Genomic DNA, 139,862 nt, shown 5'->3' with positions numbered 1-139,862 from the left:
GCTAAGTTCTGAAATGTTATTTGTTAGCGAGTATCGGTGACTATATTGAACATGTATCAAAAGTCTAGGGACAACATTGAATAAATTAAAAGTTCATGGACGACATTGCGCATTAGGCCAAAGTTGAGGGACTATTTGTGTTATTATGCCTAGAGAAAAGCATGGTATAGTGTGAAAGGACCTATCACGCTCCAAGTCTTCTCCCTCGGACACGAACAAGGGACGCTCTGCAATTTGCACTTCACTTCACATTTGGGGATTTGTACTTTAACACCTTGCTCGGTAGACGGTTGAAGAGGTAACAGCAAGTTAGGATAGCATCCAACCAATAACGATTGGACAAATTTCGCGGAAATAGGCTCAAGAAGGTTATGATTTTTCTGCTCTGCAACTCCATTCTATTGACTAGTTTTAACACATGTAAATTGGTGAATATTCCCCGAACTCTTAAGATTCAAAAAGGTGATTTGTGTACTCCATCCCATTGTCGGTAAGCAGTATTTTAATCTTAGCACCATGTTTCATACTAATCATTTTCGTGAATTCTCGAAAAACACAAAGCGCATCACACTTTTAGAAGTAAGTATAACCAAGTGCAGCGAGATTTATCGCCAATAAATGCAACAAAAAATTAAATCCATCACGGGAGTCAACACGAGCAGCCCCAAACATCCGAATGAATTAATTCAAATTGAAAATGGACTGATTCTAGAGGAGAAAGGCAATCTGCGTGGTTTAGCGTAACGACAAATCTCATAGGAACTGGTATCAATAGTAAAGGTAGAATCAATAATATTTAGCACGCTATCTGATGGATTCCCCTTATGCGGCCAATGCCAAAGATGAGCCTCCGTGTCTTTATTATTCCTGGCAATTAAATCTGCACTTGGCAAATCTACCACGTACATCCCTTGTTGGAATCGGCCCTCACCAATCTTCTTCCCTATTAAATTGTCCTCAAAGATGAGCTTATCATGGGAAAAGACAACATTGCAATTCAGATCTCAGGGGATTTACTTACAGATAGCAAATTTAGATGATAAAGCTGGAATAAATAAAATATTTGAGTTAATGGGAAGAGATTTCACCGTTTTAGTTCCTTGAGTAGGAACCGGCTCTCCATTAGCAACAGCAATAGACGGGTAATTAGATGCATCACGGAAACTTTTAATCCATTGAGATGTGTCGCACACATGATTTGTCGCTCCAAAATCAACAATAAAATAATTTTTTTGAAGATATAGATAGGGAAAAAGCATCATCGGAGTCATGAGCAATGTTCCTTGAATAAGAACTTGATGGAGCCACGTTGCTGCTCATCGCGAGTTTTCGGAGTTGCAAGTCAATTTGGCCAAGATAATCTTGAAGATCGGGGCTGAAATTAGGAGTACCACTTTTAGTTGCAAAAGTCTCGTCTTTATTTTGCCTTAGATGAGGATGTCACTCCCAACAACGATCTCAAGTGGGACCATCCTTGGTGCAACGAGAGCAGTGAAGCTTGGAATTTCGACCCCAGCCTCTTCAGCGAGGGTATATTACATTCCTTGCATGAAATTGCCTGGGCTGATGCACGTATATATGCTCCTCTAGCTTTCCGTATGATTAAGCAATTTTTATGTCAAGCCGCTCTTATTATGATTCCTGTAAATCAACAATCGTAGAAGCACATGTTGAAAGCTGTTTTACACAATTGGAGAGAACAAATCATTGAAATGAATTCCTTCTCGCTTAGTGTAACTACTAGCTACTAACCATTTGACGCCTCTATACCGTCGATGCCTTCCTTTTTTTCTTTTCTGTTTTTTAGACCCACTTGCAGCTTATAATCTTCTTGACTGTCTATAGTCTCACTGGCTTTGATGGGTGATTCCTACAACAGAATTTCAACATTTTCATTTATGGTTACTGTTTTCTATGAGGCTGAATCGGGGCTTGAGATAGCCTCATCTCATGGCAGTAGGATGGATACTTTGGCTCGACATCCACGTCATGGCTAAAGATTATGCAACAACATCTGGAACCCATCCCTTTGCGAACTCATAATCTACCTCATCTTTCTCCCATTGTACGAGTATCATTATCCCAAACTCATCGATTGCATTTTTTTGAGCTGGGTGATCCCTCGTATACTCGCATGCTACCTCTAGAGCTTAGCGAAGCCCTGTGGCATGTGGACTCTAATTCCAGGTTGCCAATCTTAAGGTGTTTCCCCTGTTTCTCATTTCATGCTGTTTTGACTTTTACCATGTAGAGTTACAATTCATAACGTGAAACTCAGTGTACCTGTGCTCAAAGTTGTGATTGTGAGATAGCTCACAATCGTATCTCATCAACCGGATAACCGCGATCTCCAATGCTGATTTCATTCTATTATGATTGCGGTACAAGATGAGCCCACGAGCGGAAATACCGTGATCATTAATCATCTATTCACCTATCAAAACTAAGTTATGCTTGTACCTCACTTTCATGCAATAGATAATTGAATCCAATTGGATTTATAGATAAGATCGATTATACGGAAAACAACAGGAAGGACCAACCCGAGACTCAAGGCAGAGGTGATGCGATATAATTCATCAGTAATCCAGAAATTACTAGTTGAAAAAGCAACTCCCGAGTCCCGAACTATATATGCAAGTAAACATGTGACGGCCACGATTCCTCGCATGCACTCTACATGCGGACTGTTTATCCTACGTGTTCCCCGTAGGTTGAGCTTAAGGGCATGTCTACGAGGTATATTAGGCCTAGTCTCCCTACAACTTAGAGCTTACTGTGCACTCATTTGACCTTTTTAACCCAAAACCGATCTCATCCAAAACAGATCACAGGTGAATCTAACATAAAATGGAACTCTTCCAACAATTGCAAAGTCGAATCAGCGGAAAACACCACCAGTTATACAATGATCGATCAAGTAAACCAACAAGTGACTCAGATCGAGCTCAAAGGACCGCACAGATACTAGAGCCTAATCAATGAACAAAAGCTAGACTTTCCTTATCCCCAATAGAATACAAATTGAGTTCGCATAGTCACATCTTGCTTTCAACAAACACGCCAATTTCTTTTCAAATGCAGATGCGTTTCAACTTTCAAGCCAGGAGGAACTCAGACACCTTGGTGATCCATTTCCTGATACCTGCAAAGGGGGAAAAGGAAGATTCTGTAACAATGTAAGTGTTGATGTTGTACCTCTAGTGTGTGACTAGAGAGGAAACTAGTGTGTATCTTATTATTCTTGGTGATTAGTGGAAGTTTTATGTGTGGGGCGATCCGTGGTTTTTCCCTCATTGGGTTTTCACGTTAAATCTCGGTGTCATTGCATTTGTTTCCTTATTATTGCGTGGTTATATTGCTGGAATATCATTGGTTGTTGTTTGAATTAAGTCGATTTCGGTCGGTTTAGTTTTGGGGAAGATATTGATCCTGGATTGGTTGAGTTCTTGGCGAATTGTTGCCCGCGATTCTCCCCAGCAAAGTGGTATCAGAGCTAGCATTGATATTCTAGTATTGAATGGAGGAAACTAGTGGCACCATGTTTAAGTTAAATGCCTCGAATTACAACATTTGGAAGCCTCGGATGGAAGACATGTTATATTGCAAAGATTTATTTGATCCCGTTGAGGGTGATGAGGCTAAAGGAGATAAGGAAGACAAAGAATGGGAGTGTATGAATCGGAAAACGGTTGGGTTTATCCGACAATGGATTGATGATGGTGTGTTTCATCATGTTGCTCAAGAAACAAAAGCGGACACTTTGTGGAAGAAATTGCAAGATCTCTATGAGAGGAGAACCCCACAAAATAAAGCTTTTCTAGTTAAAAGACTTATGAACTTGAGATACAATGAGGGAAGTAGTATGTCGGAACACTTGAGTGAATTTCAAGATATTGTAAATCAATTGACAAATCTTGAGATTGACTTAGGTGATGAATTGCAAGCATGTCTATTGCTTGGTACTCTTCCCGATAGTTGGGATACTTTGGTTGTGGCATTAAATAACTCAGCTCCGTTTGGTGTGCTTTCTATGAGCATGGTCAAAGAAAGCCTATTCAATGAAGAAACAAGGAGAAAATGCTTGAATTATACTTCTAAATCGGAGGCACTTGTCACAGAAAACAGGGGGAGAAATCAATCAAGAAACTTCCAGAATTTTGCTAAAAGAGGCAAGTCAAGAGGAAGATCAAAGTCCAGGCCGAAGAGGAGTGTGAAGTGCTACAATTGTGGCAAGATGGGACATTCTGCAAGAGAATGTAGGTTACCAAAGAGAGAATTCCATGATAGAAATGAAAATCGAAAGAAAGAAGAAAAGCAAGTTACAACGGCAGTGGCATCCGACGGCGATATTGTGTTTATTTGTGATGACACTTGTGTGAACCTTACATGCCAAGACTCTGGTTGGGTTGTTGATTTCGGAGCTTCATTTCATGTCACCTCACGGCGTGACTATTTTACTTCCTATCGCGGCGGTGATTTTGGTTGTGTTAGGATGGAAAACAGTGGTGTTTCCAAGGTTATCGGCACGGGGGACGTTCATTTGGAGACTGACATTGGATGTAGTTTGCTTTTGAAAAATGTGAGACATGTTCCGGATATTCGACTTCACTTGATCTCCACAGATGCCTTGGATGATGCTGGTTATTGCAATATCTTCGGAAATGGCAAATGGAAATTGACCAAGGGTTCCATGATAGTGGCTAAGGGTAAGAAGACATGCACTCTCTATACCATACAAGCTAAGTTGGTCAAGGAAGATGTGAATGTAGTGGAGGACTCCTCAGTTGATCTATGGCATATGAAACTCGGTCATCTCAGCGAGAAGGAGCTTGAAACTCTTGCGAGAAAGAATCTCCTACCATTGAAGGAGAAAAATCTGAAGGAATGTGCTCATTGTATTAAAGGTAAGCAACATAGATTCTCATTTCATAGTTCCTCTCCACATACGAAATCAAATGTACTTGATTTAGTTCACGCTGATGTTTGCTGCATGGATGCTAGAACACTTGGTGGTGCATTGTACTTTGTGACATTTATTGATGATTGTTCTAGAAAAGTATGAGCTGTTGCTTTGAAATCTAAAGACCAGGTGCTTGCAGTTTTCAAATAATTTCATGTCAATGTGGAAAGAGAAACCGGGAAGAAGTTGAAATGTGTTCGAGCTGACAATGGTGGTGAATATAGAGGTCCGTTTGAACATTATTGCAGGGATTATGGTATCAAGCTTGAGAAGACTATTCCAAAAACACCACAACAAAATGGAGTGGCGGAGAGAATGAACCGAACAATTAATGATCGGATTCGGTGTATGCTCTCTCATGCGAAGTTGCCCAAGTCATTTTGGGGTGAAGCGATGAGAACAGCAGTGGGCTTGATAAATCTTTCTCCATCAGTTCCTCTTAAAGGGGATGTTCCGCAAAGAGTTTGGAGTGGGAAAGATATTTCGTATAATTACCTGAAAGTGTTCGGTTGCCGGGCATTTGTGCATGTTCCAAAAGATGAAAGGTCGAAGCTTGATGACAAGTCTAAATAGTGTATCTTCTTGGGTTATGGACATGAAGAGTTTGTCTACAGGTTATGTGATCCAATTGCAAAGAAAATCATTAGAAGCCAAGATGTGGTATTCTTTGAGCATCAAACTATTGAAGACATTGATAAGCTAGGGAGACCAAAGAATGCAGCTCAACATTATGTTAGTTTCAGCCTAAGTCCTCCTACCGTATTGGGTGGAAATCACGGGGGAGAAGTACATGGAAATCATGAAGATGGTGAATCCTCACAAAATGTTGATCCTTTAGATGAGACGGGTGAAACAGTTGAGCAAGAACAGCCAGTTGAGCCAGTGGAGCCAGTTGAGCAAGAACAACTGGTCCTACCTCAGGTTAGAAGATTTGAAAGAGAACGTAGGCCCTCATAGAAATATCAGCCGCATGAGTATGTGTTACTCACCGATGCAGGAGAGCCAGAAACTTATGAAGAGGCTATGTCATGTGATCAAAAGAACGAGTGGTATGAAGCCATGCAAGAAGAGCTCAAATCATTGCATGAAAACCACACATTTGAATTGGTGAAGTTACCTAAAGGCAAAAGAACACTCACAAATAAGTGGGTGTATAAGTTGAAGATGGAAGAAAGTAGTTTGCAACCACGATACAAGGCTAGGCTTGTCGTGAAGGGCTTTCGTCAAAAGAAAGGAATTGACTTTGAAGAAATATTTTCACTAGTTGTAAAAATGCCTTCTATTCGAGTTGTTCTTGGGTTGGCTGCCACCTTGAATTTAGAAATTGAACAACTTGATGTAAAGATGGCTTTTCTTCATGGAGACTTAGAGGAAGAAATATATATGGAGCAACCGGAGGGTTTTATAGTCGAAGGCAAGGAGCACCTTGTATGTAGATTGAGAAAAAGTTTGTACGGTCTCAAGCAAGCGCCAAGGCAATGGTATATGAAGTTCGAATCATTCATGGAAGATCACGGGTATGGTAAGACCAATTCCGATTCTTGTGTCTTTATGAAAAGATTCTCGGATAATGATTTTCTTATCCTCCTACTCTATGTGGATGATATGTTGATTGTCGGGCATGATGTTAAGAAAATCAAGAGTTTAAAAAATGAGTTGAGTATAGCCTTTGCAATGAAGGATTTAGGTCCGGCAAAGCAAATCCTTGGCATGAAAATTACTCGTGATAGGTTGAACAAGAAACTTTGGCTATCTCAAGAGAAGTACATTGACAAGGTGTTGGAAAGATTCAACATGAGCACATGTAAACCGGTAAGTACTCCACTTGCTAGTCATTTCAAGTTGAGTAGTGACCAGTGTCCTACAAGTGAGAAAGAGAAGGAAGAGATGATGAAAATTCCTTATGCATCGGCTGTGGGTAGTTTGATGTATGCCATGGTTTGTACAAGACTATACATTGCTCATGTAGTTGGTGTTGTGAGTAGGTTTCTTTCAAATCCAGGTAAAGAGCATTGGGCTGCTGTTAAATGGATTTTGAGGTATCTTAGAGGCACTTCCAGATTCTGTTTGTGTTATGGAAATGGAAAGTCTAAGTTGAGTGGCTATTCAGATGCAGACTATGTCAGTGATGTTGACTCTCGAAAGTCCACATCGGGTTACATGATGATTTTTGTAGGGGGAGCGGTTTCATGGCAGTCAAGATTGCAAAAGTGTGTTACTTTGTCTATGACTGAAGCGGAGTATATCGCTATTACCGAAGGAGGTAAAGAGCTTTTGTTGATGCATAAATTCCTACAAGAGTTGGGCTTAAAGCAAGAGAAGACCTTTCTGTATTGTGATAGCATGAGTGCTATCTATCTTAGTAAAAATCCGGTGTTGCACTCAAGATCGAAGCATGTTGATGTGAAGTATCATTAGGTTCGAGAGAAATTAGAAGAGAAGTTTTTCTCACTTGAAAAAGTCCACACCGATGACAATCCTTCTGACATGATGACCAAAGCCTTGCCCGTGATGAAACTTGACTCTTGTAGAAGCAAAGCGGGCATGATGGAACTTCCCACATGAGGTGGAGGGGGAGATTTATTTACTGGGTCCACCTTATGTGAGGCCCAGTTAGTACTTAAACAAAAAATAAACAAAACAAAAGAAAGTCAAAAGGTGAAAAAGAAAGAACAAAAAGAAAAGGGGCAGCTTCGTGCGGTCATGGGAGCCCACAGAGAAGAGAGAGAGAAAAAGGCAGAGAGCACCGAGAGCGAGAGAACATGGGAGAAGAAAATGGGCGCATCTTCGCGGTCCCGATTCGAGGGCCAAACGTTGTCGGAATTGGCTCAAATTTTAGTATGTTGTTCGTGAGACCGAGGGCTACGAGTTGATCGGTTTTGTTCGTTGAGAATCTCCTCCGAACTCTTCAATCACGATTAGGGTTTTATCGTCCATTTTATGTAAATCCACCTTCGCGGTGATGATAATGATGTTGAAATGTTGATGTTGTACCTCTAGTGTGTGACTAGAGAGGAAACTAGTGTGTATCCTACTATTCTTGGTGATTAGTGGAAGTTTTATGTGTGGGGCGGTCCGTGGTTTTTCTCTCACTGGGTTTTCACGTTAAATCTTGGTGTCATTGCATTTGTTTCCTTATTATTGCGTGGTTATATTGCTGGAATATCATTGGTTGTTGTTGGAATTAAGTCGATTTCGGTCGGTTTAGTTTTGGGGGAGATATTGATCCTGGATTGGTTGAGTTCTTGGTGAATTGTTGCCCGCAGTTCTCCCCAACAGTAAGAAGAACTTAATGAGAATATCTCTGTAGACATTAGATGTCAGAAAGGCTTTGGTTTGACGTCATCATCATCTATGCATTTCTTAAAGATGTCAAAATCGAATCATTTGCATACGAAAGATGATGTCATTTCTCTCAGCGAGATACCGAGAAGACGAACATCACGACAACACAATACATGTACTCGTCCAACTATACGAACACGACCATCGTCCACCAAAGCAAACACATATTTGAAGCGCTGAACATTCGACAGCAAGTGAAGGTTACGAAATCTAGTTTTGGGGAATGGGTATTCGAGGGTCCCATACGAATCGAACAGCATAATCACCACGAACACAATACATGTACTCAGTACAACTATACGAACATGACCATCGTCCACCAAAGCAAACATGTACTTGAAGCACTGAACATTCGACAGCAGGTGAAGGTTACGAAATCTAGTTTCCGGGAATGGGTATTCGAAGGTCTCATACGAATTGAACAGCATAATCACTACGAACACAATACATGTACTCGTACAGCTATACGAACATGACCATCGTCCACCAAAGCAAACATGTACTTGAAGTGCTGAACATTCGGCAGCAAGTGAAGGTTACGGAATCTAGTTTCAGGGAATGGCTATTTGAGGGTCCCACACGAATTGAACAGCATAATCACTACGAACACAGTACCAAGCAGAAATCAAAATCGATAATCACTATGAACCCAATACCAAACAGAAATCGAAATCCGATTTATCGATCGGTCAATGCTAGTGCTTTCTTATTAAAACAGAAGACCCACCTCTTCGAGGACGATTCCTCAACAAATGATCAACCCGGTCTAGGACCTGCAGCATGGCCGAGTCCCTGCCATTTGCCAAATAGAAGTAAGCTCTAAGAAGTTTCCAGCAATAGGATTTTGGTGAATAACGATCAAAGTACGTACTCATCCATCGCATAAAACTCCGGGTCTATTGCCACACAATCTGGGGAGTGCGAAACCTCCAGCAGGGTTTGCCTCCGGTGGGGATCTTCAAGGTGTGGGATTTTGGAGGACAAGTCCTCCCCTCCCCAGAGAATGGGCAATACCGCTACCTCGTGGGATCGACTGTTCTCAACCATCCGACGTAGCTCATTCAGGCAGGCGCGGGAAGTGAAAGTATCCACGCAAACCACAGGGAGTATGACGTTGCAGTTGCGGAGATAGAACCCAAAATCGACTACCGAGTATGTATGGTGGTCCCAGAACATGCGGATCCCAGAATCATGTAGGGCATTGAAGAGGCGCTGGGCCAGGGGTTGTTCACCTGTTGGGTATCGGCAGGTAAGGATCACGTCGAACATGGGAGGAATTTATCTGAATCTGAAGAACCGGCGAGCAAGCAGGAGAACCACTGACAGTGGAAGGACAGCCAGCAGTAGAAGGACAGCTACCGCATGCATCAACCTGCGAGCAATCTGAGCGAGCACTCGGAGTAGGAGGGCAGCTAGGAGTAGAAGGACAGCGAGTGCATATGTCATCCTCATGTCTTGTCTCGGGAACTTTCTGTCTTTTCTCTTTGAAGGTGTATGTGCAGAGCTGATGATGGAGAAACGGGGAAAAGGTTGATGGAGAAAGCAGGAAATGTTGGGTAACCGATTCTGTTACTGGAGGAACATATGTCTTTAATATTCCCGCCTCTGACAATTTTAATCTTGGAATAATTTTGTTTGTTTTGATTATTCAATTTATCATGGGGGGTTTGAGCGGGAATTGGTATTAATGCAATGGCGGTGGGGACAGAGTGAGGGATATCGTGTTTTCTGCTACTGGTTTTGTGCAACGTTGGAGTTGAGAGTTATCTTGAAGATATATGGGCAGAGCTGTGCTCTTTTAGCTCGAGTTTTTGCGTATGAACTTTTCCTTTTGTCTAGAGGGCAATGCTAATTGTTTCCAACTTTTTATTGAATGTATTGAGCCGACTCAAGCGTCGTGCCTTCCTGATTCCATTGTCATTCTTTTCCTCAATTTCTCTTGCGAGTCCGATTGGCCATCCTTGATGCGGAATTTATTAGTGGTGCGTTTCTGGACCGATTGGACAAACAGAAGTCCAAACGGAAAGCGAAACGGTGATGCAATTAGATGATTTTTTTCTATTATTTTAGTATTTTTTATGAGTTAATTTTAAGGGCAGTTTTTGTAATTTTGCTATTTGATGCTTATTAACTTTCCTATTATGATTAGATTTCCTATTATAATTAGGTTTCTAATTCAGATTAGGTAACTTTTCTATTATGATTAGATTTTCTATTGTAATTAGGTTTAACCCCTATAAAAGGGTGTTTAGGGTTTGTTTTGAAGAGATAAGATTATTATCATCAATATTGAATTTCGAGATTTTTCTCTCTAAGCAAGGTTTTGCTTGAATTATTCGCTGAACGTTGCGTCAGGTGGTATCAGAGCCTATGGCGACTGGCGGTGGTCTTCGTGACGATGCTCAGGAGACTGGAGCCCCAACCCTTGGGGACGACGCGCTGCAACGTTTGAAGCAGCGTTTAATAGAACGCTTGGATCAACGATTCGATCAAAGTCTTCGTTGTTTCGAAGAACGATTTGACGAGTTAACAGAACGATTCGAAGGTCTCGGCGTTGATGTGAACCGGAATTGGCGGAACGACAGAGGCTCGAGTGCAGATCTTGCTCGCGGTGATCCTGTTGATAGGCATGTTCTTGTCCGCAGGCAGAATAACCCTCTGTTTTCATAGAGTTCGGAAGAAGAAGAAACTGAAAATTTTGATGAGGAACGTGCTGATTATGGTGGCAGAAATCGTCAGGGAGGACTTCAGAGAAGGCATGATAGGAGAGATGGACGACGACGTTACGACGATCATGAAGGTAACGACTTTAAATTGAAAGTCAATATCCTTATTTTAATGGAAGTTTGGGCATAAAAGAATTTCTGGATTGACTTGCTGATATAGATATATTTTTCAATTTTATGGAGACCCCTAGTGAGAAAAGGGTGCGATTAGTGGCCTGTAGATTAAAGGGGGTGCGTCTGCATGGTGGGAGAGATTACATAATAAGAGGGAGCGAGAAGGGAAAGAGAGAGTTCGAACTTGGACTAGGATTAGGAGGCTGCTGAAGCAAGAATTCCTTCCACCCGATTATGAACAGATTATGTTCCAATAATACCAACATTCCCAGCAGGGCAATCGGACTGTGCATGAGTATACGGCCGAATTTATGAGATTGGCGGAGCGGAATAATTTATCAGAGACGGAGGGCCAGCAAGTGGCCAGATATCTTGATGGTTTGAAACCCTTCATTCGAGATAAAATTGGAGTGCAGTTTCTGCGAAATTTAACTGAAGCCAAGAATATGGCGATGAAGGCAGAATTGATACAGTAAGATAGGGGAAGAAAAGGCTACGAAAATTATCGAGATAGCAGTTCGAGTAGTTCGGTAGAAAAGAGCAGTTTCAATAATCGCTTTAACGCGGGGCGAAATCAGGAAGATAAGGCGGTAGAAAAGCGCCCTATGAACAAGCCGAGGGATAAGGGAACACAAGTACAAAAAACTGCGAATCCTAACCCTTATACTAAACTAGCCGCGATAAAGTGTTACGGGTGTAATCAGCCTGGGCACCGATCTAATGAATGCTCTCAGAGAAAGACCGTAAATGTAGTAGCGAGAGAAGAGGAGGAAGATGGATATTGCTGTGCGCCGGATGGTGAGGACGATGATTTTGAAGATGAAGAAGAGGAGCAAGTAAACTGTGTGGTACGCAGGATGATGTTAGCCCCAAAACAAGAAGATGATTCGCAGCGTCATCAGTTATTCCGAACCAGGTGCACCATTCTGGGAAAGATCTTTGTTGTGGTTATTGATAGTGGAAGCATGGAAAATATCATTGGGAATGAGGCAATGAAGAAGTTGGGAAAACCCATGGAGAAGCATCCTAATCCCTATACGTTATGATGGATTAAATCTGGAGCGGAAAGCATTCAGGTGACTGAGCGATGCAAAATTCCATTCTCCATCGGTAAATATCATGATGAGCTGTATTGTGATGTAGTAGACATGGATGTATGTCATGTGTTATTTGGGAGACCGTGGCAATTTGATGTAGATGCTTAGCATTCGGGAAGAAGCAATCAGTATAACCTTGTGAAGGATGGAGTGAAGTATACGTTGCTGCCATTAAAGAACAAAGGAAAACAATCTGCTGAAAATAATTTCCTTACCCTTACGAGGAAATTTGAAGCTGAGGTTAAGGAAACTCGATAGATTCATGTGCTGGTCGTGAAACAAACAATTGAGACTGAGGCTGAATTACAGGTGGAGGAGCAGCCTGAAGCAGTCGGGCCTTTATTGAAGGAATTTAGTGAACTGATGCCTGAAGAGATTCCGGATGGGTTGCCGCCTATGCGTGATATTCAGCACCATATAGGTTTAATTCCTGGTGCTAGTCTGCCAAATTTACCGTACTACAGGATGAGTCCAAAAGAGAGCGAAATTCTAAAAGAGAAGGTGGAGCAGTTGTTGCGAAAGGGACACATTCAGAATAGCATGAGCCCATGTGTTGTTCCGGCCTTGTTGACTCCTAAGAAAGATGGGAGTTGGCGGATGTGTGTAGATAGCAGGGCCATTAATAAGATAACCGTGGGTTACAAGTTTCCAATTCCGAGATTGGATGACATGCTGGATAGGTTGCACGGTGTTAAGTGGTTTTCGAAGCTGGATTTGAAGAATGGATACCATCAGATTCGGATTCGGCCTGGAGATGAGTGGAAGACAGCTTTCAAAATAAAGGAGGGGTTGTACGAATGGTTGGTGATGCCTTTTGGACTTTCCAATGCTCCAAGCACTTTCATGAGACTTATGAATCAAGAGAAGTTATGTACTGCACCTGTTCTTGCTTTACCTGATTTTGATAAACTGTTCGAAGTGCACTGTGATGCTAGTGGAGTGGGTATAGGAGCTGTTTTATCTCAAGAGCGCAAACCAGTTTGCTATTTTAGTGAGAAGCTCAGTGACGCAAGGCAGAAGTGGAGCACTTATGATAAAGAATTCTATTCTGTCGTAAGGGCTTTGAAGACCTGAGAGCATTATTTAATTGGGAAAGAATTCATCCTTTATTCTGATCATGAAGCTTTAAAGTATCTAAATAGTCAGAAGAGGATTAGTAAAGATATGCATACGCGATGGTGTCAATTTTTGCAAAAATTTCCTTTCAGATTACAGCATAAGTCAGGTGTGCATAATGTTGTAGTAGATGCATTGAGTAGGAGAGCTGGCTTGTTGATTACGTTGAGCCAGGAAATTCTAGGGTTCAAGCAACAAAGACCATTATGCGATGATGATGACTTTGGAAAAATTTGGGAGTCATATGTTTCTTGTCAACTGTACAAGAATTTTATGTGCGGGATGGTTATCTGATGCGTGGCAATCAGCTTTGCCTTCCTCGAACATCATTACGAGAGAAGGTAATTCGCGATTTACATGATGGTGGATTAGCTGCACATCTAGGTCGAGATAAAACTATTGCTGCAGTCTGGGAGCGATTTTACTGGCCCCAGTTGCGTAGGGATGTCAGTAGGTAGTACAAAAGTGTTATGTTTGCCAGACTGCTAAGGGTCAATCTAAGAATACAGGTCTGTATATGCCTTTACCTGTTCCTAATAATATATGGGAAGATGTGTCCATGAATTTTGTGCTTGGTTTAACACGGACACAAAGAGGCGTGGATTCTATTTTCGTTGTGGTTGACAGATTTTCCAAGATGGCGCACTTCATTCCTTATAGGAAGACTTCTGATGCAGTAAGTGTGGCCAGATTATTCTTTAAGGAAGTGGTTCGTTTGCATGGTGTGCCCAAGTCTATTACCTCAGATAGGGATAGCAAATTTCTGGGGCATTTTTGGCGGACTTTGTGGAAGTTGTTTGATTCATCTTTGAATTTCAGTAGCACAGCTCACCCGCAGACTGATGGGCAAACAGAGGTGGTTAATAGAACTCTGGGAAACTTGATTCGAAGCATTTGTGGAGATAAGCCGAAGCAATGGGACGTTGCTTTATCACAAGTAGAGTTTGCTTATAATAATGCAGTTCATAGTTCTATTGGCAGGTCGCCATTTTCTGTTGTTTATACAAAGGCGCTTCAGCATACTCTGGATTTGGTACAGTTGCCTAAGCAAGCGGATAAAAGTGTAACAGCGGATCATATGGCTAAACAGATTGTGGAGGTGCATCATGAAGTCAAACAGAAGCTGGAGGAAGCTAATCAGAAGTATAAAACTGCAGCAGATAAGCACAGGCGGAAGCAGGTGTTTGCGGTAGGTGATCAGGTCATGATTTTTCTTCGTAAAGAGCGATTACCAGTTGGATCTTATATCAAATTGCAGCAAAAGAAGTATGGGCCTTATACTATCAGCAAGAAGATCAACGATAATGCTTATATTATTACTTTCCACATAGCATGGGCATATCCAACACTTTTAATGTGCTGATTTTGTCACCGTTCAGAGCCATTATATCCAGATTCTGATTTTAACTCGAGAACGAGTTCTTTTCAAGTGGAGGAGAATGATGCAGAATTTGTTAGTGGTGCGTTTCTGGACCGAATGGACAAACAGAAATCCAAACGGAAAGCGAAACGGTTATGCGATTAGATGGTTTTTTTCTATTATTTTAGTATTTTTTTATGAGTTAATTTTAAAGGTCGTTTTTGTAATTTTGCTATTTGATGCTTATTAACTTTCCTATTATGATTAGATTTCCTATTATAATTAGGTTTCCAATTCAGATTAGGTAACTTTCCTATTATGATTAGGTTTCCTATTATAATTAGGTTTGACCCCTATAAAAGGCTGTTTATGGTTTGTTTTGAAGAGATAAGATTATTATTATCAATATTGAATTTCGAGATTTTTCTCTCTAAGCAAGGTTTTGCTTGAATTATTCGCTGAACGCTATGTCAATCCTGGAGATGCATTCTTCTTTTCTCTCTTTTGATTTTGAGCTTACCCTCGAAAAACTGCAGTACCTGCTATTGCGTGAGGATTACCAATTGCATGTCTTTCCAAGGATACTAGAATCGAAGAAGATGGTAAAAGCCGGAGTATGGCATCGCGAAGCAGGTTGAGAAAATGATCGGCTACCGTTCAGCTCCTACTCTAATTAGCCATAACGTCACGCGTGGAAGGAGGAAAGCCATATAAACCGATAAATGATTTTCTCAGTTCTGACGTAAAAATCGCGCAAGAAGTTCACTGCCAACATGCTACTGCTGGGTCCTTGCCTGTTTTGCTGGACATTCTCCTAGATTGACCATAATTAATTGCTTCACCCTATTCCTAAAAACAGATTTCACTGAACGCACACGCTCGAGGGACTTATCATGTCATGACTCGTGCTCTTGGAACGTGAAAAGATGCATTTTGCATGCCTGATTTTCTTCTTTTGCGCGAATTTAGTGTACTTTGCTAATTCTCAATGTCTTGAAACACGGACCTCAGAAAATGACGAGCTGCTCTTGCCCATTTCGGAATGGTGAGGAGTGATCAGTATTGTTGATCCCCTACGGCCGGATGCAGAATCTGTAAGTGATACGTTTATACCATATTTCGATGGTTCATCTCATAGCTTACCATGTACAACCATACCCTCGGACGCTCCCGTTCGGTGTGGATATTTTGGGGTAAGGCTGTGGGACGATGTACGAGTAGGCAGATGTTCCTCTTCCATACAGGTTTAATCGGGTCACTTTCTGAAACATTCAGAGGGCCAGGATCATTGAGGACTCTCTGTTTTTAACCTTCTAAGTGCTACCGTGTCATTCCCTCCTTACCGCGGGGAGTTCAGCTTTCTCTGACCTTTGACTCCTTAATAATGTAAATTTTATGCAGTTGTGATTTAAAATCGTGTTATTATTGGAAAAGGTATTTAGAAAAACTATGTTTGGACCGGAAGGACGTCCTCAGCATTGTTGTGCATGGCTGGGAGTTGCTAGCAGCTTCCCAGAATGTGCTTCTCCAATTGTCGCAGAAGAGGTAACCCTTGACATAATCTAACCACAGAGATCATAATTGACTTCGGTCTTTTATCTCTTTCTTATTAGCCTGCAAGCTCGAATAAAAGAGGCATGGCATTGCGATATAGAATCACTGGTGAATGCTTATTTTAGAGAAATTATGCGTGGAAGGATCTTCTCTGTTTTTTAGCATGTTTACTCTGTTTTTAGAAAGATTTGTTATCCGAGTATTTTCTCTTAGATGACGAGTACAAGATCAGTTTTTATTGCTCTTCAAATATGACTTTCAATTGGTATCTCATGATTTAAAGTTGTTGGAGGAGAAAAATTTGCAAAAATGAAGAAAAAGGATAATTGCAACATTACTCTCTTCTCTGACAGGTAACTAAAATTGGTGGAGATGCAGTTCTTTAAGTTGAATCCCTCATAGAATCAATTATGGGAGGATTGGAGGGATTAATTAACTATTCTTGATACAGGAGGGGGCTTTGGTGCTCTAGAGACTCAGGTACCATGTGCTGTACATGTAGAAACATTCCTGCCTTTCATTATTACGTGACTGAACTTGCAAATATTCTCAGCTACAAACTGCTATTTATGTGAATTATGTAACAAGAGTTGCTGTCCCATCAGAAAAATCTCCAAAAGGACCTATAGGTTTTCGTTTGCCAGGGCGCGAAAGCTATCCTGAGAACACTAATTCAATTGAAATGTAAGGAATTTCTCTAAGACTGGCCTTTTTCTTTCCTTCTAATTTGTTCATATTTCTTTATTCATTCAAAAGAAGAAGGTGCCGATAGTACAATATGGTATTTTCTGTTGTCTCGTCTACAGGTAAGAAGCTGCAATGCAGAGGCTGACCAATTTATGCTCAGTCTTGAATGATTTGGAACCAATTTGTGTTCTAAACCGTGTATTTGTTCCAAGAGAGGCGAGGCATACCAACTTCCTCCCTTAGGAGCAATTAATCTTGATCGCCTTATGCTCCCTCACAACGCTCCTCTTCTTTCTCTTTTTGCTCCAACAAAATCTAGAAAATGCAATGGTTGACTTGTCAGTAGGAGTTTGCAATCACAGAAAGCACAATACCGTACGATAAGCTGTGGTGCTGCCTTGCGGTAAGTTTTTCGTGTGCTTTGACTGTATCTCAGCATGCACATCATGCTTATTCTATCATGGGGAACATATCCAGTAACTCCCTTCGCAAGTTAATTCAACCCTTAAACAGTGGTCCTTGTCTATAGTTGGATAAGTATTCTGAGTGCTCCTGATACGTTACTGCTGCAAATTTGTTGCAGTTTGTCAAATTGTAGAAAATGGATAGCCATATAGTTTCCATGAGCTCAGTGGCAACAGTTCAATCTTAAATGCGACTACAGACATAGGAATTTGGTTTTGTTAACCTCAATTTACTTACATGTGCAGTACATGAGCATCCTCGGAAACTTCAGGAGGCCACTGCTTTCTCTACAGAAAACTGACAATGATCCAAATCGTCCTGCCATCATGAAATCCCTGCTTCGAAGACATGTCAGCATAGTCCGCCTAGCAGAGCAGCACACCAGCATGAACCTCACTCAGGGTATTTGAAAAGTTCTACTCACAGGAGTCTTTGCTGGACCTGTTTCTCCTCTGCACTCATTTGAGAAACCAGCGGAGCAACATACAGGATCTGCAACTGAGGCCGTATGGGACTGGTATATCGAGAATATTGTTTGAGGATATATCTGGTGCTGGAATCCTGGTTGCTCCAATTCATAATTGCTTCAAGAGCACTAGACCTGTTGGAGGACATTTTGCCGAGCCAGTCACTGATCCAATCAAACTACGAGCATTTGTTCGCAAATTTGGAGGCAATGTGTTGACCGCATAGACAGGATGATGAAGGAACACACTGCGACGCTGTTAAATTGCATTGACACATCACCGAGGTCAAACCATGAGATCCTGGAGGCTGTTGTTGGTAGCATGCACTCTGGTGATCGAATAGAAAGAGATGCCCGTTTGAAACAGATTGTAAATAAGGACGCTTTGATTGGATTCTGTGTTCGGGCGGGTCAAGCCCTAGCTTTTGATCGGCTACTTGCTGAAGTAGCCAGAACCGTGCTCGAAGAAGGTGCACTGCTTATATACTCGTTACTTGGGGGGATAGTTAAACATATACCCGATGAAATACCAGAAAAGAAAGAAATCAGAACTGGTACGAAGGGTGGCAAACAGTATGGGCGTTGGTGCTGATCATGATTCTGTGGGGGTAAGGTCCATTATGGAAGAAGTCGATGGTGCAAACTGCAAATGATGGTTGATGGAGCTTGTTGCCACACTAGTTCGCCAGCTTCATGACATCCAGTGTCTGCCTTGAATATCGAGACTGGCGGTTTCAACAACAACGTTCATTGCTCGACCAGGTTGATTTCTACATCTACAAAACTAATCTAGTGTTAATTCATTGGACTAGCGTTATGCTTAACAAACACCTGACTTGTTTGTGCATTATTGTCTCTGCTGAGGAGGACTTGGCCCTAGCAGTTACCCGTATGACAGTTATTTCAGCCAAAATCTCTTCCATGCTGTCGTCCGGATTGTTATCTAGAAATTAAACTGACAAACCGAACTGTGATACAATTTGGTTTGAAAGTTTTTCCTTGTAAGAAAAAATTAAACCGGTCCAATAAAGGAGTAGAGCATAATTTTGTCTGAGACTATGGACGGACTGTATGCGAATCAAACATCATACCGGTGTTTTGAGGTGTCTCGCGAGGTTAATTCTTGGAGCCGGTGAATGCATGGACCGTGCAGTGCCGGGGAAGATATTATTTCTACTTACTCTTGTTCCGTGCTTTCCACTGTTATCATACTTTATCGCGGTGCGAGCGACTACTTTTTCACCGCTCCAGAATGACAAAATGATGAAAAGCCGAGAAGATTGAATCGAGTTTGAAGTAAGGTCTTCAATGTTCACATGTGTTTGTCGTGCCGGTGTACCTATTTGATCCATGACTTGTAACACGAACATAAATAATGCCATAGGGAAGAGTTGAGGTGCTTTGGAAGTCTAGAATATACATACATATCCATCTGTACGTAGGGCCCCATTGTTCATGATTAACTAATGTGTAAAGAAATAGTGATTATATGCATAGGAGCACGTAAAGCGGTGATTAGGGGAAAAAAAATTGATTAGCTAGGCTTTGGTCAAAATAAATGAAATTTGCTGTAAATTCATGAAAATTAAACGTGGAAAAAAGCTACGGCCCAATCCTAGGGCCGACAATGGTGGGTGAGATTAGTTTGCATGATACGAAATAAAACATAAATCGCGGAGAGAAAATCCGTACACGAGCACGATATGATTTGACATCCTTAATTTATGGGTATCGACACGGATCAATACTTTTTGTTCGTAACTTAATTATTCGACATGAAAATTAAAACGTTATAAATCAATAGGAAATAATACGGATTACAGAATCTATATCCATACAACATAGATTCATATGCTCAGTTTGAATGGAATAAATTAAGAATGAAAAAGGAATAGGGTTTAGATAATTAGGAAAGGAAATAAGAGAAAGGATTCGAAGAAATATCTAAATTAAATATTAACAAATCCCTCAAAATCACTCAGAATCCGTGGGATTTAAGGACCTGATTAGAAACTAGAAAGTGCGCCAAAGCGCATTCGATTTCAGGTCAAAAGAGCATCCTTTCTCAGCACACACTCTCTCTCTCACACAGCGATCCGCCATGGCGGAGAAGAGCAAGAATTACCACAGGTACGGCGTGCCTCTGTTCGGAGCCGCTTGGGTTCCCCTCCATGGCATTCGGTCTCGTCTCAAAGGCGGCGAGCGCCCTGACGATGCGGTCGCCGCCGACGATCGCGGTTACCTCGTCCTCGCCGGCGGCGGCGGCAGCGAGGGCCGCTGCGGCATCCCCAACGGTGTCCTCATCGCCGAGTTCGACTTCGGCTCCGGTTCTCTCTCCCAGCGGCCCGTAAGATCCTGATACCATCCTCCCTCCCCTCCGTCTGTGTGATTCGCTGTGTCGGCACATTGATTAAAACGCTTACGCTGTCTTGGTATGTTGAGTTCTCAATTTCGAGGTTCATTGGAATCACGTTAGGGCCAGGGTTGGTCTATAATAAATAAATAAATAATTTGAAGGTGCCTTTTTTTCCTCATGCTCTTACGAGATAGATATCGGAATTGTTATGTGTTTTAGCCAGCGATTGGTTCTGAGTCATACGTTGTTGGACCTACCCGTTTGCTTCGCTTTGATATCGACTTTGTAATGGATGGATGGATGGATGGAGGCACTGTGCCGTGCCGGTCCAGTCCAATGCTCGGGATTCATTTGCATTTTCATGTCTTTACAATGGCTGGATCCTGTGTACTTCAGGTTGCTGAGCTCTGCACCAGTTCCGACTTGCCTTATAGAATCGCTGTTCACCTACAAGGAGATGGTGTCGTCTGCGCATCACCAAAAGGTTGTAGGTATGTTTTCTTTCTCGCCACTGATGAGCATTGCGTTCACCTGACCCTAGCTCAACGTTAGTGGCAAACTGATTAAGCTTCTGGACCGGTCAACTACGAGTTATGCTGCGTTTCGGCAAAATGTCAAGCAAGCAATCTATGTCCTTGTTTTCCTCTCCACTCCCTCTCATGATCTCTTCTTCATTGAAAAGACAAAGGCTAAATCTTGCTGCGGTCATTGCTGCTCGATAATTGGAACTAAACTTGTTTTTTTTGGCCTTCAACAGATTGCTCGAGTGGGTGGATCCTGAAAATGCTGAAGATCATACAGTCCCTTAGTTGGAGAATGATAATTAGTATTTTTAAAAAGTATAGGAAGATAAGTGGTAATGAGATTAAAAAAGAGAAAATGACACAAACAGTCCCTAAATTTTGGCTCAATGTGCAATTTGGTCAATGTACTTTTAATTTGTTCAATGTAGCCCCTCAACTTTAATGTAATGTTCAATGTGATCCTTGAACTTGTAATTTGTTCTATGTGGTCCATGGACTTTTGATACATGGTCCCTGTACATTGAACATGTTGACACCTTAATTTTTTGCCAACAAGCCGAGCATACACTCTTTCTTGTAAAATATAAAAATAAATGATGGTAAAAAGGGGACAAGAATCATAATAATAATAATAATAAACAAATTAAGGAATAAATGAAAGAAGAGAAAGAAAAAAGGGGTCCAGCCCAGCTCTGCAGTCCAATTCGTGTGGCCCAGACCACGTAAACCCAAGGAATTCACTCAACTCAATTCTGGTGTTGTCTCGGTATTTGAAATTTTGACCCCATTTTCTGTGTTTGGTCGGAAGCGTAGCCTTATTTTTTGCTTTCTTTCTTTTTTCCTTTAAAGCTCTATTTACTTGGTAAAAAAAATAATTTCTATAAAAAATGATCGTTTGGATACGTTATTGATCTCATAAGTACGGCGAGATGTGAGCATAAATTTGAATTTGGAGATTTAAAAGTATATTGTTTGCACGTAACAGTGGGGGAGCAGATAGATTTAAAATATTGTGGGTTTCTTTGATTTTATTAGCAAGAAGAATATTCGCAGCAAAGCTAAGTGACTTCTCATAATGGAATATAATTAGGTACATGTCCGATAATTAATTATGATTTCTTGTGATAAGTCGCTGTCAAAAGGTCAAGAGGGATTAGTTAAGTGCTCTAATTAAGGGCGGCTTGTAAGGATGCGGCATCATCATATCATAATCAATTTATCGCTATAGAGTCAATAGAGGAAAATTAATTGAGTAAAATACAGATTAACTTGGAATAAACTGCACGACTACGAATCTCTGAACGTAAAAAATATAATTTAGGTCGGTTGATTCAATTTACATAAGACATTTGATGCAGCGGTGCTAAGATAGACCTTCCACTCGCAAGCATTTTCCAATTTCCAAGTGTTCCTAAGATGTCGTTGTCTTATATCTATATGATTGGGCAAATCAAATAGAGATTACAAGTGACGTGTCTAAACTAAGTAAAATTAGCTGACACGTGGAATTATTTTGCCCCCTTTTTTTTGGACAAAAAATCTCCTTCTATGATCATTTGAACCCATGACCATTTGTGTTATAATTTTCGTACGAAAGACATCAATTTGCTTCCATTTGGAAAGGATTACATTAAATACAATTTCAATTTGGGATTGGTTTGCTGAGGGCGGCGTGGCTGATAGTTGAGATTCAGATTCTCATCAAAACCAGACATTCCAACTTATTGTTGTTTAATTTTTTGCAATCCAAAGCCCATTGGATTCGAGTTTGCATGCAAGTGATGCCGAAACAAGGGCAAAAGTGACCAATAAGTTCCGAATTAAAGTAATTGTGCGTTTGTCTCACAGAAAACTCCATAATAAAGAAAAATATTTTTGGTGAAACCTCAAAACACTACACAGTCCATGCATTCACCGGCTATAAGAATTAACCGCGCGAGACACCTCAAAACACCGGCATGATGTTTGATTCGTATACAGTCCGTCCAAAGTCTCAGACAAAATTATGCTCTACTCCTCTATTAGACCGGTTTACTTTTTTCTTACAAGGAAAAACTTTCAAACCAAATTGTATCACAGTTCGGTTTGTCAGTTTAATTTCTAGATAACAATCTGGACGACAGCGCGGAAGAGATTTGGCTGAAATAACTGTCATATGGGTAACTGCTAGGGCCAAGTCCTCCTCAGCAGAGACAATAATGCACAAACAAGTCAGGTGTTTGTTAAGCATAACGCTAGTCCAATGAATTAACACTGGATTAGTTTTGTAGATGTAGAAATCAACCTGGTCGAGCAATGAACGTTGTTGTTGAAGCCGCCAGTCTCGATATTCAAGGCAGACACTGGATGTCATGAAGCTGGCGAACTAGTGTGGCAACAAGCTCCATGAACCATCATTTGCACCATCGACTTCTTCCATAATGGACCTTACCCCCTCAGAATCCTGATAAGCACCAACGCCCATACTGTTTGCCACCCCTCTTACCAGTTCTAATTTCTTTCTTTTCTGGTATTTCATCGGGTATATGTTTAGCTATCCCACCAAGTAACGAGTATATAAGCAGTGCACCTTCTTCGAGCACGGTTCTGGCTACTTCAGCAAGTAGCCGATCAAAAGCTAGGGCTTGACCCGCCTGAACACAGAATCCAATCAAAGCGTCTTTATTCACACTCTGTTTTAACCAGGCATCTCTTTCTATTCCATCACCAGAGTGCATGCTACCAACAACAGCCTCCAGGATCTCCCGGTTTGACCTCAGTGACGTGTCAATCAAAACGGGACCCCAAATAAAAAAAGGATCAGCAACCCCAAAACAAGCAGTGCCAACAAAAGCACAGCAGCCCAAATCCCAAACATATCAACCGAACGGCCTCAGGCAGACCGCCGGTTCCAAAGACAGGACAGGCACAAAGACGGGGAACCAAAACCGAGAGGTCCACGCCCAGGCACGATGTCCGAACAGGGATTCACAAGGGACAGACACAGTAAGAAGCAATCGAGCAATAGAAGGAAAAAAAAATTTAGGTTAACAAAACCAAATTCCTATGTGTATTATTGAAGATGAACTGTGCCACTAGCCAGGAAACTATATGACGTCCATTTCTACAATTACCAACGCAACAAATTTGCAGCAAGTCTAGCTTTTGTTCATTGATTAGGCTCTAGTATCTGCCATTTTCTGAGTCCCATCTGTGCAGTCCTTGGAGCTCGAGTTGAGTCACTCGTTGGTTTACTTGATCGATCATTGTATAACTGGTAGTGTTTTCCGCTGATTCGACTTTGCAATTGTTGGAAGAGTTCCATTTTATGTCGATCCACCTGTGATTTGTTTTCGATGAGATCGGTTTTGGTTTGATTTTACATGTTGATGTTGTTACTGTGTTTTGTGCTGACGCATCGTGCCTTCCTGATTTCATTGTTATTCTTTTCTTCAATTTCTCTTGCGAGTCCGATTGGCAATCATGGAGATGCATTCTTCTTTTCTCTCTTTTGATTTTGAACTTACCCTCGAAAAACAGCAGTACCTGCTATTGCGTGAGGATTACCAATTGCATGTCTTTCCAAGGATACTAGAATCGAAGAAGATGGCAAAAGCTAGAGTATAGCGTCGCGAAGCAAGTTGAGAAAATGATCAGCTACCGTTCAGCTCCTACTCTAATTAGCAACAACGTCACGCGTGGAAGGAGGAAAGCCATATAAACCGATAAATGATTTTCTCAGTTCTGAAGCAAAAATCGCCCAAGAAGTTCACTGTCAACATGCTACTGCTTGGTCCTTGCCTGTTTTGCTGGACATTCTCCTAGATTGACCATAATTGCTTGCTTCACCCTATTCCTAAAAACAGATTTCACTGAACGCGCACGCTCAAGGGACTTATCATGTCATGACTCGGGCTCTTGGAACGTGAAAAGACGCATTTTGCATGCCTGATTTTCTTCTTTTGTGCGGATTTAGTGTACTTTGCTAATTCTCAATGTCTTGAAACACGGACCTCAGAAAATGACGAGCTGCTCTTGCCCATTTCGGAATGGTGAGGAGTGATCAGTATTGTTGATCCCCTACGGCCGGATGCAAAATCTGTAAGTGATACGTTTATACCATATTTTGAAGGTTCATCTCATAGCTTACCATGTACAGCCGTACCCTCGGACGCTCCTGTTCGGTGTGGATATTTTGAGGTAAGGCTGTGGGACGATGTACGAGTAGGCAGATGTTCCTCTTCCATACAGGTTTAATCGGGTCACTTTCTGAAACATTCAGAGGGCCAGGATCATTGAGGACTCTCTGTTTTTAGCCTTCTAAGTGCTACCATGTCATTTTCGGTGCATCGCTGATATTTGAACTGATGGTTGTACATTTTCTACTGCCGCATTGAAGTGCATGAGCATGCACTATTCTCTTGTGATGCTATTCGCCATGAAAGAAGAACACTTTTAAAACAAGAGATTGGAAAATGGTGATGTTTTTCACTGATCAGCCTAGTTTATTGGCGCCAAACATAGAGGTAAAAATTTTGGGTTCCTTTTGATACATCATGGCTTTGGGCCTCTTATCATGATAGAAATGACTCTGGCGTCCCTTATTTTGTCAGTCACTGCTGGACGACTAGATTTCAAAATTCTGAGATGGCCTAAATTTTATTTCTAGTGGCCTGAGTGATATTAAAATCATTTCTTTAGTCTAGACTTTTCATCGTCGAATAATCGTTCAACGTGGACTATACATCATCAATCTCAGCCCATTAGGACCAAGAAGAGGATGATGCAAGATAACATCAGGATTGTTATATTTTTCAATGGAACAATGATTGAAAGTTGTGTCGAGTAATTTTAGAGAAACAAGGGCGTCCCCGCAAGCAAACAAAACCGAGGGTTATCGTAATATTCAATGCGAAATATAGGTTGTCTAATTTTTGGAAGAACATCATATGGCTTATGATTAGCCATGCTTTACTCTCTGTTTGTTTGTTCCTGTTGCCATTTTTTGGAGTGCTAACTAAAATGAACGAGGTTAGCTCTGATTCTCATCATATGGGCAATATTGGTGCTCACCTTATCCTTCTTGGTCTGTTGGTTCTTTCCCGCAGATGGTGTTTTCTGACTTGGCTTTAGCTCAATCTGAGGTTCTTTGGTACTTCCAGCATGTAGGGATTGTATCCTCAAAATCGAAAAGCACTCTGTTGCCAGTAGAAATAGTAAGTTGTCTTTACTCTTATATTGACCTATGCCTCGTTGCATCAGTCAAGAGCGGCTTTCTTTCGCAGGTTTTACCCGGCTGGCTTAATTTTGAGCGCTATGGATGATGTTGCAGGATCCAAGTGATCCCACTATTAGATGGAATGGACCGCTTGTGCTGCTTAGTGCGCAAGTACATTGCAGGTTGGATTCTCTGCTTGAATCTTTTGTATAAGACAGAGTAGATTTCTCTGTTTAATTTGCCATATTGACTAAGTTCCAAAATTTTTCTCACCGAAAACGATCCTTTTTATGCACCTTGTACATTATGTTTTCTAATTAAATGGTCCATACTTTTGGCTTTCGAGATAATTAATGATGTCTTGTGACGGAAATCTCGCTTTTTTGATTTCTCAGTGCACCAACTCTGTTTTATGGGTCACATGACGACTGTGTAAATTAATTTACATTGTTTGTGCAGCAATACGAGGGTATGCGTTATCGTATGTATCTTCATGTGCCGGTAGAATTCGGTTGCTACTAGGTACTCCAGGAATGGTGGCTCTTGATCTGGGTCCAAACTTGAAAGGACTCTTTCACCAGAACAGGGCTTTGGTGCTCCAGAGACTCAGGTAACATGTGCTGTAAATGTAGAAACGTTCTTGCATTTCGTTATTACGTGACTGAACTTGCGAATATTCTCAGCTTCTTCCAGAGCAAGCCGCTTTTTATGCGAATTATCTAACAAGAGTTGCAATCCCTCAAGAAATATCTCCAAAAACTTAAGAGCTTGTTCATTTCCATTTCAGCATAGGCAAAGGCTATCTTTTTCCATTCCCGGCGAAATTTAAATAACATCCGAATTTCAAAAGGTAATGAAAAAACTATATGCAGATGTGTGTGTCCACATTTCTATCGTTATAAGAGTTCTAGGCGTTTTGGGTTAAAAAGGTCAAATGAGTGCACAGTAGGCTCTAAGTTGTGGGGAGACTAGGCCTAAATATACCTCGTGGACATGTCCTTAAGCTCAACCTACGTGGAACACGTAGGATAAACAGTCTGCATGTAGAGTGCATGCAAGGAATCGTGGCCGTCGCATGTTTACTTGCATATATAGTTCAGGACTCGGGAGTTGCTTTTTCAATTAGTAATTTCTGGATTACTGATGAATTAGATCGCATCACCTCTGCCTTGAGTCCCGGGTTGGTCCTTCCTATTGTTTTCTGTACGATCGGTCTTATCTATAAATCCAATTGGATTGAATTATCTATCGCATGAAAGTGCGGTACAAGCGTATCTTAATTTTGATAGGTGAATAGATGATCAATGATCACAGTATTTCCGCTCGTGGGCTCATCTTGTACCGCAATCATAATAGAATGAAATCAGAGTTGGAGATCACGGTTATCCGGTTGATGAGATACGATTATGAGCTATCTCACAATCACAACTTTGAGCACACGTACACCGATTTATAGGCATTTTCACTGATTTTAGACAACTTGCATTTGCATAGTGATTTATGACTGTATATTTCTCAATCATTGAATTTCTTCTATTGAAATGCCATGAAATACGTGTGGGATGGTTTATGCACATTCGGTCCAAAACAAAAAACTGTTACGCCATTCGATTAGTATGAATTTCTCTGTTACTTTTTTTGCTCGTTTTTTTTCTTATTCTTTTCCACTTTCCAGTTTTCACTAAGTTTTAATACCGTGACACTTATCTTAATTTCTTTTTGAAAAATAATAGATTATATAAAGAATTTTCCATGCCTCATGTATTGCAATAGCTTGGTCATCTTTTGGATCCAAATAATAATTCTTCTCCAAAAGTTATATAATGTGTTATCATCATTATTTACATACTCTTGTCCTTATACTTTGTCCTAAAAATCAGGATATTGAGTAATGATAAATATTAATAGAAAAATGCCAACAAAACAGTTTGGCCTTTGACCTGATCTCTATAATCTATTTGGCCTGTCTTGGCCTTTGTAGGACCTGATAGCTATTTCATTTTCAAAATTTCCCACCAAAAATTGATTTTAACTAAAATTAAAGGGAAGCAATGCACATCCTCTCATTCCCCTTTAACCATTTTCTAAGTTTTTCCTAAAGTTTCCAACCGATTTTTGAGCTCTACCTAAGAGACTTGCATAAAAGCTGTGAAATGATTGGGAATGAGCTAAAAGAATAATATTATAAAAAATGATATTATAGGTTTTGATATATAGGTAGAGCCTTTAGATTTAGTGTCTCTACACATAATTAGAAAATGAGACATGAATATCTTTTGTTGAAAGGCCACGAAATACGCGTTGGATCCAGAACCAAAAACTTTTACGTACTACTTGTAGTTTATGAATTTCTCTATTGCTTCTTTTTCTTTTATTTTCTTAATCCATTCCATTTTCCAATTTTCACCAAGTTTTAATACCACAACACTTATCTTAATTTCTTTTCGAAAAATAATATATTATATAAAGAACTTCCTATGTCCTCTTGTATTGCAATAATTTGGTAATCTTTTGGATCATCATTCTTTATCGACTCTTGTCCTCACCGACAAACCGTGAACCTTGTCATATAAATCAGGATATTGAACTATGATAAATATTAATAAGAAAATGCTTAAAGAAGAATTTGGCCTTAGGCCTGATCTCTACAACTTATTCGGCCTGTCTTGGCCTTTGTATGGCCTGTTGGCTGTTTTATTTTCAAATTTCCCCACCAAAGATTGATAGAATTTGTCTCACCATGTTTATGATCAATCAAAGGCTACGTTTTAACTAAAAATAAAGAGAAACAAAGCACATTCTCTCATTTCCTCTTAACCATTTTCTAAGCTCTGCCTAAAGTTTCTAATTAAATTTTTAAGCTCTGCCTAAAAGAGTTGTATCCAACGAATGGTGTAAAAGTTTTGTTAGTCTGGATAAAAGTCTGTTGATTAGGTTTTATAAAAGGGGTGAAATGATTAGGAAGTAGCTAAGAAAATAATATTATAAAAAGTGATATCACAGGTTCTGATACATAGGTAGAGCCTTTAGACTTAATTTCTCTACACACAAATTAGAAAACGAGACATATATTTATAGGCCTTTCCACCGATTTTAAACAACTTGGATGGTGATTTACAGCCGTACATTTCTCAATCACTGAATTTCTTCTATTGAAAGGACATGAAACACGTGTAGGATGGTTCATGCACATTCAGTCCAAAACCAAAAACTATTACACACTACTCGATTTTTATGAATTTCTCTATTGCTTATTTTTCTCGATTTTTTTCTTATTCCTTTACATTTTTTAGTTTTCACCAAGTTTTAATACCATTTAATTTCTTTTTGAAAAATAATATATTATATAAAGAACTTCATGTCTCTTTATGTATTATTGGTAATCTTTTGGATCCAAATAAGGATTATTCTTTAAAGGTTATATAATGTGTTATCATCATTTTTCATAGACTCTTGTCCTTATTGACCGATCACGAACTTTGTCATAAAAACCAGGATATTTAACGATGATAAATATTAATAGAAAAATGCCAAGAAAACAATTTGGCCTTCGACTTAATCTCTATAACCTATACGGCCAATCTTAGCCTTTGTATGGCCTATTGGCCATTTAATTTTTAAATTTTCCACCAAAGATTGATTGAATTTGTTTCACAGTGTTCGTGGTTTTAACTAAAAATAAAGAGAAGTAAAGCACATCCTCTCATTCTCTTTTAACAATTTTCTAAGCTATGCCTAAGGTTTCTAACCAATTTTTTGAGCTTTGCTGAAGAGAGTTGCATCCAACGTATGGTCTATAAATTTTGCTAGTCTGGATAAAAGGCTAATTATTTGGTTTCATAAAAGTGGAGAAATACTTGGGAAAGAGTTGGGGGAATAGTATTATAAACTGTGATATTATAGGTTTTGATCTATAGGTAGAGCCTTTAGACTTGGTTCTCTACACACAATGACCTATATTTACAATGCTCTTCCACCTATTTTAGACAACTTGCTTGGTGGTTAACAGTTGTACATTTCTTAGTTATTGGATTTCTTCTATTAAAAGGCCATGAAATATGCGTGAGATGATTCATGCACATTCAATGGATAACCAAAAACTGTAACATACTAGTTGCAATTTTTGAATTTCTCTATTGCTTATTTTTCTTCTTGTTTTCTTATTTCTTTCTATTTTTCAGTTTCCACCAAATTTTAATACCGCAACACTCATCTTAATTTCTTTTTGAAAATTACTAGATTATATGAAGAACTTTCCATGTCCTCGTGCATGGCAATAACTTGGTAATCTTTCGGATCCAAACCAAGTTTCCTCTCCATAAATTATATAATGTACTATCTTCATTCTTCAAGAACTCTTGTCCTTACTAATAGACCACAAACACAAAAATCAGGAAATTGAATGATGATAAATATTAATAGGAAAAAAGCAACCAAAAAAAAAAGGCCTTTAGCCTAATCTCTTTGGCCTATTTGGCCTATGTTGACCTCAATTTAGCCTTGGCTTCTCTAGGTGGTCTCTCCAACTTATATTATTTGGTTTTAATTATATTTACACATTATTCATTAGCATCTTTTGTATATGAGATTAATAATTCATTTAAAAATTCGGATAAGTGCATTGTAAGTCCTAAAACTTGTCACGAAAGTGCAATTGAATCCTATAACTTTAACAAAGTGCAATCAAATTAAAAAAACTCACGAAAGTGCAATCAAGTCCTAAAACTTTCAAAATGTTCTTTTCAAGTCCTAAAACTTGCAATTAAGTCCTAAAACTTGAAAAAATGCAATCAACAGAAGGATTTGATTGGATTGATTTGACAAGTTTTAAGATTTGATTGACTTTTTGAAAGATTTAAGACTCAATTATACTTTCGACTCAATTGCATTTTTAAAAGTTTTAAGACTCAATTACATTTTCGTTACAAGTTTTAGGACTTATAATATACTTATCCCTTAAAAAATTTAATTCTCCAAAATGCATGTACATAATAAAAATATAAGGAAATTGAAAAAGGATAGATCTTAAACAAAAAAAACAAATCGTAATCATAGGTTCCTTAAATCTAGGGAAAATTCCAAATAATGGCTCAAAGTACTCTCATTCTCAAATAAGGACATGAAGTGGACTTTGTGTCAAATAAGAACATGTAGTACCATCATTTTCTTAAATAAGGATATGAAGTAGATATTGTCTCAAATAAGAGTTTAAAGTGGCCATGTTGGTCTAAAAAAAAGGCCTAACCTCACCAGGGTCCACGGCATTTTCGTCTTTCAAATTTTTTTCCTTTTTTTTTCTTTTCATAAAAAACAAATTCAAAAAAGAAAAAAAAAAGCTAAAGTTTAAAAGAAATTGCTAGTGGGGCAGTGGCGATGGGCATCACCAGTGGGGCGGTGATTGCCGGCCCTCGTTGAGGGCATCGCTGCCTCCCCATCAGTGATGGGGTGGTGGCCATAGGCGGAAGGGTTGCTAGCCCTCCCGATTGTTTTTTTTTGTTTAAAAAAATATTTTTAAAATTTTTAATCTAATTTAACTAAAATTTATGTTAAAATTATTTTTGGATGAAAATGCCCTTGACCGGTCAGCGAGCCGGCGGGATTAGGCCCTTATTTGAAACTTTTATAATCACTTTAGCCCCTTATTTAAGATAATCTGCTTTAGGCCGTTATTAGAGAAATTGAGAGCACTTTAGTTTCTTAATTGAAAATTTTCCTTAAATCTATGGTAGATCAGTACGTAGAATCCAACTGGCCTCACAAGTCTGTCATAGGATTGTCCACCTTAAGTCCCATTTCGAGCTCTTGCTTTTCCAAATTGCCCAAGAAATCTATTGAATCTGCCACATGGCATTATCAAAGTCCGCTTTTCATCTGAAAAAATAAAGAGAAACAAAGCTAGTGGTTAGAATGACACCGGCGAAAAGAAGAGAAGAAACTCTTACTAATTCTATTACCTACAAAAAAAGGAAAAGAGAAAAAACAACCGAATGCCTACTTTTCGCTGCCTATCTTGGAGTAATTTGATCCAAGTCGAAAGCAGAGATCATCCTTTATTTGCTTGTAATCATTTTTATGAGTTCTGCTCTAAGAGAGTCGTGTTTCTCATATGGAAACTGATATTTTTGGGGCAAATTGTTTACTGAATCTTCAAGCAAACTTTTTTTTTAGGATATTCATCTCTCTAGTAAGCTTCAACATCTTTGTGATTATGTCCTCACCCTTTGCAGTTAGCCAACAGTTTTGCAAATTACACCAACGTATAAAAAAACATTAGAGATTCTCGGTGGGTAATTTGATCAAGGACACAGTGAAAAAGATGTTGAAACTTATTAGAAATGAATATCCTAAAGCTAGGGACACAGTGAAAAAGATGTTGAAAGTTATTAGAAATTAATATCCTAAAGCGGACACTGAAAGAAACTTATTAGAGATTCTCGGTGCATAATTTGCACCGAGAAATTGATATTCTTGGTGATGGAGACGGCGGCACCGGAAATATCCTAGCGTAGGTTGAGTGGCTGTCGACGACTGCGTGTAGGGGTGGATAATGGAGTGAAAAATAGAGGTTTATAAAGAATTTCTAGTTTCTGATTCTAATTAATGATTTAATGAACTCACTGTAAGTGCAAAATGTGACTTTTATAGAAGCAGTTCAGATCAATCTTTTTAACCATCAGGACACTTCACCGTTTTCTATGATTTTTTCAGTTCACTCTCCCAACCACCACAGCCTCATGTCCCTCTCACGCCTTCCGAAAAAACCGTCTTCAAGCAAAATCACACACCGTATCCCTACGGTTCATGATGACCACATGCAAGTGCAGTAAGATATATTTATCACTTGTGGATGGAAGGGATCAGTGCTTGTGGGAGACGCAAAGTGACGAAATTATGAAGTCTCAAGGCCGGCTTAATTCCTCTTCTTCTTCTTTTTTTGACTAATAATTATGGTGTAAATCTAAAGTTGTCATATTAAAAATATCATTTCGTGCCTTTAAGTACTAAAACTTGCATTTTCGATGCATTTGAGTTCTTTCAAAAATTTAAGTCCTAAAATTTACATTTTCGATAAAATTTAGTCTTTTCGAACATGAAAGTTTTAGAATTCAAGTGTACGAAAACGACATGTTTTAAGACTTGCACTAGAATTGTCCTTTTTCTATTTTATAAATTTTACGAAGAATACCAACTACCCTAATCACTTTTCATCCCATTACCATTTTGTATCCTCTAGTTTTTAAAGAAAAATTATAGGTTCTCATCTTGAGGTTTCAAGTTATCGACCATATTGCATCTCACATCGGTTAACATACACAATTTATTCACGAAATTGCATCTAAGAAGCTTTGATCGACATCGATTAGTTTGCCGCAAAAAAAAAAAAGGCTTCCTTTTCAAGATCCGTCGCCTTGTTCAAATTTTTCGCTTGGATTCCTCAATGATAAACTTTACATCTCGTCATCAGAGGCTGTTTAGACTTAATGCTACACTGGCCACACTGGCCAATCTTCCCATGTCCTCATGTGTTGAAATTACTTTGGTAATCTTTAGGATCCAAATTAGGATTCTTCTCCATAAGATATATAATACATTGTTATCCTTAGTCATGAACTCTTGTTCATACGGTCTTCATACATCAGTGACATAATCAGCTAATGGCTTTTACTTGAACCCACGGCCACAAATCTGCTGGGATTTTCTTTGTTAAAAAAAGAGAGAGACAAAAGACATTACAACAAGTTTGAAATTTCACATAGTTCAATATCATTTGCTAATAGGTACACAGATATTAGCTTGAACATACTCCTATGTAGTATCGAATGCTTTTGGTGGTCCCCAAAGTTAGACAAATTTTATAACATAATTAAAAAAGAAAGGAGAACTACCAATAGAAACCGTGTTTATTTTTCACTCCATCACCACTTACCCTCCTCTACTTTTGATAAAACTACTTTTCATTCTTTAATAAAATTTCATTGATAAAAAGATCAAATTGCCCCTCTTTAGAATTTCAAATCCTCCAAGTCTCCCACAAACCCTAACCCCCATCACCCACAAATCCTCACCTCTTTCATCACCCACCACTGACCGCCGCCGCGTCAACTACCACAACGACGTTGGGCACCGTGGCGGAAGGCTTTGACGGCGGCCAATGGCGGCAACTGAGCTTAGGGTTCGTGGGTCACGTTTTGGGTATGGTTTTGTGGGGTTTGGGAGTGGTTGGAAATTTTGGACGTGGGCAAGGGCATTTTCGGAAAGGAAATTGAAGAGGCAAAGTGGTCTCCAATGACAAAATCCAAGATGTTAATCAGCGCTTTCAAAAGTAGAGGAGAGAACGTGACAATGGGATGAAATCTGGCCATAGTTTCTAGTATTTTCCCAAAAATAAATAGGAAAAGGAAACGGCATCATGAGAGTGGATGGAAAATTTTCCCATAAAATCAGTCTACGAAATGCATATACTACACAGGACAGAAAAGTCAAAAAGTAAAATTAAATTTTAAATGGATACCGCAAATTCAAAATCCATATAACCTTCTTGCGACTTACGCGCGGCTCCAAAGATTTAAGAATGATGTACTGGTGATGTCTTGATTTCCCATTCCATAAATGTTATTAATCTTGTTACCGACCATCAACACTCGGCGATCTTTCTTCATAATAACATCTTTCGTGAATTATTGTTCTTAATTAAACATTTGATTCAATGAATGGTTTGATTATTAAGGGCTTTGGCAGTCTTCTTGGTCGTTTTGATTATATTGTAGGAGTTTGCTCAACCAAGCTGATTTGATGCTGGTTTTATCGTACGATCCAACTCAGCTTGGTCGAGCCAACTCGTTGAGAAAATCGCCCTGGAGCAATTTGAAAATAGCTAGTTGAGATCATTGTCACATATGTGAACATAGCTTAAAAGGATTACATTGATACGCAAACGAGAAAGGCCATACAACGAACATATCACAGCCAATAAAGTTGCCAGGATAAAATCAGGATAAAACAATACCATTTGATAAATACGGTAAGTAGTCTCGTCCTCGTTAATCAGTCTATCAGAAATCCCACAACGACACTAGGCTCATCGTGTACTCGGCATTGATCATTTCAAAGCGCTTCCATGTCTGGTCGTGGATTCTACTGCCCGGATATCCAAATAGAAATTACTTACGGATTGTGATCTACATTCAATCAAACCTTAAACAGACAATATCTCTTCGCATAAAATGGCAGTTTAGATTATGTTTGTTTTTTAAACAATAAGTTTGTCATGCTACTCTCAAATTTCTTATTCCTCTGGTCTAAGACAATTAGGGTATAATTAGCTCTATTATTGCATGAAAAAACATGTTTTTTTTTCCCCGAAACTGTTTAGCTGGTATGTGTCTTTGAAATAATGGGGAAAATTTCGAATTTTTTTTTCTTTTCCTTCTCCCCCTTGGCCTGTCCAACCAGGGGGGAGGCTCGCCGGCGAGGGCCCAGCTTGTGACATTCCGAATTTTGGCCCATTTTTGGGATTTATAAAACGGGTATTTTGCGCCGCGTCTGCCCCCCCTTGCGTTTCTCTCCTTTGAAAGGTTTAGGACTGAATTGGCACAAATGCAATAGGTTTAGGACTGAATTGGTAATTTTCCCGAAATAATGTGTCTTGAATATTTGCGCGATTAGACACTTTGCTTCACATTTCTAGGAGTTTAGACAAATGTCTTATTAAATAAAATAAAGGGATAAGTGCACTAGAAGTCCTAAAATTTGTTATAAAAGTGTAATGGAGTCCTAAAACTTTCAAAAAATACAATCAAGTCCTAAAACTTGTTATGAAAGTGCAATCAAGTCATAAAACTTTCGAAAAGTGTAATACAGTCCTAAAACTTGTAATAAAAGTGCAATCAAGTTTCAAAACTTTCAAAAAAATGTAATCAATGAAAGGACTTAATTGAACCAATTTGACAAGTTTTAGGACTTAATGGTACTTTCGTGACAAGTTTTAGGACCTAATCACACTTTTTGAAAGTTTTATGACTTAATGGTACTTTCGTGATAAGTTTTAGGACCTAATCACACTTTTTGAAAGTTTTAGGACTCAATTGCATTTTAATGACAAGTTTTAGAACTTTCAATGCACTTATCCCTAAAATAAATGCCGACACCTCTTCTTGAAACAATATGTTTGAATAGACATGTTTCTTTGTACTTTCAATAGTATTATAGATGGTTTTTATTTTTAGATAGTATGTTTGCTGCCTGATTTTCATTTCCTCTTCTTTCCAAAATTAAACTTATAGGGAACCACATTAAATTTTACTAGACTATATTTTATGTATAGGTTAAATTTCTCATACGCAAAAGTTCCTTTTCTTGCTAAAAAGGAAGCTTATATTTCAAACCTTTGAATTCACGACATTCTTCATTTTACTGTTTGTTTTTTTCCTATTACAATGTTAGATGAGCATCTGCCTAATTGTCCAATATCGATTTATTTTTCTTACTCATTTACTATTGAACATGTGACATGTGTGCTCCGAGATAGCTATGTAATAAAAACCATCAACATGTTAACTATCTAATGAAGTGTAAGTTATTTTTTATGCTGATAGTAGACCCAATAAAAATTATGTCAACATATCTTTTCTTTATATTTGAATCTTACTATTCAATTGATGAATAATCAACAAACTACCTCCAATGTATTGTTCTACAAATCATTTAACCCTTAATAATTAGTCGATGCTTAAGATTTTTGCACTTGTCGCTCTGTTTCATTCGGTTAGTATTTTGTCTTTAATTTATTTTATTATTATCTCTCTAATGAGTGTTTCTCTTTTCATGTAGAGAAAAGCCAGTGATTTCCCGAATAACTTGGTAGATAACTAATTATCTTATATTACAATATTAAAAGACAAATGGATTTGTCAGCAACAAGCAAGTGCGAGTGAGAGAAAGAGGGAGGTAGGGGGATGAGTGGTCAATCCAACTGAGCAACCGGCGGCGATGGCGATCGTCGTAGTTTAGACAGTGGGTTGGCATCACTAGAGGGTAGCGACAAGACACTATGCAGCCGAAGAAAATATATTTGTGAATACCGTTTAGTAGGTCCCGAGAACTTATCAATCTCTACCAAATTATAATTGTCATGACTACGAGATTGTTAGCGCTCTCCCAATCACATGTTGTCTATATCTGACTTTATCTCTGTGAGTCATGCACCTAAGAGATCGTTGTCTTGGCTAAGTAAACATTATCGTGCATTAGTAATCTTCTCACGGCGTAGGAAGCTGACACGTGGATGTCGGGGGCATGAACGTCGGGAGATTGTCCCGTGGACACGTCACCCGACGCTTTTGTCTCTTTCTATATTTCAAGTCAATGACGTGCATAGACAAGTGGACTATAGACTATATACACATCTGGCGGTGCAAGCAAGGCAAGCTTTTTATCTCCTTTGATTAATTGCAGAAGATACCATCCTTCAGTCCCGTTCACATTCTCCTCCACCACCACGGCTCGCTTCTGCTGGATCTTCTCCTTTTCATTTCATTCTTAGGGTTTTCTGGAAGCCATGTTGATCGTAATTTTTTGCTGTGCGTACATTTCAGAGGGTAATAACAATTGCACCATGTGACATTTTTGTGTTACTGTGCTTTACCAAATTATGAAAAGAGTATACTTTTGAGAGAATATTAACAAGAATGCTTTACGAAATTCGATTTATCAAGCACTGAATTAAGAAAAAATGAAGCATACACCAATAGCGTGAAGAAAATTATAAGCGAGCAGCATTATCCGCTCTCGACTTGATGATTATAACTACCCATTCTTTCAAATCAATGGTGTGCTGGACTGCCGCCTGCGCGAATTTCTTTTTAATCTGGCGATCTATAATGTAAACTACAATTGCTTTTAAAATAATGTAAAAGCACATTAATATAGGCATATCACTTGGGATATAAACTCGAGTTTCCTACTTTTCTTGGTGTCTTAATCGAGTCTCTATTTTTTAATATCACATGTGGTTCCACATGCAGTGTCAGGTGATTTGGTCAACAAAACCAAGCAATATCTCACATGGGCCAGGTAATTCCCTACACGTGTCATCCTGTCATAGCTCCCTCTCATCTGTTGACTTCCAAGAACAACAGACTCAGTCCCCACCTCTAAAATATATATAGGAGGCAAACATACAGCACAAAAACTTTGTTCATATGCTTCAAAACTTCACATACTTTGAAAAGCACAAGCCAGTAATTGCAAGGCACAAGAAGGGCAGCGACAATGGGAAACTGCTGCGCGCACGAATCGGCTTCGACGGTGTGGGCCGGCGATGACTGGGAGTTGCTATTGGGGACGGGTACAGAGGAGGAGGAGCAAGAAGCTTCATTGCGAGAAGAAGCGGCGATGCCGTATGGTTCTGGTTCGACTTCTTCGCACGGCAGGAGAGAGCAGGTGAAGATAAAGATCACAAGGAAGGAGCTTCGGGAGTTGCTGAAGAAGGCGGACATGCAAAAGCTTTCTCATCAAGAGATGGTGGAAAGTCTGTTGATGAATGCAACCGGGGGCGGCAGCCACCGCTGCTCCGCCGAGAAGCACCACCGGTCGTGGAGGCCGGCGTTGAAGAGCATTCCGGAGGTCAACTAAAATCCTGGGATGTTCTTGATTTGCTGTTTCTTCTGCATTTCTTTTGTTTGCTTGATATATTTGTATTTTGTAATCAAGTAGTTGTTAGATAGAAGTAGGTGAGGGGACATAATAGTTTGTGGGTGGATATTTTTGGAGTTTTTCCTTATTAATTTTTTTCTGGGAGAGGGAATAATCAAAGCATTATTTCATTATCTTGTGTACAGAATTCTCTTTTGGAATGTTTCTGAGATTCTGATGCACAAACATATGGTCTTTATTTTGTCCCTGAGTTCTTTCTCTATTTTCTTGATGGGAGGGGCGACGGATGGAGCGAGAAAAGATGAATAACGTTACAAATTTAAGGTTCCGCTTGTTTGAAGAAAAACTGTTTCTGGAAAATTATTTTCCGACTTTTCGGTGTTTAGATGACAGAAAATTCATTGATCTATGGAAAATGTTTTGCATATACTAAAAACAACAAGCTTAAATTAGAGGATAACAACTTTTCATTTGAGCAAAACGAAAGGAAATCACCTTCCCTACACGATCAAACAAATGAAAAATAACTAATTTTCATGAAAAATGCTTTCCCTTATCATGAAATTTTCAGTGGAACAAACGCACTCTACAATTCAGTTAGAAAAATTTGATTTGTTAAGCTACATGATCGATCAATATTCGGAGTTTGAATACGAGTATTTATGACCCACTTCTTTAAATATCCAAGTGACATTCAACCACCACACATCATTCGATAGACTAAAATTTATACTATTAAAGTTTGGTTAACCATTTTATGCACCGATCTAGTATCCCTGGCATTATTCATTAAAATCGAAACGAAAATTCTATTTCTCCTATGGTTCAAGTCCAACATTGGGCTTGGTGATCAGCACGGAGTAGCCCATTAATACCATTGCAAGTTGGTCTGCTAGACAAACAAAAGGTTAATGGGCCAAGCCCAAAACTAGAGGGGCTTGGCTTGACCTGACCATATTTCACAATGTTCATCTTCATATTCTAGGGTTGATGTGCACCAGAAGGAGGAAGCTCTGCATAATTTCTGGTTGGTGCTGACTTTAATGCCCCAGAAAACAGACACCCAGGCACATTAATGAAGCCATGCAACCACCATGGCCACCTCCGATTTATGGCAGAACCGCCAACTGTCACAACCCCATTATAAAAGCCACCCCCACCTTCACATGGTCACTCTTTTGTCCAGCATGTGAATGTAAAAAGGGATCAACCTGAGCTTAGACCAAGACACAGAGAAAGGGGGAAAAATGTGCACTTGTTCTAGTGCTCATGCTACAAGAAGCAGTGTAAATAGAGACATTTTTCATGATACGGTGAACAAGGACAATCGATAATATGTAAAATATGTCGAGTTCATCGATTATAAAAAGCGTGATATGCGAAAAAGATTATATAGACCCATTTTATGATCGGCTTGTTTGACGAACTCAACAAAAGCAATTAAATATGCGGGTTTGCCTTCTTTGATGTCAGATATAACACGAGTCCCGTTATTTCGTGAAATGCGATCGATTTGATCCGTTAGAATACATCTTTGTTGAACTATATCATGATGACCAATGATGTACAGACCATAAGCCTAATATGAAAGTCTCCCTTCTTTCAGGTGTGATGGTCAATATAACGTGGGATTCTTAAATGATGTTAGCAACACTAAAGAAAAGCGAAAGCGCCACAAACTTTTCATGTGAAAGATTTCTACCAAATGGTGGAGATAAGGATCGGAGATCATTGAGAAATTAGTGTACTTGTGGTCCTACTTCATCTAATTTAAAGTCTAGTTAGCTCATTTAAATAATTTAATCATACTATTAATTTATATGACAAACCTTATGGGCTTACTAGTGTCTGAAAGCGGATAACACAGATTTGATTTCTCGTACAATTAACTTCAAACAAATTTATTTTTGGACCACCCACATAGCTTTAGCTCGCACAATTACCAAAGTCAGGAAGTTATTGGAATATTTCATGGATCGGGAGTTTATTTATTGAACACGGGCTCCATTGTCGTAAAAAAAATTATTACTCTATATATTGAAAATCACAAAGTTGTGAACTCTACATCAACCTATCTTATGTTATCAATAGAACAAGTTTAACAATAATTTCAGTTTATACTTATCTGAAACTTTGTCATGAGCAAGAAGGTCCCTCGTGCTTTTTCTTTCTCAGCTCTCTAATTTTTTGGTGGGGTAAGAGAGGGGCCCTCACGGCTGTCACGCCTACTTGATGACTGGTGTCCAGAAGCTAAAGGCAATTGATGGCTTTAATGTAGGAGGTTGTGACATGGGGGTACTGTTGTTCTAATCTGATTCTGGTTTTTCTTTGGTCTCGGTCCTGTCTGTGTTTGCACTTGTGGGGTCTATTTAAATTCTCAAAAGACAGAGACAGCTACTGCAAAAAAAATGAAATTGCTGCCTCTGTCCCCACGCTCTTTAGCATCCGCACTCATGGCTAGTCCTCACTCACTCACTCATACGCACAAACACGAACACAAGCATTGCTCTTTTCTCTTTCTTCTCCCTCTCTCTCCCTCTCTTTCTTTGCCTTCACATACATACCGTGCCAGTCCCCCTGAATTCAGGCATGATTGATGTTTCTTGACAGCACCGCTTTACACTCTGTGTCCTTCGTTTTCCTTCCGTTCCTTTGCACTTTCTTGTGACCTGAGTCCTTTTCTTGCTGCAACTTCTTTCTGAGGAGCAAGAAAGGGAAATTCAGATGGAGTAAAGGCAGGAGAGGAAGGATGTCTCTTGGTCTCAAGATTGTGTTTTTCAAGGCTTTCTTGCTGTTTCATTGTGAGTGATCCTCCTATTCTGCTTTGGTGTATGCTGGGTTCTGTTTTCCATTTTGCGTCATCTTTGAATTTTTAGCTGGGTCGTAATTTACATCCCGAGAATTTATCTGGAGTTGGTTGGCATTCTGATTATATGTGTTAATTGTTTGTGGAATTCTCAAGGTTGTTATTCTGAGCTCAGAGTTGATGTTCATTGGCTGCTTGATCTGTAGAATTTATTGAGCAAAGTGCTAGTGAGGTCATTAAAATAGTATCGAAAGCTCAGGATAGTATGGCATCATCTATGAATTGGGCTTTTCCAGTGCTTCTCGTTCAATGTATCCCTTATGGTTAATTGCAAGTCAGCACATTTTGATGCAACAACGTATCCCTTATGGTTACAACTAATACTGTAACTTTAAGTTCGTCCAATAGCTGAGATATTAATGGTTGATGCCTTGGTGGTGTTAAGTGCACGTGCGATGTGTAAGTGCTTACGAAAGTTCAATGTCGAAAAACAGGAGTCAATAATAGAAACTGCTATATCTAATTGACTCTTATAAGGGCTTCATGCTTTATAAAATGAGTCCAACTAGGTGTCTTTTTTTTTTTTTTGGTCGAACGTCTAGATGTCTATAAGCTGGCACTTTGTGCTCCCTCTTATGATATCCTTCAGTTGCAATCCCCGACAGATCGCATCTTAAGTAGTCACTTGTTTTTGGATTCAACTAGTCTTTGTAGCATGTTGAGATTGAAAATCATGAAACGGCCAGTGAGAAATGATCCAAAACAGAACAACAGAATCGTCCGCAAAATCCATTGAGTACTCTAGAATTAGAAGAAGCATAAGAAGAAATTCAGCATAAAAGATGGAACTCTGCAGCCAACAACGATCAGCAAAGCTTGCATCAGTGACTACGCAGTTCTGCATATGCTCACTGTCTATGTTTAGTCCTCGATTCTTGTGAAGTTCTCTATAATTTAGGGAACGGTGGTTCGAATTTTGTTCTTTCGTATCTATTTTGAGTGCTGTGAATGTTTATCAAGATACTTGACAGAGTTTCTATTCAGTTCACATTATTGTTAAATTTTTCCACAGTTCTGAATAAATGTAGTTGTAGCAAATTGGATGAACGCATATTAGCAGACAAGAGAATGGATGCTATTTTTCCCGAGATATCCCCAACTGGGTCTCCTCAGCCTCTCCTTCCTCTTCTTGCACCTTCACCGTTAGCTCCCTTTACCAACACTACTGTGCCCAAATTATCAGGTACATATTTTTCCCATATTTTGTTTCTCGAATTCATCTGAGCTTTGCCTTTGATGTCCTGAATGCTACCTTGTGTTATGCTCTTGTCACAGGACTTTGTACATTAAACTTCACCGCAGCTGAAAGCTTGATGAGCATGACCTCCATTGATTGCTGGGCCGTTTTTGCACCTTATCTAGCGCACGTGATATGCTGCCCCCAATATGAGGCCACTCTTACTATTCTCATCGGACAATCCAGTAAAACCACTAATCTTCTTGCTTTGAATGGAAGCCTGGCCAAACATTGCCTCTCTGATACGGACCAAATTTTGGCAAGCAAGGGAGCTGGGGATAATCTGAATCAGATATGCACGATTCGCCCACCGAATCTAACCGAAGCTTCTTGCCCGGTTAAAGATGTTTTCACGTTTGAGAACACAGTAGAATCTTCAAAGCTTCTTGCCGCTTGCAAGAAGGTCAATCCTGTGAAAGAATGCTGTGAACAAGTATGTCAAAATGCTATCCTAGAGGCTGCTACTAAGATTGCTTTGAAAGCTTCTGATGATCTCTTAAGTCCGAATGAGCAGCATATTGTGATGGATCATTCAGCCAGGATCGATGATTGTAGAAACATTGTCCTCAGGTGGTTGGCAAGCAAACTCGATACATCTCATGCGAAGAAAGTTCTAAGAGGGCTATCAAGTTGCAAAGTTAACAGATGTGAGTTCGAGTGCCTGCATAGCTCATGTGCATATGTACACTTGTGTGAAAACGTGCTCGTACGTAAGTTTGAGTGTCTGCGTAGTTCCTGTGCACATGGACACTTGCACAAAAATGTGCTTGTAGGCACATATAACCCCAGAAGTTTTATGACACCACCATGTCTATTGTGATGCCGATAACAGAAGAAAATGTCACAATTGACGCAGTGATGGCCTTGGTGGGATTTTGAGCAGAGAGTTTAATTTTTCTCTCGTTTATTGTACTTTGAAACCAAAGTCCAGCGACTATTTTTCTAATCCTGATCAGACTTTCCTTCTTTCAGTTTGTCCTCTGGTTTTCCCCGACATGAAACATGTTGCGAAAAGCTGTGCCAACAGCATAAGCAACCAGACAGTGTGCTGCAGTGCGATGGAAAACTATGTCTCCCACTTGCAAAAGCAGAGCTTTGTGACCAACCTGCAAGCGGTGGATTGTGCTACGTCAATGGGAGTGAAATTACGGAAACTGAATATCTCTACGAATGTTTATAGCCTGTGTCGTATTACTCTCAAGGACTTCTCTGTTCAAGGTTGACGTTGCTCCCCCTGTCTCTTCATTATCCCAGCACGATTCTATCTACTTGAACACAATACTAACGTTAGCTCTTTTTCTCGAATGGTCTCGGGGATCGGCAATTGCAGTGGCAAATGAAGGTAATATGCGTATTACATTCCACTTTATCTGTTCAGCACTATCTTTTCTTTCCCATAGCGATCAGGGCCAGTGTTCGGATCTAGGAATTATGCTGTTTACTTATGACGAGCCCGACAATTGTGGGACATCTGAGGGTTGAGTTTCATATTAAATATACGTGTGCCTTAGTAGCTGGCTCTATTTGACACATTGAACTTGAACTCATCATGCTCAAACTCTTCCTGGATAGTGTCCGGATGCCTCCTACCAAGTTTGCCTTCGGATGCCACATTCGACAATTTCTCAGGGATCAGCTTCTTGTGCGATCTGAATGACAACATTCCTGCTCCGTGGCCGTTGACTGACCAGTTTCAAACTTCATTGTGCAATAAAAGTATGTTGCTAATGAGATACAACACTCTTTCCTTTCTCGCTAATGACTTTTCAATGCTTTCGCCCCTCTGACTTGTCGTCTGTTGAATTCTAGGTGTCAAAATTCCTGCACTTCCAGCAGCGACGTCAGATCAAAGTGGTAAGTCAATCTTTTTCCCATTAGCTACTAGCCATTTTCCACCCGTAATCTGTTTATGTTTTCTTGCGGGACAACTATGAATTGGTTCAGTTGATGATAATCTCAAATTAATATTTTAAAGATTTAAGTCTTTAACAAAAGCACTGGTCAGCATTCCGTGCATTTCCATCAAACTTCGTATCTAAGCTCGTACCCTTTTTTAAATCTCCACAGTTGACGCAAGCTGACTAAGATTAGGATATGGAAGGCTGGTAAATAATTCATCATTTTTCCTAGTGCTATAGTATGCAGATGCACTTCGAGGGATTAAATTTGGCTAATTGAGATGTTCGAGCTTCTATTTGTATACATGGAGGCACGCATTGTTCCATGGCAAGACATGCATTTACAGAACTACAATGGCATTCCTAAACTGGATGCAATGAAGCAAGAATTTTAGAAGAGAATCTTAATTTGGCAATTCTGGTGTTTGAAATCAGTAACAGTACGAAATTTCCAGATAGTTGCTGCACTTGACTATAATGCTTTCATCCTAAACAGACCTTCATGGCAAAGATGTGAAAAGCCTTGCGCTTTTGGCACTCCTGTCAGTTCTTATGATAATCGCGGTCTAGCAAAGCGCGTACATATTGGTCTTGCGGATGTCGTCAAGAAGCTTTTACTCGAGGAACGTGGATCATAAATCTGCGCGGTCCATCGACAGCATGCGGTCCTTTGATGGAGGTAACAACTGTAAAGTTTCTATGTCCTAAAGGGAGATTTACACCAGCAATTACCGCCGTAAGGAACCATGCATCTCCTCAAAACTAATCTTGGAAGAGAGCAACTTGACCCGAGATGAATCAAGAATTACCTTACAGATTGCATTTGTTCAGCATTCTTACATGACTTGTAATAAATTTCTGTAAAAAGGGATTGCTGTATATTAGCACTAGGACAGACGATATCGTGTTATAGAATCCATACCTTATGATTGGTTTGCAGATGAAAAGAGGCGTGCGGATCGGTTTGTGTAGCAATAGAACAAGTTGATCTTCCTTCTTTTAGAGCATTAATGTCTTCTATTTCATTAAACTTGTCAAGATATGGAATGTACATATACCACAAGAACAACACCCTGAAAGGATTTTTTGCCTCAGGTTGACCCAAAGGTGACAAAAGACCAACTAAGGTGACAAAGTCAAAAGAGTTTCGTCGCCTTTAAGTCAAACTCAAGCGATAAAATTCGTACTTTGTCGCCGGTGATTCGACCAAAGTTAGGATAATCTTGGACCTACAATGATAAACATGAAATTTCGTCACCTTAGATTAGACCTAAAGTGAAAAAATCGTGATTTTGTCGCCTTAGGTCAGACCTAATGCAATGACATCCTGGTGTCGTTGTCTTGGATTTAGGCCTAAGCGACGAAATTGATTTGTGGCCATTGAGGAGTAAGAATTTTCAGCCTACGGCGATAAAAATACAATTTCGTCACCTTGGGGTAGATTTAAAGCAACGAAAACAGTTTTTCTGTTGCATTTGGATATGACCTATGGACGACAAAGTTGGGATAATTGTCAAAAAAGTCATGGACTTATTGTACGGCCGTTAACTCGGTCCTAAACTTTTAATTTGGTCAATGTAGTCCTGATCCTTTTGAAGATTTTCTAACGTAGTACATCTGGCCAATTTGAGCCGGAAATCTCTAATATGGCGGTCCAGTTAGTGTCTATTGTTATACATGGCATGGTCGGCAATCTGATGTGTTCAATGTGGCTCAAAATAACATTGTTTTGAACAATGTCACCAAGGCCTCGGTGATGATTGGCGACCCTCGCCAGTCACAAGCGAGGGCCTACGCACTGTCGCCTAGATCTAGGTGAGAGCAGTGACCCAATCGTCTGTGACCAAGGAGGGTCGCGACCCTCTCACCAGTGGCCAATGAGGATTGCAACCCCCTCCCCTGGATCTAGGCCAGCAAATATGCAGAGGCCTCCGCATGTGGCCGGCGACCCCATCGATTGGAAATTTAGGAAGTTAGGAGAAAAAAGAAAAGAGAAGAAAAGTAAAAGGAAAAAGAAGTGATCCCATTACAACATCGTTTTGAGTGGAGTCGGATGCATTAAGTCACCAGCCGTACCACGTAGGACGGACGGTGTCCATGTCACCGATTTTCAGCCTAATTGACCGAATGAATTACATTGGAAAATTGTCAAAAGATTTAGGACTACATTGATCAAATTGAAAAGTGTAAGATCGAATTGACAACTGTATAATAAGTTTAGGACTCTTGGGACAATTTTCACTCAAAAAATTAGTATTTGGTCGCCTTTGGGTAGGACCTATGGCGGAAAACTCGGTAATTGGTCGACTCTATGACAACAAACCTAAAAATTTCCCGCTTGTTGGGCCAAAAAATAATATGGGCGGGAGTTTTCCTGTCCAGTGGGCCAAAAATGAAAACGAAAGGAAAGAAAAATGACGCAGCACTACGCACACGTCTCTCTCTTTCTCTCATATTTTTTCTTCCCAAATTTTCGAATTGTATAATCTAATCTTCATAAAACAAAATAGTAAGAGAATAATCATAATTCCAATTAAAATGAAACGAGCGACATCTACGGCAACGAAAATAAATATATTCGTCTTCGTGCATTACCTGAAAATTAACCTAACATGATTAAAAAAAATTTACCAAAGGTGGCAAATTTTTCATCGTCTTTGGTGCCGATTTTTTTTTTTATCTAAGGCGACGAATTTTTGTTGCTTTTTCATCAATTTATGGGGACGAAAATGAGTCCGTCTTTAAGTAAAGCAACCCTATTTTTTGGCTTTAAGCAAAGGCGGCAGAGCAAATCGCAAACAAACAGTTCAGGACAAAAGACTTTTGTCGCCTTACCTATGGCGACACAATCTTAGCCTTTCTTCTTTGTTGTGATTGCACAATCCAGATATGGGTAGATGCTTTTGAATTAACGGAATATGTGCAATCGATCCGATTTCTAATTTGGAAATAATGCACGTACATTTTTGTCCGTTTCACCCTAAAAGGAAGTACTAGAATATGGACGATTGATGCGATTAAGTTAAAACTATTTAAAATTATAGATTCATTCGGACACAAAATTCAATGTTAGATTGAGTTGTATCTGACTGAATAATCTATCACAAAGTTGGTAGTTTGACTCGAGACTCGAGAGAGAGTACTCTTGGTTCGATGCACGACCATAGTATTGAAGTAATTACCATAAGATGAATACTAAAATGAGATAGTTAATGATAATGTCTAAAGAATCTTCATATGCTTAATTAATTTTAGACATTGACAGTGAAAAGAACGTGTTTTACTTGCCACACTCAGATTGTTGTGGATTGTTTTACTCGAGATTAACTGTTAATTCGAGGTAGCATTTAGTTTTTTTAAAACTCTTTGTAACAGGGAAAGATCATAAGATAAACATATAATGCTCTCATAAACATACTGTACAGTTATGGAAAAATGTTCTTTATGGGCATTTAATATCTCATCATGTGTAAAGTCATGCACTTTAGTCAAGCCTATTTAGGGTGACATTCATCTTTAACTTTTTTTTTTTTTTGGTAAGGACATTCATCTTTAACTTTCAACTCTCTATAAATTTAAATTCGAATTATATTTTCTATCTCTAAATTTTAGAGTGAAAGTCACATGTACGTCGAAATAATAGAAAATGCGCACTCGATGCGATTCCTAATTTGAAATAATGCATGGAACTTTTTTGTGGGTTTCACCTAGACAAGAAATATTGAAATATGCACAAATCGATGCAATTGAGTTAGGAATCATAGAGTATAGATTTATTTGGACACGTAATTTAATCTACATCTAGTTATATCTGATTGAGTAATTTATCACGAATTCAATAATAATGAGAGAGGGAGATTCTCTTGGTTTGATGCATGTAAGAAGTGTTGAATTTCCACTTACTATAAGCCAAAAACTAGAATGAGATAGTTACTAACAATGGGTTAAAGATGAATTTCATCCCAACAGGCTTTGACTGCATGACTTTACACATGTTGAGATATTAAATGTACAAAAAGAACAATTTCATATTTGTAGAGCATGTTTATGGGAACATTATATGTATTTCTAATGATTTTTCCCTGGTTCAAAGAGTTTAAAATGCTAAATGCTTCCTCGAATTAACGATTAAGCTTGACTAAATCAATCCACATGAATCTGCCAGCGGCAATTAAACACACTTCCTTTGTACTGTCAATGTCTATTATTAATAAAAACATATGAAGATGATATGCTAAACTAGAATCTTATAAATTTCAATTTAGATAAATATTTTTTTATTTTTAAATTTCGGAATGAAATTCACAAGTACAAGTTTTTAGAAATAATGGAATATGCGCAATCGATGCAATTGAGAGAGGGAGAGTATTCTTAGTTTGATGCATCGTCATGGTGTTGAAGTTTCACTTACTATAAGATTAAAACTAAAATGATATAGCTACTAATAGTGTTCGACAAGGTTCGCTTTCATCAAGGAGCCTTCATATGCTTTATTAAAAGAGGTTCTATGGTAATTGTCGCCACCTAACCTTCGCGATGCACCACCTAGGGGTTTGGCCAATGGATTATTAAGTCTAAGCCTAATTCGAGCCCTCCCAAGCTCTACCAATTCGCGACTTAGGGTTTAAGTTCTTAACATGTAAATATTTTCATGTTGGAGTCGCCACTAATCTATTTTGCGATGGGTCGATTAGAAACCCAAATAAAAAATGAGAAGATATGTTTTATTCCTACGAGCGAGAGATTTTGAATTTAGGGACTTGGTTACGCTAGAGCTAGTCTAACGCCAATTTGGTACATTTTCTTTAAAAAAAATAATAATATTTGAGCAGGCAATTTGAATCTATTTTATTACCTATTCACTAACATGCGAGGTGACTATGCGAGTGCACAATCCACCAATTTAACACCCAGAAAAGAAAGCAATAAGTAAATTACTAGCTTAGGAGAACAAGATACCTTTTAGCAACGCAAGCATCTCCATTGTTAGCTAAAAAATCACACAGACAATCCTATTATGATTTTAAATTAACAAGCACTTCAATCAATGTGCTCTTGGGGTTTTCTCTTCATTAAAATGAAAACTAACCTAGATGCAATGACGTGCAAAATATGACATGCGATTAATTAAGCCTAGCATGCAAACTATATGACATGCAATTAAATGTCCTAACTCTAATGACAGGCAAATGATATTTTTGTATTTTTTTTATTAAAATTCGTAATTAAAAATACCCTTATTTAAACATGCAATTCAAACTAAGGAAATAAACCTAATCTATTTGAAACAATGTTTTTGGTATTTTTATTTAAATTCGAAATTCAAAGTTACCCTAAATAAACTATCAAGATTAGGATCATGTCTAACTTAAACTAGGAAATAAAACATTCTAAATCCTAATTTAAATTAGACAATTATCCTATCTTTCTAGAATAAATTAAAACATGCAAACTATCTATGACAATCAATTTAAATTATCTAATCTTTTTATGGGATTTTCTTTTAAAGGAAATAATATCAAACAAAGGATAACCACCACAATCGAATCAATCCACGCAATCCGCAAGATTTGTTTTATCATCTTTGAATCAAGAAAACGATATAAACCAACGATTATATCCAAACAGTTATGGATATTGATGGAAGGCTATTCGTTTAAATTTGGAAATAAAATAAAATCTATTATTGTATCCAAGTAGTTATGGATAGAATAAACATTTCCCGTACCATCGAGTATCGTATCTCATAGTTGAGATCGGATAATTGTCTAAGCACATTGTCAAGTTAGGAAAGTTTACTAACTTGGGTATTTTAAAATCTTGTAGATATAATGCATTCACCTAAAGAGAGAAAATTTCTACAAAAGATAGCAATATTGCACACATTAGGCAGTAGCATATTTAAATTGATGTTGGATAACATTCTTACCTAATTTGCGGATACATTCCAAGTTCGAACTTGACACCGGATCGGGATTGTGGATCACAGGTAGAGGTGTCAAAATGGGTCTTAAACTCATATATGACCCATTTTAAAATAAATGGGTCATATATGGGTCACTTTAATTTTAAAGAGTCAATCTTAAATGGATTTTAAATTTTAGGGAAAAAACCACCAAAAACCCCAAACTTTGCCATCCGTGACACATTTACCCCGAACTTTTTTTTGTGACACCAAAAACCCCGAACTTTTCTTTTTGTGACACATTTACCCCAATGTATTTAGTCCGGGCTCGACGCCGGCGAGGGTCGACCTCGCCCGACGCCGGCGAAGGTCGCCCTCGCCCACGGGTGAAAATAGTTTGGGGTAAATGTGTCACAAGTGTACCGAAGGGTTTTTCGTGGTATTAACCCTTTAAATTAACAAGCACTTCAATCAATGTGCTCTTGGGGTTTTCTCTTCATTAAAATGAAAACTAACCTAGATGCAATGACGTGCAAAATATGACATGCGATTAATTAAGCCTAGCATGCAAACTATATGACATGCAATTAAATGTCCTAACTCTAATGACAGGGCAAATGATATTTTTGTATTTTTTTATTAAAATTCGTAATTAAAAATACCCTTATTTAAACATGCAATTCAAACTAAGGAAATAAACCTAATCTATTTGAAACAATGTTTTTGGTATTTTTATTTAAATTCGAAATTCAAAGTTACCCTAAATAAACTATCAAGATTAGGATCGTGTCTAACTTAAACTAGGAAATAAAACATTCTAAATCCTAATTTAAACTAGACAATTATCCTATCTTTCTAGAATAAATTAAAACATGCAAACTATCTATGACAATCAATTTAAATTATCTAATCTTTTTATGGGATTTTCTTTTAAAGGAAATAAAATCAAACAAAGGATAACCACCACAATCGAATCAATCCACGCAATCCGCAAGATTTGTTTTATCATCTTTGAATCAAGAAAACGATATAAACCAACGATTATATACAAACAGTTATGGATATTGATGGAAGGCTATTCGTTTAAAAATTTGGAATAAAGGAAAAAGAAAAAAAAATAAAAATAAAAATAAAAAATAATTAAAAATTGATTTAAAAAATAAAAAAATATTAAATTTTTTTTATTTTCTTGGATAATGACTTTATGGAAAATATTTTTTAGAAATGTCGCATTTTTTGTAAAAAAAACATAACCTCAATTTTAAAAAAATTATAAATTTTTTTCACTAGCTTTGTATTGCATAAAATATTTTAGCAAGATAATTTTAAAAAATCATAAGAAACAAGTATTCCTAGATTAGGTTAAATATAAAAGTGTTTTAGCAATATTGACGGGTTATGGCAGTAGGGTATATTTGAGAATTGATGTTGGATAACATTCTTATCTAATTTGCGGATACATTCCAAGTTCGAACTTGACACCAGATCGGGATCGTGGATCACAGGACTCGACTGATGGTTGCTCACGGTGGATCACAATGGTGGCAGCAAGTCAACGCGTTGGAATTCTCGGTACCGCTCACGGTACGGAGGTGCTCGTTGGACTCATGGCAATGGACCATGGTGTGGATGAAAAGACCGGAACAGAATCGGTCGTGGTGGAACCTGCAAGAACGGAATTAAACATGGTGAAGCTTTGCGGGGGCGGTTGGACTGAATCGCGGCGGCAAGCAGGCTGGTGTTGTTTGAGTCCGCCGCCTGAGGTTGTTGCGTTTGTGATCGAAGCTTGCTGGTCGCAGCAAGAACACTCCGAGAAACTTGTTATTCGTGGACTGGAACGCTGGTTGCTCGTAGTGCAAGGGCTGGACGCGACGTCAGAAAGTGGTGTATACGATTGGGCTATTGTTTATCTCACTCGGAGGGGCAAACCGTGATTGTTTCAATGTAGACCCTGGGCAAGACCGACTGAAAACCTTCAACCAAAGAGAAACGTGAAGTTCCCTGGTTCTGGAGTCAATAAAACATAATAGCAATAAGAATTTAGTGGGATCAAAGAGATTGTGAGAGAAAAGCTTCCTATTTCTCTCTGGGTGTTGAGTGACCCAAATTATAAATCCTCAGGCGTACGTCAGTGAGCGTCTCTCCCTTGTGAGATCAGCACTTGGACTTGGTGGTGACCGAAAACCCACGAGGACTTCACGTCAGAGCTGCTTGATTCGATGAGTGAGGCACCGCTGTCCAATGCCAAGGGATAAACATGGAAGGGTGGCCGAGAGCTTCCCTCTTTCTCTCCAGTTCAACCTTCTCGTTCTCCTCTCTATTTTCTGTCTCACTTTCTTGCGTGGCCGTGTATTTTCAATGTGTGGCCCCCCTTTTGATCAGGAACATACGAGCGTTTATATATAGTGCAATTAGGGTTTTAACTTTCCGATCTTCAAAGATCTTAAGAAATATACCCTATTTCCCTCAAAAGAAAACTTTTCTCTTATCAAATCTAATTGTGATAATATCAAATGAAATTACCCAATTATTCAATATTTTCCACTTTACATTTCAATTTTTGACCTCTTATGATGTACATGGGCTTGGCCACATTTTGCTTCACTTGTGGGCTTAGTTCGAATAATTTATTAAGTTCAGAAGCATCAACTCGAGTCCATCTGCCGTCAGTCCAATGCAAATGCAGTTATATGGGCCTAAATATTAATCCAAATGCTCCTAATCTATATGCGATTTAACTAATTTTTTGTCTAGGAACCAGAACCGATCCCTAATTTTTATGCAATGAACAACTAACTGGATCGCCAAAATTTAGGTGTCAATAGTAATCATCTCCGTTATATTATAGAATGACCGTGATGAGTTGACCATCAATTTCTTTCACCAATCGTCCATGCAAACCGGCTAGGCTTTTGGAGGATTCTAAATATATATTTTATAAAACTTGTTTAAATTCATTAACCGAACAATGGAACGTAGAAAACAAAACAAAAAATCTATATCCATGATGCGCATGATCTCGAGAACAATTCAATGCTTATTTTCAACGTGAAATATATATTAATGGCGTATAAAATGCTTACTTTCGTTGTGTTTATATTTAGTTCAAGTGAGCAATGTGTTAATTTCAATTAGGTTTATTTGCCTACGCTTATCAAAAGTCGAAGTAACTTTTTTAATTTCCCATCAAATCTAAAATATTATTCGAATTTTAAAAGATCACGCAAAAAAAAAAACAAAGTTAAATAGATGTGAATGTTCGTGTCAATATTTATCAATTAATTCCCAGTTATTGTTCAATTTTCTTGAGAAAATATGTGGTGGAGGCAGCACCAGCACCAGCACCAGCACTGTTGCTCTCTTAGGTAAACATGGACAGTAAAAACAAAGTGTTTTAATTGACACTGTCATATTGATGTGGATTGTTTTGCTCAAGCTCAAATTGTTAACTCGACTAAGCATTTAACTTTTTAAAACTCTTTGAACCGGGGAAAAATCAGAAGATGAACACACAATGCTCTCATAAACATACTCTACAATTATGAAAATCCTCTTTTCGCACATTTAATATCTCATAATGTGTAAAATTATGCATTTTAGCCGGTCTTTGCAGGGTGAAATTCATCTTTAACTTTCAGCTTTCTGTAAATTTAAATTTACGTAGTATTTTGAAGTTTAAATTTCGGAGTGAAAGTCACAAGTATAAGTTTTGGAAACAATTAAATATGGCAATTGATGAGATTCCTGATTTGAATCACCCATAAAGGTGTTGACGATTCAAGCTCCTCCCGAGCTATTTGAGATTACTCGGCGGATCATTCTAGATCAACCCAAATCCCTTTCCAGCTTCGGCATCCCCCACACCCTCGATCTAACCGGATCAGACCACGCAAAGCTTATTGCGCTCTTCACACATTTCAAAAGCTGAAGAGCTCGATCCCGATTTTCGTGTTAGGTTATCCTTCTTTCTACTCGAGCCGAGTTCAATCGAGTTCGAGAAAATCAAATGCTCAATGCCGCGCCCCGAGCTGAAAACGGCTTGTCCCATCATTCATTTTGAAACTTCAAATTCGTTCCTCGTCCAAAACAGTGGCGACGATTGGGGTTTGAACAATTCGGAGCAGCCACGGGCTGTGTCGCTGGCACGAACCCAAGTTTAACACCTGCAGAAGTCATTTACTTCACGAGTACAAATCGAAATTAGACTTTTGTCGTTCCTCGAATTCGTCATCCATGATCCAAACAAAAACCATCTCCTTCTTCAAGCGGTTCTCTTTGTTGGGTAAGCCACGACGCCACCAAACCATTTGCTGTTCCAGCAGAGAGTCAATGGGCGACCTTCAAACTTGCCAAAAAAGGGTGCAATTAATACTCGTGAAATACTAGAATTTATCATTATAAAAAAGGAAAGGGTTGCTGAGAAATTGGCACGTGCAATTCCTTTCATTTTATCCGAGAAAAAGCCACAAAAAAAAACTTTAAACTATGCACACTATGACACGTTTACCCTATAGCCTTTTTTTTTTAATCAAAAACCTTAAACTATACCACTGTGACACATTTGCCCTACACATTTTCCCTTCGTCAAGATTCGGTCGAATGATTTTTCGATCAAAACAATGTAGCTTTTATTTCACTTAAGCCATGTGGGTGTCATGTCAACATCGTTTGTTTTCTGACCTTCATGTAAGCAGATTTTTTACAGATTCTTCACAGATTCCATTAACGGAACTTCGAAGGAGGATAAATGTGTCATACAAGTATAAGTTTGAAATTTTTTGTGTCATGAGAAAAGGTTTATGATAGATGTATTACAATAAGTATAGTTTAGGATTTTTGGCGGCTTTTGCCCTTTTGCTAAGCAACGGAAATGACATTTTTTTTTCTCTTTACCAAGCCGTGAAAATACATCAAGCCACCAAGAGAGATGTTGATAGGCTGCGTTTGATTCTTCTTCTTGGCACTTGTATTTGCAAGTATCCAAAATCACTTTGATCTCTTATCACGTACAGAAATTTCCCATTTGATTACTTCACCAAATTTTGGTCCGGCACCAAATGTACAAATGCTTCAATTTCGGGCTTGTTCAAATTCTAAAATCTCTCTTCTGTGGCCCACGTTCTTCACTCTATCCTCCATCTATAAGACTTGGAAATTTCTCCCTCCCAAAAGTTAAAAAGAGAGCAGATTAATATTTGGTACCTTGATTTCTGTATGGTCACTCTCCCATCTCCATCTCAGTCCACCCACTCTCACTCATAAACTGCTGAGAGAGAGAGAGAGAGAGAGAGATGGAGTCCACAGGGAGAGATGGCATAGTCACTGATGAAGGCAACCAGCACCAGCAACCCCTGTTACAACCCAAACAGCTACCCTCGGCGGAGCCGGTGAGCTCGGCCCTCGAGGACGTGCTGTCCGACCCCGAGCTGCCCTACTTCAAGCGCCTCCGGCGAGCCACGTGTATCGAGCTCAAAACCCTATTCCGCCTCGCCGCTCCTGCCGTCGTCGTCTACCTCCTCAACAATGTCACCTCCATGTCCACCCAGATCTTCTGCGGCCACCTTGGCAACCTCGAGCTCGCCGCCGCCTCCCTCGGCAACAATGGCATCCAAATCTTCGCCTACGGCCTCATGGTACGTAATCATTTGTCCGTGGCATCATTTCAATCGTCTTTCCTAAAAGTTATGCAATCATATTCTATATGTATTTTTTACATTGCGGAACCAAAAGCAATAACAAAGACAGAATATGATTTGTCCCAAGACCTGAAAAGACCTCGGTTAAGTACGTAAGGTCCATGGCGGAGCAAAAAACGAAGAAAGAATAGTACTTGTCCCAAGACTTCCATAACTTTTTTAACATTGGACATAGGCGCATGTACAACAAAATCAACTCGCATAGGCCTAATGAATTGCTTCATTAATGTTCTACTGTGTCATTCGCTCTGCCTGACGTATCATTTGCAAAATTGCTGGCTCGTGCATTGATTGTCCGCCGTGTAGCTCGGGATGGGGAGCGCGGTGGAGACGCTTTGCGGGCAAGCCTACGGCGCCCACAAGTACGAGATGCTCGGCGTCTACCTCCAGCGGTCGACAATCCTCCTGATGGCGACCGGGATCCCAGTCATGTTCATCTATATATTCTCCAAGCAAATCCTCCTCCTCCTCGGCGAGTCCACCTCCATCGCATCTTCGGCGGCGGTCTTTGTCTACGGCCTCATCCCACAGATCTTCGCCTATGCTGCCAACTTCCCAATCCAAAAGTTCCTGCAGTCGCAGAGCATCGTGAACCCGAGCGCCTACATATCCGCCGCAACCTTCGCCGCGCACCTCCTCCTCAGCTGGATCGTGATCTACAAGCTCGGGGTCGGGCTCCTCGGGGCCTCCCTCATGCTGAGCTTCTCGTGGTGGGTCATCGTGGTGGCCCAGTTCGTGTACATACTGGTGAGCGACCGGTGCAAGCACACCTGGAGGGGTTTCAGCTCGCAGGCCTTCACGGGGCTGTGGGAGTTCTTGAAACTCTCAACGGCGTCGGCGGTGATGCTGTGCTTGGAGTGCTGGTATTATCAGATCTTGGTGTTGATCGCTGGTCTGCTCCAGAACGCTGAGATTGTCTTGGACGCTCTCTCCATCTGGTAAAGTCCAAACTAACTGCTTTTTTAAGTTCGTACTTTCAGCTGATGTTCTCCTATTTTTTCGAAACATTACAGATAGTTACTATGACTAAAAACTAGGTATGTTAAAGGCGGTCTACAACGACGACAGGTCGAATGATGCGGGACATTCTTATAGGGCATATTTAATGTCATCCGCTTATTTAAATGCGCACTTATAAACTCCCGCATCACTTAATATATTTCAAGTTAGGTACACGATGGTGGCCGATCGGCGCATAAGCCGGCCGCTAGGCCCTACGGTTGGGTGAATGCACGACCATGCATTCATTGAGCCTCGATTTGTTGGACTGCTATAAAAGGACTATATGATAACTTTCATCTGAGCTAGGGTTACTTTGAACGAAAAGAACACATAGTCCTAGCCCATTTGAGCCAATCATCTCGCGCCGAGTGTCGCGTGAATAATTTCACGCTCGACAATTAAAATATCTCTTGAGAACACCTTTGTTTCCTCCATCCTTACATTTGCTTTTGTTTATTCTATTTTTTTTTTGTCCCTTTTATCTTTGGATCCAACTAATTTATTTTAACCAATTAATGTTGCAGCATGACGATATCGGGATGGGTCCTCATGATCTCAGTGGGATTTAATGCAGCTGCAAGGTCAGTCAACAGAGCATTGAAAGCATTATGGTTGGATTACAGCAGCAAAACCCCTTTCTTCATTTACATTGGTTCTCGGTTCCATTAAAATTCACACGCCCTTAATTTAATTTGATCAGACTTGTCTTGTCTTTTCGTATTAGTCGTACTAATTTAATGTTATGTTTGCATCACTACCAAAAGATTTTAGAGAGATCCCAAAGAACTTACCATAAACAAAAAATTGAACAAAAAGCTGTCAATTCATGTTAGCTTTAAGTTAGTTGAGTCGGGTACGCATTTTTCTCGATAAATACTCGTGTCATGTTCTCATGTCACGTGAACGATTGCAACCACTCATCAGCATGCAAACACTCATGATATTTGTATTTGGGGGAGCTGAAAATTCAAATCACGAGACAGATCGATATCCCATTCTTCCAACATATATAAATTCCACATATATATTCATTACATCCTAAATATTGTCCGTCAAAATTTACTTTCTCATATTCTTGTGAATTTGGATACATGTTTTTTGTTTGCTCTAGCCTTGAAATTGGTGAGTGTTTTGTGGTATATGCAGTGTGAGAGTGAGCAACGAGCTAGGAGCCGGACACCCGAGAGCAGCTGCATTCGCGGTGATAGTGGTGACGTCCAGCTCGTTCCTCGTCGCTGTCTTCTTGGCGATCGTAGTGATGGCGTTGCGCCACATCATCAGCTACGTCTTCACAAGTGGGACCACCGTCTCTGACGCCGTGTCCGAGCTCTCTCCCTTCCTCGCCGTCTCCATCATCCTCAATGGCATTCAACCCGTTCTCTCTGGTAAAGTCCCATCACACTAATCCTTTCTTTTTAAGGGCTAAAATCACGGAAAATCTCTAAACTAATACCGTCTGAACATATTTATTTCAAATTATTTTTAACCCACAAAAACCGTCGATTAGCACCACTATCCCAATTTCAGTCTCTATCGCAATTCCTTCCAATTTATTCTTCAAGTGTCCTATATGTCGTATATTGGATTTGCCACGTCGAATTGGTCAAAGCATAAGCGTGTCACGTTGGCCGAGACATACGATGCTAAAGGTTAAGTTGGAAGGAACTATAAGATAGAGTGAAGTTGGGACAATGATATCATTTTGGAGGTTTATGTGGTTCGAAAAATAGTCGGAGGAAATTATGTCCGAGTGATATTAATTCAAGATTTTGTGCATTATTTATCTATTTTCATATAAGCGAGTCCTAATTCATCGTCCATTAGAATTAATAAGATTAGCAGATAAATGAAATTATGACAAATAGATGCTTTAAGCGCATTCTACTAAATCGAATCGATTCTAAACTCTGATCAGAAGAATATTATTTCGCAAACTCTCTACCCTCGAAATAAGTATATAATCTTAAAAAATTTGGACTGTATGTTGTTCAAAGGTACATTTCTCGATGACTATTAGTTGCGGCTTTCCTTTTGTTAGCATGGGGATTGGATCGACTAATATAAAATTCCATGCCGGCGCTACTTTCCATAAAAGAAATGAAATTTATTCAAAGACTAGATGCACAAGACCCAAAATGAAACACAATAAATATAGAAATCTTATCGACATTGGACCAATCAAAAGACATCTTTTAGAAGAATTGAATTCCAAGAAACATAGTACACGCACGGAAAGCAGTGGCCAATTTGAACCGTCACACCTCGAAATAAAGACGTGAATGATGTACTTTGGGACCCTACAAGCAATTATAGAAAACTAGTTCTTGCTTGTAATCATAGGCTTTTTGGGTGTCAAGTCATCTACAGATTGAGTAGCTGAGAATTGGCTTATTAGGTTATATTAGTGACAAACATTTATGTCTAGTCAATCCCTATGATCATTAGTGACCATTATTTACTTGACTTTAGTTTAATAAGTCATCATTTATGTGGTGACAATCAAATCCCATATAATCATTATTCAGCACATGGTACTTAATTTTAGTTTGGACTAGCCCAAATCTCGTGCCATTTTGAATTTTTTATTGAAAATTTCTTTGACTTATATTTATATTGCAAAACTGCAAAACTTAAACGAACATTATATATATAAAGTAATCAAGCCCTACTTTGTTTTCTCTTTTCTAGAATGATGGGATGGAGCTTTGTTTTATTCGTGGTGATGTGGTTGCAGCACAAAAATCCATTCTACTCACGTTGGATGTTAGATTATGTTAGATTTGATTAGAATAGATAGTCATCGTCATTCGTCCCATCGGATTTGGACTTGTACTTTGGCATGATGTTCATGCGTGTGTGGAATTTGTTGATTATACTTAATCAAAAGTTTGGTCTATTCGTGACAAATTAGCTAAAGCAAGTATGATAAAGACTTATTTCCTCATCATTAGTATAATGAACCAATTAAAAAAATTAAACCCAAAAGTTAGAGACCCGTACGTGAATTCTCCCGGTAGATTTTATCTTCTAGATGTGAAAAATTAGCAAGCTCGCAATTGACTCAACACATTTCAATGAATCAGCAGTAAAATTTTCAGTGACTTGAATCCAGCCGATCCCTCAAGATGATGCTGTTCTGATTTTAAGTACGTAAAGTTTCTAGTGCTACGCATATCTATGTTATCCAACAAAGATAAGAAAAGCTGACTGAGTCAAAACCTAATGAGGGCGTCCATTAGCGAATTGTCCAAACATTTTTGGAAAGAACATGGTAATGTGGCTGCTGTATTGCGTGCTCTCGACATCGAAACAAAATCAAACTGAAATAAAAGATGGGTATGTCAGTGTTTCCACTTGGAACATAAAGTGCCAACAAGTCATCGTCGTCTTTTCTTTGTTACGTGAATCAATTATTCCTTCATTGAAAGATGGCGAGTGCGCAGCATACGATAATGGGTCTTGTTGGCATGTCCTGGTTTGTCTCTTCTCTCTAAGTCTGCTTTCTTCACCACAAACACCAAACCCTTTTTTATCAAAGCGTCGCTCAGCGATCCCAAGGAAGCGACAAAGTAGCTAACAGCCTAACAGTCTTAGATTCTGCTGTACTTTCGTGGGCTGGTCGTTGAATGGATCTGTCCGTGAAGACACTTGTTTCGCAGAATAATTGCTCGGAGGACGATATGAACTTGATTACGAAAACTTCTCTTATCATTTTCGTTCTTTTTATATCTTTTATAAAGGAGTGGCTGTCGGGTGTGGATGGCAAGCTTTTGTCGCGTATGTGAACGTGGGATGCTATTACATTATCGGCATTCCACTTGGTGTGCTCTTGGGCTTCAAGTTTGATCTTGGAGCTAAGGTATGGACTCTCCTCATTCTTTCTTATCATCACACGAGCTTGATAATATTTCTTAGAAGATTAGGGTTATACGAACGATAATCACCTTCTCTTTAATCAAGTATTTTGGCATGCGGGTACTTAGCAGACACTTCTGCATGAGAAATAATGATCTAAGAGATTGGCTTATGGTGTAGGGAATTTGGTCTGGCATGATTGGAGGCACTACAATCCAGACTTTGATTCTAATCTGGTTCACTTATCGGACAAACTGGGACAAGGAGGTAACTCCATCTGATTCCCACAATTATTCTTTCTTTATCTAGATTTGATGATCATCGTCATGCTTACATTGACAGACAAGATAGAAAAAAAAAATCTTCCTCTGGACCCCATGATCAATGAGTGGGCAAGGTTTGTTTTCTTTGAGCTTTCAAAGATGAATGATAGGAAGCTGATAAGTATCACTTTGGGTCTGGTAGGTTTGGCCAACTTTACAATGATGTCTAAAGTGAGTTAATAATTCTAAGTTTGAAGGAGCTCCTTAAAAAAAGATAAGTCGACCTAACATTCCGCTTGACTTGTTTATAGCGTGTGATTATCGGTGCTCTTATATTAGTCTAAGCAATTTAAGTTTCGACACGCAGATAAGACAACATACTGGAAGGGTGAACTTTCAAAATCATGTAAAGTACTCCTAACGTAATATTTTTAATTGGATTTAATTATTATCGTGCTTCCAAATCATGGTTGGCTATTAGCTATTGGCTACACTTCAAATATTTCCATCTGATAAATCCTACGATGAAGTCACATCTTTAGCAAGTGGTTTGCTGTCAAATACTAGAATATGAGGACCGCAATATCATTAGCTCGAGGAATAGGATCAAATAAGAAAGATCATTTTGCTGAATAAGGCGATGATTCTTCTTCTTCTTCTTTTAATCTATGTGCGTATAAAATTTGCATTTTTCAGGTTGAGAAAGCAAGAAATCGTTTGGAAACGTGGGAAGACAAGAAAGAGCCTCTCTCCAATGAATGATGCGGATCTTCGCATTGGTCAGCCGATTACATGTTGAATTGATTTGCACTTGAACCCCAAAATAAGAGCCAACGTGACAATTTTCCAGCAAAATAAAGGGAAGGAAAATCAGAAAAATAATATTTTAGCACAAGATACAAGTATCTTCTTGAGTGGAAACAGCCATCCTTGGTCCCCATGTTCTTTTTTCTTGTTCTGTCATTTCATAATCTAAGCTTGGTTTATTTTCATTGTTGTTTGGATGCTTAGCTCATTGACTTATTTGTACTCGCCCATCATTAGTTGACCAAAAGATTTTCCTTTCACCAGCCAAACAAATTCTCAAGGGTCCATTCATGTTACATACTTACATATACCTACTATTCTTTTCTCTACTCGAATTTCTCGAGAAGATTAGGGTTTGCATCCGCCAGTCATCTCGACATGCAAAAGCCCAACTGTATACTACCGTAAATCAATTCACGTCTCGACCAAGCCGAGAACGATCATGCAAGTATTACATTGCTCTTTATGTGGATTGAGAAAAAGACTGCTTTGTCATCAAGTAAATGTTGGGCTAATCAACAGGTGCTTCAAGCCAGATTACGCTGCCCATACGGAGGTTGTGTCCAGCTTCATGGGCAAGCACCACCATAATGCAGAATGTGTACTACCGAAAGATACATAAGCTTCTCAAATATTGTCTCAAAACTTCAGGGATAAGCAAAACAAAAATGAAAAAGACATAATACCAGATATATGCAAAGTAATGTACTTCGGATACTATAGTTTCATAGCTCAGGGGCAACATAAAGGAATTAACTTATATTAGTTTAAATGGATTACAACATATATATCATAAAAATTGCACCGAACAACAAGCAATCGGGAGGGCGAAGGCCCTCGCAAGCCCCCTTCGATCCGTCGATGTTGGCTACTGTAAAAGTTGAGTCGAACTTGATTCGACATATCCAGGGACTTTAGCAGGCATATCCACAGTTTCTACTCATCATAGACGAGGTTGAGAAGGGTTGAAGTGCATATGGGATTCATACGATAGATGTATCAAAACCTTAGTTACAATTATTGGTGGAATTAATGGCATGAAAACAGAGATTGATCTATACTTAGGTATTGCGATCCATGATGATAAGTATCGTCATCGAGTCATAAACCTTTTTCCCTTTTTTTTTCTCATCTTTATTTATTTATTTTATGTAGAAGTAATGAATATCTGAAGACTTGAAGCTGAAGATAGTCAAACGATGGGCAGGTGTTGAAAGTTAGACAGCCATTTTCCCAGATATGCGAAAGAAAAAAATTAGTCCTATACGAGGATTTTATGTCAAAAACGCTCTTATGAGGACATTAATTTATTAAAGTTGCTTTATACAAGGAAAAAATTTATAACTTTCCTCTAGTTAATTACAATAGGTGTAATCTCTTCGACGGAAAAATAGTCCAAAAAGTCCTAAACCTATTGTAGGAAGGCCAATTCAATCATAAACCTTTCAATTGTGTCAATCTAGTTCTAAACTTTTCAATTGTGTCATTTTAGTATTAAACAATTTGAAGATTTGTCAATATAGTCCTTTTGACCAAATATCCATATAATAGGTTTACAACTAAATTGGCAAATCTTCAAAAGGTTTAGGACTAAATTGACACAATTGAAAGGTTTAGGATTGAATTGGCTAATCGTCAAAAGATTTATGACTGAATTGGCACAATGTGATAGATTTATGACTTTTGGACAATTATCTCTCTCTTTGACATGCGTGTTGTATATAACTATAGTTTTGAAAATCAATCATTTATTTAGTAAGTATATTTAACGAGCGTCGGACACGATCTTTTTAACAAACCCTTCGCCAATAATTATTGACGCCAAATAGGAGATTTCTCTCGTGCACGAATCAACACCGGTATATATGTGAGCATTCGATGATCCTCCTCAACAAGCTTGGGCTATGACCTGCCTTAGATTTGCTTAGATGACTGAAGTGTTGCCGGTATATACGTGATAGCTACGCATTGTGTACAAACATAAAAGAAGAAGTGTTTGTTCGAGATGATTTACTAAATGTTATATTTCACGTGGATGAGAAAATTGTCCAAAAAATCTTAAACTTATTGTACGACGGTCAATTCATTCTTAAACCATTCAATTGTGCCATTTTTTTATCGAAATTTTTTAACCATTTGGCAATTTAGTCCCAAACCTTTTGACGATTTGTCAATTCAATCATTCCGGTCAATTTTGGCCAGAAATCGCTGACGTAACAGTTTAATTAGCGCCGACACGGCCGGCGGAGGAAAAAAGGGAAAAAAGAAAATAGGAAGAGAAAAGAAAAAGGAAAAGAAAAGAAAGGGGAAAAAAAGAAGAAAACTATTCAGAAAATTTTAAAAAAAAGGACAAATTGTCAAAAGGTTTAGGACTAAAATGGCACAATTTAAAGGTTAATGACCGAATGATCACAAATTCAAAACCAAGTGATAAAAAATGAGTGGCAAAACAAGACATAAAAGTTATCTTCATAAGAGATCCAAGCAATCCTACGCTATTGATCACTAAGAAACACAAAACAAAAGAAAAGATAAAAAAAAATTATTCAATAAATTTAGAATTGTTTGGGCAATTTTCCCTTATAATATACTTAAAGAAAACAAAAAGAAAAGGGTGAAAAAAGGGTTTTCTCCTTTTGATCACGTGTATCGATTCGAACCACCAAACATGGAGGACGTACATACCTAAGTTTTTTTTTTTTTGGTCGAAACATACATACCTCAGTTGACATTAAATCTAATGGGCCAATTAACAGTTATCTACTGGGTACGTTCAGTTTTACTCTCGCCAGGAAATAGGCTGTCTAGTAAATTGATCTGCAACATCATCTGACCTAGGGAGACGACAAACGCATTCATGTCGTCACCCCCAGCATTCTCAGCACAAAACGACACTTGCACAGTTGTGAAACGCAAATGAGCTCTCCATCCTTTCATTAGAGTGCTTCAAATCACACGAGGGTGCCTTCTTCCTAAACACGTCTGTTTAAAGAACTTCTGAGGTAACTGGTTTTGGTAAGATGGGGATGAATGACAGTTTGCATGGAAGTCATTGTGGAGGGACATGCTATTAGCATTGGCTGATCAAAGGAAAACTTACATCGAGTTAGAGAAATTTAACATTAGCATTGCGTTTTGGAACCAAAAGATTAAAATGGGGGAAAGTACCAAAAAAAGTTCAAAACTTATTGCACTCATACCAATTCGGTCTTAAATCTTTTAATTGTGCTAATTTAGTTATAAACATTTTCACGTTTTTTCAATTAGTTTATCCAACCAATTTAAGTTGAAAATTGCTAACATGGATATCGGCCATCCTACGTGGCACAACCAATGTTGATGTGGGCATTTTGTTTAAATAATTTTTTTGATTTTTTCTTTTCTTTTCTTTACCTTTTTTTTTTTGATTGAGGGCCAACAAGGGTCACCGACCAACTCTAGCCGACACTGGGCGAGGGCATCACGGCCCTCACTAGCTCTGGGCGAGGGCCACACAGCCCCACCAGATTTGGGCCTCACGGGCTCGCCTAGATCAGGGAGGGACCGCATGCCCTCACTTTGGCCGACAAGGGTCAGCAGTCCTTATTCCAAACAATAAAAAAAGTAAAGAAAAAAAAATAGAAAAAAAATTTTAAAATCAATTTTTTATTAAAAAATGTCTACATCAGCTCCGACTATACCACGAAGGACCGCTGACATTTACGTTAGCGATTTCCAGTCTAAATTGGCCGAATGGATTCAATTGAAAAAATGTGAATAGGTTAGAACTTTTTTGGTACTTCTCTAGATTAAAATGATCACATTTCCAATACGAATGTTTTATCCATAAAATTTGTGTTTTTCAACGTAAGCCAAGAACTATTAATTGGAATCTAGAGACGGAAAATGAACACAAGCGTCAAGAGTAATTTCCTTAAGCTTTTCAATGGAAGATGTTCGCATTGAAGTAAGTAACTAAGATAGGAAAAAAAAAATTAAATGATGTCTCGGATGAAAGAATAGAGTAATTAGTGAAAAAATTGGTGAGAGCATCAATTGCTTATTGATAAATGAGGTAATGACACAAATGGTCTCTGAATTTTGGTTCAATATGCAATGTTGTCCCTAAGCTTTTAATTTGTTTAATGTGATCTATCAACTTTTGATACATGTTCAATTTGGTCCCTGGACTATATGAAAATGTTCAATGATGTCTTTCCATTAATTCAAAGTCAAGGATAACATTGAACATTTTTATATAATCCAAGGACTAAATTGAACATGTACGAAAAGTTTATGGACCGCATTGAACAATATAAAATTTTGGGGACGACATTGCACATTAGACTAAAGTTCATGAATCATATTGAACAAATTAAAAGTTCGGGGACTGTATTGCACCTTGGGCCAAAGTTCAATGACCATATATGTCATTTTCCCTTGATAAATCATTGAAAAATGTGAAAACAATGGTGCATGTTGTGAGAAAATCGCTTGATGAGTGACTCGGATTTTGCCAGCATCGAATAGTAGCTCTATGTAATATTTTCTCACATGTTGTGGGAATGAAGTAGATAGAAGAGTGTGTGCGTGAGTCAAGAAAAGGGTAACTTTGGAATAGTAATAATGAAAAAAGCACCAAACTATTCTTAATAATTATGTATAAAAAGTCCACCGTAGAGTTAGTTAAAAGTGCATACTTTATATGTTCGACTCCCCATGTTAATAAATGACCCTTCAACATAGGTTAAAAAAAAACGAATATGTGTTTGTCGATTATGTACGGAACACAGTCCATATGTTCGATTCCCCATGTTAATAAGTGCACACATTTTACATGAATTTTTAAACCATATACTTTGGAATTTTTCAACGAAGTAAGCATAGCATAGGTTCATCAAATTTAACTATGGTTTTCAAGTGGCCAATGCATGCATCTTCCACGAGTAAGTCCACTGTTTTACTTTTCGAATTAGCATGTTTTACCACTGTCATTATTGATCTAATGTCAAAATCAACATGACACTAAGAGTACCTAAGAAAGGGGGAATTTGAGTGATTAACCCAAAGTATTGTACTACGTGCAATTGGTTGCTCAATTAAATTAACTAGGAATATCTTCCAAAGTACCAACAAGACTATCGAAGCCAAACAGAAGCTTACAAAAGAGACCGCATCCGACACAAACAATTCTCCAGTAATATGAGAGTATCAAAGCATTACCAAAAGTGAAAGAACAAGAAATCGAACCACTCTCTCAAAATTATTCCAGATTTCTGCTACAAGGTTTCCATTGCCACAACATATGCGCATATCTCCATTCTTTTGGGCTTCCTCATAACTCATTATATCCCATCTCACTCTCATCAAGTACACAAATCTAGCAGATATCAGCAGTTCAGCACCCACCAACACTTCCACAACCATGGAGTCCAGAGATGAGCCACACGATTCCATGGCGCCGCTTCTTTCACCATCCGAGGAAGAACAACCGGCAGCGGTCGCTTCTCCCTCGCCGCACGAAGTGGACTCTAAGTTGGAGACCGTGCTCACCAACATGGAGTTGACTTACTTCAATCGCCTTCGGTCGGCTACTTGGATAGAGCTCAAGCTGCTGTCCTATTTGGCTGCCCCTGCGGTTATGGTCTACATGATCAACAACTTGATGTCTCTCTCGACGCGCGTCTTTGCCGGCCACCTCGGGAACCTCGAGCTCGCCGCCGCTTCTCTTGGCAACAGCGGCATCCAACTCTTTGCCTATGGCCTTATGGTTGGTGTAGCTATAACCCAGTTCTCTCTCTCTCTCTCCCTCTCTCTCTCTCTCTCTCTCTCTCTCTCTCTCTCTCACAAACCCACACACAATCATCTTAGAACTTGCCAAGCATCCAACTTTTACAGCCATTTCTTTTATGCCAATATCCAAATCAATTTCTACATGCAAGTACTAGGAATTTTCCAATGTAACAATGACTTTCAGCCTAACTTCCGTTCATTTCCATAATGCTAAGGTGAACTTTCATTCTTTTTTATTTCTGATGTCCTATAGGAGTTGCAATACAGCCAGACAAGTTTAAACTTAATCTCTTCCATCAATAACACAGGTCAAGCGGTCAACTCAAACATTTAGAATTTCATCTTTTTGTTTTGTAAAAGAAAAGAAAAAAATGTCTTCTTGATTCTCAAACACTACCTCGTTACTAGTTACTAAATTACTGTAGTAGTTGACAGAAAACTCTTTGACATTTTTCCTCTTCTAGGCTAGAAAGTTCATTAGCTTCATGCCGTAAAACTCCTTTATCTTTAGAGTCTGATACATCACTTAACAAACCCAATTTCATAGACTGGTCTTAATAACCTAGCACTGATCTTTTTTCTTTAACAGCTAGGGATGGGAAGTGCCGTTGAGACACTATGTGGCCAAGCTTATGGGGCAAGCCGATACGAGATGCTGGGCATTTACATGCAAAGGGCAACGGTCGTGCTCACCGCCACCGGAATCCCGCTAACAATCATCTACATACTATCAAAGCCCATACTGCTCCTGCTCGGAGAATCGACAGAAGTGGCATCCACGGCGGCAGTATTCGTGTACGGCCTCATACCGCAGATATTCGGCTATGCCGCAAACTTCCCCATACAAAAGTTCCTGCAGGCGCAGAGCATAGTCCGGCCCAGCGCCTACATATCGGCGGCCACGCTCTGTGTTCACCTCTTGCTGAGCTGGCTAGCTGTGTACAAGTTGGGTCTAGGGTTGATAGGTGAGTTGGGCGAGAGAGAGAGAGAGGGACGTTTCGTGAAAAGTGGATGGAGTCCCACGAGATTTGATACTCACGATGATATCCATGGTCCCCACAAAAGTAATTCGAACGAGTTATTACCCCGACAATACGACAGATATTCTTGAGTCATTTAGGGGTGGAATAACGACACGAACACTCTTTAAACTTTAGTCCAATATGCAATTTGATCCCTGAATTTTTTATTTATTCAATATAGTTCCTGAATTTTAGCAAAATGTTCAATTTGGTCACTGAACTTTTAATATGTTCAGTATGGTACCTAGACTTTCAATACATGTTCAATTTAGTCCCTAAGCTATATGAAAATATTCAATGTAGTTTCCGAACTTGAATTAATGGAAGGACTACATTGAATATTTTCAAATAGTTCAGGGACTTTCAACAAAAAAAAATAGTTCAAGGACTAAATTGAACATGTATTAAAAGTTCATGGACCACATTAAACAAATTAAAAGTTCAATGATCAAATTGAACATTAGGCTAAAGTTCAGGGACTACATTAAACAAATTAAAAGTTCAAAGACCAAATTGCATATTGGGTCAAAGTTTAGGGACTGTTTGTGTTATTTTCCTGAGTTTTCAACCCATTTTGACACCACTATTTAAGTGTATCATTGTGTAGCATTGCCCTAGCGTCTAGCGATACTCATGCACGTACTACTTAGATGGTTCTCATCAGTCAAAGATGGCCATCACACGATACTCTTGAAATACCCAGTAGTTACTCCAGCCAATAGTGCCAAAACCATTGATTTTTACCCTCACCTCTCTTTGGATTATGCCCGGAGTTGTTCGTTTGGTCGTGGTAGATTCATTCTGTGATATGGTCTTTACTGTCCGTGAGCTTCGAAAGGTCATAGTTAAAGTCGGCAGCAGCACATTCTCCATAGACGTACACAGAGCATGATCATTTCCTCCAAATTGTCACTAAAAAAATTGAAGGAACAAAGAAAACCGAACCAACGGGGTGGTATAATGATCTGTGTACGTCTTTGGAGGAAATGCTTTTTGAAGTCAAAGAAAAAAGGAAGCTTGTACTCCTTAATATACCTGATCTTAAAATCTAGACGTGTCAAGCAAAACCAGCTTCGAAAAACCTTTGCTTCTGGTTTCCTATGCTTATTATAATGACTCAATGGTGATTGTGAGATGATCTGTGATAGGTGCATCCCTGGTGCTGAGCTTGTCATGGTGGATAATAGTAGGGGCCCAGTTCATTTACATAGTAACAAGCCGCCAGTGCAAGCAGACGTGGACGGGGTTCAGCTTGCAAGCCTTCTCGGGGCTGTGGGACTTCCTCAGGCTCTCGGCCGCATCGGCTGTGATGCTGTGCCTCGAGACCTGGTACTTCCAGATCCTGGTCTTGATCGCCGGCTTGCTTCCCGACCCCGAGCTCGCCCTTGACTCCTTGGCCGTCTGGTGAGTGAGCTTATTGTATTTGTCTGTATGTGGATCACTGATATGACAGACAAAGTCGATCGTATTTAAATGACCTTAAAAGATCTTTGTCTCAAATATTTTGGTTGCTCATATGTGTATTGTGTAAAATTAAGTCTGGCAATTTGTGTCGTGCAATCATATTCATATGTTAATCATGCATTTCATGTCATTACCAAAATGATTATTTTTTTAAAGGGATGAAAAATGTGTCGAGTAACGTTAGTTTTAAGTTATAAGTTCTAATGAGCTCGGGTGTCTCTAAGTCTCTCGTATCGTGTCAAGAGATGTTGTTCCTATGTGAAATCAAATTTCATGCTCTAGTGATGAGATTAGGTGTAAACTCATGCGTGAGAAGAATGGAAGCGTGATCCATGTTTTTTTAAATACAAAACTCAGGCATTCTGTCATCTTGTTACTTTTGGTATGGCAGATCTTGGCTTTGTCTTGGTCATGGGTTGTAATGTCAGTAGAATTAGGTTCCTGTCAAACGCCCCGTTTAGATTTGGTCTTATGTGGAAGCGAATTTTTCCACGACTTGTCGTGGACCCCTAGCATGTCACGCAGGTTCGGACAAACGCTTCCCAACTATATCAGCAATTTAGATGAAGTGGGTAGGTGGCAACAACTGCAAACGTACAAATAGATAGCTGCGTTGAGTAGACCTGTATTCTATCGTATACACTGAAGCATGGACATAACTTACCATTGACTGTATATAAGAGACGAAGTTTGTAGAATATATAACAAAAATGAAGAAGCTAAAAGATGCTGACGAAATATAAGAAAGTGCGAAATATAAGAAAGTGGGAATAATGACCACCAACTTTACTCCCCATGTATGAGAAATTATTCCAATGCTTTCTTCTTAGAATATATTCATCCCATTTTGATGGATGCACGAGGCAATGTGGGTTCCATTAGTAGCTCTTCGTCTCTCAGTGACAAGAGATCAGAGAAAAGGACCATTAGCTTTACTTTCTACTGTTCAATTGTCTTTTACCTTTTATCTCAGCGAAAAGCCTTTCTTCGACCTCATAATTGTGCTGGAGTAAAGCATCAGCATGTTAACTTGTTAGTGGAAAGCTTTGCTTATCCGTCATTTCAATCTTTAATTGAAAAGCATCAGAGAAATTAACTTTGATGATATGAGAAACTGATGAATGTACATAGTTTTTTCCGTGACTAAGAACCTAAGGATGATAGCACTTTGATTGATGCTTGCTTTTTGAGCTACTTTCTTGCCTATACTATGCTTTTCCTTTGCAATTAATTGATGTGGATAAAATTTATTCACTAAATGAAATCATGTAGATTATTTTTGCTTTGAGATGTAAAAGTTAATGGACAGCAACACATGGTTTTTGGGTTGTGCAGCATGGCAATACAAGGACTGTTGTTCATGGTCTCCGTGGGGTTTAATGCTGCTGCAAGGTACCATTTTATTACATGATTTTTATAGAATACACAAACGGGGGTAATTTCGATTGCACGGGTTAGTTTGCACAAAATATATGTACTTTGAAAGCAAAATCTGTCGAATGTACACACATCACAGACTAATGGCTACAAACAAAATGTTACATGGTCACGGTCTGTCCATCAACATGCACATTACTCTTCCAATAGTACATTGAGCTCTTCAATCACTTTGAAAAGTAGATATATGGCTACACCTCCATTTTTACTCAATATATTTTAAAAGAAAGAGAGAAAAATCTAAGTCTCGTTGAAAACAAAGTTGTGGTGTTTGATAATTCGAGGTTAACTGATTATGTGTATTATGTAAGAGCAGTGTGAGGGTGGGGAATGAACTAGGGGCAGGGCATCCAAAGTCAGCAGCATTCTCAGTGGTGATGGTGAACTTGGTCTCCTTCATAATTGCTGTGATTGAAGCAGTTGTAGTGATGGCGCTGAGGCATGTGATCAGCTATGCATTCACAGAAGGTGAGGCTGTGGCCAATGCTGTCTCTGAACTCTGCCCATACTTGGCCGTCACTCTCGTCCTCAATGGTGTTCAGCCAGTATTATCTGGTAAGTCTATATTGTTTTAAGACACTAGTACATGACTAGTGTTTCGCTCTCATATGGTCGATTGCTTCTCAATACAAGCGGATGATTCTGGTATTCGATACGAAAAATTAGGGGAGCGTGTTTCCGAGTTCTAAATCTCTAAATTTGGATCGGGGACACGTGATGGAGATCGTGGTTGAAACTCAATCCAAGACATCATCATGCGTTTGCCACCGTAAAGCTGATGCCTGCCCTTTTTCTCTAGAAGTGAGACTTGGTGTCGCTAGTCATATCTTTAATTGATTCTCACAGCCCAAGGAACTTGTTCAGATTGGCTGGCTTGTATTGTCTCAAGCAAGAAGAGCTAAAGTGGCCCTCACCCTGACAAATTTAAATGGCCAGTCTGAGCTAAGGTGGTCATACATCTGATGCACCTTCAACAATGCACTAAAAGCTGACCCATCCAGTGCCACACCAAATGTTCACAGCTCTTCAATAACCTGTCTAATTACAAAAACTTCAACTAGTAAAATGTCCAAGCTTTAATCATGCCTATGCAACGCGAGACCGGTGTCTTTTACTAGTACCAGCTCAAAACCAGGAGAGAAAATAGGAGTACATTGGAAAGTTTAAATGTGGAAAAGTGTGAACCGTAAAAATCATGTCTATTATTTATCTTTCTGTCAAATGTGAGTCCATTACATAACATTTGGAATTTCGAATCAAAGGGGTCGCTGTGGGATGTGGGTGGCAAGCCTTCGTGGCCTACGTCAACGTGGGATGTTACTACTTGGTTGGAATTCCCATTGGTTGCGTCCTCGGATTTAAGTTTGACCTTGGCGCTAAGGTAAAATCCTCTCACCATTAGACATCATCTTATGTATGCTCGATGTGCTTCATTTAAGCGGTTGAAGAACTAGCGAGATCGAACGGCCCGATCATTGTGATATGAGAAGATGTCTGATTTTGATTGCAGGGAATATGGTCGGGGATGCTAGGTGGAACAGTCATGCAGACTCTGATTTTAATTTGGGTCACATACCGCACAGACTGGAACAAAGAGGTAAACTCTTAATGCAAATTTACTCTGTTTTTCATCAAATCAGCCTTCAGTGATTGTATAGCCTTTAGAATTGTCACTTTGAGTGACATTACCGTGACGCCATTTGAACTGTTAGTCTACCAACAAACGATAACCAGAACGTCTGAATCGCTGCTCACACGGGAAGCCATGCTGCGCAATCTTTTGCCTGCAGGCTTCACAATAGCGTCGGTTTTGCTTCATTGCAGTTCATCGTCCAAGTTGAGATCACTTTGTAAATCTAAATTAAAACGAATTGCTCAGACAAAAATGTCAGCCAAAATTCATTATGGAGTACCAACATGAATAGCAGGCCATTTCACTTATTTGTGTCCTTCACTAGACTCTTGCTCCACTGGGCTTGAGCTCATCTGACTTTCATCCAATTGACTTCAGTGAGACAGCTACATAGTTAAAAAGACATGCCTCCATGCATAAATGTCTTACCAGCCAGCAAGCGACTCAATAGAATACATCTAAATAGAGGGCTTCGGTTGTTTGTTTCATGTTTCAGGTGGAGAAAGCTAAAGCACGTTTGGACAAATGGGAAGACAACAAAAAGCCCCTCCTAAAGAGCTAATCCTTCAATTACGTCGACTCGGGTAGTGTCGCTCTGAAGGCAAAACCTGTTTATTTTGAGGGCAGCGAACTATTTTGTTCAGCCAATAACCCGCACGCACTGTTAGCCCAATGGCAACGAATGCATCAATGAATAAATGCCTGACAAACAATCACTGCGACGAATCGGTCATTGCCCACGATGTCATTGTCTTTCTTGAAACAGAAAATGCAGAGGTATTGGGATTCCACCAGAATGGAATTGCATATCCCAATTTGGTTTCTAAGTTGACAAACACATACCAGACTTGGCTGCAACTAATGATCAGTCATTTTCCATTGTTGATTGTTGCGACTAGCTGACATGCGATCTTTGTCTAAAGGCCGAGAATCACGTATGTAACAGGTGACAGAAAAATGAAGGCAAAATTCACATAAACTGTAATCTTCTAAGCCATAGAGGATCAGTTCTTAGCATACGTGCCAAAATATGGCATGCCTTTGTCAGCAGGTTGGTGCTATGGAGAGCGAGAATTAGGACGTATCAACCTTAGTCGAAGCCGCTAAACGGGTTCTAACCATGTCTTTGATGGATTAAACAACATTGTCATCAGATCATAGTCATTCAAAATCTAGTATTTCTACATCATTGTGTTCACTACTAGACGTGATCATGGGCCTAGGAATCAGATGGACCCGACAATATTCGGGCGAGATTCAGTAAGGTCTTTTTCCATCAGACCCGGCCCAAACACGAGAAAAATGTTAACAGGTGCAGACTTGAGTGATGTTAGCTCTCAATATGCTGCCATCTTCTAAATTTGTGAATGATATAAAGGATATAATCTTGAGTGGACCAAGCAAAAAATAGAAAATGAGTGAGTTGGGCTATTGGGCCTAGACTAATATACAAATCATCAGCAAAAGCATTCCCTTAAATACAGTGCATGAGAGACGGGATCATGTTGCAGAACATGCATAAGTCAGTACACCTCATGTTATGTTGGATTATATTACCTTAAACTCAATTAATGCGATGAAGAATCCTATGCTAAACGTTAGTGCCTCAGTAACATATCTATCTTTTTATCAGAGAAAGAAGCCATCAAACAGGGAACAATGATGATGAACCATACTTTATAATTTAGGTCAAGAAATACCGAATATTCAAAAGTTCCACGCTCTAGCTGTGCTGACCATCAATTATTATCTTTTCTCGAATTAATCTATCTATATTTTCGAAGCGGATAAAGTAATTTCCGGAGGAACAAAAGTACAGATAAAGAAGGTACGGATGGTGGGAAATTTACGGCACAGAGTGCAAAATTCCCGGAGATTCGGACAGTACATTCATGTAAACTTTGACCTTTTTCTAGGGTTTAGACTGGTGAAAATGATTAGATCCGACAGACAGAGAGTGAAAGTGACATTGGAATGCATGGTTTTTTACAGACTCGCAATGTCGTCGAGGACACAGAGGCATGACGAAAGAACCCATGTCTTGCTTGCCCTCCTTCAATGCTATGTCTATACAATGAATACAGTTTTTATTTTTTTACACGATACTGCATCTCCATGTTAGATTGATGTGATACCACAGTACGTTAAAGACATGAAGATGTTACATTCATGATAAGAGAACTTAGTCTCTTTTTTTTCTTGGCTCTATTCAGTAAGATTGAGCTCAACATGCCCCAAAAACCCTCCCAAACACCGAGCCATCAGACCAAACGCATCGAGGGCAGGGCACGTAGTTAATCTCGTCGAGATTTAGCAACCGAGGGCTCATTGCATATTTCAGTATCGACATGTTTTATTGTAGTTAATATATCTTTGGAATAATTCACGAATCCTGTATTTTTTTCGTGTTATAAATCGCCGCTCATTTTTTTGGTCTAACTTTATGTTTTTTTGCAACTTGTCTTGCTGCTCATGGCCAATGCTTCTTTATTAGGGTAAGATTAGATGGAAAATTGCGTGTTAAGTCTGAACTGAAACATATCATTTGACTGATAATTAATCATTTTGCGATCTTCAAATGACATTAATGACTGTAATATTTCTCACAAACAGTAAATCCCAAATACAGAAGGGAAGATATAAAAGAAGAGAGTTGGAAAACTTGATTCATATGAGTAAATGTGGAATGCTGGGTTTGGTGCTCTCTCCAAGTCTGAACAAGCGCATGCAGCTTCCCTTCATCTGCTTCATGATCTTCTGCTTGTAAGCACCAACCCTGGACACAGAGAGTGTCCACAGCACGCCCATCCTCATCTTCTTCAACCTCTTGCCGACCCTCATCTTGAGCCTGCAGAACCTGATCCGCAAGAACGATGGCCTCCTAGTTTGAGACTCGTAGTCCGCTCTCTCCAACGCTTTGTAGATCAAGAACCGAGCCCGCCTGTGGTTCACCTCCTCCGGGTCTTCCTTCTCCATCTTCAAATAAGCGTACGGCCCTCTCGAGATCGACATCTCGATATCTCTCTCCTGAGAAAACTCGTTGTCTTTCAGATGGAGAATGCGTGGATGGAAGGAGTGAGGCGAATGTTGGTGTGTGAGATTGAAATGGTTTGAAGTTTGGAGCATGAATTTATAGAGGGTGTGTGAGATTAAAAGGGTTGATGAGGAAGATGATGATATGGAGGCAGTGTCATGTGCCGTACTGTTCAATAAACTAAAAGAACATAAAATAAAGGGAAGAAAATAAGACTAAGATGACCTGACAAATGACATCATGTGGAAGATTTGATGTTTTTATTAATGTGAGGATGCCAGTTGCGAATATGGTTTTCGATTTAAATTCCATGAAGACCCCTCATTAATCTTGGATTATACTAGGGATCATCCAGCTAAAGGATAAAGAACATGCCATGTTCTGCTCAGATTTACTTACATGGACAGAACTAATAACCACAGTATAGAACCTGGCAAGATATGTACTTTTTTCTTTTGGAAAAGTGCTAGTACGCGGCGATTTTTTACATTGACTACAAGAAATGGAAAAGTACACCACCGATATTGTCGAGGACCAAGCATGTAAAGCTGATCGAGTGAGTTCATGCATGCCCAACCAGATGCGGGTCATACAATCCACTCGTGGAGCGATTTGAACCTGTCAAGATCGAGACAAGACATTGAGCGCAACCAAACAGAGTGAATTAACGGGACGGACCAATCCATAATTTTACCTCGCGATCAAATTGAAATGTGCGAGAATCGCCGAGTCACTTCATTTCGGGATAGTTAAAAGATCTGGATTTAATCGTCATTAATGACTTATCATCCATCTCCTTTGGGTTGATGGGTTGATGAATCTGAGGATGAAATGTGAGAACGGTAGATGCAAAAGTACAACCGTACCTGTCGTGTTCAATTTTAAAACCAAACAAACGAAGAAATCAACACTTAAGGAGAAAGAGCCACATTGAAGATTGCAGATCTCCCATCTCCAGCTGTGTTATCAAGGAGACCCATCAGGAGAATTTCGTACCTAAGTCGGCACCTTTTAATTTAATTAATTATTTATTTATCATACCCTATGTTCTTTTTTTATTTTATTATTTACTTATTATTTTTCTTATTTTATTTTTCAGCTAGTGGGGGTTTGATAATTGATTTAGGAAGAGCACCATTAGTCAAAAGGGGGCATCAAACATGAGGGCCTGTCTTGTGTGTAGAGCGGACCGTGGTTTCCCACCTCCGGCGTGAAGAAATCCAAGCTTTGAATTCAACATGTCCACAAAATTAATTATATAAAAAAAATTAGGGGGGCCCTTCCAAAAAAGTGAAATGACAAGGACCAAAAAGCAAAAGAAACTATTAAAGCTTTATTGACCAAGAATATTTTTGAGTTAGCTGAAATGAGTGTGATGGCCGCCGGCTCTTTTGAAGGTCTTCGTATGAATGAATTTGATACATGAACATATAGAAAGGAAAAAAATAATAATAATAACACAAATGGTTCCTGACTTTGGCCTAATGTGCAATGTGATCCCTAAATTTTAGCCTAATATGCAATGTGGTCTCTGAACTTTTAATTTGTTCGATGTGGACATATTCAACTTAGTCCCCGAACTATATGAAAATGTTCAATGTTATCCTTCCATTAATTCTTGTTCAGGGATAACATCGAATATTTTTATACAGTCCAGCAACTAAATTGAATATGTTCAGAAAGTTCAAGGATTACATTGAATAAATTAAAAGTTCACAAACCACATTGCACATTACGCTAAAGTTTAAAGACAACATTGAACAAATTAAAAGTTCATGGACCACATTGTATATTGGGTCAAGGTTCAATGACCATTTGTGCCATTTTCCAAAATAAATATAAAAAAAAGATCATAAAATATTATTAGTAATTAAAGTTTGATACCTCCGAACGATTGCCTAACAAATCTCCTTTTTATGGAGCGCACATCATCACATTTGGAATTCATGTCCAAATCCTCCCTGCAATTTCAATTTCGAATAGCGCGGAAAGAAAACTAGATCTATATTAAGGGAGAATTTTGGGCCGGCGGCCTGCTATAACTTGTACATACACTAGTGTCATGGCATGCTCTTGGCAATTTGAAAAATTGAGACACGATGTTATGGAATTTCTTGAAAACCATCTTGCCCTCCTAAAATATTAAGTTCAAGAAAGGTGGCAGATTAGGGCGGCGTTTTATTTTTATTTTTTTAATCATTTCATTAAACAAAAGAATAATAATAAAAAATTGATTTTAAGTATCAGGCGCTTGGCAGTTGGCAGCTCCATTAGAATGTGTCCTAACATGGAACAACTCAATGTGCAATTTTTGCCTGTCAAAAATGAAATCCCAACGTGACATTTGGCCAAAGTATAAGACCAACCCACCTTGCAAAATCCTTAATGATACACATCACAAAGCCCTTTCATCACCCCTCAGAAAAGGCATAAAAAAGAGAAAAAAAAAAAGAGCAAAAAGAGAAGGCAGACAAGACAGGAGAGGTCTGTTCAATCCTTCTCATTACACCTGTCAAAATAGTCATAAACTCATTTCTTAACTCATATATCAGTAAATGGGCCATAAATAAATTAGTTATATTTAGTAAATGGGGCAAAAATGAATATAAGTATAATATGAGTGTTAAATGGATCGTAATTGAATCTACAATTTATTTAAACTCAACTTATTTTCTTCACCCTCACTCAATCTCGCACTCCCTCACTCCAAATTCTTATCTCAATTTAGATATGAATTTTCTTAGGTTTAATTAAATATGAAAGTATTTTAGCAACATGGATCGGTTCGGATATGAATTGAATTGAGTATGGGTCATTAAATTTGCATTACATGAAAATAAATTAAATAGATCTATTTGAGTTGGACCGTTTTCGACCTAACACAATCCCAACCCGACCCACCTATTTGACAAGTCTACTTCTCATATATGTCTCAGCTTTTGCACAACTATGGCAATCGTCTGTCCTGCTCAACAGATCTTTGGAACAAGGGAGGAGGACAAAGGAATGAAAATATTTTACTTAGGTCATATTGTCATTTTTCTTTTTTTCGGTCAGTTAGGTCATATTGTCATGAAGTCTCTAACCCAGCAAAGAGGGAATGCTCGGTCTGAGACGCATCCTCCCGCAATCTCTCGATGCCCACGGCAGTCATGATGCTGTTCAACATCGCAGGGAGAAACTCGCCAAGGCCGCGGCATTACTCCAGGCACAAAACCAACACCGATAGAAGCCTATCAACTTGGTTCAAGGTTTCCCAATATCTACACGTACATCACTGAACATTCACTCTTCATTCAGGCACCACTAAGTCTGAAGATCCTTCTCCGAAATCAGCATGAAATCCGAAGAGTCGGTATGAAATCAACAGTTAGCCAACATCACTGATAACGCACTGCCCGAACAAATGTCTAGCGGAGTTTCAACCACTAAACTAAATGCTAGTCTAAAAGGCAAATAGGTTCGGCAGATCACTTCATGGACGAGATGCCACACAGACAAGCACATTCATTTAAGAGATTCATACTCTCAACAGAAGATTAACATGCCACTCTATTTAATCTAGTCAGCTACAATAACGTCACATGTAACACAAGATATTATGGAAATACCCGAGGGGGAAAAAACGCATCAAGAACACAAAAAGAAGGCAGTACAACATATGAGATATTCGGACAAAAGATTCCAAGGTTTATGTCGGTGCATAAACTCTAAGACGACAAACTAAAAAAGGCTCGCAATAGGCAAGAAAGAGAGAAGGTAGAGAGGAGCGCAGCTTCCATTTACGGGATAAGCACAATGACAGAATACCCCGAGATTTGCCAAATTCTCAACTATAACCTAATTGTTGTTGCTGTTGCTGCTGCTGCTGCTGCTGGGGCTGCTGATAATTTGCATATCCAGCGTAACCGCCATAGTACATGTTAGCATCTTGCGAAGCTGCACCATATCCATAGTTTTCGTAACCAGCGGCGTATCCATAATACCCTCCATACTGGTTCGGATCTGACTGGGGCTAAAAAACGCACACACAGATCACATGTTAAGAGGAGTGCTGCACAGAATTATCGATACAGGGGGAAAATTTGACGGACACATTATCAAATCATCCGAATGAATAAGCAAACCTGTTTGTTTGCAGGACTCCGTCCCCATGACAGCCGAATGCTTTGTCCTCCCAGCTGGGTTCCATTCAACATTCGCAAAGCTTCCTCCGCACAGCTTCTGGTGAATCAAACAATGAGTAAGAAAACTATAATTTCTGGTAAGAGATGCCATCTCAGAGATTAATAAACTGGGGTTACCTATCGCCAAACTGAACAAATCCGCACCGCTTCCCAGGTGGTATTTTCACCTGGACAATTTCACCGTACTGTCCAAAAACTTGTCTCAAGTGGTCATCGGTCACATTGGGATCTAGACCACCAACAAATACCTGAAATGAAAAATCTTAGTGACGCCCATTATAACAAACTGGTTTCTTAATACTGGAAGATGAGGAAGAAAAATTACAGTTTTATTATTGGGATCAGTCTCATTTGGAGTAACTTGAGTGTTCTGGTAAGATGCTGCAAATAAGTAAAACAAGCTCATAAATGAAACAATGAAGAGAATTTGTATCGCCATTTCAAGTGAGGCATCTCTTTTGAGCAAGTCAAATCCGAGTGTCTCCAGAGGCAGGTTTGATCTATCGCTTATAGTACTTGCAAATACCAGATTTCAGTTGTCTGTCTTGCCCCAAAAATGCCAAATCAACAAACAGCAACACACTCAGATGCTAAAGAAAGACCCAAATAATAAGCCAAACAGCTGTCCAAATAATAATGCTAGTAATGATGATGATTATGATGGCTATAATGCCGCCAATATCACTACTAAAAAATCCAATGTCTAAATACACCATGCAACGCTGGAAACAACTGAGCAAAGGATAGACTGAAATAGCATTAAGAGTTTTCCTATTCATATGTATCTAAATAGAAAGAAAACCAAGGACAGCACACTAGATAATCCATTTCTGAAACCTACACATAACTTGCTCAAACCAAAACTTCGACTGGTGAGGAAATAAAAAAGAACAAAAGTTTCCAAGCAGAAACTAGATTATTTAGCCTATAAATCAGATTTATTTGCAACGTCACTTTCATAACCTATAAATGGAACTCTGTATATCCATGCAGGGTCTATTTGGCCTAAACACCAAGTGCAACACTATGACTACCTTTTCTGTGAGATCATAACAAATCCTTCAATTCGAAAAAGTTCATTTAGTCAAAGCACATAAATAATACTCTAATCACCGACTCACTAACACCAATAATGAACTTGTTTTCCAACAACTCCCCATTTCCTAGACCAGAACAATCTATACTATACAGCAGTTGACGCTGACAGGAAGAACATATTCATATTCAACCAAAAACATAAGCTCCCACCCAGAGTACAGGCCAGAATAACTAATCTTCAGGCCCGATAGTAAAGGCATTTCCAATGTAATCTGTGGTAAATAGGGAACCCCAGCAACGATATCAGAAAAAGGAAACTTATGGTTGAAGCGGGTCATGTTTATATGAGTAGTCTTAATTCATCGAGAATTGGAAGACTATTACCATTAAGGAAATGAGAGTTGAGCAAAAGAGTAGGCAAAAATAGATGCCAGGAGAATGACTTGATCAGCAACAGCTAGCCTGTTAGAGAGAATTCCGAGAACCTGAGCTCCAGGGAAACTTTACAATTTTAAAAAGATGACGACCCCAAATTAGAATTCGGCAGAAAGAGAGACACAATAGGACAACTCTAGGCCAGTAATAAGGAATTTAACAATGAACTCGAAAGAAATCTCGGAAAGGAAATATGGACGAAGAAAATTGACGAGCACTAAAACAAAATGCAACTAAACCGGTGGCTCCGTAATTAACCAGTATAATATCGGAATGTAATCTCACTGGCTGCTAGAAGGATTAAACTGAGAATAAACTGAAACTGTAGCATCAAAATGCTACATGAAACTCAAATAAACAACATTACGTAAACAGGAACACTGACCTAAGCGAGGCCACGGACTAAAAGGACAACCATTTCATCCGAAATCAGTTCCAGGCCCCTATATGATAGAGCCTCTCGACAGCCTGCTTTGAGACAATAGGAGTTCTATAAGTTTTGGAAGCTTAAACTGACAATACTTATTGAGCCCAAATACTTGAAAGTAACTTTGTAACTGCTGCTCGTCTTCAACAACAATACTGAGACGGAGAAAGTAGATAACAGTACGCTAGGCATATCGTGGATCAGAGATTGAAAAGGCAAAATACTAAGAAAGTTGGGGATCTTCTATAAAACAAACAATAAAGAGATTGATATCACAACTAAGCACAACAGCAGTTTCACATCAAGATAGAATATAATCCCACGTAGTGACTACTAGCAAGTAACAACATGCAAGATCAATTGCGGTAACATACCTTTTTGATACTGTTGCCCAGTAGCAATCTTCTTGTTTGTTGCAAGTCCAATTCGCATAGGTCTTGTCGAAAGGAAGACTCCATTCATCTCACTCATAGCACGTATCTGCTCACTTTCATCTCCAAACTTAACAAACCCATAACCCTTTGTACGGCTCGTAAGCCTGTCCATTACTACTTTTGCGCTCCTAACAGAAGGATAGCGTCCCCTGAACATCTCTTGCAACATGTAGTCCGTAACATCTGAAGCCAAGTCCCCCACGAAAATTGTATATTCAGGGGTATCATCCGCACGCTTTTCACCAGCACTAGCCCAGTTTAGTCTAAAGCTCTGCCCACCATTGGGCATGATGGCACCATTGTACGTCTGTAGTACTCTTTCAGCCGCTGCCCGAGTGTAAAACTCAATGAAACCATAACCTTCTGGTTGCATTGTTTGCTTGTTCCTGATAACCTTTACGTTGGCCACCTAAATAAGAAACAGCTTCAACAGATGAGACGCTTGATGTTCAAAACTTACACGTAGCAATGTTCTCGTGCAAGCATTCTCCACCAGTATTGGAGTGAATCTAAGTCTAAGGTGAATGTTAGAATGTGAGATAAGCACCAGACTAAAAGATTTCTTATCAATGAAAGATAGCACAGTAGCGACCATTTTTCTCAGCTAGTCTGCTCTGTTCATATACTCCCCATGTGAAAGTTCTTGTCTCCACCCCCACCATTAGTCATTGCAGACTAGTACATTAGTGATCCAGCTAATAGAAACTGTTGACATTCCAACAAAAAAAAGGAAAAGGCAAAATCTTGCTATAATATGTTTGCCATTGCCATCTGCAACAAACAAGAGCACTCAATGAACTGACCAAAACAACGTCCTCTCCACCTAAATCTCTTCCCAGCTATTTCGGCCAACCCATCCAATAAATCTGCAAATTACAGTATGCTGTCCACACCTCGATCAAACCACACACTAATTAGAAACATGAGCATTCATATTAAAGTCTAAAGCAAAGATTTTTTCCATCCAATCTCCATTGGTAGGATCCAAATCTCTCCAACTTAACCTATTACAAGCAATCCTTGAAAGTCCCATCTACTAACTTTATTCTATCGTCTCAAATCAAATGAATTTTATGCCAAACTGCACACAAAAAAAAAAACAAATTACTCCTTACACTATGATTCGGCTCATCCAAAGGAATCGAAATTAAGGCGGCCACCCATATATCAGGAGATTAAACGAAAACATATCGAATGAAAAGCTCGCAATCAGACATCCCATCCCAATCTCCATTAAAACCGCACGGTCATCTCCCCCTAAGCAGCAACGGCGACGCCCGGCGAACAGATCGAGATGCGCGACGAAAGACACAGAACCAACAAGGGAAAGACGAGAAAGATTCAAGCTTTAGACCTCTCCGGTGGCGGCGAAGCAACTGGCGAGATAGCTCTCGTCCATCCAGTACTGCAAGTCCCCGATCCAGAGGGTGCGGACCTCGTCGGCGCCGGCGGGGGGAGTGCCCTGCTGGGGCATCGCGGGCTGGGGCTGGGCGGCCCACATCTGCGGCGGGGGAGGGGCCTGGGGCATCATCATGTAGGGCGGCGGCGGCTGCTGCGACGGTTGCTGCTGCTGCTGCTGCTGCTGCTGCTGGTATTGGTACTGCTGCTGCTGATCGAGTGGGGGAGGGACCATGCCGGTTGCAGAGGCCTGCATCATCTTGCAGAGATAAGAGATAGAGAGAGAGAGAGAGAGAAACCCTAGAAAGGGGGTGGCAAGGAGAGGTGGGAAATGAGAGGGGGAAGAAGAAGAGGAGATGAGGAAAAGGAGAGATTTTTATTATATGGGATGGAGAGAGAGAGAGAGAGAGAAAAGGGTGGCCACGTCAATATGTCAGGCGTGGCAAGGTTGAAAGGCTTTTACCTTTTCTGGGGGGTGTGTGTGTCTAGGTGCACCTCCTCGGTGGTTCGACTAGACCTGATCAATGGACCGACGGAACCCGAGTTTGAAATGAATTGCCGGAGAATCTTCTTGGTGCGCCCGATGCGAGCGAGGGCCTCTGAAACCTTGTTCGAACTGTCAGAGACGGCACGGTTTTACTTTTTTCAATCGGACTGATTCGGAGCTGGATCGCTCGTCCATTTCCATTTCCATCTCCTTGACGGTTCAATATTGAGGGTAGGCTTAAAATGGAGAGGAATGGTTGCGAGTAGGCGCCGAAGATGATTGGCAAGTCTTATATGCTACGAAGCCATGATCGGATTTGTTTTGAGAGCTTCATAATTTCTTGTAATTATGATCGTGAAGATATGATTTTTTTGGCATCTCGATGTGCATGACCTAACAATGAATCGATTATATTGGGGATGTATCACATAATGGTAACGTGGGTTAAATCAAGATTTACTTTTCTTTTTTTGGTCTAACCTTTTTGTGCAACTAAATTCTTCCATTGAAACATGGGAAACACGTGAAAAGAGTAGTGTAATGATAAAAGGAACTTTTTTTACTTGCTTTATTGTGCTATTGTTGTGGTAATCTCATTGATGGGCAACGTTAATCAGGTGAACCAATCTTGTCAGAAAAGTATGCAGACATTGCAAATCAAATTCGTGACAAAATTAAAATGAAAGTAAAACAAAGAAAACAATTGAAAAGAGAGAAGCTCGGGAAGATGTGGGATTTAAGTCTTGATGAAAATTGTCGCGAGTCCTCAATAACTTTCCTGTCATTGTACAGAAAGTTTAGTATTTTACACACTTTCTAGTTACCCAAGTTACATAAACCACTTGGGACGAGGGAAAATTATATTTTACCCCGAATTTCGTATAATGGCGATTTATCGTTTAGTATTCCAGTCTTTATAACGCTCATTTAACATTTCGGAATCTAATTCAATATGCTCCATTAACGTTGACTCCAATCGAATCCAAATCTCACATTGAGCCACGCGACAAGATATCATTTTCAAGTTTAATTAGATATCATTTTGAAATTGCATTCTTGAAACTTCTAAGTCTGCATCTTTCAATTTGAAAGTTCAAGCTGATGATGGGTCGTCCACTTGATATGGGAATCACCCTCCAATTCTATGAACTAGGAGGAAGAAAGTGAATTTTTTTTTTTGGTAGAAAAAAAGTGAACTATTTCATCGGCCGACAAATGAGCCAATGAACAGCTGACCCATCAAACTTCGAAGGCTGTCACCCTGGGCCTATAAATTGCTACAACACCATGAGCCTCTCCCCTTCATCTCTATGGTCAATCTCTACCCACCAATATACCACGAGCTGCCTCTTCTGAATCCATGGAGATCCCAACATATGCGTCACCTGCATGGAGTCACCTCTTCACATCTCCCCTTCTTTCCCCCTATCACTTCATCCCAGAAAACTATGTCCATTGGGCACAGACCCCGGAGTGCCACATCTTCTCTGCTGATCTTCCAGGTACGCCGTCATCATCCGAAGAAATCTCCACCAAATCTCTCACCTTTCACAATCTTTCTTCTTACCCAATTCATTTCACACCTGGTTTTGTGCTCTTGACTGATAAAGACGTGACCTTTTTCCCTTTCTGTTTTTCTTGAATGGGTGTGTGGCAGGTGTGAGGAAAGAGGAGATAAGAGTGGAAGTTGAGGACTCGAGGTACCTGATGATAAGAACAGAAGCTGTGGAGGAGTCAAGAGAGCCTGCCAGGAGTTTCATGAGGAAGTTCAGGCTCCCTAACATGGTGGATGTGAACGGGATTTCTGCTGGGTACGAGGATGGGGTCTTGACTGTCAAGGTGCCAAGGTCTCTTGCCAGGAGGGGTTTCCTTATTGACCCAGCTGATGTGCCCGAGAGACTTGAGGTTCTTGCTAGGGCAGCTTGAAATTTATCCAAAAAAGGTTGTCTCTAGCGAATGATGTTGTGTTAGGTTTCTTGGGTCGATGGATTTGATTCTTAGGACATTTTTCTGGGATTGCTGGGTTGTACAAAATTTGATTGGCATGAAATGGAAAACTTGAACTCTGTTCTTCTTAATCATTGTTCTGGTGCTAAATTTTGCTATAAATCATTGTTGGTCCTGTTGGTGTTTTCAACATGATCCTTTCTGAATCTGAATGAATTGTCCTGAATCTTGATTCTGATTCCTGAACCAAGTAAAGATTCCAATCTCACAAGCTTTTGATGTGATCTCGTGTCTGTCCCTCCCAAAGTTCCAATAAGGTTTGTGGGGCAATGATGGCATACAGTTACTCAAATAGCAGTCCAAAGGGCGGTAGGAAGATACTGTTTGAGGTTGGTGGAACCGTGGAATCTGGATCTCTTGCTCTCTCGGATTTCAACGCCTCCGGAGGGAATCGCCGCCCCAAAATCTTGCGGCTGCGAATGCAAGTTGGAGCACGCTATGTATTGTTCACTGTTTGGCATTATCTTTTCATACTATAGTCGCTTCAGATGCAAGTTGTCCAATTTAATAACCCCCACTGGAGTCTACAGAGAGAGAGAGAGAGAGAGAGAGAGAGAGAGAGTTGTTAATTGGGCCAACACTGTATCCTTTTTTATGAAAAGATGGCCCAATAGGATATGGTACTATACTATGCAGCAACAATTAATTATGTTTAATAAAGAAAAGCTTGATATTGGTGGCAAGAAAAATCGGTGTATTATCTTACAATCTTTTTTATTAGCAACCATAATTAGCATCGACAACTTCTTGAGTGTTCTCCTAACAATCCCACACCCGCAATCAAAATATTAGACTCGAGTCATAATTATTGACTGTTTTAAGCAAGCCCCATCACCACTGTACCATCAAAATGCGAATTGAAATAAAACCGGAGCACTTGTTCCGTATGGTACACTCTCGTTTTCTTTCATTGCCTAGTGAGTGCCCTTGTTAGAGCTTTGGAAAAGTAAATTTCATGTCATGCCATTTTCAAGGAAGTGAATTGATAAGCGACAAACAAAGCCGAAAGGCAATTGCAGATTGCAGTTGCAGTTCACGAGCAACAATCGGAACCACACCTATGCCTCCAACTTTGACTGAGATCGGCAAGCACAGCCATTCACACCAATGAATCCTGTCCCTTCCATTTAAATATACAAAAGAAGTAAAACCAATTAAAACCAAAAAGGGTATAAATTGCATCACGCATCACTTGTTAGTACCAATCAAGGCAATTGGTTGTATGAATGTGTCATGGAAGAATGTACAAGTCCACGCCTTCGAACGCCGACCTGGATCTAGCAAGTCATCAGCTTCAGAAGGTCGGCTGCCTCTTTCAACCTCCTTTCAGTGTTCTCTTTCGCAGCGACGACCCGTCCAAATCTATAAATGACAAAACGGTTATGACCAGAAGTATAGCCTCAAAGAGCAGTCAAAACCTTAAAGCGGAAATACCTTTTGTCGGTGTGGACTCTCCTTGTAAGTTCTTCAACCAAACCATTAAGCCTCTTGAGCAAAGAAGGTGACTTATGCAGAGCTTCCACACCCTTGTCCCTAGTACACATCTTTTTCAGCAGCTCGGAAGCAATAAAGAATCCATCCTCCTTGTTCCTGAAAGACAATAGTCCAGCAGAAATTATCAATCATGGTTCATGTCTTCCTTATGTTCGGCAAGGAATACATTTTCATGTAGAGCTGTAGTGATTCTCGTGACCATACCTTAGCATCTCAAAGAAAATGGTTTCGATAGATCCATGACTGCCAATTAACACGTCAAGCAATTCTGTGTAGCGGGCAAGGTTCCTGAGTGTAGACAAAGCATGTTTTAGAACCTCCTGGTCAGGAATACTTCGGGTCATCGAGCGAATGAGTTTCAACAATTTGTCAATTGCTCCTGCCTCCACAAGTTTCTCACAACACTTCTGAGAATGTCGAGTTGCCATGTCTAGAAGAAAAGCATCACCAAACCACTCCAATCAGTTTTTACAACATGTTTAAATAGTTAGTCCAATATAGCTTAGGTAGTCTTTCAACACAAAAAGTTCAGAAAATTTCTCGAAATATTACTTACCTAAAGTGGCACAAGTTTGCAGAATGCTGCTGACACTTCTTACATTCAGCAATTCAGAAAGTGCTGCTTTAAGTCTGTTTATGATCCGCATGTTGTCATCCACATTTTCAGCTGCCTTCTGCACTCTCAGGCGCAAGTCCACAACCTGGGCCCTTGACTCTTTTCGTGTAAGGTGACCTTTCCAGTATGACTGTTGAATGACAAATCAAATAAGTCTGACATGATCATACAAAGTAACGAGAGCAATACATGATGTTGATGTGGAAACACAAATTGGCCAAGGGCTGGTCATGGTAAAAATGAATCCCACAAATGATAGATGGGCTATTCCCAACTAGGGGTATCAACCATGATAAGGGAATAAAATTGGAGTTCTGGTCTGCTCTTGAATAAATACAAAGTAGAAAGCAAAAAGTATAGAATGAGCAAAAAGAAGGTATTGGCCAACTTTAGGAGAGTTGGGCCCATGAATGCGGGAATGAAGAGTTTACCTGGATTAGAACAACAAGATCCCACTCTCTTGCGGCTTTCCGCTTTGCAATCCACCCCCGAGCATAGGACTGAATGACAGTCGCTGATTTACTTCTCAATCTTTGCAAGAGAACACTTCTCCACCATCTTTGCAGTCTTATAATGGAGGAAAGTGGAATCTTGATTTTGGAATTCTGAGAATAGCCACTTGTGGTCTCTAAAGTGGAGCTAAAGTTGACAGTCCTAGAGTTTAAAGGCCCTGAAGTACCCGACATGTACCGATTATTGTCACTATATAACAGAGAAAGAACATGTTGCACAGTAAAGAGGTTATAGATATACACGAGAGATTTACTAGTACCTATAAGCCTCTTCCGTGTCATTTGTCCCCTTACAAAGCTTTGAATGTCTATAGCAGCATATCTGCAGTTACAAAGACCCTTCCAGCATATAAGACGGCGTGCAGAACTCTGGATTATAATAGCAGCCTCTCTCCGAGCTAAAAAGTCTCTTCTTATCAACCAACCACGGCATCGGCTCTGGATTTGTTTAGAGCAAAGCAATTAGCCACAAATGTAACACCTCTATATTATTAAATTGCAATAGTTAATGGATGTGCAAAATAAACATTGTTGTATTATTATAAAAGTGAGTGGCTTACTTATTCCATAAAAATGGAAAAGCGCACATTTTGCAGAAAACAAGTACACGATCCGACAGATACTGTACCTGGATTTGAACAATAAGCTGGTGACATCTAGAGTACCATCTTTGGCAAATCCATCTACGAGCATAACATTGGATTACGATGGCTGACTTAATTGAGACTTCCGCACGTTGTTTCAACCTCCAGCATCTAAGGCGTTGAAAATTACGATCGATTGTAAGTGCTGCTTGTTTCTGATTCAAGTACTCCCTTCTTAAGAACCAACCACGAACATGAGACTGGATCTTTATAGCAGCGCAGTGCTTGTTATTGAGAGAATTCCGGAGACAAACGTTCCGCCAAGCAAGCTGAATTTGAGTTGCAGCATTTGTTCGAATAATTGTTGAACTCATTTCTGTGCATGTTTCAAAAACCATTTCAATGTAGTGACCTATTTAAGAGTTCTTAAATACAGCAATTGACCTCAAAGTGCACCCTGGTATGCAATCGCTAACAAAAGAAGTATTGCCTAGGTTAGTGATGATGTGCCACATAAATTGCAATACCTTTGCGCTGAGAGATCCATTTCCTTGCTGCTCGCTGGATAAACAATACCGACCTTCTCATCTTGACTAAGTTATGCCTGGTAAAAATAAGTAACAAGTATCTCCCATATGTTTCTGAACTCTTCCCTCTACCTGCACAAGAATCTGACAAATCATGAAAATAAAAGAATAAAATTAAGTGATACTAGATTATTATCCAAGAAGATCATTTACCGCATAGAAATTCATCCACCTCAATGACAAAACTTCTGGTGAGCAGCATTTTCTGCCTGACAACTAACCAAGCCCGAGTAGCACTCTGCAGCAAAGAAACTGCATCCATAATCTTCAAAAACTTGCGACGTTCTATCATTCCTCTGTAGTGGGACTGGATAAGACAGGCGGCATCATCTGAAAGCATTCGACAATTACTAGAGATTCTATAGTTGCACTACATAATCTTGACAATCGATCCAATGTAAAAAAAAATTTAATGAAACAAAAAGAATCGTATTCTGCAAACCACTTGGGAAGTGAATGCCTACAAGTAATATATCCTTGAGAAGTAACTCTATATAACTCATAGTGGTTTGGCAGTTGACTACCTCTTTTAGGTTCATTTTCTGATTTGCTGATTGGGAAGACATCAAGAGCAGAATTTTGTGGATTTGAAATGCTTTTGAAGTCCTTCTCAGCCATACTTTGCCACCAAGCCTGGATGGCCTTGAACCTCTTTGCTGCTTCTAATGCTGAAAAAAAAAAAAGAGACATGACTACTTCAAATTTCAAGCCAGTGCATAAAATGTTTAGTAGGAGCAGCCAAAAAGTCTCAAAAAACATAAAAGTAAGGATAAACGGAAAAATTCTCTTGCCCAGTGTAGTTTGCCTCGAAGACTGGTTCAACATAAAAGTGACAGATTTCAATACAGTTTTCTTATTTCAGACGCTCCACTAATCAATAAAATCTTTAAATCATCCCATAGTCCACAAATACAAAAGTTCATAACATCACATGTTTATCAATCTCTGTCTTCATGATTTTTCCATGCAATAATAAACTCTCCACTTCCAAATTTTCGTTTAAGAGCTATATCTCAAGGTGGTATCCTTAAATGCGGTCCAATCTGCAACTTTACAGCCGAAGATGTTTGACAAAGGGAAGACAACTTTTTCGAAACATTATTCTTCTGACATAGTTTGATATTGCACTTTTCGCACGTAGGAAGGTTGATGTATCTAGTGGAAGCCCAAAAACTAATCTGAGATTGGGCAGAATTACAAAAGAAATAGGACTCCAGAGAGCGGAAAGATGGATGGCTTGGATATAGCTTTCATGAGATCAAATTGGAAAAATCCAAGGCTCTGATGGCACACTGCACCTACGGTACAAACTACAAACTATATTTTAGTTGTTATAAATTAATAGAAATCTGACAGCTAGCCAGCAGTTCTACCTAAGTTCTCCATATTAGCTATCAGTATGCTAGCATACACACCTGCATTGCTCAGCCCATCTGCATCTTCCTTTGCTAAATTAGAATTGACAAAACTCCGTTGATGGCTTGAGTGTCTTCTCTCCACATGACATGTGCAACTTAAGAGCTTATGAAAATTCAAATGATCCTGCTCGAGAGAAAACTCAGCTGTAACTTCTAGAGTATAGTTTTTAAACAAAAGGAGAAGAGGCATAACGTATCCTCAGGGATAGCAGTTAAACCATTACCATATTCTTCTTCATAACCAAATGACATGCAAGGAACACCAACAAAATAACGACACTGCGACTATTACGCGCGCCGTGATGCTCCAGTACATCACTTATCTGCAGAATCTGCATTAGCAAAATTAAAAGACGACTAATTAAAGTAATGGACTGCAACACAAGAAAGTCCACATACTGTAGCAAGATATCAGCAAATGCATAAAAAGGAGGAGCCTGAAATTGGACCATTTGTGGTGGTAGAGCTGACACGTATTTATATAGATTTAATAACGCAGCTGTTTGCAAAAAGTTTCTAGAACAAACATGCTGAGCATACCATTCTAACTGAGAAGCAAATATCATCTCAAACCACATGCAACCATGCATATCATTTTCAAATCTATCAATCTTGTCTGATCCCGGACACTAATGGTAATCCATTGACGACAAAATACATTTAAGGTCAAACTCTCTTTAACAAAAAACTTGCATGCAACTTGATTAAAATTGTTACCACTGGAGGAGATACATTAAATTCATAAGTCAAAAGGGATGGACAAATCACAGACTGTAGTCCTATCCTGCAGTGGAGGTACTTAATTATACATTATAATGATTGGTAAGTGCCAAAAATGGAATGCCAGGCAGTATCATAACTTCAATAGAGAGAGGCTCACGAAGAATGTGCACTTAGTTACGTCCATAACTTCAATGGAATCTCTGAATCATGGATCTTACCAAGAAGCAAGGATGAGAGATGCCGTGTAGATGTCTGAACTACTTTTCTAACTTTCAGAAGAAACATATGAAGTATGAAGTATCATGTTGGAGAAATCTTCTATAAGACATACCTCAGGAAAATCTCCAAGTAAACCTGTCAATTTCTGTGATAAAATGAAATTGTGCACTGCATCTGTATAATCAGCAGCAGCCATGATTGATTCTTCACCTCTTGCTCCATTGTTATCCTGAATAAACAACAGCAGTGTTATTCGTCTGAACAAATGACACTAGTGTTGTTATTAAAAAAAAATGCATGAAAATTTTCATGTCGACAACAGATAATTCCTGAAGACCTTTAAAGGACAAGAGCGATGAAGTTCCTTGCGAAAGTAATAGTCAAGCAAGCACCATATGGCTTTTCCGTCAATCAAGGAATTGAGATTGTCAATCTTGAGACCATAACTGTCACAAATTGCCTGCAAACATGCAATAACAACGGTCAATTGAACCAGATACGTGCTTAAAAAGCTGAAGAATGAAGGCAATACACCCCAGGAGGGCCAGGACCAATGTCTCTGATGGTCAATGCAGAAAGAAAGATACAAAGCTCAACACTTAACAGTCAAGGTATGGGATAAATAAAGAAGAAATCAAAACCCTGCCTTAGGATACGATAAGTCTGATATAAATATCTTTAAACGAGAAGGAGAACAAAAATTCTATTGCCAGATGTTCCAAATGAAGGCAATATAATATAAAAGAGGTTTGACTATAATATCAGAGTCAAACAGAATCCGACTACAATATGTTTAACAGAGAGGTACCTGAATCCAGTTTAAGATGATGTCCAGCAAAGTGCAGTCATAGGTGATCATTTTGTCCTGCGATGTAATGGAAGGAAACTTTATTATCTTTCTAAAACCAAAGAACGTAGAGGAGGGGAGAATAAGCTTATTGTTCAAATCCACACATTTAAGCAACTGGACACAACTAGGGACTCGCATGCACATGCTCCATCATGCTATGTAAAATAGGATGTCATCCAGTTTTGGACATACCACAGAGACTCCACGAACTCGGGAGACCTCCTCCGCTAGAACCTCTTTATCAATAAGAAGAGGTAGCTGCAGTTCCATCGAAAAGGATATTATCCATATACCAGAATTAACAAGCAAGCCATTTCTAGTTTAAATTTGCAAATCCAATTTTCAGAAAGTAGAAGCGGACAAACCTGCAAGTGAAGAAACATGTTCCAGAGCAAAGAAAGGGTAAGTTCCTTATCTCCACAGGCAACATCATCTGCTTCTATTGTCATTCCATCTTCATCCTTTAGCGGCACACCAGACTGCTTAAGATATTGCAATGCAATGCCACAGTTTGCTACATTTTTCTTCAGAGTGTCTGTGGGAACTACCAGTTTCTGTACATAGCATAATCACTAAAATATCACTAAAAATTTAGACAAAAAAAAATCGCTAAACTGTGGAAGAGAGGCGCTAGAGTCAGCTGCCACACAAACTTCATTTCATTGAACATACCAATAGAATTGATGAGTCTTGCTTTAAAAGCTGGATAGCCCGACAGAGTCGCACCCCATCATGGAGATCCTCCAACACATCAGTTAATCTGAAGTCGTACTCAATCAGGGGGCACTATAGCACGACAAATGACAGATCATGAATCAAATATCATAATATGGTAACTTATTGCCTGTTATGCAACACTAGTGTCGTGATGCCTGAACATCAATGCATGCAGACGCAAATTTAAAGTAAAATGGTACTCCAAACCCACATTAGGATGCCGTAGTCTCGAGCATGAGGAAACACATGCAAAACAAATTGAACAAGCAGTACGAATGGAGTGAGCATACCTGCTGATAAGATACTTTGAATCCTACAATCACTAGATGTGCAAGAAGATTACCTTCTCCATGCATCACATCAGATGACAAGAAATCTAATTGTGAACCAGAAAGAGAGAAAAGTCAACCTACAATGGATAGAGTCAGTCATAAAAAACAATTTAGACTTTACCAAATAAGTAGCTGTTCAACCCTTACCATTAACCACCTGACGGCTTGATTTGATACTAGATTGAAGAGAAAATAATAAGGGAGAACCTCCGTCCAATCCATCAATACCATACTTGAGAGGAAGACTGCTTTGGGATTTAGCTCTATCCAATATAAGAACAAGAAGCAGAAACCTTTTGAGTATGACATTCCCCAGAGATTCATAATAACCTGGTCTGTATAAGCCTTCAACCTTCTTATTATAAGCATATGCTTTGGCTAAACCCCCATGTGAGAGGAACTGCCTTTCGATGACCAGTTTCAAGAATGCAGCATCTTGATCAGACTCAGCATCTTCATTAGGCAACAATGAATCGCCCCCAAGAATAATGAATAACCCTATCCTAAGCCAGAGCGGGTTATAGCATAAGAGAATTCTAATGACCTTCTCCTTCATGCCAAAATCTGTAACTATAGGGCAATGAGCCTTCATTTTAAGTCTTCCATCATCAATGTTCTGCAGAAATGGGGAAAGCTATTAAAGAAAACGTCTACAAACATGAACATTGAGATAACACAAAAATGAATGTGGCCAACCATTTCCATATCAGCAATGGACAAAAGTAAAAGAACTAATGCTGATGAAATTATTTCAAAATGTGATCTAAGTTATTCATTGAACCTTTCAGCACATTTACTACAGTTCTTAGTCCCTATTAAGAAAACTTCCCTAAATGCTGACCACTTAAGCACTATGAAATTCAGGAATTCCCATCATACCTTAGTGACTTGGGTCATTACTTTAAAAATCTCTTTGCAACAAGCCAAGTTTAAATAAACCAGCATCCTCTCCTTCAGATCATCGAAACTGCAAACGTGCTCCAACGAATCCCTCAATCTATCGAACTTCAAATTCGAGAACCCCTCCGAGATCCCACCGCCATCCTCCTCATTCCGCCACCGCAAGTCCCTCATCCTCTTCGGGCTCGGCACTGCAGGATCGAACCCTACCCCGACCTTTGGCCAGCTCCCCCTCTTCCCCGTCACCGCATTCCCCTCATCGCCACGCCCATCCAAGCCCACCGACAAATCGCACCCGCACGACCTGGGGTTCCGGAACAAGAAATCGAGCCAAGCAGTGAGGGACTTCGCCAGCGCCCTTAGATTCTGCTCCTTCCTCAACTGGGCCTTGCGCGACGACCGCGACTGCTCAAGCTCGAACGCCTTGAGCCTGCGGCTCGCCGCGGCCGACGAGGCGGATTGTTTCCGCCTCGAGCGCGAGGGGCGGCCGCCCGCGGCAGCGCGGCGGGCGGTGGAGAGGGAGAGAGGGAGAGGGGTCTGCTTGGAGGCGGTGAAGAATTGCGGGTTCGGGGATTGGAAACCCGGGTTGCGCGGGGGCCGGCTCGGGGTCTTGAAGTTCGAAATGTCTTTGAGAAAGGAAGAAGAAGGAGGAGGAGGGTGGTGGGAAGATGATGGCTGGTGGTCGGAGAACTCCATTGATTGTTACCCCGAAAAGCTTCGAGTTCCTGCGGTGAAGATCGCAAATGGGTTTGTGACTGTGGTGGTGAATTTTTTAGGGACGTTAGAGAGCGGAAGGTTGAAGAGGATATGGAAGGTTAGAGAGAGAGAATGAAGAAGAAGAAGAGAGAGAAAGCTTTGAATTTGAAATCTGCAGATGAAGGCGGGCAAAAGGAGAAAAGGTTAGAAAAGAGCCTTGTGGGCCGTGTCGGAGAAGGAGCGGCGCGTGATGATGATGATGAGCGGAGCGCTGAGGCGCGTGAGGGAGAGGTTAGAGCCCAAAAAACACACTTTTTTTTTCCACCTTGAAAATGACACGAATGGTCCATAAATTTCGGGTCAATAACTCTGGTTCGATATGCAGTGTGATCCTTAAATTTTTAATTTTTTCAATATGGTCCTTGAACTATAGCTCGATATACAATGTTGGTCCATGAACTTTCAATTATTTCAATATAGTCCTTGAATTCTTTATACATATTCAGTTTAGTCCTTGAATTATATGAAAATATTTAATATTGTCATGAACTTAAATTAATGGAGTACAACAACATCAAGCATTTTTATATAGTACAGGGACTGAGCTGAACATGTACCAAAAGTCTAAGGACCGCATTGAACAAATTAAAAATTCATGTACCACATTACAAATCAAACCAAAATTCAAGAATTATTTTGCTCTTTTGGGCAAAATAAGAAAATAAAACACCAAAACATGGTTTTGAAAAATAAAGGCCTAGAATGGAACCGGTACTAAAGATGCAAATTCACAATGATTAATACCACAAAGAACCCATTGGTACACCAGTGACATATTTACCTCAAATTAATTTTTTGACTATCAAAAACCCCAAACCAGTACACCTGTAACAAATTTATCCAAACTAATTTTTTGACCAACAAAACCCCAAACTGGTACACTTGTGACAAATTTACCCTTCGTTAAATTAAACTAATACGTAAAACCTTAAACTAATACACATGTCAACTGCCACATGTCATCCAAGTTAGCAATTTAACTCTAAAATTTTAAAAAAACTAATGGAGGGTAAATTTGTTACAAGTATACTAGTTCAGGATTTTTGGTGGTAAAAAAATTAGTTTAGGGTAAATTTATTAAAGGTGCACCAGTTCAAGGTTTTTTGTAGTATTAACATTCGCAAATGAAAATTTTTTTTTGTTGCATTTTTCAAATAAAAGATATTGTTTAATTCAATTAAAGATTATTTAGTCGATAGGAATGAGCACTGGTCATGGAATCTCCAAATTCCAGAAACAAGTTTTTTTCACGTAAAAAAATTATGTTTTACCATCGGTATTTAGTAGTATCGTCACGTATTTAGTAACTCTTCAAAGTTAAAAAAAAAATTGAAAACTGATGATATCCAAGTGAAATTAATGACATTTTATACAGAAAAGTAAGTTTGGCCAAGATAGATTCGGTACTTAAAAACTTTCTAACCATTTCCATTCTGGTGTAGATGCAGAGACAAACAATTTGAAAGTTGGGGAGTGAATTAAAACGACACTGGGATAGAATCAACATGCATTGAAACACAGGAGGTCAAAGAGATCGGATAACTTGCTCGTGTTCCTCTATGGCTCTCTTGCCAATACAGATCCATATTCAGCGACAATTTCGAATATTTCGTCTATTTGTGTATTCAGCACCGAGAAAGAGGTAGTCACATTAAAATTTGGTCGTTTTCTAGTTAATTTTCTGTAATGAACAGTAGAGGTGAGCAATAAGAGCCGGTTTGAACCGGCCCGTAGTAGCGTTACCGGATCGGGTCCACGCCGGTTTTCGCGATGACCAGTTCGGCTCCCTGGTAAAAAGATTTTGAGGAACCGGCCTTAACCAGTTCGGTTCCATGCCAAATCCAAGGTCAACCAGTCCAATTCCAAGTTGCGAAAACCAAAAGAACTACTATGACAAGATAGGTTTCGGGTTTCTGGCCTAGGACCTACCTATTTTGATGCCGATCACCCCTGATGAACAGCATTATGGCTAGATAACAGCGTCAACAGGAAAAGGGTCAAAATCCACTGGAAATTTGGCTTGATCTCCAATCCATTAGCTATTTTGCTTTCACACGGCGCGAGAGAATCGCGCACTCTCCGGATAAGAAGAGTCGGCATGTGACATTCTTACCAACAGCTCTGACCATTAAAATCAGTGATCACAACTAGGAATTGCTCGAGGGTAAGCAATGCATCACCAGTATGAGCCAGAGAACAGCCACATTAGCAACACAAGCACTGTTACACAAACATCAACTTTTTTCCTACTACTCCAAGAATTCGAAAACAGAGAACACATGATCTGCAATAGCTCTTCTGTTAACAAAGCCAATGTCATTGCTATAAACATGAGGACCTAATTATCTGAAATCACATTTGACTCTTTCTTTTTCCAAATGCCTCACCGAATATCTGCACATGACTTATGATACAACATGCGGCCCTTTTCCGTGCCCCTCGAACCCCGCTCAAAAGAAAGTGGATTAGAAGAAAGAAAAAAGAAGAAAGAGAAGTAAATGGAAAGCACCTCCCTACAATAAATTACAACAGTAAATATGTAAAAAGAATTGCCGGCGTCGTGAGCCATACCAGAACGATACATCTGGAATGTTTTTTTTTCAGGCTCTGCTTCCCATTACTCAACTTCGGTAACTCTAGCTGTCGAACCATGAAAAAACCCATCTTCAAGAGGACAAAAGAATAATTATCTACCAAAAAAAGGATTGACTTTGACTAGCGGATCGGATGGTATTGAGCCGATATCCTCTTGGGAGGCAACTTCCGTAAGATAAAAAGGACTAAAGCTGAAGGTAGGATCTCAACCAGCTGTTATTGGAGCAACAGACATTTGAAGAATATAAACATTTAGATGAGGAACAAATAAACGAACCTCACAAAGAAATGGGATAAGAAAGTACCGTGTAATATATCAAATTTAAAATCGGATGATACAAAACATCGAGGGATGCATCTGAAGCGAATGCGGATAAGAGGACCTGCATTTTGCCAGCTCAAATTTAGAGCTCAAGAAACAAACTGCAACCCTGACTAAATCAATATAACGGCAATGGATCTTTTTTCTCCTCCCCTTAAAAGCATTTTCAGTTGCAGCTCAACACGCATATAATGAGTTTTGCTCAAATGGCAGGACTCTTCAGCAGAGGTATTAGCAAGAAGACACTAAAATGCCTACCTGCTTTTGAAAAAATTAAATCCTTGATACAAGCCAAGAATTCTAACTTGGTAATCCAAAGATGGTAACAAATCACGTCACCGTAAAGGAAGTCAATGGTTACCAGACTTGCATTTAGAAGCTAGCATACTTAAGCAGGAGGCTTGAGAGAAACCAATTCCATAACAGAGGCCAATCATTGAAGCAGGAACTTCATAGTCAATATACTCATAACAACATGGGAAAAAAGCTTTCTAATGCCAGCTCATTAAGCTAGATATTGGGTATCTCTTCACTTTCAACTACATTTGTGTACTGCCCTATCTTGATTTTCTTCAAATTTTGTTTGAACAAAAGTATCTTAGTTTTATTCCACCAATGAAGTCTGGAAAAATAGTCTTTGGGCTTCCTTCTCCTCTCGATAGTCCTTTACTGAAACTTCCTTTCAGCAAAGGCAGGGAGTACTTTAGGGGAGGAACTGCCATCGTAGACAAGCTACGTATGACATAGAAATAAATGGACAACGATACAATCTACCAGGTTAAGTCACATATGTTCAAAGATGTAGAAAAACAATGAGAACTAGGACACAGAACGAAGACAAGGACTCTAGCTTTAGAATCACATGCTTCAAACAAATTTCCTGTGGCAACATATCTATAATAGGCGTTTCGAATAACAGCCTGAGGTTGATATAGTAAAGGCACAAAAAATGAGGCTATCCTTTCTAAAACTTGTAGACTCAACTACAGACTTTGCATTGCTAGAAGACTCAGTAGGTGCTCACCACAAAACATCTGATAAGGAAGCAGGTGAAGCATATGGCCGTGACAGATCCAACCTGCCGAAAAGGTGCACACCCCATGTCAGGTAGTCAGGAAAATCAATCCAAAAGCCACATTTGATTTGGCTTTTCACATACACATCCAATACAATAGTGTTCGGCAGGATCGATGATCCTAGAAAACTTTCATGTGTTAAATCATAAATACCCAATATAAACGTATCAAGACCTGCTTGAAAGTTGGATAAATTGGATATGTATCCAGTCAAATAAAAAAACTTTTGACAGAGCCGAGTGAAAGGGCAAAGGAAAAAACAAGGAAGATGCCCCAGCACTTGTGAGAGTTGAAAGAACACAGAACTTCACTTGCAAACAAACTATAGTCTGATCCCAAGATATCCAGCTTCTAACAAAGATATTACTGACAGCACCAAGCACCAACCACCAGCAATACATTTCATATTTTCACTTTAACTTCAGAGTAATCATTACAGAAGTGTGCAATATTTAAACATATTTATCTTAAACAAAGGCAAGAAGCAGAAAGAAGCGACACAACTAAGTTTTGATTTAAAACGAAAGGAGAACCACCTCATGGAGCTTCTTCCTTCTTCCTTTAGATTCAATAGGAAACCGCCTCAACATGAAAAACAACCTGGAATCATTTGACAACAACACTGATCACAAGGAAAAAATCAAACCACAAAGAGTAAGCAGAACATAAAAGTTCCAGATGCACTGACTAATAAATCAGCACATCAACTTCTAATACTCACCTTCCTCCATAAAGCAAGAAGCCCAATGCAGCTAATATTGACACAACTGTGAGAAACAAGATTCCAGAATAAGTACCAAGCAGATATATTGATTAGGACAAAAAGAAAGCTTGAATTACAAAAGGAAAAATTATAATGCATCCCCTATGGCTCCACTGACTAACACATTTACCCCTGCTAAAAAAGCTCTCAGTTTAACTCGCGAAAAAGAAGTTCCGTTTTCTTCTTTCCACCCTAACCTGAAAGAGGTGTTAATCACTATACTCTTTGCACTTCTGGGAGGAAGCTGGATTGGGATGTCTACTTGAATAGCTTATAATGATATAAGTTAGCTCACATCAGCTGTATCTGTTTTCAAAAAAAGCTTTCTTGATAGGTTCTGCTTTATGAAAAGGAATGAAAAGGGAGTTTTTAACAGAAAGAAGATATAGGCACAGTGCTGAGCAACTAGTTTCGAGAGCAGAAGAGGGGGTAGAAATACTTGTACTCAAACTGTCATAAGTTTGACATTGAAGTTCGACCATATATGCAGATCACTCTTAACTGAAACACCTCAACATATTATCTCTCAAAACAAAATAAATAAATAAAAATAAAGAAAATTCTCTCTCCATGCCATTGTGGGTAAGAGATGTCAACTGACCTGCAATAAATACCTTCCCAACAAATTCCACAACGCTGTTGTCATCTATCCACAGGTAAATCCAGATGCAAACCTGAAATCAATGCTTATATTACTATAGTTAGAGGGGCAAAATTAGCTAGAGTCAATAACAAATAAATAATGCAGATTCTGCTTTAGTGACTGACTCGTCATTCCCTGTGGAGAATTTAACACAGCTTTATTCATACACGACGCAGTATGGAAACTGATGGTTTGGCAGATATCACTGGCTAAACACATGACTACCTTCATACAGGAGGCATGAGAGACAGACTATTTTCTCTCTCAAAATTACAATTCGGTAGGTCCCCAGCTACAAATTGTACTGGCAATTTTTCTAATGAAAAGAATTAGTTAGCCATAAACCTTTCTTTGCCTTCAAAATTCTTGCAATGACCAAAACTGAGCGAAGCTGCAACCAGAGTTGATTGAAGGAAATGACTGACGCGCAGATCTTTAAAGACCAGTCAGGCACTCTATACAACTTGCAGCATTCACATGAAGTGATTATATTGACCAATGACAATTACATACCTAAAACTTCCAAATAAGAGTCTGAGAACTTGATACAAAGAGAAGAAATATACCAGAATCTAAACATACAAGAAAGAGCACAAGTGTACATGTCACCATTCTAACGAGTTATGTAAAAGATGCAGTAAAAAAGTGCAAAAAAATAAATTTAATTAGATGATACATGAAAGGAATCGAGGAAAAGCACCTGGATGAAATATATGGCACAGTTGACTACAATATAAACAGTCCTTAGTTTATCTGTCGGTAAACTTCTTGCCTGCTCATTGAGAATGATCTATAATTATATATACTCACTATTGAGAAAGAAATGAGAAGGCGACATACTCTTATAGAGCATTAGAAGCAAATTGAGATCATGCATCTCACTGAGAGGAATAACAAGGATGGAATTACTTGCCTGATGATATATTTCTGCCCAGAAGAGGACAAGAAGTGTGTACGTAGAGAAAAATAAGAGCCCCGGAAGATCCAACAGAACCCAAAGAAGAACCTGCTTCAAGTTGCAGTTGTCCCACGTAAGCATGCTAGAAAATAACAAGAGGCTTTGTAGATGCTAACGGTTGATATATGATGTCCATGAGCATTTAAAACAATGCTATCTAATGTTATCATAACCATAATGCTGTGAGTGTTCATTTCATTAGATACATTTTTATCTCTTGTTTGAGGGCACTCCTGCGAAAGTAGGATCGTGCTATTAACATGAAATTCTTCCACATCCAAAATAGTCGATTCTACATATTCAGGTGATACCACATTTTTTTATTTAGTGTAAACAGTAAAAATGAGGCCACTTTCAGGATGTGATACCTAACAAACATCACTTATATCTCAGGCCCCCTCAAGATAAGCAGTGGGCTCTCTAAGTGAACCATGAACTTATTATGTAGGGGATGAATATAACATCATGAAGAAGTGAGCTTTGAAAACATAGGGCTTCCAAAATTGCAGCAGAAAATTTAAGAAGCAGCCACAAACCAACCTTTGGACTTAAATCGAAGACTTGATTGTGAAACCCAAACACGATAGCGCGTACTGCATAAGAAACACAGTAAGGCAAAGCCTCAAACAATTACCATGAAATGCAATCATGGAGCATCAAAATGTAAAGAAAGATTGAACAATCACCTCCATTGACAATAAAGTTCATGAGATGAAAAACCTTTTGAGTCGTCCAACCGTATTCAGGCACTCTCAATTCAATCCTTATCAATTGAATCTGCGCTTTGCAAACAAACTCGGCTTGAGACTCGTGAATGAAGCTAGCTAACATAGAACTACACGCTCGAAAATTAATTCACTTGCTAGGCAGGCAATTCAAATTACTGTGAACAGGCCAAAGACAATCGGCATTACAAATATTCAGACACTGTGGGATCAACTCAAAGTCTGCTGGATCTAGTGAACGAGCAACATTGCACGCTCGAAAAGGACTGGACCCGAGTCTAAAATCAAAATCTGAAGAAGGGTCCAATAGCCAATCAACATCAACCAATATCTTTAACTTTACCAAAGTGGGAATCGGTGAAACGGTTCACATGTCCAATCGTGACTGCCACAAAAGTTGCTTCTGATTGTACATTCCACTCCACTGCACTTTCTCACATCCCACATCTACCAAAAGTAAGGGCTCCCCTCATTTCTCAAGCAGAGAATCACAAAAGTACAATCTCTAAAAACATCTAAACATAATCAAAGCCGACCAAATCACATCAATCTCATCCCACGAGCAAGAAAACACCCAACACAGCATAGTAGAGAGAGAGAGAGAGAGAGAGAGAGAGAGAGAGAGAGAGAGAGACCAGGGCGACGAAGGAGACGAGCGCATAGGCGGCACAGAGAGCGTAGAAAACACCGTCCTGCCACTGGGTGGAGTCGTTGATCTCGTCCCACCAGCTGGCGACGAGGGCCGCGACCTCCATTGGCGACAGACCCGCCACTCGCAGGCTCCTCCCCATGCTCCTCTCACTCCAGAGAAGCAGCTCCCTCTCGAACCAACAACAGCCCACAAAAAAAAAACAAAAAAAAACAAAACCTTTCGTACCGACCGAACCACTCCAGGCTCCCCCAGAGCGAGAAAGAGAGGGAAAGGAGAGAGCTTCGCGAAGGAAGCACGAATTGGACACGACCAGCGAAGAGAAGAGGGAGAGAGAGATGGTGGGTCTGCCCTGAAAATCTACCAGACGGTCGCACAGACGAGAGGGAGATCTCTCTCTCTCTGTAGGATTTGGCTTGGCTCTCACCTAAGCTTCTAACAGGCAAACCGAAGACTGAAGATTGGCGGACGACGACCAGCCCCGGTAGTTGCTGTCTGACTGTCTCTCTCTCTCTCTCTCTTCAGTGGTGATCAAGCGGCGTGCCGGCACATGTTTTAGCGACCCTCCTCCTCGTGATTAAACTATGCTAATCTCAAGGTCTTCTCCTAATTAATTAATCATTGACCCTGACAAAGAGGCCAAAAAAAAAAGGTGATTCTTACCAATTTAATTTAATCACCCTCTAGGATTTGCTCTCTAATGAGTTGCTAATCACGGTGCGATTATTGAATCTCGCTTCGTGGGGCGCTACGGTTTCTCTACCACCTATACACTAATCGCGCGATCCTCTCGCCGAAGGACCCATCTTCCTCGACTTTCCGCCTTCTGTGATGCACGAGATAGAGAGGTGCGATGCTTTCGACTATGAACCTAGCAATGTCGCGATCGGCATATCTTCAATTCAGATTTGTCCTTACAAAAAAACGACAGAAAACAAAAAGGCCATTGCCCTACAATGATCACAGATTCCCACACAAAAAAAAAGTTAGTCACCAAGCGGTCAAAGGAGTTGACTTTCCCATCCGCTGGAGAGTTTGTCCCCAACCGTAAAAACTGTTTGAATCGAGCTCCCCATTAGGGGTGTGCAAAAACACAGGACCGCCCGGGATCGGACCGGAACCGGTGGTTCCCAAGGGGACGGTCCAGTTCCCGGTTCCAATTTTTTGGAACCGGTGGGTATCGGTCCGTTCCGATTCCGTGTGGAAGCGACAATCTCCACCCACCGAGGCGGGCCGTAATATAATAATAATATATTTATTTTTAAAATTTTAATTAAAAAAATCGACAAAAAAAAAAACGTAACTAGACACTCATAACTCTCTCCTTCTCTTATCTCCGGACACTCATTTGATGGGTACCTTGATTTATGGATGATGTGGTTAATAAAACCGTCATAGTATATGAATTGTATGGAAAGTTATGTTCTTTTCTTTTTGTTCCGTTCATCCGATGTTGGTCCGCATATTTTTTTTTATTTGTCAGGAAAACTGATGTTCCCAACACTGGCGGGTTGGTCCTAGGACGGGCCAAAACACTACCCTTCTCTCCATGTCCAATCTCACCTTCCTCCTCCACTACACCAAAACAAAAAAAATCGGAAAAGCATCTTCTCCCGCTCTATTTTGGCGGCAAACGAGAGCCCGATCCGAAAGGGACCAATCGGAGCCGAGCTCGGCGGGACGTTTGGCGGGTGCGGCGACCCGGGGAGAAGTCGAGCCGCTCGGGCTCTAATTTCTCGATCACCTGATTTTTGGAGGGTCCGTAGCAACCCACCAGCCGCGGCAGCGGCAGCAGCAGCACCAGCAATCGAACGCGGCCATTGGAATTACAGCGATGTTGCACGATGGTTGGTGGACCACGATTTGGTCCGCCACGCAAGAAATTGTGTTGAGCCACCTAATTTTGCAGCTCGGCATGTACGCCTTCCTTTTGGGGCAAATGGGTCATCTGGGTCTTGGCTTGTTTGGGGCCAAATTAAGAAAATGGATGGGAGATTGGGAAATAATCGGATTAGGAGATACCTTTCTTTAGAGCAAAGATTACTACTCTGTTCGCTCGCAGGAGAGTCGGCTTTTTTCTTTTGGGAAAAAGTACCGAAAAAAGTCACGAACCTATTATACTTATGTCAATTCAGTCTTAAAATATTTTAACGATTTATCAATGTAATCCATCCGCTCAATTTTAGCCGAATCGCTAACATGGACGCTGGGCATCTTACATTGCATGACCGGGGCAGACGTGAATTTTGTTATAAATTTTATAAATCTTTTTTTGAATTGTTATTACTTTCTTCTTTTCTTTTTTCTTTTCTTTCCTTTCTTTTCTTCACGGCTGGCGAGGTCGCCGGCTGACCCTCTTCTGGTCTGGCCGAGGGTACAAAGGCCCTCACCTATGGCCAGTGACCTCGCTGACCCAGAGTTGTAAAAAAAAAAAACAAAGAAAGAAAAGAAAAGAAGAAAATAATTAAAAATTTGTAAAGTTTGTTTACGTCAATGTTGGTCGTACCAAGTAGGATGGTGGGCATCCATGTTAGCGATTTCCGACCAAAATTGGCCAGATGAATTTTATTGGCAAATCGTCAAAAGGTTTAAGACTCAACCGATACAATTAAAAGTTTTAAGATTAAATTAGCACAAGTGCAATAGGTTTATGATATTTTTTGGTATTTTTTCCCCTTTTTTTTTCTTTTCGTGGCTCGACGAGAGCTCGGCCTCGTTCGCCGATTGAGAATAGGAGCGAAACGCTGACACACTGCCTTCATGCAATCTTTATTATGGCGTTTGGGTGACTAGCTAGGGTTCGAGAGGATACCGTTTTTCCCGTGTTATGGATATCTCCGAACCCCGAGTCAATAGGTGCAAAAACTGATTAGTGAAGGACTTACGGTTAGATTGATGCATCTTTATCGCTCCAAGATCTATGATTCGATAGGGACAAACAACCTAATTAATTAAATTTAGCCTTTTGGTTTTTAGCATCCACTGCTTTGCCACGTAACCTTGATGTTCTCTTCTAGTTGATTTTCGGGCATTCCCATATTATAAAATGCGAATGGATAAGTTTAGGGGCTATTGTCAAATGATAATGTTTGGAAGAGTCCCTTTCTTCGTTCCGTCCGGTCCTCACCAAATAACTTCGGCGTGCACTTTATTTGTTGTCCACCCAGATAGACAGAGAGGCTTGCAGACCAAAATTCTTTACATTATCTTGAGTCGTCGCTTCAATTGAAAATTATATCACGGTGCCCAAAAAATTTTCGAGTAGGGATATGCCAAAGTGGATTCCGCCCGATTAAAAGCCCTGAAAATGGCCGGCTTAAGTCTCGGAACACGCCCAAAACTCACCGGCCGGCCCAATCTTCGCCGGTAGGCGAGCAAGTGCGTGCAACTTTATCGGGGCACTTTCGTCCCGAACGTTCCTATTCGACCCTATTGCACGTGGCGCTCACGTGCAACGGAGTCAAAATTACCCGAAACCCTAAGTGCAACTGGACACGATGCATGCGTAGATGCGAGAAAATTCGCACTTATCAAAAGAAAAAGAAAATCCTTACCTCAAATAGGAAAACAGATAACAGTAAATTTTGACAAAAACAGATTTTTCGTGCTAAACGAAAGGGACCCAAAAAGGGGAGCGGAATTCCAAGACGGGTCTTAAATCCACGTTGGAAAGGAGGACTGTCCAATGATGTCGAATTACTTGACCCTCTTGAACTTTTTGTCCCGCGAGCTTGAAAAGTACAGATAACCGCACGTCGCAAGTAGGGGAAGAATTTATCAGCAATCGCTGATATCACTGTGATTCAGCAGCAGGCCTTCCCCACTCGCAATACCAAGCTGCATCATCAGGAGCCATCCGGATGTCTCGAACCGAAAACTGTCTTCATGCTTCTTACATTTCGCAATGTATGTACGACGGCGGGTTGCGCATCGAGCTCGAACTTCTTTGTTGAAGATACATAGAATCGAGTAAAAATGGGAGAGAACAAGAGGCATGATGTCCTTGCGGACATATACAAAACGTCCAGAAGACAATGTCTGCAGGGGCAAGCCCCTAGGGACGCAGCTTTGCCATGGAAAGTTATGGCATTGATTGGAAAAGTTCACAAGATTAAAATGCTCTGGTCTCTGAATGACCTCCTGATACAGTCCGCTTTTGTACACATCATGCCCACATGCAAGAATCAAAATTCCCGTGAGAAGATGATCTCATGGAAGGAGCGGCGGAATCCATTCGTCTGATAACCGCAATTCCCTCTTTTTCGCGTGCCAAGATTTCCATGGCTAGCCATTGATCATCTTTCTTTGGCAAATCGGAATTCTGAATAGAGGCTGCAATCCCTTACTCGAAAGATCTAAGATATTGCAGAAATTGCCGACTCTTGAGTTATGTACACCATCTCTGAAGTCAATGTAGAGAGAAATTAGGCCTAGCGATTTCTTAGGATGGATGTGGATCTTCTCACGTGCTGCACACCGTATGCTGCGGTGGACGCAACTGTCGTAGACGCCACTGACCAGCTGCAAAAGGTCGCCAACGAGGCTTACTTTTCAGCCGAAAACACCTCTGAGTGGAATTAGAATTAATGGAGTTTCTAGGACAAATTCACCTCGAGCATGTAATGTACGGTTTGACTTTCTGGGGTTCCAAATTCAGGTTGCAAGAGGGCGGCAGCAACTAGATCCAATTGGAAAACCGTATTTACCTGTAGACAATACGAGCGACTGTGAGGAATACTAGGACAGAACAACAGCATTTGAAACACTGTCAAACCTTTTGCTACATATCTATGTAACTCTATCTACTGTCTTTGAGACTGAGATCCATAAGTAATTCTTACCTTCAGTTGACCAAAGAACAACAATAAACGAAGCACAACAACTGGCACGACAGTCAGGCTTCAGCAACAAAGAAGATAAATTATTCTTATCACCGCTCTTAATATGGAGAATGAGATTCAAGAGCTTATCTTCAGTCATACAAGAATCAGCACGAACAGAATTTCTCCAAAAGAGTAGAAAGAGACCACTCAATAATCAGATGATCTTCTCATGTGCGTACTCTCTCGACTACGAACCTAGCAATGCCGCGATCGGCACATCTTTAATTCAGGTTTCTCTTCAAAAAAAACAAATCAAGAAAGGCCGTTACCCTACAATAATCACGAACTCCACAAAAGTTGTCACCAAGCGGTCAAGGGAGTTGACTTTGCCATCCATCCGAGAGTTGTCTCCAACCATAAAAACTGTTTCGAGCTCCCCATGTCCAATCTCACCTTCCTCCACCGCAATGTTTTGGCGGCAAATGGTCCGATCCGAAAGGACCAATCGGAGCAGACCTTGGTGGGACGTTCGGTGGGTGCGGCGACCCGCGAAAAGTCGAGCCGCTCGAGCTCTAATTTCTCGATCACGTGATTTTGGAGGGTCCGTAGCAACCTACCACCGCAGCAGCAACAACACCAGCAATCGAACGTGGCCATTGGAATTACAGCGATGTTGCACGATGGTTGGTGGACCACGATTTGGTCCGCCATGCAAGAAATTGTGTTAAGCCACCTAATTTTGTAGCTCGGCATGTCTGCCTTCCTTTTGGGGCAAACGGGTCATCTGGGTCTTGGCTTGTTTTGGCCATAGAAGGAAATTGATGGTTATTGGCAAATAATCGGATTAGGAGATCCTTTTCTTTAGAGCAAAGATTGCTACTTTAGCGGTCCCTCCGTTCGCTCGCACGAGAGACGGCTTTTTTCTCTGGGGAAAAGTACCGAAAAAATCTTAAACCTGTTGCAGTGGTACCGATTCAGTCCTGAACCTTTAAATTGTGCTAATTCAGTCATAAAATTGTTAACGATTTGTCAATGTGATCCATCTGGTCAATTTTAGTCGGAAATTGCTGATATGGACATTAGTCGTCTTACTTCGCATTGCCTAGTCAGTGCTGACGTGGATAATTTTTTTTAAATTTTTTATTACTTTTTTCTTTTTTCTTTCCTTCTTTCTTTTCTTTTTTTTTTCCCAATTGTGGGCCAGCGAGGTCGTTGGCCAACTTTCACTTGGTTTGGGCGAGGGCATCGCAGCCCTCAGTTGGATCTTGGTGAGGGCCAACATCCTCGTACGTGGCCAGTGAGCTCGTGCAACCTAGAGTTGTGAAAAAAACAAAGAAAGAAAGAAAAGAGAAAAGAAAAGAAAGAAGAAAAATATTCAAAAATTTTAATTTTTCTCCACTTCAGTGCCGGTTATGTCAATGACTAGTGTCCATGTCAGCGATTTCCGACCAAAATTGACCGGATGGATTATATTGACAAATCATCAAAAGATTTAGGACTCGACTGGTACAATTGAAAGCTTTAAGACTAAATTAGAACAAGTGCAATAGATTTATGACTTTTTTTTGGTATTTTCCCCCTTTTTTTCTTTTCGTGGCTCGATGAGAGCTCAGCCTCGTTCGCCGATTGAGAAGAGGAGCGAGACCCCGACGCGCGGCCTTCGTGCATCTTTATTATGGCGTTTGGGTGACTTGGGTTCGAGAGAACACCGTTTTTCCCGTGTTACGGATATCTCTAATCCACGAGTCAATATGTGCAAAAATTGATTAGTGAAGGACTTAACGGTTAGAGTGATGCTTCTTTGCTTGCTCCAAGTATCTATGATTCGATGGGGACACCAACCTAATCAATTCAATTTAGCTTTTGGTTTTGAGTATCGATAGGTTTGCCACGTAACCTCAATCTTCTCTTCTAGTTGATTTGCGGACATTGTGATACATTATCAAATGCGAATTGGATAAGTTTAGGGGCTATTGTCATATAATACTAAGATAGACAGAGAGGCTTGCAGACCGAAATTCTTTACATTATCTTAGGTTGTCACTTCAATTGAATGATACAACAGCGCCGAAAAATTCCAATAGGGATATGCCAAAGCGGATTCCGTCTCGAGTAAGGTCCTGAAATGGTCGACTTAAGTATCGGAACACGTCCTCAACTCGTCGGCCGGCCAGCACGCACGATTGTGTCGGGGCACTTTTCGACCCGATGAAGCTAGGGTTCTTCGAGTTCTTTTGATTTTTTCCACACCAAATCGTGGCCTTCATTGTGATCAACCCAACCCTCAAATCACTCACCCGCAAGCACCGCCTCAAAGCAGGGCTATTCGCAGCCGGGCTCGACGGCCTTGCGTGGCTGAAGGACCTAGATCGGGAGATATCGACGGATCTAAGGGTGGCGTTCCAAGAGCGAGGTCCACGTCTCGTTATCAACATCTTCTTCTTCCGCCATGTTCTTGAGCTTTTTTCATTTGTTGCAACGAATAAAAGTAACTGAAAATGGCGGTCCTTCTCCCTCTTCTCTGCGGATCTTATGGAATCAACAAATGCTTTTAGCCTTCAATATTTAGGGCTTTGGGTAATATTGACCCAATTGCAAGTGAGTGCGCATGAGCGGCACGTGCAATTGCGTTAAATCATAACATTTGATACGGAAATGTCCTAACAGAGTTGCCCGTAACTCACAAATACTCGTTGGCCGACCGATAAGTTGGGATGATTTCGAAATTAAAATGGTCATTTTAGGATCTTATTTTAGCTAATGTCCATTCTGGGAATGCTCGGAGAAAGTCGTCTCACTTCAGCGCCCTATTTGAAATTTTCCTTAATACAAATTACGACGCAGAATCATGCATAACGAACTGCAAATATAGCTGCCACGGGGGCATTTCATTTGTTTCAAAGGAAATTGTTTAGCAATTGAACATGAAATTTGCGTAGGTGCGAGAAAATTCTCGCTTATCAAAAGTGAAAGAAAATTCTTTCCTGAAACGAAACCGCACTAAAGATTTGGAAAACAGAAAAAGTAATTTTGACAAAACAGATTTTTTCTGCTGAACGAAAGAGACCCAAAACGTAAGCGGAATTCCAAGACGGGTCTCAAAATCCACGTGGAAAGGAGGACTGTCCAATGATGTGCAATTTTGAACTTTTTACTCCACCAGCTTGAAAAGTACAGATAACATGACAGCACGTCACGAGCGGGGAAAGAATTTATTAGGGGCGCGCAATGATCGGAGCCAACTCGGTTCGATTCCGGGCAATTCTCGATTTTTTTTGTACATCCTTGGAATTTATCAGCAATTGCTGACTATCAATCATTGCAGAAGATTTTCCTTCTCTAGCAAATTTTGTTCTTCCATAAGGTTTATAAAAACTTGTGGCCTGAGTTATGTTGGGTCTCATTATAACTCATCTTTGACGAGCAGCATCATCAAGAACTACACAGATTTTTTCCCAACCAAAAACTGTCATCATCTGCAATGAACAGGAGTAACGACGGCATGGTGGCCGTCGAGCTCGAATTTCTTTGTTTGACGATACATAGAATCGAGCAAAAATGAGAGAGAACAGGACGCATGATGTCCTTACCAACATACACAAAACGTCCAAAGACATGTCTGCAGGGGCAAACCCCCTAGGGACGCAACTTTGCCATGGACAGTCATGGCATTGATGGAAAAGTTCACAAGATTAAAATGCTCTGGTCTCAGAATGTCTTCCTGATACAGTCCGTTTTGTACACATGCCCATGTGCACGAGTGGAGAATCCCGCAAGAAGATGATCTCATGGAAAGAGAGGGGGAATCCATTCGTCTGATAATTGCACTTCCCTCTTTTTGGCCGCTGTTTTCGCGTGCCAAGATTTCCATGGCTAGCCATTGATCATCTTTCTTTGGCAAATCGGAATTCTGAATAGAGGCTGCAATCCCTTATTCGAAAGATCAAAGATATTGCAGAAATTGCCGACTCTGAGTTATGTACACCATCTCTGAAGTCATGTAGAGAGAAATTAGGCCTAGCGATTTCTTAGGACGGATGTGGATCTTCTCACGTGCTGCACACCGTATGCTGCGGTGGACGCAATTGTCGTAGACGCCACCAACCAGCTGCAGAAGGTCGCCAACGAGGCTTACTTTTCAGCGAAAAGACCTCTGAGTGGAATTAGAATTAATGGAGTTTCTAGAACAAATTTACCTCAAGTATGTAATGTATGATTGAGTTTCTTGGGTTCCAAATTCGGGTTGCAAGAGGGCGGCAGCAACCAGAACCAATTGGAAAACCGTATTTACCTGTAGACAATATAAGTGAACATGGGGAATACTACGACACAACAGTATCAAAAACTGTCAAACTGTTTGCTACAGATAGATGTAACTCTATATACTGTCTTTTAAGTTGAGATCCATAAGCAAATCTTAGCTTCAGTTAACCAAAGAAGTAAAATAAATGAAGCACAACAATTGGCATGACGGTCAGACTTCAACAACTGTTTCACTGTCCTGACAGAACCTGGGTTATAGCTATAAAAGAGGCTAGGCCCCTTTTCTGGGTTAAGTCACATTGCAGTGACAGAACTTCCGCTTATATTGGTTCCCGCAAGTGATAGATGTACAGGATAATGAAAACCATGGAGCCCCTCCAATTCCTAAATGAAGCAGATTTCCCGCACAAGAAGATAAATCATTCTTTTCAACACTCTTAATATGGAATATGAGATTCAAGAGCTTATGTTCAGTCATACGTGAATGAGCATGAATAAAAGTTCTCAAAAAAAGTAGAAAGACGAGAGAGTCATGAGCTATTACATGAGACTCCACTCGATCAAACATAAAATCATCTACATCATTTTACTATGTCTGCAAATGAGAGCCACAAGAACACTTATTGTAATCCAAAAGGGGGTTTCAACGCAAAAACAGATCTGACCAAGAAAGGAAAAAACCAAAAAGCGGAAAATGCATTAAAATCAAATTCAAGCAAAGTGCCAACGACGACTATACCAGACAACCAAAATCAACACATCAGGACAGGTTGAAGTGTGTCATGAGAATACTTCGAAGAAAAAAACACATACCTTGCTGAGAAAGAGAGGTTCAACCTTTTCTCGATGAGGCCCATTGAGGTTGAAGAAATCAGACCAACTTGCCCACTAGGAAAAAGATTTCGCAAAGTCAAAGAACACACAATTAGCGCATACAGATTGAGCTCAGATGCTCTATATTTACGTTGATACCCTTACCTGCCAACCTAAGTCGCTAGCTCTTTTGTACATCGCTCCACCAACAAGAAAGACGTCTCGCAACACAACCAGTCCAACAAGTTCAGCTGCATCCAGAAACCAAATGTAGTTTACTTACTACTGCTTTTGGTTTGATCACCATACAAACAAAATAAATAAAAAAATCTTGGTGGCATGGATGAATACATGCATGGGTCACTTTCTGCTATTAACTGTCTCGGGACAGAGTGTGCTTAAGTTCTTTTAAGTTACGTTAGGGAGATCCTTTCATGCATTCAGCCTGCTTAAACGTGGTGGTCTAACTTCTCCTTTCTCTCTCTCTCTCTCTCTCTCTCTCTCTCTCTCTCTCTCTCTCTCTCTCTCTCTCTCTCTCTCTCTCTCTATATATATATATATATATATATATATATATATATATGCAGCTTTTTATCCACATCAATGCAATGAAGATGCAAGCAAACTACTCACTGGGCAGAAGATCATTATGTACCATAGCCAGTGCAACACAACCAATTAGAACCTGTAGAAGTAACAAAAACAATCTTAAACCAATCACAACCAACAAAAAGAATTCCTCATGAAGAATGGAACACAATAATACAAGAGACTCTTGCAACTATACCTTGTCAGCAAGTGGGTCAAGATAGGAACCCACAACTGAATTTATATTCATCTTCCTAGCCACATACCCATCTAGCTGAAATGCCCAAACAAGGAAACAAAACGAGGGGAAGAAAATAAAGGGGAATTAATAAAGCACTATCGTTATTTTTTAATAAATGCGCTTCAGAAGAGAGCGAAGATCAGCAACTAACCCAATCAGTTGCTCCAGAGACAGCCAACCCCACAAATGCGGCAGCATACCATTCATTCACGATCATCCTGCATAAGGGGTTTTTCAGTGGAACACCAAAAGTGAGAGAATTAAACACATTTGAAGCAGCACATTGAGGAAGTAACAAGAACGGTAAAACACGCCGAATTTTGCCAGAAACGATATTTTAGACCCTCCTTTCAAACTTTGACATTCTTCACTAAGAACTTTCGTCAATACGACTACCTAAGGACAATTACTCACACTGGTTATGTCCAAAAGTGTTTTGAAGTACTCACTCGAGATTGCATGATATGGGTGCAACACTCTAGTCATTTTATCAAACTTTTTAACACAACCGGTGTAAAGAACTCAGTAATGAAATGGCTCTGCAAAATAGGTTTTGCTCTGATGCAAATTAGCACTTGGCAAGTGCTGCAGGACAGCATGAACTCGAACTTCCAAGTTAAGTGAACTCATTTCTCTTCTATTTTTCGAAGGGAGGTGGGGCTATAAGTCTCCCTGCTAAGCAAAGTAAGATATACTCCATAACAATTCGAACAAATCCTACCATATGATAAAAATCAAAGCTTTTCGCATAACAGATCAATTCAAACAGTTAAACAAAGCTCACCATCCAAGCAAAGGACCCGAAACGAGACGGCTTATGGAGATCAAATTGGGCAAATTCACAAACCCATCCACGAAACCCTCGCTCGACCTCTCCTCCGACGCGCCCCGATCCACCAACTTCGGCTCCAAAGCCACCGCCCCGATTCCGGCCGCGGCCTCGACCCTTCGCCCCCGGCGAAGCGAATCGAGCTTCAAATTCAAGGCCTCGACCTTCCGCAGGACGACGCCGCCGCCGCCGCCGCCGCTCCGGAGATGGAGCGGCGTCGCCGACTGCGAGAGCTTCCACGGGGGCAGGGACAGGAACAGCGGGCCCTGGGGGGGCCGCGCGATCATCCATTTCGAGAGGGGAGAGAGGAACCTGTTGGGGAAGCTGGAGTGGAGGAAGGGGTTGATGAAGAGCGGCGTGAACGGAGACGGGACCGCGTAGGAGGAGGAGGCGCCGGCGGGGGCGGCGGTTGTGGCGGCGGCGGCGGCGAGGAAGGTTCGGGAATTCCTGGGGCTTCTGGCGATCAGGGATCGCAGCGACCTGCTGTAGATCGTCATGGTCCGCGTCGAGCAGAGGGAGCCGACATGGAATGTGGAGGAGGAGGAGGAGGAGGAGGACTTGGCCGAGGTTGAAGACGAAGACGGGGACTTAGGTTTTTTTGCGGAGGTTTAGGACGGCGCGCGACCCCGTCGCGGTGCCACGTGGCGGGCTGTCGGCGCGGGTGGCTCGCACGGGTTTTGCATCTGGAAATTCTTTGCCCCTTGGGATGCAAAACACCACCTTATGTTTCGGGGGACGGCCGACACCCAAAAAAACACGGTAAAAAATCACCAAAAACCCTAAATTTTTTTATTTGTGACACATTTACCCCGAACTTTTTTTTAGTGACACCAAAAACCCCAAACTTTTTTATTTGTGACACATTTACCCCAATATACATTATCCATGGGCATTTTCGTCTTTTTAGCTTTTTCTTTTTCTTTTTACTTTTTTTTTCTTTCCGGCGAGGGCCAGTTTGGGGTTTTTGGTGTCGCTAAAAAAAAGTTTGAGGTAAATGTGTCACAAGTAAAAAAGTTTGGGGTTTTTGGTGATTTTTTTCCCAAAAAAAAAATTGACCCAGAAGTGGTTAGCAAAGCCTCGTGGGTCGAAGCATGGGAACCGGCAACTCGCTGTTGAAGTCATTTGGCATGCGATGTGAAAGCTATCGAATAGAGCCTTCATCAAGACCCGAGAGAAGTTGACCAATCGAGTACGGTTGGACAGTTCCTGATTTTGGCCTAGTGTTGTTGAGATATATTGCAATTAATGACAGAGTCATGGTGTCTGTTGTTTGAAATTTACTGTAAATGTGGATGGGATTAAGGGGTTATATAAATGTTTGCGTAACCGTAGATTGTTGGTTATAAATACCTTAGGCGGTTGCATTTTGGTGGTATGATAAGGATTATGATACCATTGGATAGGGGTAAATAATCTCTCGAATAGTAACGTATACGTAATTTTATCAAGTATTTAGTGCACTTCGATATAAGATCGGAAAGTAAATAAAAAAAATTCAATTAAATTAAAAAAATTGACAATGGAAAACCCCAGATCTTGGGATTGCAGCCACCGCTGCCGCCATGGTCGCCACGGTTGAAGCATACCACCACCAGTGTCTTCTTTGCTCGATGACACAAATCCAAACACAAGGGGGGGGGGGAGGGGGGGGGGGATTTCAAGCGACCACTAGCATCGCCTTTACGTCGCCTTACAGTAATCGAGGTCTGGGTTATCGGCAATGCCGAAGATTTACAGTAACACCATCACCATCATCACCTCGCTTATAAATACCTTGGGAGGGAGGATTTCAAGCGATCACTAGCATTGCCTTTACGTCGCCTTACAGTAAATCGAGGTCTGGGTTATCGGCGATGCCGAAGATTTTCAATAACACCATCACCATCGTCATCATCACCTCGCTTTATAAATACCTTATAAGTGCTCTACAAAGAGTCATGTCATTAAAAGACGAACTTACCAAGATAAAGGAGTAAAAACCGCGATACTTATGCAAGGGCTTCCTAATCTCTACAAAACTCTTAACATTCTCACTTTGTTAAATTTTTCTTATCCCAATCCGGCTTTATTCTAGCCTCTCTTTTAATTTCTTATCGGACATTTTGTCCGGACATATCCGGGTTCAAATACCAGATAGGATAACGACTTATCCTGCCCGGATTTAAATTCGGAGTACCAAACGCAAGTGTACTCTCTGTGAAGGACTTGCTCAATCAATTCGAAGAACACATCTTGTTCATCTCGATTTTCGGCACATTTTACATTTCCAGTGTAATTTACATTGTTGTCCACGATAGTTCCAATATTCACATCTTAAAATTTCTTGTCATTAACTTTCCGATCGAGAATCAAACGGAGGACTCCCAAAACCTTTGTCGATCGAACTTGTTTATTTTCGAAAGATATTTCACGGAGTCATAAATGGTCGGATTCACATAATTAATGGACATAATTAGTCAAATTTTGTCCTCGTATTTGGGCAAGATCTTTGCCTCGACCCCATCACTACTACACCTAGACAATTCTCAGAGCTTGTGATTACCACCACATTCAGAACATACCATTTACGATTACCAATCACAAGATACATTCTCAGATGGACGATCGGGTTTCTACAAATTTCCTAAGATTTTTTAGGACTCAAGAATTCAATTTTGCTCATGGAGAATCACTAATGACATGAAGATATTACTAGTTCCTGAAAGGTCATCTTTTCAATACGACAACTATTAGATGAAGTGGAAAAGCTTACCGAGTATAATGACTTGATATGTGGATACTTTAAGTCACTAGCTACATGGATAAATGTGTTGTTTGTCTCACTATACAAAATGAAAATAAAACCGTAACTGAGAAAGAAAAATAAGATGTAAAGCCGTCGTAATCTATCTTTGTTATCGTGATATAATTCTCAATTGTAATTGACCCTTTTAATTTGTATACAGACGCATCACAAGCTCTTATCATGTCGATATTCTAATGTCACAGCCATAAACACCAACCACTGGATCGACAGGCAGAATCGAGGGCTAGGATCAGCTTGGATCGAATCGAATCGAATCTCAAGAGAAGCAATCCCGACCTGCTGGGGTCGACACTTCAGAAAACAAATCAAAGTGTTTGTGAAATAGCTATACAAGCAGCAAGATCCTACTAAAGTCATGTGAATGAAGTGATGACTTTCTGAAATAGGAAGACAAGAAGAATGGTTTTGGATCAGAAAATCCAAAGTGAGTTCACCCAAGAACAAAGTGATGGTGGCTTTCTTTTAACTTGCTCGCAGCTTGATGAAGTGACTGGGCTTTGGCTTGAAACCGTTCTCCTGAATTTGGCCTCTTTTGTCTCCTTACAATTCATTCTTGAGCACCCTGTAATGGAAACCTGGGATTTCACTCCTCACCCCGTAGTTCCTCTCCGCGACTTCCACGACCGAGCATATCCTCGGCACGAGCTGCTTCTTCCTCCTCCACGGTGTTGCGAAGAACCGAAAACCGAGTCTGAAATACCCCCTCCTCGAAGCAGCCTCTTCCACCTGCGAACTAGTATCGCCGCGGACCTTGCTGAAGTACTCGATTTCCTTCCTCACGAGTGAGCCTACCGTGCCCCGCGTACCAATCGCGACCGGAGCCGCCGAGGCCATATCCGGACGATCTTAGGTGGAGCTGGAGAGTGAATAGAACCCTTTTTTGTGTTGTGCTTTATATTTGCATCTGATGACTTTGGGAGTGTGGAGGAAGAAAAGTGGTGAAGATCCAAGGTCTTTGTCCAGGGTTGGCAGATAGATTGTTCCTGTTTGGTGCTTTTATGCTTTTTTGCTTGCATTGTCATTATGAGATTCTATAATTTTTGGACCTTTAGCTCATTATGTCTTGCGTTTTCAATCAGAGCATCCATGTTTCCCGGTTAAAATATTTTGGCGCCCTTGTGAATTCTAAACCCATAGTCCCTTTTTCTTCTCGAGTTGGTAATTTCATAGAAAATCACAAGTAATTTCCGGTCGCATTCCGAGTTGATTTTCGGTCGCATTCCGGTTACAATATTCGAGGGTCACTAACACTAGCACCGATATTACGTAGCCATCCGTCTCACATTTTCTCTTTGGTCACAAATGGAGGCTAAACGGAGGAACAAATCTCTCTCTTGGCTCGATTGGTATCCAAGTCATTTTGCCCTGTTTGGTAAAACTTCTTGTCTTCCCATCACAGTCTTGGGATGAGAAAAAGAAAGGGAGGAGGAAGATTTCATTGCCATTAGTTGGTGAAAGATAAATCATTTAAAGAAGGAAAAATTGAATAGTAAGGGAGAGAAAATCATTGTCCTATGGGTGGGGTTTTGTCTCTGTCACTACTGTTTCTTTTCATTGTTTATGGTGCTTTCGGCTTCATCATGTGGAACATCTTCACTTTAGAATAGGCATGATTCTTTGGGAACCCTGAATTTTCATACCCTGTAGGCCTGCAATTGATAAAGGTCCCTTAACCATAGCGATGGGAATAATTCACTCCACACTTAATCATATGGATTGATGCTCCTTCTTCATTGACTAAATTGTGCAGCTCACCCTGCAACTCATTGATCCCAACAGACAAATGATGAAATGTTCAGTTTGAGAAAGTATTTCTACCACCAACCCCTTAATCGCTGCCGTGGCTGCATGGTATGATCCATGTTTAATCCGATTCATCAATTTGCTGAAATTGAAATGATAATACCAGAGAAACCAAGACAAAAGAAAAGAGAGACTGTTTATAAGCTAATATAAGGCATCTTAAAGATCAAATGGCATTGTCCTGCAACAGTTATTAAAGATTTATAGCTAAACATCCTACAGGGTTCAATCCATTCTAAACATAGATGGACTCTGATATTAGAGCTTAGAGCCGTCCCGCATATGCAGAGATCACGGATCAATCCGATCCATGTAAGAAAGCTGGCCCTTGGAAGACGAAAAAATCTTTCTCACTTCGTCCTTCACTTCGAGATCGGCAAATGCGAGCGAAATCGCTTTGGATGCTAAATTGAAAATGTCCACCTTCTCAATACCTTTCAGATATAAAGCAAACGTTAGGTATGGTCTTAATTCTTTGTTAAAAGCACGGTTGAGATTGTACGCACCGAATGTGGAAGATGCCAGGCTATATTCCTGTGAAAGGCTAGTGGAAAAGACACCTGTGTCATCGGTGCATAAGGCTATAGGGTGTTGTGCCCTGTATAGATGAGCTGCACGAACAAGCACTCAATGCTATGATATACAAATAAGAGATGCTCGTGCTTACAATTGCCATAAGAAATGTTTTCGAAGCAAGCATGCAATGAGAAACACACTCAATACAAGCTAGATTCTTACAAGAACTTGATGAACATTTTATTAGTTTACAAAGAGGCTCGAAACTTACCGAAATGGTGCACATCTATGGAAGAAATAGATTGAGTCACGATGTTGGAAGTCAAGCAAATTTCTACCTACAAAAGTTAAAAGTACCACTAAGAGCTCATTGAAAAATGAAGCTCATTCTGTCATATTCAAACTGAGTGGTTCTGAGGATCTCACTGGAATGTTGAGAGCCTTCAACTTCCTCCAGTCTTCCTCACAGAAGCAGCAAGCATGCCCTATTCTTTCAGGAACAAAGTCCAGCATTTGTTGGATCTCCTTCCGATTAGGTATCTAATACCACTAAGATACAAAAGCAACTTGTCGGAGACTGTTAAATGTTAATTGTGGAAAGAGAAAAGGAGACAAGTTCATAAACAGGACAGGAATTAGAAAAACAAATGCACCTCTCCACAATGAAGAGTTACTCTGAGGTCATGCTGCCTCGCAAAACTTAGTGCTGGGACAAAGGTATCCCTGATAATAAAAAGCCAGTCATGACAGGGCCACTTATATGTCACAAGAAAAATGCAAAACCAGAAAGAAACTTGTTAGCTTCAAACCGTTCTCATAAACAATTACCATTCTCCTACAGTGGGGTTCCCGGAAAGATCTACACCGACTACTCCTAGATCCCTCATTTCCAGTGCAAGCTCAACCTACAAAAGCTGATTGCATCTAAGACCTCCTTGCAAAGCAATATGATGCTAAAATGAGTAACTTCACCTCAAAGAGCACAAGACTCTAGAACATACAGTTTCCAATGCAGCAATGGTGGTCTCACGGCGGTCAATGCTGAGAAGAAGTCTAACATAAATCTTTTTTTTAGCAGATCCATTGAAAGAATTCTCAATAGATTGAGAATTTAAGGAACTTGCTGCTTGTTCAGTCCGAGGGACAAAATGGACATCGACGCTGGCGACGGCTCTCAAACCTTGAATCACTGCTTCCATGTAAGAGCGCTTGCTCATTCCTATGGAATCATTTTTCTTTACAGATTGAAGATGTTCAGTAACTTCCTCCGTATAATAATCATTTAATATGTCATTCCTGGAAGATGAGAGAAAAAGGAACTGAAGTACAATATAAGCACCTTTGGAGTTGTTCTTAACTCTAAGTAGACCACGTTGTCAGAAGCAAAATCTTCAATAACCTGTCAGGAACAAGATGGAGGAAAAATGCGGTTATCTGAAGCAACAGATTACGCGGTAGGGCCAAATGGTCTTACTTCTTTGGTAATCCTCGTGATGGTAGAGTGCTCGGTTGTAATAACATGAATGAGATCAAACATTTTGAACACTTCAACCAAAGAACGATCATCTAAACCACAAAGAAATTCAGAAAAAAGAAATGATGTTAATATATCCAATAATCAGTTAAGGCTGTAGACGACAGACATCGCAAATGGGACCAGATTTAATGTTAGACTTTGCTTTTGTTGCTATAGCTTCCTTCTTAGGAAACAAGAGCGCATTCCATGTCCACTAACGGGTGCAACTTCTAAGAAAGAAAACGTCAGAGAAAGGTGCACTGAGACCATGGATACGAGTACATGGGCGTGGACTCTCCTGCATTTTCAATGTGCTTACACAATAAGCTTTTGTTGCTATAGCTTCCTTCTTAGGAAACAAGAGCGCATTCCATGTCCACTAACGGGTGCAACTTCTAAGAAAGAAAACGTCAGAGAAAGGTGCACTGAGACCATGGATACGAGTACATGGGCGTGGACTCTCCTGCATTTTCAATGTGCTTTACACAAAAGCAGTTGTAGTTCATGTTATGCTTATACTATGGCAGTGAACAGTATGGTTCAATCAGTCTTATTGGTCTCTGGCCTTTTGAATTTATATTGAATAGCATTCTTTCAATTGCTTTTTCTGTCAAATTCCCATAACATTGTAACATATTCAGCACAAGGTGCTCTACCTAGTCACATCACTCCGTAAATCTTTCGCTGAATTCACGGATAAAAAAGGAAAATTTCCTGATAATGGGCTTTACTCGAAAATTCAAAGTTCAAATTTTGACTCTATTCCCTCCTGGTCCACAGCACCAAAGCAGAGAAAAGCACGTGAGAACAGACTAGAATGCATACTTTTCATGATAACGTGCTCCACGTCCAAGAAAGCAACGACACCCTTCTGACCCAAATCTCTAGCTAGCTCTCTGCAAGTGCGAAACCAAGATCAATACTCCTCGACAACAACAACAATCAAAACACAGCTTCGAAAACACAGTAGGGGAACACCCGCCAGGGCAGTCCGGAGCTCGAACTCGGTACTCTGTCAGGCACTGCATCAAACACATGGAGGGCATACAAAAAAAGAAAAACCCAGGAACCCAGAAAGCCAGACTCACAAGATCGTGGAGTCTCTGATGGACCCATTGAGGTGGGCATGCAACTCCACCTTCGGCATCGACCTAAACCACTCCATTTCTCTCCTTCCCATCTCTCAGATAAACCCCTCTCTCTCTCTCTTGAAGTCGAAAAAGCGTCCTCCTTTATGCAATTCGGAGTGGAGTGGCGTGTAACTCCTCCTCACCGGGCTTAAAATACTCGGAAAATGAGGCGAGGCAGGTGGTGCGCAGCGCAGCATCGGCGGTGGTCCTGGTCGGCGAAAAGGGTCAGCTGAAGAATCGGAGCTCGGGGCCCGCAAAGATTCAGAGGGGATCCCACTTGCGTACCCGATCCAGACATTGCCGTGCATCACACAAGTCGAATCAAGAACCGTGGGTCGAATCAAGAACCGGCGCGATGCCACGACATTCTCGTACAACTTCGTCTTATATAAGCCAAGCTCGTGCGTGCTTCTGTACATGTGTTACTCCGTTTTTATCTCAGGTGAAATCAATGTAGAAGGAAAGAGAGAGGCGCCCCACGGTGCCCTCTTCTTGATTTTTATGAATCCTTTGCCCACTAGTTAGTTCGGTTCGGTTCGGTTTCAGAGCGAGCTGAGGTGGAATTGTCAAATTGATTTAGTTCGGTTTCACACCCTTTGGTTCGATTTCGTACTTTCCCAAATTATGCTATTTCAGTCCAGTTCGATTTTTTATTTTATCCAAATCGAGCCGTGCTTCCCTAGTTATACTCCTAATCTTAAATGGACTTAGATAATTAGCCTTTGGGCTTTATCATAATAAGTTGGTGGGACTTTTAGGAAGTAAAAATCTGAAAAGATTGGTTACACCTTAACATGGAATTTGAGAAATCAGCCCGAAGTTTTTGAGGCTAGGCCATATCATGGCTAAGCACAATTCAGTATAAACTGTCAAATTGGACTGAAATTCTCGATTCAATTCTATCCGGAGGGTTCATTTTTTGTAAATTTTGATCCGTAAATTGTACCCCGGATTGGAATTTTTATAGTTTGGAGGAGAGATAAGAATAGGTGAGAAAAGTAAGAAGAGGGAGAGTGGGAAAGAAGTGAAAAAAGGGAAGAAGAAACCTCAAACAAGAGACTAGCAAAGAAGGAAAAAGAAGAAAGAAAGAGAAAGGAGACTCACGTTTGCTTTCTTCTTGATGTTTATGGAAACATATGGTTATAACCTATGACCCAAATTGATCTTTTATAATACTTATCCTCTTGCATTAAGTGCGTCCCACCCACCCCATGCACCTACCAACGCTCCAAACACTGACTTGGCACCAACTCCTATCGGCTCCTCTTTGGTTTACTATCGTTTTTCCAGCTCGAAAAAGCACAGAGCGGATCGTCGGGATGGACCGGAGGAAGGCCGCCGCTGATCGCCGGATGTCCGGCGTGATTTTGTTAATATTTGTTATATAATTTTAGAATTTCAGGGAGGTTCATGCGATTTTTTATTTGCGAAACCTAATGTAAGTGTTTGTAATAACTAATATGATCGAGTATATGAAATTGCAGCGCAGTTTGCAGGAAGGGTCATGTGGTTTCGTTAGACCAATTGCGACCATTTTAAAAAGGGATTCCGTCAATAAGTGTATCAAAGGGCATTAGTAAGTAACTATAACTACAGAAGAAATGGTACAGTTTTTAATATGCAAGCTGCTCTCGTGTTACGCGTAATTTATCCTTCATAAGTGGAATTGTTTTTTAATTGTTTTGTTTGGTGTACGAATCGAATTTATGGATGCTTGACGTGTGCTTACTTTTCTTTGACCTGCTGATATTTGTACATTTAACAACAAAAAAGTACGGAGATTCCTTTGAGATTTACTTCTGAAAACACCAGTAGGACCAATTTAGATTTTCTTTTAAAGACAAGAAAAGTTCTCTCTGGATTCTTAACTAATCAAGAAACTCCACACGAGTAGATAGCTAGTCGAGGATAAGGTAACTCTGTGAAGGCTGAAGAATTAAAACTTCTGGATAAGATTTTCTGTTTTTTGGTCAGATCTTCTGGATAAGATTTAGATTACCATTAATGCTTCCCAATGTTGAAATAAAGTTGGGATCAGCTAAGAATGGTGTTGTCCCATGGGGAAAGAAATCACACGACAATGCTAGAGGTCTATGAAAGCATTTGCATTTGCATATAAGCTTATTATCACTCCATACACAAGTTCAAGCTTAGGGATAATTGTCCAAAAAGTCCTAAATTTATTGTACGATGACCAATTCAATCCTAAGCCTTTTAATTATGCCAATTTAGTTTTAAGTCTATTGTACGACAACCAATTTAGTCCTAAATCCTAAACCTGATCGCGCGGATGTTTGGCGTGATCTTGTTAATATTCATTATATAATTTTAGAATTTAGGGTCATAGACTACAATGCACAAAGGGACATGCCATCTTTGATTTGTGAAACCTAATGTAAGTGTCACAATAACTAATATGATCAAGTAGATGAAACTGCAATGCAATTCGGAAGAAGGGACGTGTGGTTTTGTTAGATCAATTGTGCGAATTTTAAAAAGGGGTCTTGTCAATAAGTGTATCAAAGGGCATTAGTAAGTAAACTATAACTATGGAATTCATAGGGAAAATTATCCAAAAAGTCATAAACCTATTGCACTTTTGCCAATTCAGTTCTAAACCTTTCAAGTTTACCAATTGAGTCCTAAACCTTTTCACTTATTGCCAATTGAATCCATCTGGCCAATTTTGGCCGCCCGGAGCTGACGTGGCAAAATTTTAAAAATTTTAATATTTTTTCAAATTTTTTTAATTTTTTTTTTGACCTTCTTGCCCTCTGGCCGGCGAGGGTGAGGTCCAGTGACGGCGAGGTTGGCCTCACCTTGGTTGGGCGAGCGAGGTTCGCCTTCACTAGTGGCTAGCGAGGGCGAGCTTCCCCAGAGGCTAGCAAGGTCTGGCCGGTTCGGAGACCGGTCAGAGGGGAAGAAGGCTAGAAAAAAAGTTCAAAAAAAATATTTAAAAAAATTGCCATGTCAGCATTGGCCGGATGACTGGCACCGGCTGGCGTCCATGTCAGCTCTGGGAGGCCAAAATTGGCCGGATGGACTCAATTGGCAAGAAGTGAAAAGGTTTATGACTCACTTGACAAACTTGAAAGGTTTAAGACTGAATTGGCAAAAATGCAATAAGTTTATGACTTTTTGGATAATTTTTCCGGAATTCGTATAGTTTGTATTGCGCAAGCTGTTATCGTGTTATGCGTAATTTATCCCTTTATAAGTCGAATTTTTTTAAATTAAATAGGCTCCAAAAGTCTTTTTGACAATGTTCAATAACATCATATTTATTTTAATTATGCAAAAATCACTGATTGGACTTCAAAAGTATAGGTGTGCGAATGGAATTCATCCATGGTTGTCGTGTGCTGACTTTTCTTGGACCTTTTATATTTGTATTCTACCAACAAAAAAGTATGGAGATTCCTTTGAGATTTACTTCTGAAAACACCAGTAGGACCAATCGGATTTTCTATCAAAGACAAAAAAAAGTTCTCTTTGGGTCCTAACCAATCAAGAAACTCTATAAGTTGATAGCTAGTCAAGCATAAGATAACTCTGCGATGCTAGAAGAATTAGAACTTCTGGATAAGATTTTCTTTTTTTGGGTAAGATCTTCTGGATAAGATTTAGATTATCATTAATACTTCACAATGTTGAAATAAAGTTCGGATCTGCTAAGATTGGTGTTGTCTTATAGGGAAAGAAATCACATAACAATGCTAGAGGTCTATGAAAACATTTGCATTGAGCTTATTATCACCCTAAGTTTAGGGATAATTGTCCTAAAATTATTGTGCGGCAACCAATTCAGTCTTAAACTTTTCATTGTGCCAATTTAGTCCTAAGTCTATTATGTGCGGCGACCAATTTAGTTCCAAACCTTTTAAAGATTTGCCAATATAGTCATTTCGAGTAATTTTGGTCAGAAATCATCGAAGGACTGCATTGGCAAATCGTTAAAAGTGTTTAGGATTAAATTGGCAAATCTTTAAAAAGTTTAGGATTAAATTGGCACAATTGAAAGGGTTAAGACCAAATTGGCTACCGCCACAATAGATTTAGAACTTTTTTGAACAAATTTCCCTTCGAATTTATTATCATAAGAAAAAGTTGCTTCTTTACCCTCTTGAGATTGCAGAGAGCTAAAAACTCCACATTCATCCATACATGTGGCTGCTGATGGCTGCCGTTCGCGGCCGCAGGAGACTCATGGAGCAGAGGTGGAGGAGTGTGACATTCCGAATTTCGGCCCATAGTTGGGATTTATAAAACGCGTAATTTGTCAGTGTGCTTATAGTAAAATCTCGCCCGGGAACTGATCACTCCCGATGATCATTTTAAATTAGAGATTTCGCTAGAATCGCACTCGATCAAATTTGGCCGTTATTTAGACCCTGAACTTGGCAGTCGATTTTCGGGACGAAATAAATTGGACGGTGTCAATATTATGGTAGCCAACGTTGAGATTTTCGGGAATGATGGAAAAATGGGAGTTTTTGACCACGTGCGAATTTGGACTAGTAGACCTCCCTCGTTATAATTTGGTCTAATTAATTTGGCCTTTGTCCCTTTTTATATGCGAGGCTTATTTTGGACCGGTAGATCGTTTTCGGTTTTGAATTTGGACCATCGGTTTGCAAATAATATTTGAATGTTCAAATTATTTCTTATTCTATTTTCTCTCTCTCTCTCCTCCTCCGCGCGCCCTCCCCTACGCGCACGTTCTCTCCCTCCTGCCCGCATGTCCCTTTTCTTCTCTCTCTCTCTTTTCTCTCTCCTTCTTCCTCCTTTCTTCTTCTTCTTCTTCTTCCTTTCTTCCTCCTCGGCCCCGACCGGGTTCCGCTCGTGTGTCTGTCGCCCGACGCCGACCGCCCGAGCTCGCCCAGCCACCGCGCGTCGCGCGTCGCCAACTAGCTCGACCGCCGCGCCGCCGTCCGCTGCCGCGCCGCCCGACCGGGTTCTCCTCCCTCGCTCCAGATCTCGGTTTTTCCTCCTTCGCGCGTGCCTTCCACCGCGCCGCCGGCTGCCGCGCGCTCACCGCCCGTCCGGCCGGCGTTCCGTCGACCCGAGTCACCGTCCGTACCGCCGATCGTCCCGAGCCCGACTGTTCCCATCTCTCCCGTCCCTTCTTCTCTTTCCCTCCACTCTGGGCCGGATCTAGCCGCACCGGCGTTGCTCGCCGCCCCAACCTGTCGCCGCTCAGCCGCCCACCGACCGCCACCCCACCGCTTGGCTGCCACCCAAAGACTACCCCCTTCCCCTGTTCGCCACCGCTCCTCCCCCGTTTCGCCCTCACCGCCCTGCTCCCCGTCGCCGCCGTGGCCGCCGCCGAACGCCGGAGCCGCTGCTGCTCCGGCGAGGCCCCCGCTTTGCCCTCTCTCGTCGCTGAACCGTCCGCCGCCACTGGAGCTTCCTTGCCGCCGCTATCGCCGGCCAGTGTTCGGAGCCCTCGCGATCGCGCCCGCGGCTGTCCCAACCGATTTCCCCACGCCCAAATTTCCGTTTTCTTGCTCAAGTCGAGGTAAGCGACACCCTAAACCTTGTCTAGGACCTTGCGTATTATTAGACTTGTTTAGGGGTCGTTTATGGTGAGATTGGCGGCTGATTAGGGGCTGTTCGGGGCTGATTTAATGGCCGTTTAGTGCGACTTGGTGGCTGAATTGTGGGTTGGCTCGAGGTGAACGAATGGACCGGAGTATGGGCTGAATCGAGGTGGTTTATCGCTGATTTTATGGCTGGTTTGAAGGTCGCATAATGCTGGAAAATTATGTCGAGTTTATTAGTTGTTTGTGTGATTCAATGCTCGATTGGCGATTGTTCGAGTTGTTTATTTGTGGCTGAATTGAGGGGGAGGATTCGATGGCTGGTGCGGCGATTTTCGAATGGTGATCGTGATAGGTTGTTTTATGAGTCGAGTGGAGCAATGTGCGGGCGGAATCTTGACTGTTTAGTGGTTGGTCATTGCGAGATTTATGATTGATTTTTGGCTCGAGGAATGGCCAGTTCGATGAGCCGATGTTGGGTAATCTATGGAACGAAATATTAGCTATGTTATATCGGAATGGCGTGCTAGTGAGGCTAATTGTGCGGCTGTTTGGTGCTGATTTTATGACGGTTTAATGCTGATTTTTGTGTCGGTTGATGCTAAATTGGTGGCGGATTTCGGGCGAGTGAATGGGTCGGATTGTGGGCCGAAATGAGGTGGTTTATTGTTGAAATCATGGCTGGATTGGTGGTCATTATTGCTGAAAATTATGTTAAGTTCATTGGATGTTCTTGTATGATTTAACGTCCGCTTGGTGACGATTCGTGTTGTTTGTTCGTGGTTAGATTGACGCCTATTATGTGAACGTGGCTTGATGTGACTAGAATGAGTGACGATTGAGCATAATATAACGATATTTGAATGTGATTGACATGGTAATTGATTGAATTATGTGGCGTATGTATTTGCTTGACCAAGCCCGGATCGATCGGAGGCGCTAACCCGAGGGGTGTTGACCGGGTTGTGAGAAAGGACTGTGGGGTGTTGACCGGGTCGTGTGAAAGTTTGTTTGTGAAAGGTCCTGTGGGGTGTTGACCGGGACGAGCCCGATTGATCGGAGGGCGACACGTGGGGTGTTGACCGGGTCGTGTGAAAGTTTGTTTGTGAAAGGTCCTGTGGGGTGTTGACCGGGACAGAGCCCGGATTGATCGGAGGGCGACCGCGGGTGTTGACCGGGTCGTGAAAAAGTTGGATGGATGCGCATGTGTTTTGTGCATGGATAAATTGGGTGAACGTACGTATGTATGTCGTTCGAGTGATTGTGATGTACTTTTGGGATATTATTGCATTATCATGATTTGACTAATGTGCAGTGTGGGTATGTGATTGGATGGCGAGGTAAGTCCATTGATGTGAATTTTATATATATGTAATCGGTTAGATTGCATGCTGAACTTGTCTGCAGTACGCATTAGCCTATGTGGGGTTTAGGGTCTCGCTTATTGAGATTTATCTCATCCCCGTTGTTAAACATTTTCGGGGCTGGGACGGATAGTCGTCATGTCTTTGTTCGGAGACCGGGAGTGACTTTGGGCATTTGATGTTTCATTCCACCTTTTTGGTTGCCCTCGTTTTGTATAGTGAAGTAGGTTACCCAACCTTTACCCCCTTTTTTGATGAACGTGTTTCGCCGTTTGTATACGCAAGTATTTTTATAAAATGCACATATTGATTTTATGCTAGTGCTATCCCCCGGTCATGGTTAATCGTCCGGGTTATTTATATTTCGCTTCCGCTTGTGTATTCCGTTTGGGTCGGCGACGCGTCCTGGGACGTCGCATTCAATGATTGACCATCGAGGGGTGTCGCGAGCCCGTTGGGGTTCGGGGCGTGACATCCCCGTTGATTTGGTATCAGAGCAAGGTCAGCTCGATCCAAGTTGGTCGAAGCCTGGAGTGATAAGGAGCGATGACTTTGGGGTAGTCAGTTAAGGAGTCTTGTGTGCCATGCGTACCCCAGACCGTGTGATTGTGATTGCTGAGTGATTATATGCAATGACATTGTGAAATGCAAAGTGCGTCGGGACTTGAGGTAAGTGCGTGAAACCCGTTGGTTGTTATTGAGTGATGTTGGTGATTTGTTTGCTGCTTTGTGAATTGTGGTTGTGATTTGGTGTCATGGATGATTGGCTGCCTGCTAAGTGAATTATTGTTGTGATTCACTGCCTAGGGCTTTAGACTGATATAGTTGGCTTAGGTCTTTAATTCCCGAGGGGAATTATAGCAGGTAAGTGAGTGGTGTGACCTTGTGAGTTTGAGCAGTTGAGGTCGAGGTCGAGGTCGAGGTCGAGGTCATGTAGGTTCGCAAGCTAAAGTTGCAGAGGATTCCAGATGGGATGAGATTTCGAGGGCACTCGAGGGAGTTGGAATTTTAATGGGAAGGCAAACTGAGGAGCGAAATGCTACTGTTGCTACTAATGCCACTGATGCTGAGGCCATTATTGTCGCCGTTAATGGAAATGTTGGGAATCAAGGTCAAGGGCAAGTTAATGCAGTCAGATAGATGCGTCAGCTGGTTGGAAAATATTTGAAATTGAAACCTCTGAAGTTCGATGGTAAAGGTGACCCTGAGGCTACATTGCTTTGGAGGTATTCGGGTGCACTGGTGAGGAGAAAGTGACCCTGCCTATATATCAACTTTAAGGAAATGTAAAAATGATTGATAAGAGGGCCCCCAAAGTGGGATATTTCAGAGGGCATATTTCTAAGCTAGGGTGTCGTTATTGAGGCCTTCAATGGGAGGTACTTTCAGAGAGTGCGCGAGGACAGAAAATGACAGGGTTTCTTCGGCTTCGCTAAAATTGAATGTCAATCGATCAATACGAGGTCGAGCTTGTAACGTTGTCTAAGTACGCACCAAGAATAGTCAAAGACCATGTGGATAGGACAAGGAGGTTCCGGGATGGATTGAAATCGGAACTCCATAGTCAGTTAGTACTCTAGAGTCTTAAAGGATCACAACGAGTTGTATGAGAAAGCTCGATGGTTGAAATGGATATGAGTGAAAGGGTTGCCGTTTCTGGATCGTGGTATGCGCCGGTTAGGGACAATTGGAACTTGGGAAGAAGTCTATGACAGAGAATTGGAGATTTGTTCCTCTAGTAAGAAAGAAATTTGGGGAGCCGAATTACTACTCCAACGCCGCATGTCGGTCTTATGGAAAGAGGCATAGGAATGACCATTGCCAAGGTAGAAGTGGAGCATGTTGTGGATGTGGACAGTAAGGTCACCAAGTGAGAAATTATTGAACCGACAGGTTAGGTCACTAATGCAATCGCAGCGACCGCAGGTAGGACATTAAGCGAGAGCTGCCTCGCAGATTAATCAGATCGACTTGAGGACGGATTACCACCAATTGAGGATTAAGAAGGAGGATATACCGAAAACGGCATTTAGGACGAGATATGGGCACTATGAGTTTACAGTAATGCCATTTGGACTAACTAATGCCCCCGCTGCTTTCATGGATTTAATGAATCGGGTATTCAAGGAATTTTTAGATCAGTTTGTGATCGTGTTCATAGATGATATTCTGGTGTATTCAAAGAGTTCCGAGGAACATGAGGTACATTTGGAAAGAGTTCTACGGACGTTAAGGGAGCATGCACTGTATGCTAAGTTTAGCAAGTGCGAGTCTTGGCTGAACCGTGTAGCGTTTCTTGGGCACATAATTTCCGGAGAAGGAATCTCCGTGGATCCGGCAAAGATTGAAGCAATGATGGATTGGCCGAGACCGACGACGGTTACTGAGGTTCGAAGCTTCTTAGGAGCGCGGAGTTACTATAGACGATTTGTGGAAAGATTCTCAAAGCAATAGCCACTCCATTGACAAGGTTGCTTAAGAAGGAGACTAAGTTTGAATGGACGGAGAAGTGCGAAGTGAGCTTTCGGGGAGTTGAAGCGAGAGATTGACATTGCGCCGGTGCTTACGATCCCTTCGGGGCCAGGGAGGATATGAGATTTATAGCGATGCTTCGCTCAAGGGATTGGGATGCGTGCTAATGCAACATGGAAGGGTGGTTGTTTATGCATCACGTCAGTTAAGGCCTCATGAGATGAACTACCCAACTCACGACTTGGAATTGGCGCAATTGTTTTCGCACTTAAGATTTGGAGGCACTATTTATATGGAGAAAGGTTCCAAATTTATACGGACCATCGAGCCTCAAGTATTTATTTTCGCGAAAGAATTGAATATGAGGCAAAGGCGTTGGATGGAGCTTTTGAAGGACTATGATTGTGATATTTTGTATAATCCCGGAAAAGCCAACCGGGTAGCGGATGCCTTAAGCCGGAAATCGAGCATCGCGCAATTAATAGTCAAAGAGTGGATTTTATTGGAAAAAGCGCGAGACTCAGAGTTTAAGTTCGAGGTAGGACGCCTCCCGGTTTGGTGGCAACGTTAAGGATTGAACCGGAAGTGCAAACCAAGATTAAGGCGTTACGATCTACGGACCCGAGATTCGTAAAATTCGGAGATGGATGGCACTAAGAGAAAACCGGACTTCCAAGCGTCCGAGGACGGAATTCTTAAGTTTCGAGGACGGTTGTGCGTGCCAGATGATTTGGAGCTTAAGGAAGAGATTTTATCGGAAGCTCATAGGAGCAATTATAGCATTCATCCGGGCAGCACGAAAATGTACCAGAACCTTCGACAGCATTATTGGTGGAATGGAATGAAGGTGGATGTAGCCAAGTATGTGGCCAAGTGTTTGACGTGCCAACAAGTGAAGGCACAGCATTGTAAACCTGGTGGGATGTTGCAACCGTTGGAAATCCCAGAATGGAAATGGGAGCATATTACGATGGATTTTGTAACGGGACTGCCGAGAAGCCAGAGGGGACATGATTCTATTTGGGTGATAGTAGATAGATTGACGAAGTCAGCGCACTTCCTGGCGGTGCGAAAGGACTTCGAGCTAGAAAGGCTGGCAGAGTTATATGTGCGACAGGTTGTTCGTCTTCATGGAGTACCGATATCAATCACTTCGGACCGTGATCCCCGGTTTACTGCGAATTTTTGAAAAAGTCTGCAATCGGCCATGGGGACTAAGTTGCAATTCAGCACGGCCTATCATCCGCAGACGGATGGCCAGTCTGAGAGGACTATTCAGACATTAGAGGATATGCTGAGGGCGTGTGTATTAGACTTTCGGGGCAAGTGGGAAGAACAGGTTGCATTTGGTGGAATTTGCCTACAATAATAGCTACCAAGCAAAGTATCGAAATGGCACCGTTTGAGGCACTATATGGCGGGCGTACGAGAACACCATTGTGTTGGGATGAAGTGGGGAAAGAAGTATAACGGGTCCAGAGTTAGTTCAAGAATCGGTGAAAACAAGAAAGGCTATCCGGAAAGGTTGAGAACATGAGTCGTGGAAAAGTTACGCGACCGAAGGCGTAGGCCGTTAGAATTTCAGATTGGCGACCATGTATTTCTTAAGATCTCGCTAATGAGGGGACTATCTCGGTTTGGCAAGAAAGGGAAACTAAGTCCAAGGTATATAGGCCCGTTCGAGATTTTGGAAAGGATTGGGACGTTGGCCTACCGTCTCGCCTTGCCGCCGAATTTGTCGCAAGTTCATAACGTCTCCCACGTGTCGATGTTGAGGAAGTATGAACCGGACCCGACCCACGTGCTGAACTACGAGGAAATAGACGTGGACGACAGAGTGTCGTACGTGGAAAAGCCAGTTCGGATCGAGGACAGAATGGAGCGAGTGTTGCGGAACAAGACAATTCCGATGGTTAAAGTGATTCGGGAACACCATGGAACCGAAGATGCGACGTGGGAAAGTGAAGAGTTGATGCGACACCAGTACCCCCATTTGTTTGAATAGTTGGGTTGGATTGTAAATTTCGAGGACGAAATTTTTGTAAGGGGGGAAGAGTTGTGACATTCCAAATTTCGGCCCATAGTTGGGATTTATAAAACGCGTAATTTGTCAGTGTGCTTATAGTAAAATCTCGCCCGGGAACTGATCACTCCCGATGATCATTTTAAATTAGAGATTTCGCTAGAATCGCACTCGATCAAATTTGGCCGTTATTTAGACCCTGAACTTGGCAGTCGATTTTCGGGAGTTTCGGGACGAAATAAATTGGACGGTGTCAATATTATGGTAGCCAACGTTGAGATTTTCAGGAATGATGGAAAAATGGGAGTTTTTGACCACGTGCGAATTTGGACTAGTAGACCTCCCTCGTTATAATTTGGTCTAATTAATTTGGCCTTTGTCCCTTTTTATATGCGAGGCTTATTTTGGACCGGTAGATCGTTTTCGGTTTTGAATTTGGACCATCGGTTTGCAAATAATATTTGAATGTTCAAATTATTTCTTATTCTATTTCTCTCTCTCTCTCTCTCCTCCTGCCGCCCCCTCCCCTACGCGCACGTTCTCTCCCCCTCGCCCGCATGTCCCTTTTCTTCTCTCTCTCTCTTTCTCTCTCCTTCTTCCTCCTTTCTTCTTCTTCTTCTTCTTCCTTTCTTCCTCCTCGGCCCCGACCGGTTCCGCTCGTGTGTCTGCTGCCCGACGCCGACCGCCCGAGCTCGCCTCGCCACCGCGCCGCCGCCGTCGCCAACTAGCTCGACCGCCGCGCGCCCGTCCGTCCGCGCCCGCCCAGCCGGGGTCTCCTCCCCTGCTCCAGATCTGGTTTTTCCTCCCTTCTGCGCGCGTGCCTTCCACCGCGCCGCCGTCCGCCGCCGCGCGCCTCACCGCCCGTCCGGCCGGCGTTCCCGTCGACCCGGAGTCACCGTCCGTACCGCCGATCGTCCCGAGCCCGACCGTTCCCATCTCTCCCGTCCCTTCTCTCTTTCCTCCACTGGGCTGATCTAGCCGCACCGGCGTGCTCGCCGCCAGCCTGCCTAACCGTCGCCGCCTCGGCCACCGACCGCCACCCCACCGCTTGGCCGGCCACCCGAAGACTACCCCCTTCCCCGTTCGCCACCGCTCCTCCTCCCGTTTCCCGCCCTCACCGCCCCTCGTTCCCGTCGCTCGCCGTGGGCCGCCGCTCGAACGCCGGAGCTCGCTGCTGCTCCGGCGAGGCCCCCGCTTGCCCCTCTGCCGCCGAACTGCTGCCGCCTCAGCCGGAGCTCCCTTGCCGCCGCCATCGCCCGGCCGTGTTCGAGAGCCTCGCCGATCGCCGCCGCTGCGGCTGTCCCAGCGATTTCCCCCGCTGCCCAGCCCCGTTTTCTTGCTCAAGTCGAGGTAAGCGACACCCTAAACCTTGTCTAGGACCTTGCGTATTATTAGACTTGTTTAGGGGTCGTTTATGGTGAGATTGGCGGCTGATTAGGGGCTGTTCGGGGCTGATTTAATGGCCGTTTAGTGCGACTTGGTGGCTGAATTGTGGGTTGGCTCGAGGTGAACGAATGGACCGGAGTATGGGCTGAATCGAGGTGGTTTATCGCTGATTTTATGGCTGGTTTGAAGGTCGCATAATGCTGGAAAATTATGTCGAGTTTATTAGTTGTTTGTGTGATTCAATGCTCGATTGGCGATTGTTCGAGTTGTTTATTTGTGGCTGAATTGAGGGGGAGGATTCGATGGCTGGTGCGGCGATTTTCGAATGGTGATCGTGATAGGTTGTTTTATGAGTCGAGTGGAGCAATGTGCGGGCGGAATCTTGACTGTTTAGTGGTTGGTCATTGCGAGATTTATGATTGATTTTTGGCTCGAGGAATGGCCAGTTCGATGAGCCGATGTTGGGTAATCTATGGAACGAAATATTAGCTATGTTATATCGGAATGGCGTGCTAGTGAGGCTAATTGTGCGGCTGTTTGGTGCTGATTTTATGACGGTTTAATGCTGATTTTTGTGTCGGTTGATGCTAAATTGGTGGCGGATTTCGGGGCGAGTGAATGGGTCGGATTGTGGGCCGAAATGAGGTGGTTTATTGTTGAAATCATGGCTGGATTGGTGGTCATTATTGCTGAAAATTATGTTAAGTTCATTGGATGTTCTTGTATGATTTAACGTCCGCTTGGTGACGATTCGTGTTGTTTGTTCGTGGTTAGATTGACGCCTATTATGTGAACTGTGGCTTGATGTGACTAGAATGAGTGACGATTGAGCATAATATAACGATATTTGAATGTGATTGACATGGTAATTGATTGAATTATGTGGCGTATGTATTTGCTTGACCAAGCCCGGATCGATCGGAGGGCTGCCAACCTGAGGGGTGTTGACCCGGGTTGTGAGAAAGGACCTGTGGGGTGTTGACCCGGGTCATGTGAAAGTTTGTTTGTGAAAGGTCTGTGGGGTGTTGACCGGGACGAGCCGGATTGATCGGAGGGCGACACGTAGGAGTGTTGACCGGGTCGTGTGAAAGTTTGTTTGTGAAAGGTCACGTGGGGTGTTGACCGGGACGAGCCGGATTGATCGGAGGGCGGCACGTGGGGTGTTGACCGGGTCGTGTGAAAGTTTGTTTGTGAAAGGTCCTGTGGGGTGTTGACCCGGGACAGAGCCCGGATTGATCGGAGGGCTGACCTGTGGGGTGTTGACCCGGGTCGTGAAAAAGTTGGATGGATGCGCATGTGTTTTGTGCATGGATAAATTGGGTGAACGTACGTATGTATGTCGTTCGAGTGATTGTGATGTACTTTTGGGATATTATTGCATTATCATGATTTGACTAATGTGCAGTGTGGGTATGTGATTGGATGGCGAGGTAAGTCCATTGATGTGAATTTTATATATATGTAATCGGTTAGATTGCATGCTGAACTTGTCTGGGTACGCATTAGCCTATGTGGGGTTTAGGGGTCTGCTTATTGAGATTTATCTCATCCCCCGTTGTTAAACATTTTCAGGACTGGAGTGACGGATAGTCGTCATGTGCTGTTCGGAGACCGGGAGTGACTTTGGGCATTTGATGTTTCATTCCACCTTTTTGGTTGCCCTCGTTTTGTATAGTGAAGTAGGTTACCCAACCTTTACCCCCTTTTTTTGATGAACGTGTTTCTGCCGTTTGTATCTGCCAAGTATTTTTATAAAATGCACATATTGATTTTATGCTAGTGCTATCCCCTGGTCATGGTTAATCGTCTGGGTTATTTATATTTCGCTTCCGCTTGTGTATTCCGTTTGGGTCGGCGACGCGTCCTGGGATGTCGCGATTAATACGACCGTCGAAGGGGTGTCGCGAGCCCGTTGGGGTTCGGGGCGTGACAAGGAGGATGCGATCGGCCGGCCGGTCGGAGAGGAGGCTGAGAAAGGTAAGCCTAAAGGCCAATGACGAATATAGACTGTTTATCTTTCGCAATAGCTCTTTTCCATTTTTGACATCCTTGCTTCGGATTGCCTTTGCCAGGTCGCTCCCTCCATGTTTTTCATATGCAAAAGATGCTTCTTATTAATGACCAACTAGTTTGCGTATTGGATTTCATAGCCTACTTGTTACGGTCGAAATGCATATGGGGTTGATCATCTGTCATATATTTATGGAGAGTTTCTGTATATGTTCCTACTTGAACTATCTTAGATTAGGAAATTCCTTGACTTTTTGAGTTGGCAAAGTTAAATAAGCAAGCGATGTCTAGATCATTGTTCCGGTGATAGCAAGTGATTATTTCGCGAGGACTCGTGGGTATAAAAAGTGTTTTTTGTTGGGCTCAGAGAAAGAAATACGCTTTGCAAGCACATCCCGTCGAATGATAATTGTTGAATATGTTGGTTAGGGTAACATACGTGCACACTCCTCGAAGATTAGTCTCCGAGAGAACGACATGTATGCTCCTGTGATTATCTGGTTCATAGAATAAGAATACCGTTGCGTGATTATTAGTAAAAGGCATTCATGCGGATCCGACACGCATATTACGAGAGTGTAAAAGTAATCTTCTCCGGTGATGATATAGTGAATGAAAATCATATGAGATATACACATTTCCATCAGCTCCTTCAATAAATATTAACAAATTTGCCTCGATTCAATAATCAAATGAAATCCCATGTTTTCAGCAAATCTCTAACAATGTATCTATGTGCTTTTAACGAATAATTTACCTAAAACTATGGTTATGCCCATCTATTAATAAGACATAAGAAATTTCGGGGATATTACCAAAAAAGCCCTAAATCTATTGCATTTGTGCCAATTCAGTCCTAAAACTTTCAATTAGAGTTGGCATCGCTCGGTCTTGCCTGATCAAGGGCGAGCGCCGGCGAGGGACCCCCTCGCCAGGCCACGGTGGCCTTGTGAGGGCGAGGTCGACCCTTGCCTGTGTCAGGCAAGGACAATCCTCGCTTGTGGCCGGTGGCCCGCGACCGGCTATTGGCGAAAAGAGAAGGGAAAAATCAAAGAAAGAAAAAAAAGAAAAAATTATTAAAAAATTGTCAACGTTTGCGTCGACCATGCCATGTAGGACGGTCGACGTCTCTGTCAGCAATTTCCAGCCAAAATTGGCAGATTGTCAAAAGAGTTAGGATTCAATTGGCCAAATTAGAAGGTTTAGAACTGAATTGGCACACGCGTAATAAGTTTGGTAATTTCTTGGTGATTTCTCCAAGAAATTTCTCATCAAATTGAATTTAAAATCTAAGTTTTCATCTAGATGATATTTGAGACAGATTAGTTGTAATGTTTTAGAAACTACAGAACAATTTGAAAATTGACTATAT

General features: G+C 40.6%; 13 protein-coding genes and 3 long non-coding RNA genes across 24 annotated transcripts; 7 read left to right on the top strand and 9 right to left on the bottom strand.

The window, feature by feature from the left end:
• Positions 1 to 19,934: 19,934 nt before the first annotated feature.
• LOC130135201 (SEC12-like protein 2) lies at positions 19,935 to 21,058 on the top strand. The gene is made up of 3 exons (XM_056303752.1): positions 19,935 to 20,240; positions 20,646 to 20,740; positions 21,007 to 21,058. Exons 1-3 carry the CDS (start codon positions 19,995 to 19,997, stop codon positions 21,056 to 21,058), a joined length of 393 nt encoding a protein of 130 aa, XP_056159727.1. The 5' UTR covers positions 19,935 to 19,994.
• Positions 21,059 to 37,974: 16,916 nt separating this feature from the next.
• Positions 37,975 to 38,837, top strand: LOC115677800 (uncharacterized). The gene has a single exon (XM_030601017.2). The coding sequence runs from the start codon at positions 38,241 to 38,243 to the stop codon at positions 38,601 to 38,603; it is 363 nt and encodes a 120-aa protein (XP_030456877.2). The 5' UTR covers positions 37,975 to 38,240; the 3' UTR covers positions 38,604 to 38,837.
• Positions 38,838 to 41,035: 2,198 nt separating this feature from the next.
• LOC115677886 (uncharacterized GPI-anchored protein At1g61900) lies at positions 41,036 to 45,655 on the top strand. Of its 5 annotated transcripts, none has more exons than XM_056303891.1 (8): positions 41,036 to 41,425; positions 42,519 to 42,673; positions 42,766 to 43,374; positions 43,700 to 43,945; positions 44,058 to 44,069; positions 44,300 to 44,443; positions 44,537 to 44,581; positions 45,061 to 45,655. In XM_056303891.1, exons 2-8 carry the CDS (start codon positions 42,559 to 42,561, stop codon positions 45,261 to 45,263), a joined length of 1,374 nt encoding a protein of 457 aa, XP_056159866.1. In that variant the 5' UTR covers positions 41,036 to 41,425; positions 42,519 to 42,558; the 3' UTR covers positions 45,264 to 45,655. The 5 variants fall into 5 exon arrangements, with proteins under 5 accessions (XP_056159866.1, XP_056159865.1, XP_030456990.2 ...); XM_056303890.1 differs by having other exon boundaries at positions 41,040 to 41,425; positions 42,503 to 42,673; XM_030601130.2 differs by having other exon boundaries at positions 41,044 to 41,425; positions 42,503 to 42,673; positions 45,081 to 45,112.
• A 9,887-nt stretch (positions 45,656 to 55,542) lies between these two features.
• On the bottom strand, positions 55,543 to 56,537 carry LOC130135231 (uncharacterized). The gene is made up of 2 exons (XR_008814680.1): positions 56,296 to 56,537; positions 55,543 to 56,205 (listed from the first exon to the last, which is right to left on the bottom strand). It is a non-coding gene; the product is annotated as an uncharacterized LOC130135231 (long non-coding RNA).
• Positions 55,706 to 62,426, top strand: LOC115677937 (protein DETOXIFICATION 40-like). The gene is made up of 7 exons (XM_030601178.2): positions 55,706 to 56,163; positions 56,533 to 57,164; positions 57,753 to 57,809; positions 58,375 to 58,613; positions 60,969 to 61,087; positions 61,264 to 61,350; positions 62,043 to 62,426. Exons 1-7 carry the CDS (start codon positions 55,822 to 55,824, stop codon positions 62,106 to 62,108), a joined length of 1,542 nt encoding a protein of 513 aa, XP_030457038.1. The 5' UTR covers positions 55,706 to 55,821; the 3' UTR covers positions 62,109 to 62,426.
• Positions 62,427 to 67,267: 4,841 nt separating this feature from the next.
• On the top strand, positions 67,268 to 74,360 carry LOC115677943 (protein DETOXIFICATION 40-like). Of its 3 annotated transcripts, none has more exons than XR_008814711.1 (8): positions 67,268 to 67,902; positions 68,515 to 68,890; positions 70,096 to 70,351; positions 71,747 to 71,803; positions 72,165 to 72,403; positions 72,515 to 72,617; positions 72,713 to 72,795; positions 73,111 to 73,228. XR_008814711.1 is itself a non-coding variant. In XM_030601184.2 (8 exons), the coding sequence occupies exons 1-8, from the start codon at positions 67,558 to 67,560 to the stop codon at positions 74,041 to 74,043; spliced, it is 1,545 nt and encodes a 514-aa protein (XP_030457044.1). In that variant the 5' UTR covers positions 67,270 to 67,557; the 3' UTR covers positions 74,044 to 74,360. The 3 variants fall into 3 exon arrangements, 1 of the variants encoding a protein (XP_030457044.1); XM_030601184.2 differs by lacking the exons at positions 72,515 to 72,617; positions 72,713 to 72,795 and adding exons at positions 73,359 to 73,445; positions 73,978 to 74,360 and having other exon boundaries at positions 67,270 to 67,902; positions 73,111 to 73,229; XR_008814712.1 differs by lacking the exon at positions 72,713 to 72,795 and having other exon boundaries at positions 73,111 to 73,213.
• Positions 74,361 to 76,052: 1,692 nt separating this feature from the next.
• LOC115677955 (uncharacterized) lies at positions 76,053 to 76,648 on the bottom strand. The gene has a single exon (XM_030601207.2). It carries the CDS (start codon positions 76,605 to 76,607, stop codon positions 76,149 to 76,151), a length of 459 nt encoding a protein of 152 aa, XP_030457067.2. The 5' UTR covers positions 76,608 to 76,648; the 3' UTR covers positions 76,053 to 76,148.
• A 3,401-nt stretch (positions 76,649 to 80,049) lies between these two features.
• LOC115677951 (polyadenylate-binding protein RBP45) lies at positions 80,050 to 84,775 on the bottom strand. Its single transcript, XM_030601197.2, has 6 exons — positions 84,391 to 84,775; positions 82,977 to 83,445; positions 81,028 to 81,083; positions 80,820 to 80,950; positions 80,643 to 80,739; positions 80,050 to 80,530 (listed from the first exon to the last, which is right to left on the bottom strand). The coding sequence occupies exons 1-6, from the start codon at positions 84,691 to 84,693 to the stop codon at positions 80,345 to 80,347; spliced, it is 1,242 nt and encodes a 413-aa protein (XP_030457057.2). The 5' UTR covers positions 84,694 to 84,775; the 3' UTR covers positions 80,050 to 80,344.
• A 1,393-nt stretch (positions 84,776 to 86,168) lies between these two features.
• Positions 86,169 to 86,999, top strand: LOC115677954 (15.4 kDa class V heat shock protein). The gene is made up of 2 exons (XM_030601206.2): positions 86,169 to 86,423; positions 86,579 to 86,999. The coding sequence occupies exons 1-2, from the start codon at positions 86,282 to 86,284 to the stop codon at positions 86,845 to 86,847; spliced, it is 411 nt and encodes a 136-aa protein (XP_030457066.2). The 5' UTR covers positions 86,169 to 86,281; the 3' UTR covers positions 86,848 to 86,999.
• An 866-nt stretch (positions 87,000 to 87,865) lies between these two features.
• On the bottom strand, positions 87,866 to 96,661 carry LOC115677950 (uncharacterized). Of its 3 annotated transcripts, none has more exons than XM_056303897.1 (22): positions 95,860 to 96,660; positions 95,128 to 95,596; positions 94,939 to 95,024; positions 94,604 to 94,717; positions 94,297 to 94,485; positions 94,124 to 94,189; positions 93,890 to 93,946; positions 93,419 to 93,541; positions 93,194 to 93,310; positions 92,364 to 92,471; positions 92,137 to 92,263; positions 91,246 to 91,389; positions 90,875 to 91,051; positions 90,662 to 90,793; positions 90,179 to 90,510; positions 89,811 to 89,988; positions 89,470 to 89,708; positions 88,979 to 89,168; positions 88,627 to 88,852; positions 88,363 to 88,518; positions 88,200 to 88,290; positions 87,866 to 88,048 (listed from the first exon to the last, which is right to left on the bottom strand). In XM_056303897.1, exons 1-21 carry the CDS (start codon positions 96,574 to 96,576, stop codon positions 88,206 to 88,208), a joined length of 4,032 nt encoding a protein of 1,343 aa, XP_056159872.1. In that variant the 5' UTR covers positions 96,577 to 96,660; the 3' UTR covers positions 87,866 to 88,048; positions 88,200 to 88,205. The 3 variants fall into 3 exon arrangements, with proteins under 3 accessions (XP_056159872.1, XP_056159871.1, XP_056159873.1); XM_056303896.1 differs by having other exon boundaries at positions 87,866 to 88,042; XM_056303898.1 differs by lacking the exon at positions 87,866 to 88,048 and having other exon boundaries at positions 88,049 to 88,290; positions 92,364 to 92,462; positions 95,860 to 96,661.
• Positions 96,662 to 98,916: 2,255 nt separating this feature from the next.
• LOC115677953 (tobamovirus multiplication protein 1-like) lies at positions 98,917 to 104,861 on the bottom strand. The gene is made up of 11 exons (XM_030601204.2): positions 104,354 to 104,861; positions 103,680 to 103,770; positions 103,534 to 103,586; positions 102,949 to 103,041; positions 102,736 to 102,807; positions 101,994 to 102,066; positions 101,351 to 101,396; positions 101,166 to 101,229; positions 100,578 to 100,631; positions 99,537 to 99,614; positions 98,917 to 99,444 (listed from the first exon to the last, which is right to left on the bottom strand). Exons 1-11 carry the CDS (start codon positions 104,507 to 104,509, stop codon positions 99,352 to 99,354), a joined length of 873 nt encoding a protein of 290 aa, XP_030457064.1. The 5' UTR covers positions 104,510 to 104,861; the 3' UTR covers positions 98,917 to 99,351.
• On the top strand, positions 104,178 to 104,611 carry LOC130135242 (uncharacterized). The gene is made up of 2 exons (XR_008814696.1): positions 104,178 to 104,305; positions 104,336 to 104,611. It is a non-coding gene; the product is annotated as an uncharacterized LOC130135242 (long non-coding RNA).
• A 3,482-nt stretch (positions 104,862 to 108,343) lies between the features above and the next one.
• Positions 108,344 to 109,395, bottom strand: LOC115677760 (uncharacterized). Its single transcript, XR_008814709.1, has 2 exons — positions 108,978 to 109,395; positions 108,344 to 108,888 (listed from the first exon to the last, which is right to left on the bottom strand). It is a non-coding gene; the product is annotated as an uncharacterized LOC115677760 (long non-coding RNA).
• Positions 109,396 to 112,749: 3,354 nt separating this feature from the next.
• Positions 112,750 to 116,481, bottom strand: LOC115677759 (cardiolipin synthase (CMP-forming), mitochondrial). The gene is made up of 8 exons (XM_056303904.1): positions 115,880 to 116,481; positions 115,247 to 115,313; positions 115,054 to 115,128; positions 114,900 to 114,951; positions 114,432 to 114,517; positions 114,267 to 114,341; positions 113,387 to 113,481; positions 112,750 to 113,298 (listed from the first exon to the last, which is right to left on the bottom strand). Exons 1-8 carry the CDS (start codon positions 116,419 to 116,421, stop codon positions 113,208 to 113,210), a joined length of 1,083 nt encoding a protein of 360 aa, XP_056159879.1. The 5' UTR covers positions 116,422 to 116,481; the 3' UTR covers positions 112,750 to 113,207.
• A 2,505-nt stretch (positions 116,482 to 118,986) lies between these two features.
• LOC115677776 (uncharacterized) lies at positions 118,987 to 120,517 on the bottom strand. The gene is given in 2 exon segments (XM_030600997.2): positions 118,987 to 119,587; positions 119,590 to 120,517. Coding segments are annotated over 2 exon segments (480 nt in total). The 5' UTR covers positions 119,753 to 120,517; the 3' UTR covers positions 118,987 to 119,270.
• Positions 120,518 to 120,652: 135 nt separating this feature from the next.
• Positions 120,653 to 124,047, bottom strand: LOC115677754 (N6-mAMP deaminase). Its single transcript, XM_030600977.2, has 11 exons — positions 123,654 to 124,047; positions 123,391 to 123,461; positions 122,524 to 122,615; positions 122,389 to 122,448; positions 122,051 to 122,284; positions 121,878 to 121,954; positions 121,703 to 121,772; positions 121,476 to 121,589; positions 121,321 to 121,387; positions 121,040 to 121,144; positions 120,653 to 120,967 (listed from the first exon to the last, which is right to left on the bottom strand). The coding sequence occupies exons 1-11, from the start codon at positions 123,743 to 123,745 to the stop codon at positions 120,825 to 120,827; spliced, it is 1,125 nt and encodes a 374-aa protein (XP_030456837.2). The 5' UTR covers positions 123,746 to 124,047; the 3' UTR covers positions 120,653 to 120,824.
• Between the last annotated feature and the right edge of the window lie 15,815 nt (positions 124,048 to 139,862).

The sequence above is a fragment of the Syzygium oleosum genome, unplaced genomic scaffold, assembly GCF_021117445.2.
Source record: "Syzygium oleosum isolate NSW1041296 unplaced genomic scaffold, Sole_v2.1 Sole_v2.29, whole genome shotgun sequence".
Classification (NCBI taxonomy): domain Eukaryota; kingdom Viridiplantae; phylum Streptophyta; class Magnoliopsida; order Myrtales; family Myrtaceae; genus Syzygium; species Syzygium oleosum.
This window is presented reverse-complemented; position numbering and strand designations above follow the sequence as displayed.

Bases quoted from the DNA above. Each gene is read 5' to 3' on its own strand.
- LOC130135201 (XM_056303752.1), top strand. From the start codon at position 19,995: ATGGCGGAGAAGAGCAAGAATTACCACAGGTACGGCGTGCCTCTGTTC. The intron at 20,241-20,645 runs GTAAGATCCTGA...TGTGTACTTCAG, and splicing joins GTTCTCTCTCCCAGCGGCCC to GTTGCTGAGCTCTGCACCAG. The intron at 20,741-21,006 runs GTATGTTTTCTT...GGCCTTCAACAG, and splicing joins GCATCACCAAAAGGTTGTAG to ATTGCTCGAGTGGGTGGATC.
- LOC115677800 (XM_030601017.2), top strand. From the start codon at position 38,241: ATGGGAAACTGCTGCGCGCACGAATCGGCTTCGACGGTGTGGGCCGGC.
- LOC115677886 (XM_056303890.1), top strand. From the start codon at position 41,374: ATGTCTCTTGGTCTCAAGATTGTGTTTTTCAAGGCTTTCTTGCTGTTT. The intron at 44,444-44,536 runs GTATGTTGCTAA...GTTGAATTCTAG, and splicing joins AACTTCATTGTGCAATAAAA to GTGTCAAAATTCCTGCACTT. The intron at 44,582-45,060 runs GTAAGTCAATCT...GTTTGAAATCAG, and splicing joins AGCGACGTCAGATCAAAGTG to TAACAGTACGAAATTTCCAG.
- LOC115677937 (XM_030601178.2), top strand. From the start codon at position 55,822: ATGGAGTCCACAGGGAGAGATGGCATAGTCACTGATGAAGGCAACCAG. The intron at 57,810-58,374 runs GTCAGTCAACAG...TGGTATATGCAG, and splicing joins GGATTTAATGCAGCTGCAAG to TGTGAGAGTGAGCAACGAGC. The intron at 58,614-60,968 runs GTAAAGTCCCAT...TCTTTTATAAAG, and splicing joins CATTCAACCCGTTCTCTCTG to GAGTGGCTGTCGGGTGTGGA.
- LOC115677943 (XM_030601184.2), top strand. From the start codon at position 67,558: ATGGAGTCCAGAGATGAGCCACACGATTCCATGGCGCCGCTTCTTTCA. The intron at 72,404-73,110 runs GTAAGTCTATAT...TTCGAATCAAAG, and splicing joins TGTTCAGCCAGTATTATCTG to GGGTCGCTGTGGGATGTGGG. The intron at 73,230-73,358 runs GTAAAATCCTCT...TTTTGATTGCAG, and splicing joins AGTTTGACCTTGGCGCTAAG to GGAATATGGTCGGGGATGCT.
- LOC115677955 (XM_030601207.2), bottom strand. From the start codon at position 76,607: ATGCTCCAAACTTCAAACCATTTCAATCTCACACACCAACATTCGCCT.
- LOC115677951 (XM_030601197.2), bottom strand. From the start codon at position 84,693: ATGATGCAGGCCTCTGCAACCGGCATGGTCCCTCCCCCACTCGATCAG. The intron at 81,084-82,976 runs GTATGTTACCGC...ACTTATTTGCAG, and splicing joins TGGGCAACAGTATCAAAAAG to CATCTTACCAGAACACTCAA. The intron at 80,951-81,027 runs GTAATTTTTCTT...TTTTCATTTCAG, and splicing joins CTGATCCCAATAATAAAACT to GTATTTGTTGGTGGTCTAGA.
- LOC115677954 (XM_030601206.2), top strand. From the start codon at position 86,282: ATGGAGATCCCAACATATGCGTCACCTGCATGGAGTCACCTCTTCACA. The intron at 86,424-86,578 runs GTACGCCGTCAT...GGTGTGTGGCAG, and splicing joins CTTCTCTGCTGATCTTCCAG to GTGTGAGGAAAGAGGAGATA.
- LOC115677950 (XM_056303897.1), bottom strand. From the start codon at position 96,576: ATGGAGTTCTCCGACCACCAGCCATCATCTTCCCACCACCCTCCTCCT. The intron at 90,511-90,661 runs GTATTGCAATTT...AAACATGCACAG, and splicing joins ATGGATCTCTCAGCGCAAAG to AAATGAGTTCAACAATTATT. The intron at 88,853-88,978 runs GTAAGTAATATT...CTTTTCTTCTAG, and splicing joins GCAAACTTGTGCCACTTTAG to ACATGGCAACTCGACATTCT.
- LOC115677953 (XM_030601204.2), bottom strand. From the start codon at position 104,509: ATGGGGAGGAGCCTGCGAGTGGCGGGTCTGTCGCCAATGGAGGTCGCG. The intron at 102,067-102,735 runs GTGCTTTTCCTC...CATTGATTTCAG, and splicing joins GTGCCATATATTTCATCCAG to GTTTGCATCTGGATTTACCT. The intron at 101,230-101,350 runs GTGAGTATTAGA...AAATGATTCCAG, and splicing joins TTCTTGCTTTATGGAGGAAG to GTTGTTTTTCATGTTGAGGC.
- LOC115677759 (XM_056303904.1), bottom strand. From the start codon at position 116,421: ATGACGATCTACAGCAGGTCGCTGCGATCCCTGATCGCCAGAAGCCCC. The intron at 115,314-115,879 runs GTGAGCTTTGTT...CCCCTTATGCAG, and splicing joins TCGGGTCCTTTGCTTGGATG to GATGATCGTGAATGAATGGT. The intron at 114,952-115,053 runs GTATAGTTGCAA...TTACTTCTACAG, and splicing joins TTGACCCACTTGCTGACAAG to GTTCTAATTGGTTGTGTTGC.
- LOC115677754 (XM_030600977.2), bottom strand. From the start codon at position 123,745: ATGGGAAGGAGAGAAATGGAGTGGTTTAGGTCGATGCCGAAGGTGGAG. The intron at 122,616-123,390 runs GTATGCATTCTA...TTTGTGGTTTAG, and splicing joins GGAGCACGTTATCATGAAAA to ATGATCGTTCTTTGGTTGAA. The intron at 121,145-121,320 runs GTAAGTTTCGAG...TTGTTCGTGCAG, and splicing joins CATAGATGTGCACCATTTCG to CTCATCTATACAGGGCACAA.